Below are 128891 nucleotides of genomic sequence, written 5' to 3' on the forward strand. Positions count from 1 at the left end.
CCTTAAATCTATTTGTCACCTCTACTGTATATTCGTCAGGGATATGATTTAGTTCATATCTGAGTGGCCTAGTGCTTTTCCTTACTTTCTTCAGTTTAAGCCTAAATTTTGCAACGAGAAGCTCATGGTCTGAGCCACAGTCAGCTCCTGGTCTTGTTTTTACTGACTGTATAGAGCTTCTCCATCTTTGGCTGCAGAGCACATAGTCAATATGATTTCTGTGTTGACCGTCTGGTGCTGTCCATGTGTAGACCCGTCTCTTGGGTTGTTGGAAAAGTGTGTTTGCTTTGACCATCGTATTCTCTTGACAAAATTCTATCAGCCTGTGCCCTGCTTCATTTTGTACTCCAAGGCCAAACTTGCCTGTTATTCCAGTTATCTTTTGGCTTCCTACTTTAGCATTCCAATCCCCCATGATGATAAGGACATCGTTTTTTGGTGTTAGTTCTATAAGGTGCTGTAGGGCTTCATAGAACCGGTCAATTTCATCCTCTTCAGTACCGGTGGTTGGGGCATAGACTTGGACTACTATGATATTGAATGGTTTGCCTTGGATCCAAACTGAGATCAGCATTGGACTTTCCTTTCACCACCAGATACATCCACAGCTGAGCGTCCTTTCGGCTTTGACCCAGTCGCTTCATTCTTTCTGGCGCTACAAGTACTAGCTCTCTGCTCCTCCCCATATTGGATTCCTTCCAACCTGAGGGGCTCATCTTCCAGCATCATATCTTTTTTTGTTTTAGTATTGTCCATGGGGTTTTCATGGCAAAGATACTGGAGTGGGTTGCCATTTCCTTCTCCAGTGGATCACGTTTTGTCAGAACTCTCTGCTATGATCTGTCTGTCTTGGGTGGCCCTGCACAGCATAGCTCATAGCTTCATTGAATCATGCAAACACCTTCACCACAAGGCAGTAATCCATGAAGGGGTGTATTCAGTTAGAATACATTGATTCCAACCTTCAGCCAATGTTGGTGTTATTATTCAATCAGTAGATCCATTAAATAGGGCAATTTTACTATGTTCTTGACTTTCATCTTTCTTGAAAAGGCTGCAGGACTAATCCCCAGATTAAAACTGAGTACATCCCTTGGTTTGTGTGTGCAAAAGTTGGGTTGAAACTAAACATTAAGAAAACTAAGATCATGGCATCCGGCACTCTCAATTCCTGGCAAATAGATGGGGAAGAAATGGAGGTAGTGACAGATTTTATTTTCCTGGCCTCCAAGATCACTGCAGCCAAGAAATTAAAAGATGCTTGCTTCTGGGGAGGAAAGCCATGGCAAATCTAGACAGTGCATTAAAAAGCAGAGACATCCATCACCCTGCCAACAAAAGTGCGTATAGTCAAGGCTATGGTCTTCCCAGTTGCAATGTATGGCTGTGAAAGTTGGACCATAAGAAAGGCTGAGCGCCAAAGAATTGAGGCCTTTGAACTATGGTGCTGGAGAAGACTCCTGCGAGTCCCTTGGACTGCAAGGCGATCAAACCGGTCAGTCCTAGAGGAGATCAACGCTGACTGCTCTTTAGAAGGCCAGATCCTGAAGTTGAACCTCAAATACGTTGGCCACCTAATGAGAAGGAAGAACTCACTGGAGAAGAGCCTCATGCTGGGAAAGATTGAGGGCAATAGAAGAAGGGGACAACAGAGAATGAGGTGGCTGGATGGAGTCACTGAAGCAGTAGGCGTGAGCCTAAATGGACTCCAGAAGATGGTAGAGGACAGGAAGGCCTGGAGGAACATTGTCCATAGGGTCGCGATGGGTCGGACACAACTTCGCAACTAACAACATCCCTTGGTTTAAGCAATAGACAGCTGAATGATCGTCAAAAGCACCTGTACAATTTCATGTAGCCACCTAATAATTGCCATTACCTAACCTGCTGGACTGGGAGATGTACAGCATTTAACATTTCAGAAAGAAAAGGGAAAGAGCAGGGACATTTCAGGGTGGTGATATTTGTCCTGGGTAAACTGCGGAAGAGTGACTTTTGAATTTAAAGGCCTACATTCGAGAGCCTCTCAAGCTTGGGAAGCCTACTGGTCCATAGGTGTTTATGGGAGGGTCACGCCTTCCTTCACAACTGGACTGTGCTGATCACTTGCACTTGCAGGCTGGCTTCAACCTGTGCAGCCCTGTGGGCCTGCCACTGCAGAGTCGGTGCTGCATCTGCCATCACAACCAAGCAGTGAGAAACATTGGTGCAGCTGTTCAAAACAGGAACCAGTTGTAGTACATTTGGCAAATGTGTCAGCAAGGACCTTTGTTTTTTTCTTCCCCCAACAAGAAAGCAGCAAGTGGATATTTTTGCAAAAAAAAAAAAAAAAAGCAAAGCAAAGCAAAGCAAATGCTACTCTCCTGCTGCATCCAGTTTCAAAACAATGTACGTCCGTGGTTTTAATTGTGCCCTTTCTCTACCCTTTTTAGGCTGATTTCAAACATTTAACACCCTGAGCGATAGAGACGAAGAGGAGACCCATATAGCTTAAGACTTGTAGTCCTTTGAGCAGCGACACGTGTGGGACGTCTGTGTGTGCCGAGTTTGAAGGATGACTGAAGAAACCATTCCAACCAGCAAGAAGAGCGGCAGCTGTGGCCCCTTCACTTGCTGAGCCCTTCAACTTTTGCCATTAGCTGATGTATCTGTTCATTCGTGCTTTTGATTAAATCTGTACAGCTTTGCCTTCTGTTCTTTTTCATAATTAGCGTCCTGGGTTACAGAATTTTAAGATTGCCTGTGGTTTTAAACAGATGGTATTTTAGAGATTTTTTACTACACATGCTTTTTTCAATTTAAATCACTTTTAAAGCTTTAATGAGTTGCATGCCTTCATCAGAGAAAACGGGAAAAATTAAATAAATAATAAATTGCATGGAAGCAGCTGCAAAAATGAGGCAGATGGCTGGTTATCCTTTGCTAAAGCAGCAGCACAGTAGCAAAGGATCTATTCTGAAGCCCTGGGAACAAGGTAACTTATAAATTTTAGGGAATGAACAAATACAGTTTCACAATCTATACTTTGCCAAATGTTGCAATTTGGAGGAGAGGGCTTCTTTTCATCAGAGAGGACAACATCCTTGCATTGTGGGGATGCAGAAGCCTTGGGATGCAGCTGTGCCTGCCCTGGTTTCCAAGGACAGTTCCCTCCAGGCACAAATTCGGTCAGAAAGTTGCCTTTCCGTCTTCCAGGCTCAAACAAGCAGATGAGAGAAAGCTTTACGCTGCAACAGAAATCTGAACATCAAGGCCAAGAATGAGACAACTTTTAAAAACAAACTTTCAAAAGTATTGGGTGAATGGCAGAATAAAACTACCATATAAGACTTTAGAAGAGGGAGGGGAAAAAAATCTTCCAGGGCTTGCAATGTTCCCTTCGCTATTGGGGGGCGGGGGGCTGAACCTCGGAATCCATGAACTGCTTCCTTGTGGAAATGCAGCTGGGTTGCAGCTCCTGGCTGAAAACCCCTCTGCCCCCCCCCCAGGAGTTATGATGTAGCTGCTGAGTCATCTAGGAAAAAGCCCATTTTTCTCTCTCTTCTTGTTCCTGACCTACAGCTTTGCCTCAGCGTGCAATACCCCACTTCCCACTTGAACTGAATCCAAATGCAAGAGTTGTGGATATTTTATAAGCAAATTTATTTCAATTGTTTTGATGCAGCTAAGCTAGAAACTGCGGAAGTACCGGTAATCATTTTACATTCACTACAAAATTTCCTCTCAACTTTCACATCTAATCCTGACCCAAACTAGGCACAGACCCGAGTCTTGCAGGGCCTGGCACTGCTCTCCTTGGTACTGACGGGAGCAGATTCCTGCACTAAACACAGCAAGCCCTTGAATTAGCAGCAGCCCCAATTATCAACCTCTTAAAAATATTATGTATTTACAAAGCCAATTCTCCAGTGGGGGAACGTGCAAGCCTTCCTGTGTGGCCAGAGTTAGAGGCTGAACCGCCAACCTCAGACACACACCAGCCTCATTTCCAGAAAATGAACGGATGGGCAGTCCTTGCATCGGCCCTTGGAGCCCCGTCAATTTGCGGGTGTGAACTCCTGTAGGGCAAGCCAAATTGAGAGCCCTCTCACTTAATTAGGCCTGGAATAAGTTGTTACTGGTATCCTCTCTTCTTTTCCAAGTCAGGGTATCAGTTTCCAAAGGGTACTGGAAAAATAATGTTAGTTTTTCCTATAGTTGATGCAAAACAGAGCTTATGCAGAGTTTCTTGGATGAAATAGCGGAAGACCGAGGAGTGTTCTGAAAACAGCACTAAGGCTGTCCTGGAACGTTATTCCTCCAGACTGGTTTGAGTCCACGAACAGTTCTAAAAAACAAAGATCCATAATCCCCTTTGCGTTCCCTTTTACTGGCAATTTTTTTTATTTTGCCAATTTTAATGAAGAAACCCTCGACTCTTTATATACAAAACTCCAATAAAATAGATCTCTTTGCAGCAAATGGGTGAAAATGTTTTTTTGTAAAAAAACAAACCCTCAGTAGCAAGAAATTGATCCTTACTACTAGAAATGATCTGATTTCAAGAAAGTGATAATTCAGAAATAAATATCTATAAATACATTCAGAATGTCTATACCAAATTGTGAATGAACCACACAAATTGGAAAATTAATTGCCGATGCACATCTAACTCTAAACAGAGACAAACTAAGTCCTAGCAAGGAGAATCTCTCATCTATATTATAAAAGATAAGATAAAGTAAATTGGTCCGGCATCTTTAGTTTGAAATGTTCCAACTGATATAATTCATTCTCTTCTTCCATTGACACTAGGTGGGTTTAATTAGCTTTGGATATACAGCACAAAGGCGGGCCTCTTGGGGAGATCTCAGTGCCTAGGAGCAGCAGCTCAGGACAAGTATGCACCCAGTGTGTACGTGTACATGTTTCTGTGTGCATGCATGCACAAATGTGTAAAGAACTGTGCACCCACTCACACCCCAAGGGTGGATGGCGACACCACACGCACGTGACGTTTTCCTTCACTCATCGTTCGCAGCACGTGTTCCTCTCACTTCTCCTTGATTGCGCAACTGGGGGAAAGGAGAAAGATCAGTCACTCACAGTTGCGGCTCTCAAATAAAACAGGATTAAGTGAAAGGATTAGATATTATTCTGTCTATTTCTCCTGGCATAGCCTTTGTCTGAAGCAACGCAACCATCACCAGCAATGACCTACGGAAAGGAATATTGTGATAGTGACCCGGGTAGCAATTTGAGCAGAGAGGAGTAAATGGAGACTGCAAACAACCACACTGAAAATGGCAGAACCTGGAGGGATTTATTTTTTTTGGGGGGGGGAGGAGGAGGAAGAGGAAAGGGCAAAATATGGGGCTTGGCAGGTGCTTACATATTTAGGAAGAGGCTGTCCTTGAACTTCTGCCGGGGCCAGCCTGAGAAAAGCAATCTAGACTACAACGATGTGCTCTGACACACATGACAAAGAACGAAAAAATGAAACCCGCAAGAACTAATCAACCTTTTTCCCCAGTTAAACCACAGGTTGCCAAAGGACGCTCCGTTGTGTGAGTCAGGGAGACCCGCTGGCTGCTCGGGAGCCTTTTATTCTGAATCCAAACCTCAAGCTGTTAGATGTTGGAGAGGGTCCTCGGCAACACTGAGATCTCTGCTTTAAGGAGGGGGATGCTACCCCACAATGCAAGACAGCATGAGACAGCATGGACATTGCCAAAACCCTGCATTTCGTTACCAGAAGAGGCCTGAGTCACTTACACAGTGGGATTATTTGCCTCTGACCCTACCGAGGGTTTCCTCTAGGCGCTGGCAGCCAATGTTCCTCGGACACAACCCTTCTTACGCATCTAGGTGCAAAATAAAACTGTCAGCTGCCAGGCAGTTCATCAGCAGGAGTTAGTAGGAAGGGGTTGGGATGACCGTGGGTCTGAAGCCCCGGTCGGTCCTCTAGCTTGTGAAACAGGCTACGTGATCGGCTTCTGCTGGACTATCCTGGAAGGGAGGGAAGGAGAAGGGAGGCTCCACAGGTAACGGGAAAGGCAGCCCCGTTCTGGGCGTTCAGTGCTGTGGGACAGTCTTCCGAGGCAGAGAAAAGCTCTGTGGATGGGCTGCTCAGTCCCATCTCTGGCTCTTATCAGGGATGCATCCGCCATCTGATGCAAGGGGGGGGAGGGAGGGAGAGGACAAGTATTTGTGTGGGGCTGGCAAAGGAGGAGGCCAGGAAGGATTTATGCTCCCTGCAAGTTTCTCCTCCCTTGATTATTAGCATGAGGGGTTTTAATTTTTTATTAGGCTTTAGTTTTAAATTTCGGGGACTTTACTTAATTAATTGTTTTAATCTGATTTTAATTTTTGTATGTTTGTTTTAATCTTCCCTGTACACCGCCCTGAGTCCTCCGGGAATAGGGCGGTATATAAATTTAATAAAATAAATAAATAAATAAATGTCCTTAGTCAGGAATTATTATTTCGTGGCCTTAGCCGTGAAAGCCAGCAGGGTGACTTTGGGCTGTTCCCGCTCTCTCAGCCCAAACCAGCTCACAGGGTTGTTGTGGGAAAAAGAGGAAGATGGGCTGGATACGTTCACTGCCTTGGGTTATTTCTAAAAATAATAAAGGCAGGCTACAAATAAGCACAAAAAACCTGAGTCCTTACAGGACCTACTCAGGCCAGTGAAACCCCTGGAGCTGCTCTTACAAAGAGAGGCAGCTGCACTGCACCTGGCAAGAAGGGTAGCAGCAGACAACTCCAAGTCCCTCTCTATGGGCAGCTGACCTGGCCTGATCCATAGTCCGAGAGGCTGATGACCCTCTAGATGAAAAGCACTTTTGGCTTGACACCCTGACCTGAGGAACGGCTTAAGGGGTCTTAGGAAGGGAGGGGGCCTCAGACTAAGCCCCTTGTTCTCTTTGGGAGACTGGCTGTTTTTATCCTCCCTTTCAGGAGAAACTTTGGAGTTAGTATTCAGAAACATTCAAAACAAATGCATGCACATATCACCAGGAAACAGCACCACATCCTAGAGAAAAGACAGCACACATTTTCGTATTCATACATACAAAGCAAATTTATCTCAAAAACTACTCTGGCAGACATACTGGTCAATCTTTGGTTTGCTTAAGGACCCTTGAGGAAAGTCACTTTCTTAGGAGAAGCAAGAGCTAAGAAATGTCCTGCAGAACATCAAAGTCTCTCACTCTAAGCATCCCCCCAAAAAATGGGGGGGAGGAAGGTGAGGGCAAAGCAGTGAACTTGGGGAAGTGGTCTTTTTTCTGTCATTCTCAAGGGATTTCCTGAAGGATGGCGCCCCACTTTTGCCTCCTGGATTCCGGGCCACTGTGGTGTGCCAATGGACCTCTGCTCCCTCCCAACAAGCTTCCAGCCACATCTGGGAAGTGCCCCCCCCCCCTGCTGCACAGGCTTGAATATCCTTACCGCCTCCAGCTCTCTTTGGGTTTCATCCTCCATTCGCCGGATGTCTTCCATCGTCAGATCAATCCACCGATCAATCCAGCAGAAAAGCTGCCGATGGAAGTTGGTAAATATCCTCTTTTCTTGCTTTAAAAAAAATAAAAATCATCTGTTGGCCCCAGTCCTGTACAGAGGCTCAGCTGCCTCTTAAAGAAGGAAGGAAGGAAGGGGGGAACCATGCCGAGCTAGGGGGTGGCCTGGCCCAAGACAGCAGCCTCTCAGCCCCACTTGGAAGCCAGGTGGATGAGCCCCTTTTCCCAGAAAGGGACAGACCTTCCCAGCTGTGTACCTTCTGAATGAAATTCTCAATTTTATTCTGCAATCCCCACCACTTAAACTTGATGGTCACCAGCTTGTAAGCACACATCTTGGGACAATCTTCAGCAGCTGCCAACTCCTTCTGTTTGGAGAAGTCAATAAAAAGTCCACTCTCAGCTGCCTCTTTTCAAGGGGCCTGAAAGTCACAGCCAAAGGGGAAGCCAGAAGCCATTCTTGCTTCTCGCTGTTGAAAGGTGACCGGTCTAAATGCTCAGAAGAAAGAGTGGGAAACCAGCCCAGGACCAGGGGAGCGACTGTGGTGGGCAATTGGGTCACGCACCCCTCCTCGAACTGAGGATGCTGTGATGGGGGGGGGGGAGAGGAGGCCCTTCTTCTTTGTCCTTGAAGCCTCCCAGTGCTTCCCGATCCTTTTCAGTTCATTCTGCTCAGAGAGGAACAAACGAATCCTCTTAAAACAAGCTTTGCCAGCAGTCAAGAACTGCCCAGGAAAAGGGGGAAGATACATTCATTGACCAATAAGCGGCACCAAGAAAGGTCAGTCATCTGATTAAACCAGTCAATGGGGGACCGAAGAGGAAGTGGTTCCTCACACATACCTTCCCAGTCAGTTCAGGAAACTGGAAACAGAAAACGGCTGCTAGCTTGGATGGAAATCGTAATGGCCACAGGTTATTTCTTGAACCCCAGGCCACGTGCATCTGAATCCCCCTTGTTGGGGTCTCAGCAACCCCTAACCAAGGAACAGCTTAGCCCACAGCTCCATTTAACTTCCCAGCGATTCCGCTATCCTGAAGGGCACCTACCGGGCAAGGGGAAAGTGCCCAAGCTCAGGCTGGCCACAGCATAAGCCCGCCATGACATTTCTCCACTTTTATTGACGTGGCCCTGGCAGCCTCTCAAAGCACCTTCCGAGTTGCCTTTCTTGGCTTGTATTACCTTCCAGTCAGTCCCCAAAGGGCCTCTTTTGGTCTTGACCGACTGGAACAACGCGGGGTCTTCATCAGCTTTGTAGTCCTGCAGATTCAAAGAAGAAAAGAGAACTGGAGAAGACTGGAAAACAGAATCTGCCTGCACTGCGTATATGAAGCCCCAAGAAAAATCGGGAAGAGGGAAAGGCCACATTCTCCTTACTGCCTGCCCCCGGCTCCTTTCTGCAGCCCTCTTGGTGTGTGATTTCATGCACATTTAGCTCAAAAGTTAAATCCCACTGGGTCAAAAAGGTTTGTTCCCTGGAAGGGCTTATAATGGTTCTATATTTGCAACTTAGTCTAAAGCAACTGACAGAAAGAGGATGCAAGTTACTGAAACGCTGCTGGGAGACCACAGGACCTCTGGGCTATGACCCACCCAACATTTGTGGATGTGAAGGAAAGCCAGACGCAACTCACACTGCTTTCAATCTGAAGCAGAGAAAAAACTACAAAGCTGATTTCAATTTTGTTTGCTTTCACTCTGCTTATTTTCTTTCAAATTACTTCTCAAGCTGCATCTCTTTCTGAAGTTAATTATGTGTCTCGTCTGCTCACAGTTTAACAATTCTTCCTTTCCTGGGGAATGACTTTTGTAAACAAATCACGCAAAACTGCTTAGACAAAATCTCTGGAGCTGATTAGGAGAGGCCAGGCCTAAACTTCTACCTTAATATAGTGGCAGCTGTCAGCTCAAGCATTTGTATACATTTGGGAAAACTCAGGGCTGGCATCTGGGTTTCATTAGGGATTCCAAGAGCAGGCAGAGTTTGGAGCCAGGCTGTTTATTGATCAGTGTTTAGAACTGTGAAAAGAGCGGCTGGGCTGTTTGGCCAGAGTTCCCTCAGGCTGAAGGCTTGCGTTGCACGAGGGCCTGCAGTTCAGGTGCGGGCAGTCCTTCCCTGCACTCACAAGGTTACCGCCTGCTTCTCAGCCCAGCTTCTGCTGCCTAGGCACACATCTGAGAGCAGCTGAATCTTGTCCTGCCCCAGAAAGAAAGCCTTGAGGGGCTACAGAGGCCTTTTCAAAGAGCACTGGAACTCGAATCACAGAGATACAATCTGCGAAAGGCAAGCAACTCAGGACTGACTGAGACAGGGAAAAGAGGCCAGGAGAGGGAACTGCCACTCCGCTTATGCCTTGCCTCCCTGTAGAGAAACCATCCTTCCTTTTCAGCTCAAAATTGCATTACTGTGAAAAGATAAGGCAGCTACAGACAGCAAAATTAACCTTAAAAAGGCTCGTCAAAGTAAAAAACAGCTTTCTAGCATTCAAACGGGAGACATGTAGTTAGAATTTAGCTAGAGAGAAAAGAAGCAATTTCTTGACATAGGGCTGTGACTGTGTTGTCCTCTTATCTCAACATGACAACTATAGGAATTTAATGCCTACTGAGCTGGAAAAGAGATGTCCAGGTAAGTGCACAAGCAAATTAATGACAAAGCGAAAACTTTAGAGTAAGGCAGAAATTATACAGAGTCGGAAAGAGAACTAGATGCTACCCATTCAGTCTTGTCTGACTCTTGGCAATTCTGCAGGCCAGGTCTCTCCACAACTAGACTGTGTTGTCTCTGTGTCATATAATATACATGGGTATATGCATAATTCTGTATTTATTTATTTTTGTAATATTTATGTAGTGTATATTGGGGGTGGTGACCCTGAGAGCTGTATGCAACGAAACTTCATTTTAATGTTTGCTGATTAGTGTACATTCAAAGTGACAATAAAATAATTATTCTATTATATCTTCTGATCTCGCACTGATTCTTTGAGGTTTTTCTATGCTCCAGCTGGTGTCAGTTCTGATGGTGAACTAGATTATCTGACTCAATTGGAAATGAGGAAGAAGGAATTTTATTTGAGACTTACAGCAATCCCAGCTTCTGTTGGAAATACTTGAAAAACTAAAATGTATAAAGGCACCTCAAATTTTTGTTGGAAATGTGAATAAATCGTATTTGTTTGAATTAATTGTATTTGTGGACATGTAAAAAAAACAGAAAATTTTGGATTCAAATACATATACCTATCAAGAGGATTGTAAAGCTTAACTTACAATTTGTGCCCTTCCTGGCCGATTAAAGCTGTGCAGGAGAGGAGCAGGATGGGGTCTGTGTGGTAGTTAACTCCACCTTAAAAGAGGCAGTGGTCCTACCAGCTCTTACCTCTGGCAGGAACAGGGTGGAGGATGTCCGTCCATCCATCTATCCATCCTGGCTCTTCTTGACCTTTCAGCAGCATTCAATACTATTCATTATGGCAACCTTCCGGTCCAATTCTGGGAGTTAGGAGGGAGTGGCAGCTTCTCCTTCCTCCAGGTTTGTTCAGCAGGTATTGATAAATGGGGAGAGATCCAGGCCATGGCCCCCTACTTTGTGGGGTGCCTCAGAGCTTGGTTCTCTCTCCTCTCCTATTTCCCATCTATGAGGCCACTGGGTGAGGGAAACTGTCAGTTTGGGGTGAGATATCATCAACATGCAGATGACACCCAGCTCTCTCTCTCTCTCCACTCCTGCCCTGGAAGAGCATTCGGAAACTTCAAAGCTTTGGGACTAACAAAGTATTAAAGGTCCCATTAGTTGGTTTTACTATTAGTTGATTAATCATCACAGCTACGGTTTATACTTATTTTGGGAATACTTTTGCTTTTATGTCTTTTAAACTTTTCATAATTTTAGAATTGTAAGTCGCCCACAATTAGATGGGTGGTTATTGAAGACAGATGATAGACAGACATAGGCAGACTGACAGATACCAGAGGTTTTTCCTTTGGGATTGATGGATGGTTGTAAAAATGTAATGGAATTTTGTATTTACACATAACTGCAACGAGATTATCGTATGTACAAAGAAGATTCAGCACTACGCATGATGGAGGTAGGTGGAGAAGATACAAATTGTTGAGATGGCTAAATTGTCTTCTTTGATCAGAGAAGATACCTATTTAATTGCTGACTGCAAACACTTTATAAACTTTTTGCGTGAAACAGAAAAAAATGAACACAATTTACATTTTTGATGATTAGACAGAATTATAGGGGGAAAAATATTGTAACCATAGAGAAAGAGGTAATGTGCGTTTAGAACTGCTCTAAAGAGGATTGGAAGATGCTTCTTTGTATCTTTTTTCTTCTTTTTTTTCTTATCTTGCATTTTTGGCTTTCTCTTTGTTTTCTTATAATAGTTTGTATTAGCTTTTATCTTTTAAAAAAAATCAACAAAATTTATATATTTATATTTATATAAAACAAAGACATCTCAGGGAGTTGATGCGCTAAGCGAGGAATTTCTAAGCTTTGGTTACTGTTAGGAAACTGTTTTCACCTCCAGCTACCAGTAGGCATCTCGTTTAGTTGGAAGCCGAAATCCCCATTACAGCTTCAGCCTGGCAGGCAGGAAAAGGAGAAGTGGCTGTTGATCCCAGAGCAGCCTACCTGGGCTACAGCGATACCGATGGCTAAGCAGCTTGATAGGCTTTTTTGAACCCACTATTGAAGAGGCTCTTAACTTCCCTTTTGAAGCAGCGTTTATATGCGGGAAGAAGAACAAACCCAACCCGTAGCATCAAGCTGCAGGAGAGATGTGAATTCAACTTACACCAGGCTCCACTTGGTTCCTGTCTGCTATGTCGATATGAACAACTTCCACATTTTTCCATGTATTGGGATCCAAGTCATGGACCTGCAGGAAGAGAAAGCACCACTGATCCCAGGGCCAACCCCCTCCTCCCCTTTGCACGGGGCAAATACCTGCTTGCAAGGCATGCCTAGCAGCAGGGAGGCCTTTCCACAAACTTTGGCAAGGCAGCCAGGAAAGTTAAACCCAGGCTCTGCCAATCTACAAGGAAAGCCAAAGGGGATGTTTCAAAGAGCAATATACAGGCTGCATTCCTAAAGTGAGCTACAATAATGAACACAAATCTTAAAATAACAACACCCATCTTCTACAATCAAGCTTAGGTATTCTGAATTTGGACATTAATTGTGCTTTTATGTGCTAGTTGTTTTACCCATATCCATTGCTACCCTTTAATTTTCTTAAACTGCTCAAATCACTCTGATTAGAAAGTACACCAATGTTTTAAAACACCCACCAGAGAAAGGAGGCAGAAGAAAAACTCAGTCCCAGCACTGAAGCAATGTCCATCTCCAGGCCACCAAGCAGGAAGCTGCCGAGCCTCCTGAGTGGCAATGGGAGCCACGCAAATCTAAGCAGGGAGCCTTCCATTTCCCAGACCCAGAAACAAACTGTTTACGGCTAGCTTACATTGTCCGATGTGCCCAAGTCAGGTTTATGCCAAGTCTCAATTTTGATAAAAAAATCCTCTTTCATGTATTCATTCTATGGAAACAAAAACATATGGAAATGCATCTCAAGACAAAGGTAGACAGAGTGGGGGAACTGGACAAAAAAATGGTGATGTTCATTGCACAGAGAGTCCCCCCCCCCAAGCAGTTTCTTGAAAATTTCAGTGGAAGCAGGATAGGATAGGACTAGTGCGAGGGACATGTTGAATAGCGGTGGCCACAGATGTGCTAAAAGGCTCTCGCAATGTGCATAGAACATGCACGCTGAAATACAGCACCAGAATATGCAAATTCCAGCACAACCTTCTCTGCTGGAAATGACCCTCATTGCCAGCATCTAAGTGCAACATGCAAGTAGGGGGTGTGATTTGCAGAAGATGAGAATGAAGACTGGTTCAACTTCCTTCCCCAAAGGTCCTGTGTTGCAAAGCTCAATGGTCGCTCTGAGGTGGTGTCCCTTTGCAGGCCAGCCCCACCCAGCTCCCCACCAGCCTGCAGACTTTTTCACTCCTTAACACTGAAACCCAAAGGCCTGTAAATTGTTGCTAAGCCACAATGACAAGCATAAGAAGAGAAAATACTCACCGTAACGACTGTTCCCCAGGAGGTTATGGAAGGAGAAAGAGATGAAGACAAAGAGAAATGACTGTACTGTAACAGGACAGCTACATAACTTCATTATTTATTTTTTATTTATTTATTTTAATTCCATTTATATCCCGCCCTTCTCCGAAGACTCAGGGCGGCTTACAAGCTATATTATCCAAATTAAATGCCAAGTGGAACAGAGTGGCCACAGAGCCCCAATTGAAAGTGAACAAAGAAATAGCTAGCAAAATCATAACAATGTTTATCATCATCTAATCTCAGCACAACAAACATACACCAATCTCTCCTAACCACTAGGCTTCAGACTACAATGTCCATCATCAACAGCTAACAGCTAGGCTGTTTAGGTTCACGATGGCAAGTTCAAAAATCATCTCTTACAGGCAAATGGCAATCAGTTGCCTGCTCTCACACCTACCTAGAATTTAGTTCGGATGAGACAATATAAGCCTTAATGTTCTGTTTAATCAGCATTTCCCTCCAGCGAGCAGCAACTAAATTTGCAATTGCAGATGGTTTTAGATAATAGAGTCCTCTCTGGCTTTACCTGAGCATTTAACTCAGCCCTCTTGAGAGCATCCTTCTGGCAATAAGGGAAGAGCACACTCACCTGTTCTACAGTAAGGATATGCATTCCAGGCTTTTTCGTGAAATACTAGGGAGCCTTCCGGAGCAAACATTCGCACAAAGCCAGGCACTTTGCTATGAGGAAGCAGAGCCATAGGTTTATTTTTGCCAAAAAAAAAGATCAACAGTTTTTACTCCCATCTTAGCATCTTAGCAATCTCTTCATAAACACATTCCTCTCACAGCTTTGCGTCAGCTCAGCACAAAGGGGCTACGTATGTATTTTCACAATCATTACTTGCTTGTATACGCTGCCTTCTCAGCCTGTCCCAGGCTCCCTAACCCTGACACTCCCCAGAAATACAACCGTGGCTCTTCCAGTATTAGGTCGCTCCCCACCCCCCACCCCAGTTTCCTATAAAGAGAGCCCCGATTTTGCAGGGCTGCGATGTTAATGGGTGGCGCCGAGAGGCCCAGTGGCAGTGGAGGCGCAGGGAACATCTCCAGGGACAACAGCTGAAAACCGAGGAGACTTCAGGAGGGGCCCCGAGCCGCCCCACTACCTCTTCAGGTGGTAGATCTTGTGCGTGTACTGGCCCTTTTCCCCGTCCTTCTCGTAAGGCTCGTTGGTCAAGACCTGGATGCCTTCTCCGCCTCCCGTCTCATTCTTGCTGGCTTCGGCCACGGAGTACAGCTGCCCGACCTGGTACTGACAGGAGACCGCAGCAGGATTGGGACCCCCCTCTCCGGCTGAAAAGCAGAGCCCAAGCCGGAGCTTCCTCCTCCCCAGCGGGACGCCAGGCTCATCCCTCCCGACCCCCCGACAATTCTGCCTCGATTTCCTCCCAGGAGCGGAAGCGGCCCGTGGCGGGGGGGGGGGAGACGACACCTACCTCCTGCACCGAGCACGGCAAGGCCACGCGGCTGCAAAGGGGAAGAGAGCGGGCTCGTCAGCTGAGGGAGGGGCGCCGCTAGCCGGACGGAGGAGGCCCCGACGAGCTACGCAGGGCCCGCCGGGACCCCCGCGCGAGGAGGCAGCGCCAGACGGCTGCCCGCCCACCCCCGGGGTAGACCTCCCCCCCCCCTTTCCAGGCCACTCACAATTCCTTGATGAGCACCATCTTCCCGCAGGCAGCAGCCCAACGCGCAGGCGCCGTCGCGGCCGCCTACCCATAGGCCACAGCGAGAGGCACTTCCGGGAGCCTCGCCTCGCCCCATCTCGGCCAGAGCCAATCACGGCGCAGCAGGCGAAGGGGCCGCCCGTGCGCTACCGGTCATTGGTTGACAACCTAACCGATCCGGCTCCTCAAGCAATGATGCGAAATAAGGGGAGGTCTTGGGCCGCCAGACTACAACTCCCTCCCCCGGACGTGGGTGAAGTCACCCGGATGATCATAAATCTAGGAAAATGTAACTGTTTAGAGGCGGCCACTAAAATTCCACGGCCACGTTAGCAGAGCAGCCTGGGGCTCTGGGGACCGGAGTCTGGAGCGGCGTCCATATCTTGCTATCCGCAGAAGTTATGGAAGAATTGCTTCCGGGCGAAGACCACAGCTTCCTCTGTGCACCGGAAGCGCTCGCGTGAGAAGGTCCCCTCGTCAGGCACGCGGCCTAATCCCTCCCCCGGAAGAACAGGACGGCCGCCGCTGGAGAGGTCATGCTTTAATAGACACGGAAATCACAAAGGGCGGCCAAAGGCCTCAGCAATTACCATAAAAATAGGAGCGGACTCGGAATACAAAACGCGTAACGCCGCCCGGAAACGAAGGCGCGACTACAAAAAATGCCCGTACGGCCAAACACGGCCGAAGGGCGGCGTCCCTTCCCTCCGGTGAGGACGTACTGGGGTGGTTGGAGCGGAGCGGGCCGCGGCGCCTTCGAAATACCGTCGCGGAGGCTCCCTCCTCCGGCCGCCCGGAGCGGCGGCTTTGCATAGGGGTCGGAGGGGCACGCGGGCCCCGGCGGCAGACGTGGCAGCTTCGGGCCGCGGCGCTCTTCTCCTCCCCGGCCCCGGGGCGGGCAACCACGGGCTCTCGTCGCGCCTCCGAAGTGCTCCCCAAACCAAGCGTTTGGGGCGGGGGGGCCGCCGCACCCACCGCCCCAGGCGCGCTCGATGCCCGGCTGCATGCAAACTAAGGGAAGGTCGAGCCGTGGGGCCGAAGGATGCCCACTCTCCGCCCTCCCTCCCGCCCCTTTCACAGGACACAATTTAAACGGGAAGAGACCGAGGAGCTTATGGCAGACAGCGCAGGGGGAGGCTGGGAGAAGGAGAGGCTCCTCCGGGGCAGCAGCCTTCCGCTTCAGGCCGTTAGCCCGGGCCTCGAGCGGGTTCCCAGAGTCGCTTGGAGATGGGCACCTTGCGGAACCTGCCGCGGGTTCCGGTGCTGCCACACATGGAGGTCTGCCTGGCCCGGCCAGGAGAGCCTCTGGGTTGATCCTGGGGATAGAAGCAGCCGTGTCCTTCTCCTTGTCCGTGTGAAGCCTTCTGAAACTCCCAACCCTTCCTGGAAGCACTGACAAAATGGCTTGTATTCAACACAAAAAATTGTGTGTGCTGCCTAGTAGAATTGCTGCTCCTACCCCACCCAGCACCACTGAGTGGCGATTGAGAAGACAGCGAAGGGCTGGCTGTCACTAAGCAAGATCCATAGGCACAGCCTCTGCTCAAATCCATCTTGCTGGGCTCCAGTTCCCCAACCTGCTTCCTGTTGTACTGCATCTTTCAAGCCACTGAACGGGGAAAAGGCCCAGAAACTCCATTCAGGTAAACAAACAAATCAGCCGTTTCAGATTCAGCACTTTGACGAAGGGAAGAACCTTCCTGGTGACAAAAACTTGTAGCCGTTGCCAGAAGGTAGACGTATGGGGTAGCTGGACTCCAGAGCGCTGCTGGAGTCAGCTGGAGGTCTACGCCCATTGGGAGAGTTCTGCAAAAGAGCACAAGGAGCAGACAAGTCCTTCAGTTCCAGTTTGTCGGTGGCTTCCTCTTTGCTACGCCGGGGAGACAGATTTAGCAGGCTCAGCACATCTCGCTTGGAGGCCTTCCCAGCAGAGCCATGGGAGCTCCTCATGGGGCCAGAAGGTTGCTGGGGGACATTTTGCCAGAACATCTTCAGATTGTGAATGGCCTGCACTTTTCCATCGATGGCCGCCATCTTGAGCTTGTCTAGGGCAGGCGGGTTGGCAGGGCTGGAACGGGCCGAGCTGGCAGAGGAGTAGGAAAGGGCTGGGGAGGGAGTGCTATCTGCTGGGGATCGATGCCCTGAGCTCGGGGAGATGTTTTGCGGCGACCTGGATATATGGGCACTGTAGGGAGAGCTGGGATACTTCAGCCTGAAGACTGGCTGATCTGCCACAGGCCCACAAGAGTCCAGGCTAGGGGAGGGCTGCCTACCACTTTCCTTGGTGGACGTCTCAGAAGGAGAAGGACTGTTGTGTCCGGAGCTGGATGTTCTCAGGGAGGAACTCTTAAGGAGGAGCTCAGGCCTCACTGGGGTAGGAGAAGGCCGACTTTTGATGCTGGAGCACAGTGGCCTGCTAAAGGCACTGGTCTCTGATGATCGGAAGGTGGTGACCCTGGAGGGCGAGGCAGTCCCATCATCCAGGCTGCTGCTTCGGCCAAGTTGGTGGGGACAGCGATGGCTGCCGCCACACTGAAGGTGCTCCACGGCGAGGAGGTGACTCTGTGTTTCCTGCAGGATCTTCTGGGCCAGCGCCTGAGGATCCAGCTCTGAGCTATTCCCTTCCTCTTGGTAGGATTTGATAGTGCTATCTGTTTCGCTACTGGAATGGTCTGATTCAGCTACATCTGAACCTGCTCGTTTCCCAACCTTCTGGAAAGGGGAGTTTGGGCTGGGAATGAGCGCCATTTTGCCTGGGGAGTTTGGGGAACTGAGGCTACGCTTGAAGTTAACAGAGCTCCTGACCTCTCTAATCTGAGGCAGGCTGTGCTCTGTGGAAAATATCCCTGGGCTCTCCTGGTATCCTGCCAGAGGCTCATTGCTGACAATGGAGAACCCCTCGTACTCCTCTTCATCTTTGCTGGGGCCAGCTCTGGCCTGTGCCGAGAAATGACTCTGGGGCAAGGAGACCCTTTGGGGATAAAGGGCCTTAGGCCTCTCGGAATCTTGGTGCCCCTTGGAGCCGCCTCCCTCAGACATGCCCTCAGGCTTGGAGACGAAGCTAATGGAAGACGCAGTGGAGCTCAGGCTGTAGACGGAGATGGCATCAGAGGCCAGGCTGTCAGGGCCTGTAGGAGAGAAGGGAGGATTGTGGCCAAGGAGCGGCCCGGGATTGGAGATGGATTGGGCCGAGGCCAGTGATTCAAGCGAGGAGGAGCTGTCCAAGCTCAGACGTTTGGGAAGTTCTGTGGAATCTAAAGAGAGGAATGGGACAGCAAATTAATTTTAAAACAGCACAGTTGGGGAACTCAGGTTTGGGGCCCCTCCCATTTACAAGAACTTGGCACAACCAGGTGGAAAGGTGAGGGCCCGTGAAAGTCAAGGTGTTTGGGCTTCACACGTGCTCCAAGACTGCCCCCTCTCAGATGGTTCTTCACTAGAACTTCACCTTTCTTAATCTCTCCCCCTCCCTGTGACTGGCATCATCTGCTCTTCTGCCCCAAAGTACAGTTGCCCTGGGCAGCAGTGGGCTTCAGGTTTTGGTGACCATGGTTGAAGATTTTCAGGTGCCAGCTGTGAAAGCCTACACCAGTATGTTGTGCTGCTTGTGGAAATCCGAAGCCAGGAACAGCCAAGGGACATGGGCAGACCTTGGCTCTGCTATCGTTCTGTCCTAGTGACTCTCCCCAACCCAGGAGCTCTGAAAATAAGCTGCTCTCCCCCCCAAGGCCTCCATGTCCCCCCCCCCCATCTCCCCAGAAAGCCTCACCAAAAAGAGCCAGCAGAGTCTGGAGTGCAAAATGCATTGTCCGGCGGCTGGCCTGCTTGCCCGTCTTCAGAATCACTTCCTCCTGCCCTACCTCGCACAGGTCAAATCCTGCAAGCAGCAAAGCACAGCCTGATGAGCCCCCTGCAAGATTCTCAGATTTTTTCCCCCTCAACTCAGACCCTCTGCCTGTCTCCAACCCAGAGGCTGTGGAGGCCTCTTGGGGAGCACAAGAAGAAAGACCAACCCTGCTCCCCACAGAATTCCCCATCTTTCCAGAGACGTTTGCCTACCAAGAGCTGCCAGGAACTCGTGGCAACCAGGCAACCGCCAAAGTTGAACACTGATGGAGACCTGAATCGGGGCCAGTGCGAAATCTTGCTCCTTCTCTCCAACCTGGAGCTGCACTAGAACCTGATGGAGCTGAGGAAGAGGAGGAGTTGCCAGTTAGTTGGTCCCAGCCCATCCTTCTGCCCCAACCTCCTCCCAAGGGTTGCCCCAGGAAAATACCAGGGTAGAAAAGGGGGTGCAAAAGCAAAACAGGAGTCACAGCAGACGTCACAAGGAAGAAAGAAGGAAGACCCAGGCAGGTAGCCCCACCCCTCTGCTCAAGCAGGGAAGGGGGGGGTCATCGCCCCCTGCCCCTCTCCTCTTGTCGGCCCAAGGGGGGAATCCTGTACTCACCATTCCCACCATATTTTTAACAGCCTTTGGGGAGTAGAAAGGGCAGGCAGGCGGGCGGGCGGGAGGGGGGTGGAAAAAGAGAGAGAGAGAATGTTTAGAGCTAGGCTGGAATGCAGGGCAGCAGCTCAATGGTGCTTTGGAGCAGCAAGAGGGGTAGAACGAAGCGTTTGCTCAGGTGCCGTACCTGGAGCTGGGACCTCCAGAGGCAACCAGCCCCACTGCCATGAAGGCAGGCCGGTACTTGCCTGGCTAATCAGCTGCTCTCCTGTTTCAGAGGCGGTGATCAGCTTGCAGAGGGCCTGCAGGGCAGCATTTGGTAAACCTGCAAGGGGGAAGGCAGACCTTGAGGGACTCACTGCAACCCAGGTGCCAAGGTTACCTCAAGAGGCCCAATGTTTACTTACCAAGCAAAGACTGGATGGTGCTGCTGCACTGCTGCAGTCGATCCCCGGGGTCTGCTGTGGGGAAGAAGACAGCGGCTGGCAGCCCGCTGGCTGGAGGGTCCAGCCGGAAGCCCACTGCTGTCAACAGGGCCTGCCAGCCAGGGATGCCACCAACTTTATTCTCAACACTCTGCTGAGAGGTGTACATGGAGTTGTGCTGCCCACTGTGGATGCGCTGCAAGGACTTCTCCACCTAAGAGGGAGGTGAGGGGTTGAGCTGCCTGTGCACACAAGAGGCACTTCCAGGGCACCCCAGTGGCCTGGGGCAACAGAGTGCCTGATGCTCCCTGATCCTCCTCACCAGATGCAGCAGGACCCGCAAAGCATCTCGTGCTCGTTCTGGGTGCTGGAGAATGTCAGTCAAGGCTTGCCCAACCAGGGAAGAAGGACTGTTGAGTTTCACGTCGCTGCCGATCAGCACAAAGCCTAAGGAGCAGAAACAGGAGTTTTGGGGCACACGGTCTTGGACACAGGCAAACGCCTCACAAGGCCATGAGCTTTGCCTGTTCTGCTTGTCTGCCCTCGATCTCTGCACAGCTTCACATTTCTGAATATGTTTGTTGCACCTCTTCTCACTCCAAGTCGCCTCGTAGCAGAACAAGGCAGCATTTTTAGGCACATAAAGTCACTTCTTACGTCACTTCTTACGGCAACCAGCCTCTCTCCCCCAACTCCTAAGGCCCCCAGGGGGCAGTTGCCTTCCCTGCAGGACTGTGACTGGCTCTTCACAGGTAGTCAACAACTTATTAGCCCTTCCTCACCTGCCCAGTTGGAGGGGTGGGAAAACAGTGTGCTACTCTGCAGCCTCTTCATCGCCTCCCCGAGGGCAGCGCTGGCCTTCAGCCCATTCAGCAGGGCAGAGTAGAAGGTGTGCACAAAGATCTTGGATGCTGCCACTGGGACTGGCCATAAGGAGACGAGGACACAGAGGGCACCGGCAGCTAGGAAGGCCCGTGTCAGCCCAATCAGCCCATCTGCTGTGACCTTGCTGTTGGATTCTTGGTAGGAACCCAGGACCACCAGCTTGACTGGCAAGTGAAGTTCCAGCACGTCAGCTGCCGTGAGCAAAAACTCCTGCAGCGGTGGACAGTCCGAGATGCTCTCCACATCACTCGCGTCATCCTGCATGCGCAAAGACTCTGGGATTGTGTAAGAGTTTCCAAAGGAGCCCTTGCAACCAGAGGTTATGCTCTCAGCACTGGGCGTCAGAATCAGGGCAGCCAGCTTCCAAGAGATGTGCGTAGCGAAATGCACACATTCAGCCTGTGCCAGGGCACTCCTCACCATCTCCTTGGTAGCTGCACTACCCACCAGCGCCTGGCAGCCAAGCAGTTCTGACACTGCATAGGCCTCTTCTTCCGCGGAGGGCATGGGCCCCCACAGCCAGCGGTCCATCACAGAGGGCGGCAGCTTTGGGTTGCCAATGACAGCAGCCATGGAAGAGGAGCTGCCGTACGCTGAGGCGTTCTTCTTGGCCTGGCCCTGGAAGAGAACCCTCAACTTTAGTGGGAAGAGCAACAACATTGACAGCAATACCGCTTCTGTCCTTACCTACCAGCCACTGCTATGAGAATCCCCCAGTGATGTGTAGCCAAAGAACTTTTGCCCCTTGGGAGGAAGCAACGTTTGTCCACTCTGCCTGTGCCTCTCCTGAGTTCTGTGCCCAGGTTCGAGGACATGCCCTGTTTGGAAGCCCCATCTTTCCAACAGGGTAAGTAACAGACGCAGGCAAGCACAGCATCCAGAAAGCCATCAGAGGATGGAGGAGCAAAGGAAGGGCCACCGGCTCATTGCTTTGGCTCCCCCTTTAGAGCAGCGGCTGCTGGACAGCCCAACCTTGCTGGAGGCAGAGGGTTCTGGGGCAAAATTCCCAAAGAGAGGCAGAAGAACCAAGGGAGCCTGTGTCAGAAAGAGATATTCCTGGTTGTCACCCTGGAGGCACAAGGCCCACGCTACCCACCTTGGCACTGGCACTCAGGGCTTGGATGGAGGGCACGGCAATAAGGCTAAAGCGTTCGTATAGATACTCGTTGGATGAGCTGCCCTTGAGAAGAGCGAATGGGATGAGGTACAGCTCTCCCTCCAGGACAAGGACCAATTGCCGGTGACGCCCCACTGGGCCACTGGAGTGCATCAGACCCTGTGAAGGGAGAAAGAAGCTGTGTGAGCATCCCTGGGTCTCTGGTCAGGAAAAACCCTGGTGCCCCACAACTGCATTTGAGCCACCTCTACCTCCTCCGTGTCCTTGCTCACCAGGTGCTTTCACTCTTCATTGGGGCTGATCCCCAAACCCTCACCCTGTGCTTCCTGTGGCTATCCCTCCCTGTGAGGCAGAACAGGAATGGCACGGTGGATCCAAGCTGCCACAAGTGCTGCAACAGCCCCAAAAGCGCCTCCTTTGTCATCCCAGGCGGAGACAGCTTTCCCCAGCCAAGCACAAGTGGTTCGGAAGGACTCGAGGAGTTTCAGGGCACAAGATGGAGGCCTCAGCCCTAAAGTTGCTCCTTCCTGAAGGAGCCCTCTCTGCTTCTGCAGCTCTTCCTCCTCCTTAGCCCCAGCAGTGGGCTGCTTTTCCCAAGCCTGCCTGTCTGGCTGTTCCCCATGGGAAAACCCCAACCTCCGCAGGGTCCAATCACCATCGGGGGCCCAGCTCACCCCTTCCAACGGTCCAATCAGCATGTCATAGAGGACCCGGAGGGGCGAGTTACTGGAGGAGTCGGACCACCGAGGTAGGGAGGAGGCGAGGTCCTCCTCCTTTGCTGTGGAGGATGCAGGGCCAGCAAAAAGGCTGCTGGTGCTCTGGCAGCTCCTGTGGAGACAGAAGGCATGAGAGGGGGATGGAAGGCTGAGCAGGAAAAGCCCGGCCTGCCTGAAGTCACAGACCCTTTCTGGATACCCCACCATGTCCATCCTGATTAGGGAAGAGCCTTTCCTAAGGGTCTCCCCCGCCCCATGGCCCTCCCATTGCAGGAGCTGGGCACCTTCCCTCTTTCCTGCAGGCATCACACTTTGCGCATCCTCCCCCAAAGTGTTGGGGGAGGAGCCTCAGAGAAGACCCACAGTTCCCTGATGAGGCTGCTGCAAGGTCCATATGGCTCAGGGGAACCAGCTCTTACCTTGTGGCCCTCCCCTCCCTCCTCATTTAGGGCCCCCACAGCCCTTGTGACACAGACAGCCTTCGGCCACATGGAGCTCACCTGTTGAAGAGATTGTTCCTGCTCACCATCCTCAGGAAGCCGGTGGGATCATTGGAAGAGTTCAGCTTGCTACTCATCTCCTCTGAGGGCTGGTCCATCACGTCTCCTGCTTCGCTCTCTGTCTCACTGCTGGCAAAGGGAAGAGACCCCGGGGGAAGCCAGGTAGTCACGCAGGACCCAGCCATGGGGAGGAGGCTGTATGGCATCCTGTCTCTGCCAATTGTCCATGATAAGTCAAAAATAGGCCGGGCAGTCGGAAAGCCCAAAGCATTCACTGCCAAACTCTGCTCTTCCCCGTTAACGTTCCATGAAGACAGCAGGAAGATGTTCCCAAGAGCATCATCCATACTGTCCCTTCCAGGATGGGGACACCCTGTTGAGACTGCAAGCGGGGCCATCAGCCATCTGGGTCTTCCTGCCTGTGTTCTGGAGCAGGAATCTTCCCTGTCTGAATGAGACGCTTCTCATTCAGAATCTGCTTCTAGTCCATTGGAGGCAGTTTCACGCTACAACTGTTCCTCCAGGCCTGTCCTTTGAGCAGGGCTTCAGGGGCAGCCTTGAGCCCCAACAAGGATGGTGGAGGAGGCAACCTTGCTCCCATCCCAAATGGAAGTGAGCAGACAGAGCCTGGTGGAAGTCCATCAAATGCTGCCCACTGACCAGCCTCTGCTGTGACCGACAAGCGCTGTGCTGAATGGACAGGCTTCAATTCATCAGCTAAGTCTCACCCTCTGCCCAGTGCCTGGCATCTCCTCTGCTGCTCAAACATCCTCTGAGCCAAGGAAGCTGACTTCTTCCCACCTCTGGCTTAGCCCTAGGTTGGGGGAGGGGAGATGCTGTCCATTTGTGACAGGAATCCCACTCCTGCCCCACGCACACCTGTAGGGATAGGCACTCACCTTACAAAATGGGGGCCCACTCCCAGGGCTTCTCGTACGCTGGAGCCGAGCTGCTCTAGCGCTGAGCTGGCGAGTGTATGCAGGCCTGAGCTCCTGTCTTGCAAGTCCCCTGAGTGCCCAGCTGGGCCGTCACCCAGGTAGCATTCGTGGAACTTCAGGATCCCTAAAAGCAGAGAGCAGGCTGACTGCAGGGAGACTAGACAGGCAGAATCCCAACAAGCTTCCCAGTGCAGCAAATGTTGCCAGACAAAACATCCGGAGAGAACAGAATATGATCAGAGACACGCACACACCCACGCCCACCCAGGGGGCACGGAAGAAGCAGCAGACTCAGCCAGCAGAGGAGCTGGAGGGGGAGAGCAGCACGGCCCCCTCGCAGGAGGAGTGTGCTGCCAGCCCCCTACTCTACCTGTCCCAGGAGCCAAGAGCCAGCTGTACAGGTATCCCGCTGCCAGTGAGAAGTAGAGGACCAGTCCTCGCTGGCCGTTCACTGTCTCCAGGACCTGATCCACCGTCACAGGGGAATAAGGGTCAGAATCCTGCTGCCCAGTCTGACGCTCCACCAGCAGGTCAGCAAAGGCCCTCGTCCGACCTCTTTCGGCCACCGCCAACGCCTCATCGTGATGGCCTGCAAAAGCCACATTTCAGGATGTGGAGGCAGAGGAAAAAGGCAAGTGAGGGAAGCTGCGGTCTGGGGGAGGGGGTGAGCTCCAGACCAGCCACTTTTCAGGCACCAGATGATTTTGCCTGCCCTGCCCCTCTTTAAGCCAACGGCTGTGCAAGCAAGACTGCCCAAATGCCCACCCAGAGCAGCCCACGCACGTGAAGAAGTCACGCCATCCAAACCCCTGCCTTTTCCTGTCCTGCAAAATCCACCCTTCTCTCACCCAGCGTAACCAGCACCCGTTGCAGGGCCTGATAGGAAGAGGTCTGCAGGTCAAACAGTGACAGCTTGTAGTCGATGCTCAGCCGTGCTTCGTGTCGGATGGTCTCAAAGAGGGCTGAAGCCCGGTAGAGCTGTGAGGGGAAGCAATGCCTGGGGGTCAGTCTCTGCTGCTCAACCAAGGAGGGTGGTAAAGGGGGTGTCCCTGCAGGTGCCCACTGCCCACCTGATGCTGAGCCTCCTCCAAGTTTCCACTCGCCCAAAGTGAAAGGCCCAAGCCGTGTCGGATCCTGGCTTCATCCTCCCTGCGCCCCAGCTGCTCAGCCAGCCTCAGCCCTGCAGGAGGAAGGAGCAGGGGAAATCTGAGGGCCCACCAGCCTCTTGCACCAAGCAGTGCTGCGCTCTGGTTCACCACCAGATTCCCTTCCTTTCTTCACATTTCTTCACCAGCCCCTCCTATAACGTGGCTCCATTTGCCCATTACCACCACCGAGGAGAACTCTGGCTTTGCTCTCCTCAGACCTACCAAGGCTGACCAAGGGAGAGCTCCCCGCAGGCTGCCCTGGCTTTGAAATGATCCTAAGTGCCCGTCCAAGGAGAGGCATTTGCCCCGGGAGCCATGTCCTGCCTCAAGTGCGTCAACTGACCTTCCTGCAGGTACATCACTGCCTGGGAGTAGTTCTGCAAGGCGTGGTGTGTCCTGCCCAAGCTGCTGTAGGAGGCAGTTTTGGCTGCCAGGTCGTTCATCTGGGCTGCAATGCTGAGATGCTGCTCCTGGTAGACCATGGCTCTCTCGTAAGTGCCCAGCGATTCGTAGGTCAGGCCCAGATTGCCGTAGGCTCGGCCTTGGCAAGCCGGATTGTTTGTTTCCTCTGCGATCTGGAGGTCCATCTGGTGGTACTGAAGGGCCGTGTCGTATTCTGCCATCTGCTGATAGATGCTGCCCAAGCCGCACGCTGCATTGCCCTCCAGGGCCTGGTCCTTCATGTCCCGCGCAATGCCCAACTGGCGCTCCAGGCAGGAGATAGCCTGTTCGAAGTTGCCCAGCTGGCCATGCAGAGTGCCCAGTTCTCCATACGCCTGGGCCTTATCAAAGGCTTCTCCAAGCTCATGGGCCACCACAAGCCTTTTCTCGAAGCAAACCAGGGCCTGCTGCAGGTTGCCCATTGCCCTATGGGAAGGCAATGCCACGGTTATCCTTCTTTCCCCCCCCCGCCCCCACCCTAGAGAGCCACCAGTCATAGCAACAGTTGTTCCTGCTGCATGCCCGGGCTAGCCAAACCTAGCAGTGGGACACAGCAAGACTGATAGATCGGCTGCACCAACCCCTCATCTCCCTCCCCAAGGAAATTGCCCCCTTCCTCTGCCCCCAGCGTGCTCATGAGAACCCCTCACCTCACCTGTGCCCGCTGCCTAGGCCGCGATAGGCCTTCGCCTGGTCCTGCATGCGGCTGAGGCTCTGGGCCACGGAGAGATACTGGTCGTAATACTTGATGGCCTCCTCGTAGTCACCCAGGGCATCATAGCAGTCGCCCAAATTGCCAAAGGCCCGGCCTCTGTCCAGCACAGCCTCACTCCCACTCAGCTGCTGCAGGGTGGCCAGCTGCTGCTCGAAGAAGCCAATGGCCTCTTCCGTGGCATTCATGTTCATTTTGGTGATGCCCATATTGCCATAGACCTGGGCTTCGATGCCAGGGTCCTTTAGCTTCTGGCCCACCTCCAACTGCTCCTGGTAACCTTTGAAGGCCATGGTGTACTTGCCCAAGGCCATGTAGACAGCCGCCAGGTGCCCGTGTGCCCGGCATTCTCCCAGCATGTCGCCCAGCTCTTGATGCACCTCCAGCTCCTGTGTATGGTAGCCCAGTGCCTTGTCGTACTTCTGCAGCAGACGGTAGGCTGAGCCCAGGGCCGCGTAGGCACTCGCCTCCAGCTTCCTGTCTGCGGCTTGATGGGCGAGACTCAGCTGCTGCTCATAGAGCCTGACGGCGCTGCCCACATCTCTCTTGCAGACGGCAATGTCCCCCAGGTTGCCCAGAGCTCGGAACTTGGCCTGGGGGTTGCTGAGGGACTGGGCGAGGGACAGCAGGTACTTCTGGCACTCCTCTGCCTTAGAGAACTGGCCCAGGGCCTTGAAGGCCAGGCCCAGGTTGCAGTAGGCCTTGGCCTGGCTGAGTTTGTCGTGAAGGTCCTTGGCCAGGGCTAGATCTTGCTCGTAGTACTTCACGGCCTCTTGGTAGTTGCCCAGGCAGTACTGGGCGTAGCCTAGGTTGTGGCAGATTTTGCCTTCGCTCTCCATGTCCTGCAGCTCTGGGGAGAGTTGCAGGTATTGCTCATAGTACGGGGCTGCCTGGGCGAACTCTCCCCGGGAGCAGTGGAAGTTCCCCAGGTTGCCCAGAGCCCGGGCCTCGCTCTGGACATCCCGCAGCTCCCGGGCAATGTTCAGGTGGTTCTGGTAGTGCTGGAGCGCCCGGTCATGGGCCCCCAGAGCTTGGTATGCTACAGCCAGGTTGCCATGAGTGGAAGCCTGGGAGGCCCGATCGTTCACCTCCATGGAGATCTGCAGCTCCTGACGGTGATACTTGACAGCCTGGTCAAACAGGCCCAGGGCATTGTAGGCATTGCCCATGTTGCCGTAGGCCCTTCCCTGGGCTGCATAGTCATTCAGCTCCTGTGCAATGGAGAGGTGCCCCTTGTGCAGCTTCAGCGCCATCTCATAGTCCCCCTTCATCTGGTGGATGATCCCTGCAAGGAACAACAAAGGGCTGCCTCTGTCCTGGAGCCCACACAAGCGCAGGCCAGGAGGCAACTGAGAAAGTGGGACTCTGCCAGCACAAGAGGAAAAGACACAGCCCAGATGGGTATCTCCTGCACCCAGCCAGCCAGATCCCCAGTAAAATGACCTTGGAGCTGGCTGCCCTGGCTGCTAGGAGAGGGTCAGCCAGCCCCCCCCCTCCATTTTCCCCTCTGGGTCGAAGGAGATCAAGAGAAGTTTGGCCTCTGCAGATAATACAGGCAGCCTCGATGCAGAATGGGAGGCAAGTGAACAACTAAATTCACCAGCATCAGACAAGAACTTGGAATCACATCTGTGTGCAGAGGGAAAGAGGCAAAGCCGCTGCAACAGCCAGTCAGAACATGGTCTCCTGGGCTTGAAGGAAGGGGGAGGGTTCCTCTTGGCCCGCCTAACCTTGCCTGGCTTCTGGTCCTACAGAGTGCAGGCCTGCACATGGACACACATGCACATCAGAAAAACAGCACTGCTCCCTTGGGATATGTACTCACTATCACAGAGCATGTGCAAAAGGATTGGGCCTTGCCCCCATATGCTCCTGACCCGTAGAAGCATAGCATAGGAAAGGTCATTCTGAAAGGATCCTCTCACCTAGATTGGAAGAGGCACGGCCTTCTGCAGCTCGATCCTGCAGGCTCTCAGCAATGCGCAGCTGCTCCTCATGATACTGTTTGGCCCGCTCCAGATCCTGCATGCAGCGGGCAGCGTGACCGAGCCCGGCATATGCTCGCATCTCAATAGGCTTCTCCTCCAGCTCCTGGGCGAGCTCCAGGACATGGTTGTGATAAGACATGGCCTTGTCAAAGTTGCGGTGATAGTGGTAGGCACTGCCCAGGTTGCTGTAGGCCCGGGCCTCCTCCCGCTTGTTGCAGAGAGCCTTGGCAATCCTCAGGTGCTGCTCGTGGCACTGCACAGCATTCTCAAAGTCACCCATGGCGATGTAGACAGCCCCCATGTTGCCCAGTTCCCGAGCTTCAGAGAGCTCCTCTTTGCCTTGCTTGGTGAGAAGGACACACTGCTTGTGGCTGGCCAAGGCGTTGGGGTAGTCCCCGATGGCAGTGTAGACATGGCCAAGGCTACTGAGGGCAGAGGACGCGGCCTACAGGGAAGAGCCAAGAGGGGCCTCAGGGGGCTGCAGAAGGTTGTGGCAGCCCTCAAGGCACACCCTAATGCCCAGATAACTGAGACACGGGCCCCTGAGGGCCACCTGCTCGAGGGGAGATAGGGAGGACCATTCTGAATCTTGGGAGCCCAGCTACAGAGCTCCCAAGAGTCACTCACAAGGACACAGTTCTTGTGGACCCCTCCTTGGGCAGGACTGCCAGCTTCCTGGTACAGTTACATGGTCCGCTATAGCAACTGAGGCAGAGAGGAAGGAACAGGCAAGAGGGCGCTTCCTCTCCAAGCTCAGGCAGGCATGACTATCCCACCGCCTGTGGCATTCCCACACAGGGATCCTCTTCCCCCGTAGCTGTGAGTCATTTGTGTGTCTATCGGAAATGTTTATGCTGTTCCTGGATCAGGCTCATTGTGGTTGTGAGTTAGCTCTGCCTTCCCATTGTGCTGCTTTACGCAGCAGATACTTCAGTGGAAGCTATTCATCTAATTTGCCCATTTGCTCCACTGCTCCTTGCTCCAGATGCTCTCCTGGGCATCCCCCTTTTGTCACTGGGAAGGCACATAGGCATCACTCTCCTCTCCTCTCCTACCTCTCTGTCCTTGAGTTTCATGGCAAGCACCAGCTGATGTCTGTGGTTAGTCAAGGCCTCCCGGTAATTTCCCTTCGAGAAGAAAGCAGAGCCCAGATTGCCATGAGCTCGGCATTCACCCATCTGGTCACCTGGAGGAGAAGCAAGCAAAGCCAAGGGTGAGTTGGAAGGCCCCTTCAGGCAGATGCCAGGTAAACCCCACCCCGGTGCAGCCTGGGACAACAAGAAGGGGTGCCACCTACATCCCCAATAGTCTTTCCTTTCATATCCAAGCCCCTTCACTTGTCCTGGCGGGGCCACAGTGTCCGGCACAATGCTGCAGATGGCCCCTGGACATTACTTTTCTAGTGCCCAGAAAGCAATCATTGTGGCAGTGCACAAAGAGACACCTGAGCCTCCTAGGGAAAAGGAGAACCCAGGTAAACCTGCCACCGGCCATCAGATCCCAGTGGCGCTGCCATCCCGCCTTCACAACATCATGTGGCTTACCTAAGGTCTTGGCCACGTCCAAGTCCTGCTGCATGTAGCCTGAGCTTTTCTCGGCATTGCCCAGAGACCAGTAGGCACTGCTCAGGGCAGAGAAGACGGAACCCCTCAGCTTCAAGCTGCAGGTGCCAATTTTCAAGGCCGCTTCCAGAACCACGACAGAGGCACCATGATGGCCAGCTGTCAGCAGCTCCTGTCCAATCACGGAGACCACCACGAAGGGGCTCTTGTCCAGCTTCATCCTCTGCAGCTGCTGGTACGTTGGCTCGAGGGATTCTAAGGAGGAGACAGAAGCCATTCACACCACTGGGATGGGAACTTACACTCCAGATCCCATAATCCCCCATTGGCACAGCCCACGTTCCAAAGTCAGGGGAGCAGTCATCCAACAAAAGGGTGTCTTGTGGGCATTCCAACTCTTCCCCTCTTCCACCCTGGCCAAAGAGCCTCCTCTTACCTCTCATGGGAGACTTCATGGCAGCTTCCACCATGCCCACCAGAAGCTGCAGGCTCTTGGGATCTTGGGCCAAGCCGGAGGCAAATGCTGCCAAAGCATCGGCATGGCGCCCGAGGTACTGGAGGGCAACACCCTGTCGGAAGTAGGCCTGCGACAACATGATCAAAGATCAGTTGGGGCACCTGAAGCGGCAGCGCTGGCACTTGGGAAGAGACTCTCACCGTTGCGCCAGCGCAGTTGAAGCCTCACGCCTTGGGGCTCCATTGCTGTCCTCCAACAGCCCCCCCCCCTCCTATAGACCACCCCTGCTTGCCATCCAGGCTGGCTGCTTTGATGCTAGGAAGCTCAGCCGAAGTCCACCCACCAGCAGTGAGCCCACCTGAACTGCTCCCCTCCAGGCAATTCCTGGGGCAAAAGCTTGTGACTCACTGCTGAGGCTTCCAAATAAGTCTTTTTACCTACTTTGTGGGAATGGGGAGTTCCAGATGACATCCCCCTCCACTCGCAACTCCCGTATGCCAGCAAGAAAGCATTTGAGCAGAGAGGGCTGGCAGACCACCAAGCTGCTTAACTATAGCATTGTGCTGAAGTGTCAAGACAAGCTAAACAAACAAATGGATGTAGCATAATTTACAAGCGAGAAATGTGCAAATTGCTGCTTGCAACCATTCAAAGACTCTTAATTTCACACGGTGTTCAGGGGGCAGAGCTGACAGAAAGGGGTAAGGCTGGCAAGTTCAGAGGCTCTCCAGCCCAGATGTTGCCCAGCCACTGCAGGTTGCTGCTGTCCCAAGAAGACACCTGGCTGAGGAGGGGCAGAACACCCAATCCGAGGGCAGGGAGGGAGCCCAAATCCTTGTTTCCTTGCTCTCTGACCTCCACTAATGTGGAGCCTTGCGACTCAGGGGCTAGCTGCTCCACTGTTCCCACCGCCAGCAAATTCTTCCTTATTCCAAGCTTGGGTCTCTCTCTGTGAAGCTTCCACCCACTAGATTGGCCCTGCTTTCGGGCTGGTCTGGCAAGTGTCGGTGAGCTCTAGTCCTGCCTGTGGGCACGACATCCAGCTTGGTGACTTTGGGCCAGTCCCTCTTGCTCTGCCCAGCCCACCACACAGGGTTGTGGTTGTGGAGGAAATAGGAGGAGGAAGGAGCATTAGATATGTCTGACATCTTGAGTTATTTATATAAAAAGGTGGGATAAAAATAATTAAAAAATGATCAAATGAAGCACCATTGCTCTATGAATAGGCAGCCTCTGCTGGGGTCCACAAAGGCTCTGGGAAAATAGAGCTTTTACTGGATTCAGCTACAAGTAATTAAATTTATTCCAAGAGGTCTGAGCTATAAAAGGAACTACTATAGCTATTACCAGGGCTTCCGTTATGTTGGCAAGTCTGGCAGCTGCGTCTCATGTCAATGTAAGGGAACAGTGCTTATTCTCCCGGGGAAATTACAATAACTCAGCCTTCCTTTACCAAAAGCTGCCTCTGAAAGCTGGTCTCCCCACTGCAAGGATATAACTTTAGCCAGAACTCCCACCAGACTAATCGCCTCCTCGTCTTAGGCACTCGTTCTTGAAACCCAGCAGTTTACCCCTTTCCCAGCACCAAAACCCAAGGCTGCACCTGACCATATGAGCTACCTGCACATGTGCACGTACACACACGTGCACACGCGCACACACACATGGAAAAACAGGAACACGAGTGTAATTTTAACAGTACCCACCTAAAAACCCTAGTGTAATTTCAGGGTTGCATACTCTGCAGCTGCACCCTTTTTGACAAGCTGGGCCAAAGAGGTTCAAGCTCCATTTCACTGAAGGGAGCAGACCCCCCCCCCACTGGCTTGGCCTTGGGGGGGGGGTGAGCATGGAAACAAACCTTCCCCCATAAAAGGTTTGGAGTAGCCCACGGAATAGGAGGAAGCCTTCGCTCCTGCTGGTGGACAAACATGGGCTTCAGCCACCAGAACGCGCCAGTGCTCATTTGCTCCAAAGGGCAAGCCTGTCTAACCTGCCAGACTGCAGGTGGTGGAGAAGAGTGCAGACCACCCCACACCCCACACCGCCAGGAACAGACATTGTCAGAGACCGAGCTCCTTTGGGATCCTTTCTCTTGCCTTTCCTTGCTCTTCTGGAGGGTCCAAGGTTATTGCCATTAACAGATTCAGGCCCGCCTACTATTTGTCCACTAGATGAGAACAAATTCCATTGTGTCCAAGCAACTTCTTTTCCTCATTCGCTTCTGGAGGAGCTTAAGTATTACCACAAACAATCCAAACAGAAAAACCACACAATAAACCTGCTTGGCAAACATTGCTGAAGGCAAAATGAGCTATGTTAAAAAAAACCTGATCAGGTTACAAATATATTCTGTGAAGGACTTTCCTTGGATACATATATACATGTACTAGGTAAGGCATTGTTTATTTTTCAGATTCTGAAAATATTTTAAACTCTATTTTTTTATTCAAAGCCAGGCCACAAACCCTCAGTTAAACATGGAATTATGACACCTGTTTCCCCCACCACCCCAAGGAACCATCACCTTAATTCTCACGCCCAAAAGGTAAAGGAGAAGACCACCAGGGGCCAAATGCCGCCACTTCTTCTTTTTCAAAGAGCAATGTGTCCAAGCTTTGCAAGCAGGGTCAGGTCACCCAGGGCTGCAGGTACCAATGCTAGTTTTGCCCACCTTCCCAGTAAGTGTGCCAAACTGAGCAAAATACCAAGGAGTTGCACAGTTCTGTTCTCTTGCCAAACATCTTAGAAAACCGGGCCAGCTCCAAGGAGGCAGGGAGGCTTTCCTAGGAGGAACTACTCTGCCCGTATCCAGGCAGAAGCTGTGACTGATGTGGTACTGGGGACTTGCAAGAGGGAACAGGCATTCTTGGCTAGCTGACAAGGGGTGTTTCCAGGGAACATCCAGCAAAAGATGCAGAGCTGGGAGATGGTACCAGTAAAACCAGTGGAGTTTTTCATAGGAAGGCCTACTGTACCTCAGCACCGCTCTCCTCTTGAACAGCTCAGACATCAAGCCCTGCCGGCACCATGACTTAAGGGACAAAAGGCAGACCCTTATTCCCTCTCCTGATGTAGACCTGCCAACCTCCTTCTCACCTTGTCCCCAGGGCTGAGGCCAGATCTCCAATCAGGATAGCAGTCTGCCTTCCAGCCATGCAACTGATTTTTGGCCCCTCTCTGGGGCCACCCGCTTGGATTCTCCAAGCCACACTGCCCAGGGCCGTTCCCATATTGGGTCCCGAGAGACAGGGCCATCAGGCCACAGTGGGTGGCAGAACACTCTCCTTGGACCAAGTGGCTGTGAAGGGCTCCTACCCAAACCCACGTACTCTCTTCTGGCAGTTCTTTCCAACACCAGGGTCAGCCTTTCTCTTCTTCTCTGAATGCACGGGCATTCCAAGGAAACCAAACCTCCCAGGCACTGTGGACCTCAGGGAGAGAAACCACCACAACGTTCTGAAGCTGGCCCCTGGAGACGATTCCCCCTAATTAGTGCAGACGGATCGTTAAATGGGATGCTGTGGAGGAAAGTGCGTCAGGCTTGGAGCAAAGCTCCTGAAGTAACCCTGCAATTGATGGGAAAGGAAATGCTGAGTGGCCCGCACACAGCTGCCAGGTTTTCTGCTGCATGTCAAGACTCAGGATGGCTCCCAGCCCTGGTCTTGCTGCCTGCAAACATGAGAACAATTGTTTCCAAATTGAAGGACATCAACAGGAAAAAGTCACCACCACCCCGTAGGAAGGACGGGAAATGCTGCCAGCCTTCTACCGTACTCTACTTCCCCGTTTCCACTCTGGGGCCACATCAAGTTCGCTTCTGCATCTGAGCAATCAGAGGCTCCAGATTGAAGCGTTCTCGTGAATATCACTGGGATATGAAATGATTGTAGCCTCCTGAGGGAAACATTCAAAGTGGCTCAGAAGATGGAAGCAGGGAAGCCCAATTTTGTCACCTCTGTCTTGGAAGGTCAACAGTTGCTTCTCAGTATAGTGTTAAAGGCCCATTTTGTTATGCTGGAATGAGAAAAGATCCCCCTCTCTTCTAAGCTTGGAGCGGGGGGGGGGGGGGGAAGAGGGCACAGCCACTCATGTCAGCAGCATTACAAGCTGGTGGTATTGATTGTACAAAATTGGGGATGGGAGAAAATGAGAGCTTGGAAGTACCAGATTTTTAGGCCTTCTTATTCACTGACTCAGAATGCCTCTACCTTTGCAGAGACTGCCCCATTGCTCTAAACCCCTGCACCTTTCTGCTTTGGAAAAAATGGAGCTTAACAGCCCAAAGGCAAACACACCCACCTCAACCTGTCTTGACTCTCAAAAGATCCCACTGGAATCCTAACCTGACGCTCAGCTACTTGGCATCCCTGCCTTGGCTTTGGCCTTTCAAGAGAGACGCCAGGACGAAGCCCTTGCAAAAAGGGAGGCCCACATGGGCTTTTTCAGACACTGGGATCGGGAAGAAGGAAAGCCACAACAAGTCCCTTTGCTCTAAGCAAAGCCGAGCGTGATCAGCCACAAAAAGTGTTGCAGTGCAGAGACTATGGGCTACAAATTGGCCAGGCCACTTGAACCTGGCTTTTAAAAACATAAATGCTGAACTTTGTCTCCCTCACCTTATTGCTTGACCCAAACACAATGAAGGTGGGTTCCTGCACCCTTCTTAGTAACCAATGGAGGTGCTGGGGAGGGGCTTGACAGGAGGCAGCACCATGGAGGACAAAGGAGCATAAAGGGAAAGCTACGGGGGCACGTTCGGCCCACACTGAGGGCACCTCTTTCGAATGAATCTTTTATTATCAAAGTACAACGTGTACAGTGAGATTGGCTGAGCCTCCCTTCGTGTTGTCACTCACAGTGACAACAAACCCACCATCTTGTTACACCATGTGAGCTAATTGCACAACACACCGGCCTCGCAAGTCAATCATACATAGCGTTATTTCCCGTTCAGGAGCCTGACAGCCCATGGATAGAAGCTGTTCTTCAGCCTGTTGGTACGGCTGGCTATACTTCTGTATCTCCTACACGATGGTAGGAGAGTAAAGAGGTACCGACCAGGGTCTGAGTCCCTGAGAATTTTCCTCACTCTTCCAAGGCAGCGGGCCCTGGCGAGGTCATCCAGTGGTGTCAGGGGACAGCCCATGATGTCTTGTGCTGTGCTCACCACCCTCTGTAATATACCAAACCACAATACAGTGCGAGAGGACGCTCTCTAAACTGGAAACATCCACAGAAGTTGGAGCCTCCTCTGTGTTCAGCTGCTCTTGCTCCATCTATGCATGTGAACACGCCTTATCCAGCCTCTGGCATCCCCGTTCACTGCTAGCAGCAGAGGGAGGGAGGGAGGGAGGGAGGGAGGGAGGAAGGAAGGAAGGAAGGAAGGAAGGAAGGAAGGAAGGAAGGAAGGAAGGAAGGAAGGAAGGAAGGAAGGAAGTTTCTGCCAGCTGCTCAGAATTCTCCAGGCTGCTTAGTAAGGCAGCATCCAGATGCTTTACTTCCTGCCTCCCAACCACCAACAAGAAGGCCAGGAGAGAGATCTAGTCTCCCCAGTCAAAAAGCAGAAGCCAAGTCAGGAGCAGCAAGCAAAGGGGCAACTAGGGATCCACACAACCTCCCACAGATTTTGGCTCTGGTTCTCTGATAGCTGATTACTGGCAATGTTCTTCTTACAAACATTTACACCATCAGGATAGATATTGGGGCAGGGTCTTTGGGGAACGCTGTGGGGGGGAGGAATCATTTGCAGCAGGAGCGGAGTGCTCACAGCAGCTGTGGATTCTGGAGTCTTGGAAGAAGGATAGAAGTTAATTAAACGGGAATGGTGGCAGTGCCTCCTTCTCAGCCCACGAGCAGATAGGCAACGTCCAGCTTTAGGAAAACAAACTGCACAGCTTTTCCTCCACTGTGGTTTCTTGGTGGCACTCGGGACTACCCCTTGCGTCAGATAAACTAGCACCAGGAAGGAGAGGAATCCCCAGCAGTCTTAACAAGAGGGATCACCAGGACCCCTGCCCCACAAGCAGGGAGCAAAGAATCTACCCAGAGTCCCATGCAGCACAAAGTTCTCTCTCTCACCAACAGGGGCCCAGCAACAGCTACCCTCCTGCCCAGTGCCCACTCCCAGCACAGACTCTTGGGTGGCAGAAAAATGTCACAGCAAGAGGCCAGACTGCGGGAATCAGCTTGTCACCAGCACCTGTGAAACTGGCATCTTGGGCATCAATCTTTTGAGAGTGCTGGATGGACTTCCTATGGGAGCCTCAGTCTGGAGAGTGTGAGATGCCCCATCAAGAATGAAACTGGCTCACGGTTCCAAGTGTGCAAATCAACACAAGGCACCCCATCCGAGTGCCTCCATCCTAGCCCTTTCCATGAAAAACAATCTGGTGGTGTGAGACAGTGCCAAGAGACCTTCACCCCTCCAAGGACAGTCAGCTCTCCAAAACAGACCCAGGCTCTAGGGAACTGCACAGGTCGTGCAGACAGGCTCCTGGCTTACAGGTGGGCATTGCGGGCTGGGCTCCTGAACGTTTCCAGAAGCCTGGTTCCAACACAAAAAGTAATTCCCTATTTTCCTCTTGTGTGCATGGAAAACATAAAATTAATCAGGCAAACATGTCAAAGCCAGAGCAAACCACCCAAAATGAAACTGGGCTGTTTTTACTATACATACATACATACATACACACGTTATGCGCGCGCACACACACAAACACTTATACACATACAGGTAGCATGTGTATGTATGTGCTATGTATGGATATGGGTAATATACTTTCTTTTGAGAGCAGGCAACAAAATTTAATGTGTGCCAGGGTGCTCACAGTAAAAACTGACAGTAAAGGTTATCCTAATCCTAACTTCTTCCTCATGGAAAAAAAACAGACCAGATGCCTTTTGGGGAAAAAAACCCCTTTCTGACAACTATGACCTGGATAACTGAGAATCTCCACGGATGCAAAGCAGGAAAGAGCCAGAGCGAAGCTCGCCCAACCGGCACCCCGGCCCTTCCACCGCCCTGCAAGGACCCCGCGCCCGACAACGGCCGTGCGGAGCAGCGCAAGGAAGGCTGCCACGAAAGCAGAGGACCGGCTCGTCCTCCTCTGGCTCTGGGCACACAGGACCGGCAGCCCGCCCGCCTTTTGGCGGCACCTGCGGCGCTGTCCAGTTCCTTCCCCAGCCCCGCCAGCTGAGCAGAAGGGAACCCTTTCCGACCGCACAAGACCCGGGCAGCCCCGGCGGAAAGCGAGGCGCCTCCCTCGAACGGGAGGAGGATCCGAAGGCTGACAGGAGGACCGCTACTGGCCCGAGCGCTGCTCTCCGCCGTCGAGCGGCTTCCGAGCTCTGGCCCAGGACGGTGCGGCCGGCGGGAACCGGCGAAGGCGGGTAACAAAGGCGGCGCAGCCCAGCCGCCGCCGAAGCCGCCCGGGAAGCAAGCGCGCCAGCCGCCGCCGGCGGGGGACGCCCCGCCCGCCCCGCCGGCCGGCCGCGGCGCTGGCAACAAAGCGGCCTTATAAGGCAAAGGCCCGGAGCCGCCGGGCGCCGAAGGGCGGCGGGCGGGCGCGCTCACCTTCTTCCGGGGCTGCCATTTCATCATATTTGTGGAGCGCGGGGCTCGGGCATCAAGGCGCGGCGGGGGTAGGCGCTCGCTCTCCAGGGCCGCTGCTCATGCCGCCGCCCTCCGCTCAGGGCAGCCCGAGAGGGGCAGCGCCCCCGGGAGCAGCGCGCCCGCCCGCGCACATCCAAGCCCGCCGCTGCGCCCCCTTCCCGGGCGCAGGCTGCCGCTGCTCCGTCAGCACTAAAAGCGGAGGGACGGCGGCCGCGGAGGAAGCGGCGCGAGGGGGCCGCGGAGGAAGCGGCGCGAGGGAGCCGCGGCCGGGCGCCTGGCAGGGTCGGCAGCCGGAGCGCGACCAGAGGGAGCTCCGCGGCTCCCCGCCGCGCCGCCGCCGCCGCCGCCGCCTCTTGGCTCGGCCGCGCCTCCTCCCTCCGCCGCACTAATGACTTCCTCCCCCCGCCCCCCGTCGTCCAGGCAAACAGCCTGTTTCGGCCCCGCTTTGGAGCCGCTCGGCCCTAGCGCCCGCCGCTCCCCGGGCCGCAGCGTGGCGAGAGCAGGGGCGCTCCTGCTCTTGGTCCTCCGAGCCGGCTCCGCCGACGGCCGGCTGAAACATCGGCACAGCCGCCCCGCCTCAGGCCACTAGCCCAACCGCGCGCGGACCTACCCAAAGCCAGTACGGGGCAGAAAGGGTCCCCTTGCCGAGTCCCTCCTGGGCTGATCAATGGAAGCAGGGCAGCAGCCGCTGCCCCTCCAGCCTCTCCGAGCCGGCTTCTGGTCGGCAAGCAGTGGGGCCCTTTCGCTTGCCTGGTTCCCACTCCGCAGCAAGAAAACTTGGCCTGTAATCCTGCCTTAGACACAAAGCCAGTTGGGTGACTTGGGGCCAGTCCCTTTCTCTCAGCTTCAGAAGAAGGTCACAATGGCAACCGGCTTGTCTGTGTAATTTGGAAGTAAGACAGAGTCAAAGGCAGGCACCCCCCAACCGTGTTCTTGAGACAGCACTACCCCCAAACTTAAACTAGGGGCAAATGAGCCCCAATGCTCCTGCCAGAAAACGACCTGCAGCCTAACAACAACAAAAACAAAAAACAGGGGAGTCTGAGGTCCATCATCCCCTCTGGAGCTCACCAAAAGTCTAACTTACCCAACCATCTAAGTGACAGATATCACACACAGAGAGATAGGACTGAGTTTCCAAGAAGCCAAGGTTGCCACCCAATTGCTGGCTGCAATCACAGGAACTACATGGGGCCACAAGGCTAATCCAATGCAAAAGAGTGGTGAGGCAGGGCTTCCTCCCAGGATGGACGAAGGTCTGACTTTCAAGGTGTGGGAAAATCAAACACTGGATTTTAAAACCAACTCAACACTAATGGCATTAAACATACTGTTCTGGCCAGTAGTCACATCTGGATGACTACTTTAAAAAATGATATGCACCCACCACCCCGCCTCCATGATAAATGCCTCAATTCCCCCCCCCCTGCAAAACAGAAATTCCCAGCTTTCTTGACAAACTGTATGCTAAAAAGGGGGTCAGAACAGCCCTCAGCCCCCCCCCCCGCCTTCTCCATCTACTGAACAGAACTGAACACAACTCACCTAACACCCCTCCACTCAGTCACAGCTTCGAATTTTCTCTGCCCAAGAGAGAAGCACAGCAAGGAGTGGCACTTTTGCTGACACCATAAGAGAAACCCCAGAGGCAGTTGAAGAGAGGGGTTCTTCACCGTCTGTCTGCTGAAAAACCTGCTGCTCCCAGCCATTTTCACCCTAACCAGTTTTTCCCAGAAATAAAATCAAGCAAGTGGAAAGGAGCCGTATCTGGACTTCCCCACCCCAATTTAAACACTATATTTCAGGCAGGGTAATGACACAATGAAAGCCTCCTTTCTGGAACACAAAGAACTGTCTTTGTTCAAGATGCAATGCTAGGAAATACTAGCAACAACCTGGCAGATTCACTGCCAGGCCTGAGCCTGCCACAGCCCGGCTGGCACAAGAGACTATGCAGGGTGTTCAAATTCCTGCCAAACAAAAGACCTAAGGAACAAACAAACTTTGAGCACTGGAAGCGCATCATTTTGTTTCTGAGTCACTGTAAATCACCCAGCCTAAAGAGTAACAAAATCCCTTCATTTTGTTTGCACAGGCTTCTTCCTGGGCCCCGGACCTGCTGACAGCTGGCTCACCATTCCCGGGGCCTGTGAATCCTGCTGGTCTCTACCACTTTTACCCACCAACCTGAAAGAAGGACAAAGCCAGCAGTGCTGGAGATGAGTAGAGCAGAAAGGCAAATAGAGAGATTTGCATTCTCCACCTTTCCATCTTGTTGGCCAGCAACAGTTGCCAAGCTTTCAAAGCATTTCCACAATATTTGGTCTATACTGATTGTTTTAATTCCTTTCAGCCATCTTGTTTTTGATTTCACAGAAAAGCAAAACACAGTCTTGTTAAAACTTCAGTGAAACACATATTTGTACTCGCATGACAAATTTTCTTCACGGAAGAGCAAACCAAGGTCTGCTGGGCATATTCTCCTGTTGGCTCTTGCACAGTGTGTGTTGGGGAAGCAATTTCCTGGGCTGGGATCACTCTGCAGGGGTGAGAGGCGGAGGGCGGTTGGCACAGCCATTTGAGCAGTAGCGATGCAGAATGCCAGGAGCCTCCTCTGGCCCCAGCTCCGTCCCTCAGTCAAGTTTCAGAGACTCTCTCTTGGGAGGCAAACCAAGGTGTTTTTGCCAAGGCTCAGATGTTCCCAGAGTGGTGAAGGAACCTGCCCTAGAACCACTATGGGAAGCAGGTCAGCCTTTAGAAAGCTACAAAAAGTCTTGCGCAGGTCACAAAGAAGCTATGCCAGAGGCAGGACTTTATTGAATTAAGATAACCCCCCAGCACCACTTCCTCTGGATTCTTTTATTCTCCAGCAGTATTAATAACCCTTGATGATTTAAACTCTGTCCAGTCACTCGGTCCATTCACGGACATCTTCCTGGGGCCAGCAAGTCTCCCTGCATACTCTTCCTCTGATCACCTCAATGTGCAACCTTTACCTTCGGCTGCAATGGGACACATCAGGAGAGGTGGTACTGCAGTGCTTTGTGGGCTGGTCCAGGATCCTCAGCCTAACACAAGACCCTCCTCCCCACAAGTCTAGCTCGAAGAACAGGCAAAAGCCTTTGTGCCCCTACGGCCTTCTGCTTCAACGAGTACTACCTCTAGTGTTTCTCATGGCTGCCAACAGGACAGCTGTGGGCTGGGAAGGCAACTGGCCAACACTGGCAACACTGCAGTCTGGATATGTCAAAATGACTTTTAAGTAAGCTGGCACCAGAGAGGTCAGCCCAGAAAAATATGCTGCTTCCTCCAGGAAGGAGGGGAGAGGAGGCGGCTTGCTTTGTCAGCTCCGCACCTCTGGTTTGTTCCCCCTTGTGCTCTGCTGAGGCAAGGCCACGCCAGGTGGAGGTTCCCTAAAGTGCCAAGAAAGCATTTTGGGGCAGTGAAATAGACCCTCCTTGGTGCAAACCACCTCCCTCCTCAAAGTGCCCGCTGAATGGGTGTCTCCGGGGGGGCAGACAAAGGTGCAGGTGCTGTTCTCCTGGGTCATGCAGGAAAAAGCAGAGAATGAAGCAAGTCATTTGGGGCTGTCAGGGTGGCGGGGGATCCTGGAGGGGCCAGCAAAGGCATGCCGGAAGGGGCTTCTGCTACAATGAAGACACAGAGAAAGAGCCAAGAAAAATGAGTGGCACCCACGTTCTGTCTGAATTACACTGCGTGCCACAAAAGACATCTTCAGCTCAGCTAGAGCTGAAATTTTCTGCAGAGGTTCTGATGCAAATCCCGATCATTTTGGACTCCAAATGGAGAGGGCAGAAAGCCACAACGTGAAACAAAGCTTTGTCCCCTTCTGGTTGGATGGTGGGTGGCTTCCATATGGTGGTATCCCCAAGCGTGGAGTGGTCTCCCTGTGGAGGAAAGCTCTCCTGGCACTGCGTCTGGCATCATTCTGGGATCCAGCAGAGACTTTCAAGTAAGCTGGGCTGAGTATTTAGAGCTGATGCTTTTTGTTTTTGCTGACAGCACTGATAGCACGACTTTTCACAAAATTGGAGAGCCCTCCTTTCCCCCAAGGAGCTTATGGCAGATGACACCAAGATCCCCCATGGTCCTACAAAAGGCTGGGCAGAGCGGCACAGGGGTTCCCACTCTCAGAAGCAACTGCAAGCAACAAGAGCCAAAGAATCCATCATCTCGACGACTGGACAACTATCACTGAGGATTCTTCAACTACCAGCTTTAATGCTTTTCTCAAAACATAAAATATTAATGCAACCCACTATTTATACAACCTGGATCCTGGCCAACAGCTTCCACAGAAATAATATCTGTAGACCACAACAGGCATCCAGAAACAGCAGAGGCCTAAATAGGAGGCCTCCAAAACCATTCATTTTCTGTTTTGGCAATGGTGGTTACCATCCTTCAGAAACCTTTTTGAGATTTCAAACGTGGAAGCATTCTGGAGAAAATTGGAGGCCCCTCACTAGAAGGGGTGCTCCTCCAAGCATTCCCCCCCCCGACTGCTTAGCCTCTTCATCCATAGGACGAGACAGAGGCCGAGACTCGGGTCATCCTGGGAGGCATTTGTCCCAGGAGCCTTGGCCACTTCCTCCGGCTGAGGCAGGAGAAGAATCTGCCTTCCATGGGAAAGGAAAAGAAGCTTGGCCACAAGCCAGCCTTGGCCCCCCCATCTCAGACCCCAGGAAGCCAAACCATAGAAAGAACCTGCAAGCCCCCTGCCCCCCTCCCCAGTTCTCTCCTACTCCGGTCCAGGCAGAGGGGAAATGCCAAGCAGCAGGGAAGCTATTTGCCATTGGGAAGGCATTTGGAGGCTTTCAAGGACCCGAGGGGCTTGGTGGATGTGGTGACTGGGGGGGGAATCTGATGAGCCTACCAGCAAGGTACTTCCTGCCCTAGAGCCCATCAGCGACAGAAGAGGGCTCCAAAGGTTAGGCAACAGACAAAGATCTGAAGCAGCCAAAAAGGTCTCCTCCCTGCACACAAGGAGAGAAAGCGACGACGCTTCCTCTGCTCGCCCCATGCATCACGGCTGGCACACGTTCGCTCCAAATCTCTGGACTCCAGTGCTACTGGACTAGAGAGTTCCTGTGCAGCTGGTTTATCGCCTCCCCAATGGACTAAGCAGTGGCAAAATACAGGACATTATAATGGTGACAGCAAAGCCCCAAAAATTCTGCTACAGCTGGACATTCCTCCAGAAAACACCCCCTTCGTGTCCTAGTTGAAGACCCCTTTCCCATTTTGTTTTTTGCTATCTCAAGAGCCAGAGACTTACAGAAAATGGCTGTCTACACAGAACGGGATTCACGTCCCAGAGACCTCCTGGGGCTGCCCAACAAAGTACGCATGAGCCGAATCTTTGCACCCCTCCCTCCCTCCCACCACCACAGCCATCTCTGTCTCTCTCTCCCAGAGCAATTTACAAGCATTCCTCCCCCTTCCTCAGCTGGCTGCTCTTCCCCTTTTCAGGAGGGCGGTGCACCGAATTGGAAACCCTGCATGTGCAAATCAACAAAATAACTGGCCACGCAAGCCACAAAAAGTTGCCCAGGAAGGCAGAGGGACTCTGTTTCAAGCCACAGTGGATTAAAGAGTCTACCATTCTCTGCTCTGCTCCTGATGGGCGGAGTGTAGCAAGGCTGCAATTAAGGGAAAGCAGGCACAATGGGGAAGCAGGAGTTTAGTTTTGCTTCCAGCTCCATGCACAGTGCCTGCTAGGACAATACGCCTCCAGCTGGGAAGCCTCGCCTTGCCACAGCCTCTTTCTAGAGAGCAGGATAGCACATTTTCTCGAAGGCCCCTGCCCAGAAACACACGGACATATACACAGAAACACATATGCTCTGGGGTGAGTTACAGCCACTCTGTGTGGGAGATTTTCAGGGCAGTTCCAGCAGGAGAGTTTGAAGGGAAGGGCAATGTATGGTCCCAGGAACTTCACTGAGATAAACCCAAAAGCCATTTGGGTACCCAGATGGTAAGACAGAAGCTGGATTGCTGTTGCTTCGGGAACCCGATGGTATCCACCTCAAGGTAAAGAAGGCAAGTCAGGCAGGGAGGCTGGGGGCACAGATGGCTCTCCATGTGGTGCCAGCTGCGGCTGCCATGCCCCACCCTCCAGTCCCTGAGCTTGGTAGGATGCTCCTGTCCCTCGAGGCACAGTTGTGGGACTCCCACCCTCCCACATGCCTCCATAGACACACCTAAGTGTGGACATCCCTACCTTCGGCCATTTGGGGTTCAGAAGCTGGGCCTTGATAGCATCGTCCAGAGCTCTGTCGTACTGCTGGATCTTCATATATGCCGCAGAGCGATTGCTGTAGAGGATGCAGTTCTGGGGATCGACCCCCAAGGCTTCGCCATAGAGCAGGATGGCTCTGGGGTAGTCGCCCGCGTGGCAAGCCTGGTTGCTCTGTCGCACTTTCTCCACAAACTCAGCCTTACTCAGGGTGGGCCCGCTGGAGCCCTTATCCTCAAGGCTTCTGGACCCAAACAGAGTCATCTGGCAAGGGGAAAGGGGCATTTGCTTAGAGGCTCTGCTACTGGCAAGCACACAGAAGCCATGGGGTGCACTGTGGTCAGGTTACTGCCTCTGCCCTGAAGCAGAAGCTTGCCCCGTGGCCGGGGCAGATGTAAGTGTGCCCTCTCCCTTTGGGGACTCCCCCGGGGCCAACCTCTCCAAATGAGACACTCAGTCCTTCAGGGAATCACTGCCTCATGCCACAAATAAAGAAGCTTATTTCTTGACGCCCTAGTATTATGACATGGGGACCTGCAAGCTCAGATCCACCCCTTTTTCTATCTCTGTAGGAAGATCTCCCAGGGCAGTAAGAGAGCTGATCTCTCAGTCAGTTTACAAGGCCTACAACCTGGTGTTCCCTGGATGAAGGGAAAGCTGTAATAGGGCTTTGTACTCCTCCCTCTTTCTGCACAAGGATGTTGGACAGAGGGAGCAGCAACTTCCTGAATCAAACTAGTAAAAGAAGTATGTTCCCATAGGAGGAGAATGCAACATGATTAATGAAAAGCTGAAATTGGTAGCCTTTGGGAGAACTCCCTCAAGTCAAATCCAATCTTTTGAGGAAGGACTTCAGTGTCACATACCAGATTGTTTGCTTCAGATAAATCAAAACCAAAGATCCAGGAAGCTTTGGCTAGTTATATGCAGGTGAGAAGGGAGTTCAGAAGAATTCCTTCCTTCCCCTTTGTTGAATTTTTAATCCATGGAGATTACATAGACAAAAGTGGGGTGTTTAAGATAAGCTGCTCTCCAGTCCAGAGTAGCAATAAAACAGACTATTTGAAGAGCATCGCCCCAGCTGTGAAATGACCACTGGATTTCACTCAGGGTTGAATAGGGCCATTTAGAGGAGCAATTCAACTCTGCAAAACTAACGGCCAACTGCCTTGGTTCTCCCCCCTGGCTTCCACCTTCCCATCACACCAGGGAGAAAACAAGGTTTCCTTAACAAGTTCAGTATTGGGGCTCCCCAAATAGGAATGGACGCGGTTCTTCTGCTGAATCAGGAGGAAAGGAAAAGCAGACCTGTTGCACGGGGGCTTCTGAGGCAACAAGCCCTCGAGAGACCAAGGTGGCCCTCCAAGCGACCTGAAGTCGGGCAGGGAGCAGATCCCGCAAGAGGGGCCGCTGAAACCGCTCAGAAAACAGGCCCTGGCGGGTGGGCGAGGGCAGCGCTGCTCCTGCAGCCAAAGGGGACGTTTTAGCCTTCCATAAACACACCGAGCGAGTGGGCGCCCCAGCGGGAGCGGGACAGAGCACAGCAAATCGGGGAGGGGGGGAGGCAAAGGGGCTGAGGGCAGCCCCCCCCCGCCGGAGCCCAGTGCCCTCGGCTCCAGGCAGCCCCGCCCGAGAAAGGCCGATCCGGGGTCTGGCCGAAGCGGCTACATGGAGCGACTCTCCGCGCCCGCTCCGGGAGCCTCCTCGGCGGGGAAGCCTTTCTTCTTTCGGGCAGCTTCGCACCTGGTACAAACCGGGCTCGCTCAGCAAACCAACCGGCCGAGCCAAGCCGACGAGGGGACGCCGCCGCCGCCGGCTCGCGCTCGGCTGCCGGGAAGCGCCGCCAGACCCCGCGCCTTCCCCGCTCGCGGGCCTCCGGCTGCAGCTTCCACGGCGCCAGAAGGGGGGCGCGCCGCCGCCCAGCAGCAGCAGAACCGCCGGTGCCCGAGGACCGGATCTCGCGCGCCCTGGGCCGGCGGCCAATCTTTCTTGCCCGAGCAGCCCCGGGCCGGTTCCGCGCCACGGCTCACCCGAGCGAGCGGCGACTCTCCCGCACCGGCTGCTTCTCCTCCGTCTCCGCCTCGCCGCCGCCACGCCCTGCGAGTTGCCTCCTGCCGTTGCATGGCCTTCAGCGCCGCCAGCCCCCGGCCGGCCCCCGCGCCATTTTCGGGTCCGGCCGCCGCTTGGAGGGGGGAGCCGCCTTGCGCCGCGCAGGATGGCCAGGCAGGACTCGCCCCTGCCCCGCCTCCTCCCAACTCCTGGCGGAGTTTCCCCAAGTTGAAGGGAGCCCTCCCAGCTGGGCTGTTGGGGAAGGGGCGGTCCGCGGTGCCAGCCCCCGCCCGCTCCGGGGCCCGGATGGCTCAGCCGGTCGCTTGGCCGAGCCACGCAGCCGAGGAAAGGAAGCGAGGCGCAGCTGGTTCTCAAGTTTTATTACAGTAGTTTAAAAAGCGGGCTGGAGGCAGCCATCAAGGCCCCGGCTGCACTTTCAGCCTCTTGGAAGGCTCGGCCCTCTCGCCGCTGCCATAGTCGTCCTCGCCTCTTTTTCTGCCAGAGGGCGCCTGGAAAGGGGTGGACAACTGTCAACTCTTGCAGAGCAAGCCCTCTCTTCTGCTGGCAGGATGCTGGGGCAAACCCCATGTCCCCAAACGAGAGCTGTGACCAGATTAGGGAGGGCCCGAAAAATGCCCAAGAATGTTTCGCCAGCAGACACCGCCTCACATCCTCCTTTGTTCCAGCTCTGCATGTGGTGTTATGGTTGGTGATGACCAGGACAGTTAGCGCCTTGTGGGATCAAAGACTGATCCAAAGGGGATGTTGAGTCCCCATTCCAGCCAAGCTGAGACCCCAAAAGGTCTTCAGATGTTCAAACAGAACATGTGGGACAGAACAAAGCCTGCACTGGGCCACACGTCCCCCAACCTTGAGCATAACATAAGCCCCCCCCCAGCACTGGAACTGGCACCTTTTAGCCTCATGCTCAATGCACCAGACATGGACATACTGTTATTTGGCAAGCCTGACTTAAAATCATGGAGCTGCTTGGTCCCTTCTTCAAGAACAAAAGCAAAGGCAAGGAGTACGTACCGAAGTCGGAGGCTCAGGCTTAACTCTCATGTCCTGTGTTTGAGCAAGTATCTGTTGAAAAGTATGCCTCATAGGTTCATCCTATGAGGAACACACATGAGCACAGCTTTAAGGAAAGCCCCGAGACAGTCAGTGTGCACACTGGCCAATGAAGAATGCTGAATGGCTGGGCAGAGGGGGCAGAACCCGCAGGGGAAGTGGCATGAGTCTAAGCACTGGGAGGAGGGTACGATCCTGCCTCAGGAAATAAACACCCCCAGACCTATGCAGCATTTTCCTTCATTGCCTTGTTCTTTGCACACACACCTACGAAGCAACAACAGGAGTCCCTTTCTGGTTAAGTGGTGTCCTACAGAGCACAGCAAAGAGAAACAGCCACAGAAGGAACTCTTGCTTGGCTTCCCAGATTTACCTCATTGCCCCCTCTCGTCACTTTTGACAAACAGGGCTCAAGCACATCTCCTGCCTCATTCCTCTTCCTGCAGAACCGCCCCATTCCTTCTCGCCCTCCAGTCTCCCCTCAAAGAAAATTCCTCAGCAACCAGGCAGAAGCCTCCCAGACGGACAAGCCTGTCCCTACCTGCAGCCAAGGGTGCTCCAAGGCCTCTTCTATTTTCAAGCGCCTGGTGGGGTTCACAACTAGCAACTTCTGAACCAGGTCAAAAGCTGCATCAAGGAAACAACAGGCTGTTAAGGGAAGGGAGCTCCACCTTCCTTTGGTGCACAAATGCTGCCGATAGAGGCTTTCCTTGCCCTGTGGCATCCCTGCACCATCACCCTCTCTCCTGCTGGAACTGGGGCAGCAGCTGAGAACTTAATCCCCTTGCCCAAACAATGCCATCTGTCAGAACCCAGGAAGCCTGTCTTGCCCTCTGGGACAGCAGTTCTGCAGAGGTCTGTAGGGCTCCAGCCCTGATGAAAGTCTTTGAAGGCTTGGCTGTGCTCCCAGGCCACCAGGTGGAGCCTTCGGGCTTGTATGTGTGGTTTTTCTTCTGCACACTTTCTGTTTTATCTTTATTATTTGCCTTTAAAGTGTAAACCATCCAGAGTCATTTGGCCTCTAAATTGCATAAATAGCCACACCCGTGAGTAACCTTCTGTTAACATGAGCCCAAAAAGGGAGAGAAAGGGGCAGGATCCCCATCAGCTGAGACAGCAACACCCTTTCCTCACCTTCCTTTTACCATCTATAAATGGAAGTCCTGCCCCACTCTCTCTCTGGCTGCGGAAATCAGACTAAACCTGGTGAAGATACTGTCTTTTATCCTGGAGTGTCTCCAAGGGCAGCTCCTGCCAATCTCCCCAAAGCCACTGACAGAGCGAACAGGCTACAGAAGGTGCCCTCTGGCTTTGCCTTTGCCGGTCTCCTCCGGCCTCAGCTCCCCAGCGCCTTCAGAAGCTTTCACCTAAGATGAGACTCCCCCATCTTGCTCCCTCCTCAAGGCAACAGTAGTAACCGATGGTAACATCTGAACTTCCCAGCCAGGCCAGAGAGGCCCGGGTGCCTCCATGGGGCCCTTCCTTGGAGGTTCACTCAGGACGGGATTCCAAGGCCGGGAAGGCCGCAAACCTTTGGGCAAGTTAAAAAGCTAAGACAACGGCAGGCTGACTGGCAGGTGCCTCAAAAGCAGTTAATCCACTCTCTCCCCACATGCACACACACACACCCCTCCGTGTCCTCCCAGTTCCTTGGGAAGCACTGCCGTACCATCTTTGGAAACATCCTTCCATACTTCTTCAACATAATAGTAGTCTCCACTGGTGATCTGCTCTGTCAGAGACAGCCGGGCACTTTGCTTGGAGAAAGGCGGGTAGCTAGAGAGGCTGAGCAAAAGGAAGAACAGTCCCTTTTACAACAGGGGGACAGCTGCAGCTCATTCCTTCCTGCTAGTACTTCTCAAAGCTGCCTTTGGCCAGGTTTTTGACAGCGGTAGTGTAAACCCTAAAATAAGCGCATTGCTTTTAAAAATATAACCTTTCCCAAACAGGTCTTAAAATCCCAGCACTCCCCAAACTGTGGCCCTCAGCCTCAATCAGAATGTTCTGTGTGATCTCCTCTCTCCAGCACGGCTAAGTTCCACATTAGGTTGCAATGCCAGAGACCTGTACTTTGACCTAGGGCTGCAACCCCGGGGTGGGTGGGTGTTATCCAGACATTACTCCGATCTCAGCGAGTTTACACCAAGGTACAGCATTAGTTCTTGTAAAGAACAGGGATGTGAAGCTGAGTATTTTACCAGCAATACTAAACTTTTTTACCACATAAAGAGAATCACTCCAAGACTCCAGCAATCCACAGATCGTCCATATCCATCTGTTTCAGCAAAACGTAGAATCTCTGGAGCAAGATAGTCAGGAGTACCACATAATGTTTGCATAAGAGAAGTTTCTCCAACAATCTTGGATTGCCCAAAATCTGTAATCTTGTGCAAGGAAAGTTGAGAACAGTTCAAAACTTGAAATAAAACTTTTCCTTGTGCCTGTTCAGTCTCATCAGAAATGTACATCTTACTTTGCCCTCTTACTCAGTATAAAAGGAATTTGCTTACAGGGGAAGGCAGTTCCTTACTTACCTTTAAAAGGCAGTTCTCTTCCCTAGATGATAAAAGCACATTCTCCAATTTCAAATCCCGATGAACTATGCCATGTTTGTGAAGGTACTTTGGAGAATACCAAAAAGGGAAAAAAACATGGAATAAATGGACTTACAAAAAGATGCAAGACAGGAGTCTGGTAGCCCTTTTTCAAACTAACATGGTTTATTTTTAAGGTATAAACTTTGGTGTTCTGCTGATTACTATTCACAGCTGTTTAACTTCTGCCTGAGCTTAGTCATAAAATGCATTTTGACAGGCTCCCCAGGTATTAACCCCCCCCTCCCCAGTTCCTTCTTGATGTGATACACAGCATAACCCCACCTCTAACAGCAGATGCCTGGCTGAGTCGCCAGCCAGGCTCCCAGATCGCGTTGTCACAATTACCTGCACAGCCAATAACATCTGGTAAAAATAAAGTTTGCAAGTTCTTTCACTCAACCGTGCTGGTCGCTGAACCTTGTCAAACAGTTCCCCACCTTCCATCCTGAAAAGATTAGAGGGAAAGTTACGGGCTTTGTTTTCTTCCTAGGAAGCACATGTCAAGGTAACGCAGAGAGACCCAGTGCTAACCAGGAAAGATCAGCTCTTCAGGCTGAAATTAGAAGTGGGGTTCTTTGCAAATGACCCCAACTGACTCTACTAATTTCCTGACTTGCTGGACCTCACAGTTATTTGAGCCACAAGCATTTGCGATCAAGGGATTGTTCATCAGACACCAAAATCAGGTGCCAAGATAAGCCTTGCAGCAGCAGCTGAACATAGATGGGGATGGGCTCTATTTCCTGGAGTTAAATGGGCCTTGAAATACTATTCATTTTTTATAGATACATTCTCTTTCTTTTCCTTCACCCTTACCAGCTCACCTTCTAAATATTGCTGATTTCTGGGAATATCAGATGCTCATTTCAATTGCAATGAGTCACAGACAGAAACCCAGAACCACAACTTACAATTCCAACACAATGTAAAAGTCTTTTCCTCCAAAGAAATCTATTATCTTGATTAGGCAGGGCTACAGAGAAAAAGAAAGACAATATTCAGAAGTGACTCTTATGGAAAGTGTTTAAAAGAGCAATTTTGTTTTGCTTTTAAAAAGGATTGTGAATCCATTCATACAGATACGAGTCGCCTGATTAAGTATGCTTTTAAAAAAAGAAGGACAGTGTCTTTTTAAAACAAGTAATTTTCTCCAGAAACCTGAGTGACTTAGTTCCAATCAAAAGAGGAGCACACCCAACACAGAATATGCTATTCACTTTGAAGGTTACTCACATGGTCGATCCTCTTCAAAATCTCCACTTCTCTCTCAATGTTAGAGGGCTTGTCCTGCTGTTAAACAACGGAGCATCAAAATATAAAGTCACCCCTGCAGCTTGAACTCATCCCCTTAAATGGAAGCATTTTTCAAAACAAGACAGTGATAGGAGTGGCTGCTGTAATGAAGCAAAAACCAGAGGAAAAATAAAAACATATTTGCTCAACTGCAAATTAAATTGAAAAGGGAGACAGACAGCAGCTCTTGGAGAAAAGATCTTCACCTTAAAAAGTGGGAACAGAAGCTGGTAAATGAAGCTCATTTGTGCAGCAAAGCTGTTACCTTTTTCTACAGGGCTGAACTGGGGTGTGTGTGTCAGCAGTGGGACATTTTAAGAGCTTTTTAGAAAATTTATGCACTTGGATGAAATTTAAGTCCCTTGGTCTTCCAAAGGGGTTCCCTCAAGGTGGAGGGTGAGGGGTTTGAGCAAGCTAATAGGCCAATCAACATTTGCTTCCTGCATCAACCTCTGGTGAAAAACACACACAGAGTAAAGGCATTGAAGCTACATGGAGTCCACAAACACCCAGCCAAACATGCACAAACATGTTGCATCAATATGTTAAAACCAGGGATGCTTTCCTCCCTTCAAAAGATTCCTTTCTGGCTAGGATTAGGGTACAAAGAAACAAAATGGAAAAACTTACCATTTCTGGCAAAGCATCAGTCATAAACTTTGCTTTCTTTATGATTTTTATGGCAACTTTCCTATGGGTGTCCCTTTCAAAGGCCAACTTCACCTCTCCACAGGCCCCACTAACAGAAACAGAAGGAAGAAATGGCTGTGTAAGGGAGACCCGGGTGCCTAGCAATCTTGTTCTTACTCTCCTCCCACAGTGGGCCCAGGGGAGCCTGGGGGTGGGGGGTGGGAGACAGGCCCACAGAGACCAGGGGGCTGCTCCCAAGAGGACAGCTATGGGCAGCTTTAGCTTAGCTCTTTGGCCTCATCTGGTTCTAGTATGATCCATTCTGCCCAGACAGTGTGAGAGCAGCTGAAGCCGATGCAGAAAGATCTTCCAACTGAGGGAGACCCATGCTGAAACCAACCTGCCCCCCACCCCAAGAAAGGGATCCCTCCCACCAACCTGCCCAGTGTCTTTGAGACGATGTACTTCTTCTGCATTTCCTTGGGGTATTCCAGCTGATGCCCGGCTTCCAGGTCAGAGAACACAAACACTGGGAAGGCAGCAGAGAAGGCACTCCTGTTACAAATGGCATGAAGCCCTTTTGCACAACCCAGCCAGTGCCATGCCACATTGCAAGCATGGTTGAACGTGGACAACGACTAAAGGGCAAGACTATCTTCAGGGCCTGAGAAAATCACCAAATGCAAAAATATTCAAGGAAAATTGTGGCCATTTGGAAGGAGCATTTGCCTTCAAATTTCTAACTGTAGGTCTACTTCATACACTCACCCCTTTTCCTTAAAACTACTGGGGGATGATCACAAACATTATGGGAAGCCTCGAGTATCTTGTCAGAACTACCTCCTGCTCTGCCTAGACAGGCATTCTGAAGTGCAGTTGGCAGGGGTTGTGTGGGTGGGAGGAGCAGAGTACGGTAACTCCCTGGTGCCCAGTGATCCAGCCCCAGCCCCAGAGACTCCGTGTGCTGCATCCCCTGAAGGAGAAATATGATCCTACAGAGGTGCTGTTTCAATCACTTCTGATGGCAGAGTAGGGCTTGGCATGCCCTCTGCAGGATTCCAGCACGGGGTGCCCGTGGCATGCATTTGTCTTTAGGTTGCATCTTTCTGGGGCACAGCAGGAGTGTGTCCAGCCCTGGACATGTGAGGCATGCCAGGTAAGTGAAGGAGCATTTCTGATTTGCTGTGGCTCTGCTGCCCCAGAGAACAAATGCAAAGAGCAGGGGTGTGTGTGTGTGGCTGTCTCAAAAGTAGGTTTTCCATGCCTCCTGCTGTTTGGACATGCCAAGCAAGCTCTGCCTACCTTTGTTGTGAGGCAGAGACAGGGCAATTTTGGCCACATGGGCCAGAGGAATCTTCCTGCCCTTGCCCACCACACGGTCATTGACAAAGGTCCCGTTGGCACTTTGGTCTTCCAGGTAAGTCACAAAGCAGCCCCGAGGTTCCAGTTCCTTGGCAGAAAAGCAAACTTCGCTCAGCTCCCATCGGAGGGAGGGCAGCGGACCCATGCCCCAAAGGGGCAGCCCCCCAGGCCTCAGCCCCCTCCGGGGCTTACTCTGAAGATGCGGAAATGCCTTTTGCTGTACTGCCGGTAGGCTTCGCTCCTAGCCAGATCCAGCTTGGAAAAGCTGTAGTCGCAGCCGGGATCGCGGCCAAACCAGTACTCGTTCTTCAGGCAGACTGAGTGGGAAGAGGAGCGGGTCCGGTCAGCCCGGGCAGGCCCGGCCCACGAGGCGGCTCGCGGAAGCCAAGCGGTCCACCCCACGCCCGGAGCCGCGTCCCGAGCCGACCGCTCCCGCCCAGGCTCCGCTCGGGACCCTTCCCCGCAGCCGCCCCAAGCCCCCGGGCCGGCTACGCACCGCAGTCGGGAAAGCCCCTGGCCAGGCCGAAGAGGTGTCCCCACGGCCGGGGCGCCGCCTCCGCCTCCTCCTCCTCCTGGTCCTCGGGGATGGCGGGCAGGTCGTGCGCGGGGAGGGTCTCCAGGGAGCTGAGCGTGCCGGAGGAGGAGCTGCCCGAGGAGCCCGACGGCTGCTGGCTCGGCGGCGACGGCTCCGGGCGGGACATGGGGCCGCGGCGCCGGGACACCTTCCGCGCTTCCCGCCCTGCGCCTGCGCGGGGCGGGGCGGCTGCCTGCCTGCCTGCCTGCCTGCCTGCTAGACTGGATGTGGCGGCGGGCCTTGCGCGCGGGGGCCCCGCGGCGGGCCGGATCCCAGGCGCCCGGGCGCTGCTGCTCCTGCTGGAGCTGCGGGGCTCCGCTGGGGGGGGCGGCGGCGGCGGGGGGGGGCGGCTTCTGCCCCTCGTGCCACGCCTTGCAGCCCCCGGAGGCCCGCGCGGACCTCTTCCGGGTGCTAGGCTGGTGAGGCGCGCCCGGGGCGGGGGGGGGGGGTCGGCGGCGGGGGTGTGTGTCGGCGGCGCGGCGCCGATTGACGCTCCCTCCTCCCCGCAGCCCGCGCGGCTTCGCCGTGGACCTGACCCGGCTCCGGCAGCGCTTTCTGGCCCTGCAGCGCTCGCTGCACCCGGACCGCTTCAGCCGCCGACCGCAGGTAGGAGCCGATAGGAGGAGCCCCGCTGGAGCTGGGCTGGAAGACCCCGGGGCCCTTGACCCCGCCACGGGGCGGGCGCTGTGATCCCCTCCGTGCCTTGCAGGCCGAGCGCGGCTTCTCGGAGCAGCACGCCGCTCTGATCAACCTGGCTTATTGCACCCTCCGCAGCCCGCTCAGCCGCGGCCTCTACCTGGTAAGACGGCGGGAAGGGGCGGCGGGCTCGGCGGCGGCGGCGGGGCTCACCCTGAGCCGCGCCCTCTGCTGCTTCCCAGCTGGAGCTGCACGGAGTCGAGTTGGCGGCGGGCAGCGATGCGGAGGCCGAGCCCGGCTTCCTCGCAGAGGTCTTGGAGCTGAATGAGCAGTTGGCGGCCGCGCACTCGGAAGCGAGCCTGGCTGCGCTGGAGCGCCTTCTGGCAGGTCGGTGAGAGCTTCTGGGGCCTCTGGGGTCGGGAGCGGAGGCCCCTCTGAGCTTCCTTGCGAGGCGGCCGAAGGAAGGCTGCGTGGTTTCCTCCTCTTCCTCTTCTCTCTTCCAGCAAAGCAAGAGGCTCTGTTGCAGGAGGTGAGCAGGGCCTTCGAGCAAGGTAGGAGGCCAGGTGGGCGGTGGGCCTTCGAGCAAGGTAGGAGGCCAGGTGGGCGGTGGCGAGCAGGACAGTCAGCTCACCCGCTCTCATCCATCCATACAGCCACGCAGGCTCCTTCACAGCCATTTTTCCTGGCTTCCTTCCCAGAGTTTCCCCCTAACTTCCCAGTGTAGGTTTCCCTGGCGGTTTGGGCAGTCCTGTTACCTTGTTAAGGCTTGTTCTGGTCTTCTAATTGCAGATGACCTTCCCAAGGCCAAAAGGCTCTTGAGCAAAATGAAGTACTTTGCGAACCTTGAGGAGAAGGTGAAGGAAAAGAAAGCCCCTTCTTGATCCCTCATCCTGTTTTGGGCAACCCATGATACACTTTGGCTTGTCCCTTCCTTGACAAGGAGTCGGAGGGACTGAGGGAAGAGGGCAGGTAGCAACCTTGTCCTGTCTCTGCTTGTGCGCCAGAAAGAGAAGCTGCCTTTGAGGGAGCCCACAAATCAAAATAAAGGTGCTCTGGGCATCCATTTCGGTTTGCGTGTATGAAAGGTGCTTGGCCAAGATGGTGCCTACTTCTTGCGTCTTTTGGCAGAAGTTGGCCGACCGTGCACGGAGAGACTTTTTACTGCCCTGCAGGATAGTGGGCATTAGAGCAGGGAAGCAGGGGCTGTTTGCCTTACCCTTCTCCCCTGCAGCTGGGAGTCTAGGGCACGCTGGGATGGGTTCACAGAGGTCACCAGGACTAAAAGGGCTTGGGGTCTCCTGCCCAAAGCTGTTCAGGAAAGTGTCTCAAGTGGTCACATGTACCATTTGAGCAACCAAGCCCTGAAGCTACACCAGGGCTGAAGACTGACACTAGGGTTCTCGCAACTCTGTTAATTTTTCCATGCTGTACATACTTATAAGCCTCCATTTCCTTCATGATTTTCTAATTAAAATGCTGTGAGCTTTTATTCTGCCCAGAGAACTACCCAAAAGAGTTTCCCATATTATGAGTAATATGTATGGTGTCCTATTACCCATATATGTCAAGAACTCTCCCTCGATTTTCTCTCCAACTGTCCCTGTTTCTAGCAAGCCTCTACTGCATGCAACAAGCCTGATTGGTGAATTGTGTTTTGGAGGCCAACTGCCGTCTTGGCCCGGCCAACTTTACTCTCAGCGGCTCTTCCTGCACTCGTCCCCTTGATTAGCACGGCTCAGCTATGTTCTAAATGTAAAGACAGGAGCCAGGTGAAAAGCAGCCCTTTATTGAGCAGGCCCTGCTCTCTAGAAGGCGGGTATATATGCTCAGTGCACAGACTCCCCTGCCTTCCGGTGGGCTCAGAAAGGTGCAGCTCCTCTTGGTCCAGCCACCTGAGCTCCTCTTGGGGAGGCGTCTTGATTGCCCAACTCCAGAACAGCTCTTAGACCTCTGGGCACAGCTGCTGTCTCTCGCATGATTCTTCGTACGGCTCTTTGGCTCTCCTGAAGTTGCGCTTGTGAAATTCTCTCTTAATTTCTAGAAAGGTTTTGTTCTTGGTCTCAGGAATAATGCAGAAAATGAAAATGGCCACTGTGCTGCATTCTAGCAAAAACACAATGAAGCAGTACTGCTTTAGTCCTTTCTGGAAAAAAGCAAAAAATGAAATGTGAATGAGCACAAAAAGCTGCAATGACTGTGTTTTACCCATACCCTCTGGGCAAGTTGGACTAATGTTAACTGTAGCTAACAGATAACTTGGCTACAGCCAGCCAAGCCTCATGTCCTGGTCCAAGGTATCGTTTCAAGCTGTATAGAGGCATCCCAATGGGGGTGGGGGGAGTGTCATTGAAGACACATGCATGGCACATGCATTCCCATTTTTAGACTTAGCAGTAGTAGTTCACAAATACGTTTTCATTAACATGCTTGTCAAACTTCTATACTGAAATTAAGAGCGGCTTCTAACATTGTTAGAGCAGAAGGGAGGCTGGTAAACACTTGGCTCCCCCAAAACCAAAACCTTTTTGGTCAAAGAGTTGCCCACAGATGGCACAATTTCCACCAAAGCCCTTTTCAGGCCTCCTGTCAGCTGCCACCTTGTTATGCTTGCTTGTGCTTTGCTGCTATACAGTGACAAACTGCTATGAACTGTGGGAACGGGGAATGCTTGGGGAAACTAAAGTTAAGTAGTGTATCTTCTTGAGAAGCTGTTTGAAGGTTACCCAGCTGTAAGGAGGGGGCCGCATACCAAACTATGTAAACTACACTTGGACTTAGGAAAAGATCTTGCCTGAACCACATTGGTTGCCCTGAGGTAGGCAATGAGAGACAGTTAAAGGAGGGAAAAGTAGAACTTGGTGATTTTGTCACAAAATTTTCAGTTCTGACTTTACACTTGATCTCTTATAACCTATATCTTTCCCAACAAGTGGAGCCAAGGATCGTTTCTATTTAGGTCCAATTGTGGCAGGTCCAATACCTCCCTTGAAAGAGATGAGGTCCAAAGCGGATCCTTTTTCCCAAGTGTCAAGCTACAATACACTTCATGCCTGACTTTGCAAAGTGAATGATCATAGGCTGAATAATATTTAAACAGTCCAGCTCTTGATGATCAAAAATCTAAAATCATCTCCACAAAGTATAGAATCATGGAGCAGGAAGTGACCTTGGAGGCCTTCTAGTCTAACCTGCCCAAGACGGGTCCTTACACCAATGGGGTATTGTGTCACACTTCCTTTTGCACCCTGGAGTCGTTTCCATTGAAGGTATGCAGAGGGAGTGTTTTGATCATGGCGACTCCTCACCCCTGAGAAGCTTCAGCTGGGGATGAAGTCAATCACAAGTGATCAAAGTAGCCCAAAGGACAAGGCTGGAAGCAGGGTCCCATGAAACAACCAACCTACCACAACAAAGGGGAAGAGCATGCCAATGGTGAAGAAGCTCAGCCAGCTCACTGATCCTGCAATGGTGTAAGCAGCAGGGCGGGAGGACTGCATGAACAATTCAGTCGTCAAAATGTTTGTCAGGCCACCTGAAGGAAGGGGCCCTTGTTAACACAGAAGGAGTGGGCGAGGCAAAGTATGTATGCAAGAGGCACATTGCAGAGGACATAGGCCAGTTCAACCTTCTGGCAGGTGTGGAACAGATTATGAGTTTGTCTTTTGGGGGAAGCTGTCTTCAAGTCCATGCAGATAGATGGATGAAGGTCTTTTTTACTCCAGAGCAGAGCAAAGAACTTTAGTCAGAAAGCAAGTTTTGAATTGAGGTGTCTAAAGACACCTTGTGTAAATCCATCTGGCCAGCAAACGCCTTGGGAGGTCATTCCCTACCCACCTCTCAACTCCTTAGGCAAGCATGCGAAGCAAATCTTCATTACAGTCATAGACTAGCATAGATGGATGCATGCAGTACCTCCAGTCTTGGTGATTCCAAGACTACATAAGACAGTTTTCCAGGTTGAAAAAACACCAAATACTTCCCCACCACCACACCAAATACTTCCCCACCACCACCACCACCAATCCCCTTGCAAACATATCTTCTCCTCAGCCTCTACAGTTCACTGCCAGGCCCTGCAGGCTGGCATGTATGAATTTCACTGCAATCGTAAAAGAGGGATACCTGGTCCAAGGCCAAAGCTCAAGATGAAGGCAAATACGCAAGCCATGCTCAGGTACGGTGCCCATACGTGCACCTAAGGAGAAAGCATAAGATGGCAGGTTACGTATTTCCTTTCCCAAGTAGTGGAAAGAGTCGGTGGATGGTGTTGCTAGGGTTGTGCTATGCAGGTAGCAGGTAACGCTCAGCATTTACAGCCACTGTGGCAAAAGCTCCGGCAGGTGGGTGCAATGAGCAATGGGCATGCTCACCCTCTTAGCTGGGAATGGGCAGGTTTCCCAATTACCTCGAAGTTCAGGGAGATAGTCAGGATGGAGCACCAAAGCATCATAAGGCAGTAGCCTCCCAGGATCAAAGGTCTCCTTCCCAAGGATTCAACTAGCAAGCCCTGCAGCAGGAGAAGAGTAAAGCCACTTGCTTGCTCAGGGAGAAAAAAAACTTTGTGGTCACACAGAAAGCCTGAATTCTACTACTTACACAGGTGAGGGCAGTGAGGCATTCACACATCCCTGTACCTAAAGTTACATAGGGGATCTTCTCAGGGGGAATCCCTGTCTCTGCAAAGACGTAATTGGCATAAAAGTAAATCTGAGAGAAAGGGGGGAAAAAGCTCAATGAGGAAGGGAAGACACTGCAAGAGGATATCCATTTTGCCTGCCAACAACTGTGTCCTGAGTCCATGAAACAGCTTTGGATTGCAGCTCGCAAAAAAACCACGTTGTGACTAATCTGCACGGCCTCGGCTCTGCCTCTGAATCTTGCTGCCAGTGCTCAGGAAGAGACCCAGCCCCCACACCTGCTATGGGCCCTCGGTTATCTTGGCCAGAGGCGCTTGGAGGGCCGCAGCTGCAAGGAAGAGCCGAGCACCCAACCGGGGCGTGGGAAGTTCCCATCCTGCTCTTGGTTCCAAGCTATCGGGGAATCTGCCTGCGGCAGGAGGTGGGTGGAGAGTCCTGCCAAGGGGTGTCTTGGCACTCACTGCGTTGATCCCACTGAGCTGCTGGCCCATGGTCAGACAGATGACTGTAATCAGCTGCCAGCGGATGCTACGGTCAGCAAAGAGCTCCCAGGGCTTCTTTGCCTTCTCTCCTCCGAGGACAAAGTTCTCTCTCTGGATGTCGTCCAGCTCCTTCTGGTAGTGCAGAGGGCCATGGAAGCGCTTCAGTGCTGGGAGGAAAATGGGGTTCAGCCTCCAGGGGGTTCAGGCCCACCTGAGGCCACTTGGCAGGTCCAGCAGGAGGCGAAGCGACTGGAACACCTCTGACCGGGTTCACCCTTAGTGGCTGCCGCTCTGCTTTCCTGGCTGTGGCTCTACTGAGGTGGATGTGGATGGATTTGCCCAGAGCTCTCCCACCCCTACCTGCAGACAACGGCGAGATTTGAGAGCATTTCTTTCTGGCTAAAACCCCCAGTGGGCAGAAGGATCTGCTGGCTTGGAGCCGCTCCCTGGCCTGAAAGGATACACACAGTTCCCCCTGGGAGGTTCAGGAAGCATGGCTGCCAAAGGCCACAGCCCACCCTACCTTTGATGCATTGGGCCTCATCCCCACGGTCCAGTAATGTGAAACGGGGACTCTCTGGAAACCAGGGAAGGCTCAGGAGTTGGATGATGGCAGGCAGGCAACAGCTTGAGAGCAGGGCGGGCCAGCATTCCTCTCCCCCCAGCAGCTCCCTGTGGGAAGCAGCACCAAGGCAGCTCTTCAGGCCCCTAGGCAGCCAGCTGCCCCCTACGCTGGGGCCCCAGTGAGCCAGAATTCAACACTCACCTTAGACCCATTACTTGCCCGGTCAAAATGCCTCCTGTCAGGAAGATGGAACTGCCCATTGCCACAGCCCCACGAAGGTGTCTGGGGGCAGTTTCACCTATATAGAGAGGCTGCACGCAGAGTCCAATGCCTGAAAACAGAAGAGGGTCCCGGGAGCAGGTTTTCTCCCATACATTTCCGAAAGGACCTGTCCTACATGAACTGCACACCTGGTGCAGGTCGGTCTCTTGCAGGAAGCACCTGATTCGTTAACCATGGATGGATCTTGGTTGCAGTTTTCCAGAGACAAAATCCAATGCTTTACCTGTATTCATTCCAATCAGAAACCTCCCAATGATCAGCAATTCAAAGAGCCCCGTTGGGAAGCTGGCGCCCATCAGGGTAGCAGCAAAGAAGGCAAGGAGGTTATTCATCAGCAGAGCCCCTTTCCTGCCAAAGGAGAAGGGAGTCAGAAAAGCTGAGCTGCTGAAGAAGGGAACCGAGGAGACCCCGGAGCAGGTCTTGGCGCATGAGAAGGTCGGACAGCAGGAGAAGCGGGTGGCGACTCGGGGTTTCCAAACAGGAAACCTTTCCTCCCTGCAGGGGCTGGTGCATGGCTACCGTTTGCTCAGGCTGCCCTCCAGCCGCAGTAGGCAGGCCATCCCTGCAATGCCTCTTCCCTCCCATGACAGGGCAGTTCCCAGGGACTGTCAAGTCAGGCCAGACGCTTGCTGGCTGACAAAGACAAAGGACAGACAGGGCCTGTCCACGTCCTTCAACTCTTAGCAGGAGGAGGAAGAGCAAAGGAAGCACGCCTCTAGGAATGACTATGCTCACCTGCCCAGCCAACCAGCCATGACGCTCCCAAGGTGAGCCCCAAAGAACCCACCTAGGGAAAAAATGGAAGCAATGGTGGACCAGAGAAGAGTCAGCATGCTGGAACTCAGCTTGGTCTGGTAACGGCTCTGCCAGGTGTCATTGAGGAACTTGTGGATGTGCTGAAAACCCAAAGGGAGAGTAATGTGGGGGACGGTAATGGTGGTGCTGCCTACTCCCCACGGCCAGTATGGGGCAAGCATTTCAACCTCCGTAGGTAAGAGTCTTTGGCAGAGGCTGCCTGGGACACACATCCCCTCAATCAGAAGCAGATCAGCACAACTCTCGTCAGAAAGACGCTAAACTAGCTGCTAGGAATCCGCCTCTTCACTTCCTTCCCCATTTTGGAGACCTAACCTTCTCGACGTGCCCCACATGCTGGCTGGGGAATTCTGGGAGTTGGAGTCCCCACATTCTATAACGGCCGAGAAACACTGGGCTAGAGATGGCTGCAAGCACACATTCAGGGAACAGTCAGCTGTCAATCTAGCATGCCATGCGCCCAGTGGGTAGAGAATGGCCACGGACTCCTTCCACCTCCTCCAGGGCTTCCTAGAAGCGTCTCACAGAAAGAGCCCTAAAGCAGCCTCCGGATTTCAATGCTGTTTTGTGAATTATGTTTATTAGCCACCTATCTGAAATGATACAGGGTCTCCTGCTTGAGCGAGGTCCCTTCCAGCTGTATTCTGATTGATCTGAACTGAATCTCAGCCTCTCCGTCTCCATCTCAGTGTGACCTATGCATACGTGTTTAGCACATGCTGTTGTTCCTCCACGGTTATTTTTGTTTTAAATTGTCTTAGGAAGCATAAAACACTGCATTAAATCAATCTTGCACAGTGAGGGAATCAGCTGAGGCAGGAAGAGTCAGCTGCCTTGACGCCAGACCCATTTGGCTTTGTTGCCAGCACACGTGCAAGAACTACCAGCCTGCTCTGATCTTGACTCCAGGAGGCTTCTCAAACAGTGCTGGGGCTGGGGGAGTAGGTGTTACTCCAGGAAAGGATGGTATCCCACAGCTTGCATTTCTCCCCCAAAATGGCTAGATGAACCAGGATGGGAGACCACAGCAGCTGGGGGTGCAATTGCCCCACCAGTGATGCCCACACAGTATTCCTGACAATGTGGCAGATATTTGCGCCCAGGCCTTCTGGGACAATATATATCAGCAAGCAATGTTGCTCAGGACCTTGGGCATTTTCAGCCCAGCTGGACGTGGAGCCTTTTTCAAATAAATCATGGACTATTGGAAGTCTGTGCTGGTTCATACATCCTTCCACCCTGCTTCCTCTGAATTGGGAGTGTGAACAGAAGAATCTACAGCAGAGCAGTCACAAACAGCCCTTGGAGGTCTTACCTGAGTGGGGGCACTGATGACAGAAACGTTGTATCCATACTGAAAGGTCCCTCCGATGCCAGCTGCACACACGGTGCCAAGAAGGGTCCAGGTTGGGAGCTACAGAAAGAGGAAGTCCCAAATGCCATGGTCAAGAAGGGCTGGACTTCCAGAACCTGGCAACTGAGAGCGCCCCAATCTGCTTCAAACAAAAGATGTTTAGTTTGGCAGTCCATGAGATTACCAGGCCCATTGGGAGCTGGGGGGTGGAGTGGGGGCATTTTAAAAATCTGAGCCATTGTTTTCTCCAGCCTAGGAAGATGCATCTTGAGAAGGAAATCACAGCCTGTGGGTGGACCATTAGTAACAGCCTCTGGTCTGAATTAGGAAATAGAAAGCCAATAAGTAACTTTTTTATACATTGTTAACTGCAAAATAACAAATGAAGTCAAAACATAACAAATAAACAAAAGTGGAAGAAGATTATGCTGTTATTTCTTCTCACGCTCTTTGTAGTCGTTCTTTCCCTACTCAGCAGCAATCTTCACACTCCTTCCCATGGCAGCTCTCCTCCTGGATCAGTCTAGATTAAAAGTTGGACATCCACAACTCTTGCCTTTTCACATGCGTGGGAACCTCCTTTAGCTACTGGGAGAGCAGAGCAGGAGGTGGAGGCAACCTCCCTTTTACCAACCAGCTAGAATATTTTTCAAAGGATAAAAGCCCAGCTGAAAAGGTGGCAGTTAGGGGTATTCCCCCTTAGAAAATCCCAAAGCATCAGCTGCTCCCAAGAAACACACACACAGAGAGAGAGAAACATCATCCAAAGTTGTAACAGATCCTTATAAGAAAGGCCCAGGGGGCATTTCCCTTAGAAGACAGCAAGTCAGAGAAACAAACAGCAGAGGGAGGAAGAAGAGAAGAAATATGCCTAGGACGGAAAGATGCCATAGACTGACTTTTCTCTTTCCCCAGATTGGAGAGATCCCAGAAAAAGGGAAGCATTTCTTCGCAAAGCACATGGCTGGTGCCAAATGGGATGGCATCTACCTAGGTCTCGAAGAGAAGCTCAGCACTTAGGCTGGGTGATGTTGGGACAGTCCCTCTCTCTCAGCCCCAGCCCACCTCACGGGATTGTTGTGGCGGGGAAAAGAGGAGCAAGGAGTATTAGGTATGTATGTTCACTGCCTTGAGTTACTTACAAAGTCAAAAGGCGAGGTAAAAATCAGATAAATAAAGGGGCAGAGCTGGCACCTTTGACCGATTCCACCCCACCGCTCTCCAAAAAGCCCCCAGCCTCGGTTAGGTCTTGGCTGCCGGTCGCCCGAAACGCCAGTGCTGCGGCCGCAGGACGGCTCCGGTGCCAGAAAACGGGGCTGGAAGCTCCCGGCAACCCGCAGCCAAAGGAGAGGGAGGCTCTCCCAGCAACGGAGCTCCTCGGGCCGGTCGGAAAGCAACTAAGCGCCGCGCCGGCCCCGCCGAAGAGCAGCGCGGGGCTCCCAGGCAGACGCGCCGGCCTCTCACCTGGCGCCCTGGACTCCGGCGGGCTCCGGCCCCGCGCACCAGCGGCTGCCGCTCCATGCTCGCTGCACGCGGCCGGCCCGGAGAGCAGCTCGCTTTATGCCGGCCCCGCCCCCCGGCCCGCGCAGCGCCTACGATTCCCGGCAAGCCTCGCGCGCGCGTCCGTCACCTGCCGGCGTCCGCGGCGCGCCCGAGCCCGCCCAGCGGCGGCGCCCCACGCAAACCGCGAGCCGAGCGGCCGGCGCCGCCATGGCCTCCGGGCCGCTGCCCAGCGCCTTTCCTCCGCAGCCGCTGGCCCCGCGGCCCCGCGCCCGCCGCCTCGCCGCCCCGGGGCCGGCCAGGCCTCCCCTCGGCGCGCGGGCCTCGTCGGTCAGCCCGGCCGGAGACCCGCCGCGCGCCTGGAGGAAGCACCGAATGGAGGAAGAGCCGGAGGGGTGAGCGGGGCCGGGCCCGAGGCAGGCAGGCCGAGTGTCCGCCGCGGCGCCGGGTGCCAGCCTGTTCGCTGTTTCCTCCCCAGGTGCCCCCCGGGCAAGAAGGCGGCGGCGGCGGCGGGGTGGCTGTGCTGCGCGGAGGCGACCCCCGGCCCGCCGGAAGCGCCCTGCGAGGAAATGGAACAGGTCGGGCCGGAGCAGCAGTGCGAGGCTGCCCGCCGGAGGCTGCAGGAGATCGAGGACAGGTGAGCCGCCTGCCCGCCCGCCCGCCGTAGAGGCCGCCCTCCACCCGCGCCCCTCTCACGGGGCTTCCTCCTTTCCCCACCAGGATCACCGAGGAGGAGGAGGAGGAGGAGGAAGAGGAGGGACTTGCAGGCCGGCCCGAGGGCCACCTGCCCACCCTGGTCCTTTCCCATACGCTGCAAACCGGACTGAAACAGGACTACGAAGGAATCTTGACCAAGAAAATAATTGAGTCCATGTACGTCTAGAGTGGCTCCAACAGGGAAGGGGGGGGATTGAATTCCGGCCATCTTATCCAGCCTCCCCCTTAGGTGTGGTAGCACACCTGCCCCAGAGGAGAGACCTGGAGCAACGTGGGCAAGGGCTGCACTTCAGACTGATTTTGACCCTGGTGCTTTCTCTCCCTCAGGAGCCGTCCATCAATGGAGCTGGTGCTTTGGAAGCCTCTCCCTGGATTCCTCCCTGAAAAAGAAGGTTTGGCGTATATTAAGAGCTACAAGCCATCGGTCACAGAAAGACGCCTTGGAAAGCTAGCAGCCCTGGAAGCTGCCTTTCCCTCACAAACAGACAAATTCCTGACAGAGTCTCAGCCAGCAGAAATGCCCTTGGCCCACTTCGGGGCAGTTGGATCTGGTGGGCCTGCGGAAGAAGAGATGGAGTTGTAGAAGGGAAAGAAGCAAACTGCTTTACCTTTACTTTCTGGGCAAGCAGACAAACTGCAGAGATTGAAAGGTGCCATTCTATAGGAATCAGGGGCTTAGTTATAAATCTAGGATGTGAGGAAGGCGCTTGGGGTTCCTGAAAATAAGCTGGCTGGTTCTTTGTGTGCACCTTGTCATCTTTTTACAAAGTGAGATGCCAAACCTTATGTCCCGTCCTTTATGCTCACTAAGCCGCAAGCCTTGTTTTCTTGGAGCACCAGTCTAGAGTTTGGGTCTTTTTGAGTAAGACATTTGATTGCTTGTGACAAATACAGCATTCATTTCTGCTGCAGCCTTTCAAAGTTCGAGCCAAGTAAGGCAAGTTCCCCTGTTCTAGCTATTGGCAAGAAATGTCTATTCAAGCATGGGAATTACAGATCCTCCTTCACCAACTCCAGATTAGTCGGTGGCATTGACTTGCAGACTGTTGTATGAACAGAACATGTGAACTGTTGATCCAGGAATGGTTCACATTGGCAAAAGTCCTCTGTGCCCTGTGGTTCCTCTCTCAAGGATCTCACTGAGGGAAGTAGATCATGGTTGTGGCAACCTAGCTGAGCACACCTGTTGGTAGATATGTGCCAGTTAAACATCAGACTGCCTAAGCTGTCAGATTATGCACTTTTTAGCTTCTTGTGTGTTCAAGGAGCCAATTGGCAGCTAGTGCTCTGAAATTCTTGCAGCGCCACCGTAAATGAAAATTATTGCAGGAATTTTTATGTATAGGAAATAGTTTTTCTAGGAAAAGCTCAAGCTTTACACACTGCCTGGGAGAAAACCAGGAAAGGCAACCTTGGTTGATTTTTTTCCCCTGTGAAGGAAGACAATTGAAAGTAGCTTGTGCATCTTGGGTTCTGTTTTAAATTTTCTGCAGATTTTTTCTTGGTCCCAAAATGTATTGGCCTCCGTAGCTAATCTTTTTTTTAACTTGACATTGGGCAGATCTCAGCAAATCTATTCTGATGTTTACAACTCAGTTCTTTATATTGCTACTTTGTGAAGTTGCCTCTGCTTTTAAGTAACCTTTTCATTTAGCAAAAGCCTTTGTCCCTCTCTTCTGTTTGTTGAGTAGCAAGCCCAAGTCTCTCCAAAAGCTTGTAATCTAAGTTAGGGAAGGAGCCAGACAGCCCTTCTATGTGCTGAGATCAGAAAGCAGCACATGCTGGGTGCCAGGGAGAGCACAGCGAGTGCCAAGCAAGCATAGGACGGAAATTGGCTTTGCCTATATCCTGCAAAATCCAAGGAATCTGATTGCCTTTTTTATCAGAGCCGTTTCAGGTTAATGTTGGTTAGATTTTGCTCTGCTCTAAGAAAGGGAAAAAAGGACATCTGTTCCTTCAGCTGTACATAAAGTAACATTCCCCAGTTGTTGGATTGGCCTTGAAATTACCCACTCTCACTCACAGAGCAATTTAAAAAAAAACAACTGCTTTTCAAGTATATACAAAAGTGATTTTTTTTGAGGGATAGATGGGCACCCATTTGAACAAGAATTGCTTAAAGGTGGGAATTCTGGAAGTGTTTTTGTTGATAGTTGATATAGAAACCAGCAACACTGCATTGTGGTCTGTCTGCCATTGGGCCAAGTCATAATTTGTACGTCAATAAACTTTTAAAAAAATTGTAAAAGGCTGTACATTGCTAACATGTACTAACATTTATCACTACTTTTACCTTGCTGTAATCAATTCAACTCAGTGCTTTACATAGTTGAAAGCTATTAAGATTACTTTTGAGGCTGCAAAATCCCTTTGACCTCTGCTGGATCTGTGTTGACACACTGTAAGCTGCCAGGGTTTAGCCTTCTGTATCAGGGAATGTACCAGATGTCCCATTCTAGAAAACATTCACGGTCAATCCACAATATTGAACCATTGGTGATAGAGGTATGTTGCCTTCAGGCTCTGGCTTACTGGTTTGTTAGCTCATAGCACAGTACTAGTGGCAAAAGGCTCCTTGCAATGAACTGGTATGCTAAATTGCTGTCGGATAATGATGGGCAGTAAGTCTTTGGCTGTTACACATGGCAATTGAGGCAAGCTCTCGCAAACAAGTAATACTAAGATCATTACATCATTCTGCCTGCACACCATGAGGAAGGGGCCTTGAAAGGGAAAACTTGCCACTTTCTGAAAGTCTGAGGGAATCATTTTACACAGCCTATATAGCCAAGGAGTAGTTACACACAGGAAGGCCTCTGGAAATCCCAAAATGATTTCAGCTAACCCTTCTCCTCACCTAAGGTAAAGGTTTCCCCGCACATGCGTGCTAGTTGTTTCCGACTCTAGGGGCCGGTGCTCATCTCCGTTTCAAACTTTAGTACAAAGGTAGGAAAAAGATATCACTTGCTCTGCATTTTAATTACAGCAAGTTTAAATATGCTGCAGGAAAATAATTTTCAAAAAAGCAGTATGTGTATATTTACATAATATCTCACCCCATTGTACCGCCTTTATTTACGTGTTGAGGAGAAACTACTGAGAGGGATTAGCAATTACTCCCTAAGCAGGATCTCTTCTTTCTTCCCAACAAAGCTAACTTGACTGGCAGTTTCATTTCTTGGAAGGGCTGTGGAAGTCTTTGATGAGGCAGGTGCCAGGCAGAGGTGCATACAAAAAAAAAGAAGCAATACTTAGGAATCTGATGGAACACTTTCAAGAAGAACATTCTTCCAAAACGCCTGTCCATCTGAGGGCTGTCCAGAAGCTAAGCAGGTATCACACACTGATCAGCTGAGGAAAGAGCTCCTTGGCAAAAGCCTCCTCCCAGCTGCAATCAGTGTCCACAGGAGAGGACAGGTCACTGAATGGGGAGGGTGACCCCTCGTAGCCTGAGTCACTAGCTGCATCCAGCAGCGAGGGAGGCCTCTGGTCTGAGGAGAGCAGGTGGGAGAGGCCCAGGTCAGGCAAAAGCGTATCTGCAGGCTCCTCCTTCACAGAGACAGGGGCCTGCAGGGGAGGAGAAGCCACCACTTCCTCCATGAGTGCACTGGTCTGGGTGGCCGCTTCTGATATGATCTCCAGGAAGAATGGCTTGGTGTATTCATGATCAAAGCGGATCAGTTCATTAATGGCATCCAGCTTGAGCGGTGCAGGCCCCAAGGAGGGACTGGTGGAGGCTGGTAAGGGAACAGCTGCTTCTCCACATACTTCCTGCTGCAGCTTCTCAAAGAAAGTTGCCTGGGAGCTGCTGCAGTGCAGGAACATGTCTGGATCCAGACCGTCCAAAATGCCCAAGAGGAAATCAGACTGTAAGAGAAGACACACACACACACACACACACACACACAATTATGCCAGTTAGGAGAGGTGATTCAGGGAATCCCCGACATTTGCACCTAGCTGCACATGAAACAGGAGGCTACTTTTACCCACCTCAGCATCTGAAGAAGCCAGGCTGTCTGTGCCCAGAGGGAGGCCACCAACTGCCCCTTCCTCCTCTTCCTCCTCCTCTCCCCCACTGTGGAGGCAGAAGACTGCTGGGCCTGTCCCTGCTGCGGAGGAACACGTAGTCTAAGTGCTGCAGACTCAGAGGACCCGGTCTCTGCCCCCCCAGGGGCGATGCTCGATGTCTCCTCTTGCGATTCCACCTGCGGGGAACGGTCCAGGGTGAGAAGGGCTGAGGCGGGCGCCCTGGCGCCCCCCCCCCCGCCAGCCTGCCGACCCTCACCTTCAGGGCGGGAAGTCCGAGACGGAGGCGCAGATCGTGGTTCTCGCGGGCCAAGCTCTGCGCGCGCTCCCGCAGCCGCCGGTTCTCGGCCAGCAGCTTCTGGTTCTGCGAGAGAGAAGCGGTGAGGGGGCGCCCTCCCGGCCACCAGCCCTCCCTCCCCGCCCGGGGCCCCGCCGCGCCGCCCGCCTCACCTCGGCCTCCAGCTCGACGGCCTGCCGCTCCAGCTCGCCCATGCGCGCCTTCTTGCGGTCGCGCGCACTCTGCGCCGCCACGCGGTTCTTCAGCTTCCTGGAAGGGAGACGAGAGGGGCGGTGAGGGGCGTCCGCGTCCCCGGTCGCGCCGCGCAGCGCCCGGACCCCGATCGCGGCCTCACCGGCGCAGGGCCTTCTCTTCCGGGCTGAGGTGCGCCAGACGCTGCCGCTTACGGGGCGGCGGGGAAGGCGAGGGGGGCCCCGGAGCAGTCGGCGGGGCCGTCGATGCGGCCGGCAGCAGGAGGAGCCGCGGCGGTGCTACGGGGCCCGGCAGCGGAGCCATCCCGCCGGCGGCCTCGGCCTCCTCCTCCTCCTCCTCCACGACCGACGGGCCCCCCAAAAGACCGGCTCAGACCGTGCGCGGAGCCGTCTGCGCTGGCGGTCCTCCGCGGCTTCCGCGCATAACTCACGTCGTGGCTACCCCCGATTGGCTGGCGCCGGGAGATGCCCCCACGGGGGCGCTTGTCGATTGGGCTCTGGCAGACGGGGGCGGGACGCGATTGCGTCAGGGGCGCCTGACGCAAGCCTCTGCCGAGCGCCACGCTGGCCGCCCGCAACCGCGCAGCCGCAGAAGGACGCCGGCGGAAGGGGCAGGGGGCTGGGTTCGTCGGTGCGGGCGAGGGTTTCCTTCCGCCCTCGGTTGCGTCGAGCTGGGCTCGGGCGGGTCCCGCGGAACCGGTTCCTTCGAGGAAGCGGCGGCCTCCGCACATCCTGATTGGGCGGGGTTCCCTATAGCCAGCGAAGCGGCCGGGCTCAGTCCGGGGGATTCCAGCTCGTTACGCACCGGGGACATTTTGTAGCTCCCGATGCATAGCGAGGAGGAGACCCCCAAATTAGCCGCGTGAAGGAAAGTGCGGCGCACTGAAGAGCGTAGCCACCTAACTTGGAAGTGGCCAGTGCAGGCGGGCTCCCCGCCCCGAGGGACGGCTTCCGTCATAGCAGGAGGTCTGCCGGTGCGGGCCGTGACTCACTGAGCCCGCAGTCCGCGAGTCGGGGGCGCTCGGTCAGTCCTTGCTGCGGTGGATGGGCGCCGGCAGAAGATTCCGACGGGCGAGCGAGAGAGGATCGGCAGGGGCCTTAGCTGCTGGGCTTTGTCTGAAATGGGCGGCGGATCCCTGGAGAGTAGTCCCCGCTTCAAAAGCAGCGATTTAAATTCTAACCCAGCGTTTTCAGACTATTTTATTGAAAATACTTATGAACTCTAGTTTGCTATACTTGACCCGCCATTTTAAAATTGGCAAAATGTAAATGGGCCAGGGAATCTTGCAGTCCCAGAGCAGAAGATACGTTGCAGCCAACGCTGGTTGCTTGAAGCAGTTGAACACCGCTAATGGCATAGGAAGGCCTGGAGGAACATTGTCCATAGGGTCGCGATGGGTCGGACACGACTTCGCAGCTAACAACAAATGGCACTTCCCTTCACTGGCACCGCCGCCCGGGCACTATCAGGCTTCTCTAGAGAGAGCCGCTGCTCCCTGGTAGGTTATCCGCCTATCTAATATTTCCTCCACGTATTTACAGCCCGCCCCTTTTTAGTGGTCTCCGGGCGGGAGCATACAGAGCCGCCCGAGGGAAGGGGGCAGAACAAGAGGGTGACAGGGCCGAATCCGTCGCGCAACTTGAGCGGCTTCTCCGCCGGCAGGACTCGATTTTCAGCCACCAGCAGAGGGAGCAGAGGACTCGGGGGGGGGGGGGAACCGAATTGGTGTAAGGTCACAAGCCGCCCGCAGACCTTCCTTCCCCTCGACTTCCTTTGGGTTTGATGGCGCAGAGGCCAGCGCTCCTCGGGCGCACGGAGAAGTCTGCGGGTCCCGCGCTCGACTTCCGCCTCCGGGGCCTTCGGTCTCGGGAAGTCTGCAGCCCGGTGTCCTGCCTGCTGGCGGATAAGGGGCGCCGCGAGGGGCCGCTCCGGGAGCCTGCAAATTCCGCTGCTAAGAGCAGAGAACCACAGCGGGCTCCGTCCCGCGCTTAAGTTGGCCGCTGGGCAAACCGGTCGAGAAAGCCCGCCCGCCAGGACGACTCCATCCCTTTCTGGGCTCCCCGATCCCCGTTTTCTGATATTCCAAACCCTTCAAGCGGCTCCCCTTGAATGTCCGCGGGCCCCCCGCTTCTCTCCAGTTGTGGAAGAAGAACTGGGGTCTCCTCCAGCGCAGACGCCACTGCTCAGACCAGAGCCCTTCGGCAGGAGGCGGCGAGGCCAGGAGGCGCTGACCCGCAAGCTGCCTTCCTACCCGGCTTTATAGACAGCCGCCGGCTGCAAGGTGGGCTTCCACCGCCAGATCCCCCTCACTCCGGAGGCCCCTGCCGGGAGACGCAACCCCCCCACGTTCACCCTTTTCGGGTCGGCCGAAGCTTCGGGACGCTCAGCCCCGCCCAGGCGAAGCTACTTGCCAGGTCCCGCGCTGCCCGGCCAGGGGGCGGCGGCGAGGTGGGTCGGGCCCGGCCGGAGGCGGGGACAGCGCAGCTCCGTCACGTGGAGCGGATGAAAGGGACGCGGCGGCTGGGCCAGGAGGAGGAGGAGGGAGCTGCCGCCAGCCCGCCGCCGCCGCCGCCGCCGCCGCCGGGAGACGACGCGAGGCCGAGGCGGAGGCCGTGCAGGAGGAGAAGCCGCCCGGTGGCGTAGAGAGGCCCGGCGGCACCTGCGGAGCAATGCGCGATCCCGGCCTGGCGCCCTCCTCGCCACCGCTGCCCGGGGCCGGCGCGGGGGGCCCGCCGGCGCGATGAGGCCGGGCCCGGGGCCGCTGCTGGTGGTGGCGCTGGCGGTGGCGGCGGCGGCGCTGGGCCGGGAGGCGGCCTTCGTGGAGGTGGTGCTCTTCGAGTCCAGCCCCGGCGGCGACTACACCACTTACACCACGGGGCTGCAGGGCCGCTTCTCCCGCGCCGGGGCCACGCTCAGCGCCGAGGGCGAGATCGTGCAGGTGAGCGGCGGCGGCGGCAGCGGCGCAAAATGGCTTTGGGTAGAACGGCGGCGGCCTCTGAGCATCTGCAGAGCGCGCGGGCCCGGGGTCCGCCTGGCGCCGGGGCTGGAACGGCAGCTCCTCGGCTACCGCCCCGGCGCTTTCCGCCGATTTGGGGCGTTTCGGGAGAATGCGGTTCTTGTGCCCCCGACGCTCGCCCAGGGTGCCCTGGAGCAACGGTCCCGGCTCGCTTGGCCCTCCCCTTGGGTCAGGCCGGAGCCCTATCCAGGAAGGCAGCTCCTCTGCTTGAACGGGATCGCGGGAGGTGCCGCTGCTCTTTAACCGCGGGTGTGCTGAAGAGGCCGCTTTGGGACCCCCTCCCCCTTCGAGCCACGGATCGCCTTGGGGAGTCCGGTGCCAAGAAGATGGGGCCAGTGTGGCTGCATAAGACCGAGGGCGGGCCGCGGGTGGTTGCTGCTCTGCACGGTTAGCCATCCTGGCTGAACGTGGGTTTCGGGTTAGGAACTCGGGAGTTGCGTGTTTGCGGGCTCCATTCCAGAGAAGCGAGGCTCGGCGCTGGGGACGGCCCAGGGGTGGTGCGGTGATGCAGTGATGATTCCCGCTCCCGAGCGGTGATGGGCAACATTTGCCCTCGCGTGATCAACCTTTTGCCCTGGGAGTAGGAAACATGGGCTGTGTGTGTGTGTGTTGAAGTCAGATCTGCAGAGGAACCGTTTGCGGTGGAAGTCACTGCTCAGAGGCTGCTTCATCAGGGCTGCTCCAGTTTTGAGAGGTGCTGCGTTAGGAAGAAGTGTTTCCCTGCAGTGCCCAGAGGCTGCCGGTTAATTCGAACAATTTGCATAAAAAACGTCTAATCGCCTTATTAAACTCGGCTGCTACTGGTGAACCTTTTTCTTTTTCTCCTCCTCCTCCTCCTCCTTTGCTTTTGGTGAATGCAGCTTCTAGGGGTGCTCAGCCTCCCCCCCTTTTTCTCTGCCTCAGATCAGAGGCTCACATGTTGAAGCTGGCAGTGCTAGAGGCTAGTTCCTATCTGTGTGACAGCATTTTTAATTTAACAGGACCAGCTTTGATCTTGCATATTTATAGGCAGCCTCAGATCACTCCAGCCTGTACTTCTTTATACTGTAACTGAAGTTCTTTCTTTCATCTCGAAGCCTTTGTGGATACACTGTTTATTTTGGGCTCTGAGGAAAAGGAGGCAGGAATGAAAATAAGGCAAGAGGCTTTCTCAAAACCGTATATCCTCTACAATGCGAATGTGGCTGTGTTTGAATACAGTGGGGTACTAAGGCCTGAGATTAGCCCCTCTGTGTTGTGGTGACATGGCTGTCCAAATCTAGTCTGGGATTTTTCAGAAGGCCCCTCCTGAAGGGGCTGCAGCTTTGGGCTTGGTTAAGAAGGAAGGGGCCGATGTTTCTGACCGCTTGAGCGGAGTTTCCCTAAGGCTTCATCAGTTGCACAGGCGAATGTTGGGGCTGACTAGGCCTACTCTGAGGGCAGAGGACTGCACACTAGGCCCAGGAGATGGAGGCTGCCCTTAAAGAGTCCTGGCTGCCAGGGAAGCCCCCTCCTGGTGTGGTGTAGAAGAGGGGGCACCTTTTTCTGCTCTGAGAGGCTCAGGGTGGCTTGAACTGGGAAGTCATCTATCTTCTGTTCACCAGCAGCTGTGAAGTAGGAGAGATATTGAGAAAATTTAATTTCAGCTTTCCATCAGCTTGTTACGGAGTAGGAGCATTGAAACGTGGCTGGACACAGGCTTTAGAGTTCCCTTTAGCTAAGCCAAAATGTTGTTGGTTTGGCTTTGGCTTATACATTGGGTGAACTCAAAAACTGCTGTTTGCAAGCCAGGATTTGTGGCTCAGGAAGTCATAGAAACAACCCAGTGTCGCCTAGACTCTGTAGTGTGTGTGTCTCTCCTTCCTACTTTTTAGCTGTGGGACAGGTGTCCTAGTGTCTTTTTCATTCCCTACATAAATGATAATTTTGGTCAAGGTTACTGACGTACAGAGCAGTCTCAGAGCTCTGATCGTCTTCAGTGGCAAAGAGGGCAGCCAGCGGTACAATTCCAAAATTTAAGTGGGGAGCATTGCAGAGCAGGAGAGAATGAAGAGGGAAAGTGCCTGGGTGCCTCCTGTGAATGGTGCTTCAGATTTGGGCCGTAGGGTGCTGCCTCCCATCACCCTTGCCCTCCTCCTGGCTTCTTGTCACCATTTCCATTGGTGCTGATGACGAAGCCTCTTGGATAGGTCTCCAACACTGATCTGAGTGCTCTGGCTGATCTGTGTGAGAGAGGGTGACTTTTCATGTTCTTGTTGGCCATGTGAAGTGGGATATTCTGTAACAGTAGCAGCATGAGCTTCACATTGGGGCTTGTGTTGATTACGCAAGTGAGATACTTGGGTTGAGCCTTTCGATTCTCAAAGGGTGCATGGGTGGTGGTAGAAGTTAAGAGCATGGGGTAAGCTGCCCTTTGGGACAGAAGGATGGGCAACGCCTAGTAAAAGAGCCAGCTGTGCCAGTAGCGGTGAGGCAGATCTACTGTGGCAGCATCTTCGCTGGGAGATCCAGAGCACACATTATGGATGCAGCTATAATTGTAGAACACCTTTTCTGGGATTGTATCCAAAAGCAGGGATTTCTAAAGTTCTTCACCTTGAATCTTTGAAGCTACTGGATGCGCTGTTATTCCAGACGTGGGTGGGGTGCTGCATAAGTCTTGTTCAAAATGGTTTCCTTATGGACAGAAGTGATAAGCATCCTGAGGAACTTGCACAGGGGTTCTGGGAAGTTTGCACCTAGAGTGGTGGTGGTGCACCTGATGCCTGAACCTTACCCCAGAGCCACCTATGGCCATCTGATAGAGGTAAACATCCCAGGAGAGCTCAGTAGCATTTTTGCTCCCTTCAGTAGCGGGCAAGGAGGAGGGGGGTGTTACCCCTTTCACAAGGGTATCTGGTCCATGAGCTGCACAAACCTCTTAATTAAGCCGAGCCCTGAGGGCATGGGTGTGGGATCTGTTTCCCTAATGGTGTGAATAGATTTGGAAATTCTTGGGCTAGTGCGCTGGGGACAGAGGCATATTCTGTATTGGTACTATTTGACCTTTTAACAATTGTGTAACCATAACAGTAACAACCTTAAGTTTGGTTTCCAAATAATGGGAAGTAATACTAGCTGTGGAAACAACTGTGCCTGTACTAATTGAAAGATTTTGATTATTGTCCTTGCAATCTAATATTGCTTATTACTTTTATGTTTTAATATCTCTAAAATCAGCTGGATTTCCCCCAAATTGAGGTGGGAGTAAATCATTTTAATAATAACAACAACAATAGCAATAATTTCTGCTTCGATTAGACCAGAGTTCAAGTTCTGGATGTCATCCTGTAAAAAGAATTGGGCAAACTTCCCCCAGTTTGGCGAAAGGCAGAGAAGAGCAGGGGATTAGAAACAGTCCTGCCAAGGGAGACTGAAGGAGCTGGCCATGCTTAGCCTTGGAAGACAAGACCAAGGGGGAAATGCCGTGCAGTTCAAAAGGCCGAAGAATGTTATGCCGAAGGGGATGATCCCTGTTCCCCATGGCCCCAGAATGCAGACAAGGAATTTCTGAGTACGGTACAGAGACAGTTGGTGGGAATTGGCCTCTCTCGGCTCTCCAGTTCCACAAGTTCAGGAAGGAGAGAACCTGTTGGGAGGTGTTCTTCTGGTGCCAACTTTTGTCCTTGGTTTCCCCCCCCCCCCGCACTACCCGCTTCTGCTTTCCAGAAAGGCATCTTCTTCTTACTGATGAGCTAATTCCTGGGCGACTTTCCGCTGTCAGCTTGGTCCTTGGTGCGGTTGCCAGGGGAGGGCAGAGGGCTGCATATGTGGGGGCGATAGGACCATAGTGTATGATCCTTGGGCTTCCTCTGGACCACCAGCGCCCCTTGGCCTTCTAGTGAATGGAGATGTGACCTCCCCTTTTGGAGGAGGAATCCTGCCAGGCCTCTTGCTTGTGTCCTCTCTGCCTTCCACTTGGCACAAGTTAGTGTGGAGCACCACTCTGGCCCTGGACTGGAAGGGCTTATCCCCATCCCCTCAAGATTAGTCTGACACACAGGGGTTCTCCTGGATTGTTCTGTGGGTTCCGCAACCTTTACCGATCACCCATCTGATGGTGAGGTGGGCAAGAAAGGCACAACCAAAGGGCTCCAGCCCAGGACCCATGGAGTGTTCTTGGAACAGGTGCCTTCTCTGGACCTCTAGCCAGCCTGACTATTTGGAGGGCTTCTGCAGGAACCGGAGTTCGCCTTAGTCACCAAGCTGAATTCCTGAAGCACCACACCAAGCTGTTTGAGCCTAGTGACAGCGTGGGCAGTCAGCTTGGCGGCTTTCCAGCCACACCAAGGGTGGCTCTTTGGAGGCTCCCCAGCTGCTTTCCCTCTTTTCCTTCTCCCTAGCCCGTGTCGGCAGTGGTGGAAGATGCCTGCCTTCAAAGGGTTAACTCCTCCCTGTGCTTTGCAAGCAGCTGGCTCATTGCTCTCCTTGCTGGGCTGTACAAAAATATACTCCCCGCTTTGAAGTGTAGTCAGAGGTGGATAAGGGGAAAATCTGGACTGAACTGGACTCCCGGCTGCCTCCCCCCTTGGCCCTGGCTAACGTGATGGCAGGACTGAGCCAGACGGTGACCCACCCCAAAGCACCACAGCCAGCCACGGCTTCCTTCCTCCAGCTCCCTTTCTCCTTGTGTCTGAACTGGCCGGGGAGTCCATCGGTGGGGGGGGGGGAAGGCTCCTTCGGACAGAGCATGGAGTGCTTCTGGGAGTCAGTCTGCTTGCCTCCTCATGGGTGCAGGTCTCTGGGGAAGATCTGGCTTCTGCTCTGGTCCTTGATGAGGTTTACGCCCCATGGCTTTTTGGGGATTTGTGGCGGGTGGTGCAAGGAATGGCTTGTCCTGTCAATGAACTTCCTCCTGGGCCTTCAAGCTTGTTGTCCCTACCCGTGTGGGTTCTCTGCCCGACTTGCCGGCATCATCCAGGCATCCGGTATTAGCTGAGCTTCTTTGGCTGGGGCACTCCAGCTCCCTCATGACTCGTCACCCAGCACCACAAGACAGTGCTGTTCCTTAGAACAACAGTGAGGCATTTCCAACGGGCCAAGTGTGGCCACTAGACTGTTGTTGGCTTCCATGAATGACAAAGGCTTGTCATTCTTTGTCGGAGAAGAACTGATTTTGAGGGCCAAGTTTTTGGCAGTCCAGCTGTTCTTTTGCAGGTTTTTAATGAAAGCTTCATCTGGCAGGTGCTTTCAGGAAAAGTTTGATTTGGACAATGGGCAGTTGGTTTGATTCAAGAGGTAAGAAAAGCAAGTAATGAGTGGAGCAGCAAAGTCTAACCGTTGGGTGCTCCATCCCCCTTGCTGGGGATAGTTCTGGAGGGGTAAGAGGGGGTGTTGCGAATTGATCTATAGGGAGGGAGATGGAAGGGAGGACTGGAGCCAGGAACTCGTGACTGAGCGAAACTCTGGCTTTCAGCCACTGTGGGGAAGTCAGAGCAGCGACAGCAAACGGCTGCCATGATCTGGGTCTACGTTGTTGAGATTAAAGCCCTTCTTGCCTCACCATCCTCATCTGCCTTAGGTAGCTGAGAGGTATACTTGTTGTAGGGACGCGGTGGCTCAGTGGGTTAAGACGCTGAGCTTGTCGATCAGAAGGTCGGCAGTTTGGCGGGTCGAATCCCGAGTGCCGTGTAGCAGAGTGAGCGCCTGCTACTCGTCCCAGCTTCTGCCAACCTAGCAGTTCGAAAGCATGTAAAAATGCAAGTAGAAAAATAGGGACCACTACGGTGGGAAGGTAACAGCGTTCCGTGCGCCTTTGGCGTCCAGTCATGCCGGCCACATGACCACGGAGACGTCCTCGGACAAGCGCTGGCTCTTCGGCTTTGAAACGGAGATGAGCACCGGCCCCTAGAGTCGGAAACGACTAGCACGCATGTGCGGGGGAACCTTTACCTTTACCTTTTTATACTTGTTGTAGTTGGGCCTCGAGGGAATTTCTGCCTTCTTCCCCATGCAGACCCATCGCGGCTCTTCTGCATCTGGTCTTCCTCCTTTTTCAGTAGCTGTCTCTGCCTGGAGATCAGAAGGGGGCGTCCTTGAACTCCGGGCCAGGCGGGATGGAATTTGTAAGGCCTCTGATATGAAGAACGAGTGTGGAACATACTAGGCTGTATGTGAAGAGCCCACATTGTGCATATATACTCTCTTGTTTAAACTTTGAGGAATGGAAATATGTCAGTTATGTAAAGCTTAAAGCTCAAAGGCTCCTAAGTAGAGAAACAATTGTCCCACTAGAAAAGCTTGCTCATAGTTCAGTAGCTTTTCAATAATTCTGCAGTTTGTGTATAAGTACTTATTTCCATATGATCATTTAGTTCTTTGGTCTGGTCTGGTCCAGAGGAGCTGCTTCAGAATGTGTGGGATTACAAATCCTGACTCCAGAATCTCTCTGCAAGAGCGATTGCTGATCAGGTCCTGCTTCAGCCAAACCATCTTGAAAACAAATGTGGCTACTTTGTTTCATTGCAAACAGTTTGCGTGGTAAAGCTTGACACTTTTACCAAAGCTGAGTCCAAAGCACTGTGCTGCCTATGATGCTGGTTCATTGGCTCAGCAGCTGTTGTGGAAGTCTGGAGTCATCTGACTGGAGATCAAAGTACCCTGGAACACACACACACACACACACACACACACACACACACACACACACACACAGAGCTCTCAAGGAAGATTCTCTGCCCTTCCCACAGACTGGAACTCTGGGCTCCTGCGCTGGAAGTCTGCTTCTTCCTTCCTGTCTCGGCTGTGGCCGGGGTGGGGGGGGCAGAGAAAGAGAGCTGCCGGGTGGGGAGGTGTTTCCTGGCCACCGTTGGGCCATGAGCGTCCAGGCCTGGTGATGAGCTCCTGTCTAAGCTTGATTTGGCCCAGACTTGGCCGGCAGGAATGGGTGCTGCTGCTGCTTCTGCTCCTGGGGTGCAGGGCCCCAAATGTACCCAAGGCAGAGGAGATGCTATCAGCTCTCCTCCCGCTTCTTTGCCCTGGAAGGATCAAAGCCGTCCGCCACTGTGGCCGGGGCGCTTCAAAGCCAGGAAGGCAGAATGATACCAGCGCGCTCCCTGATGCAATCACGGCAGCTTGTGAGACTGGTTTCTGGGTTTTGAAAAGGAGAGACAAAGACATCCTTGTTTGCTCCAGAGGGGGGCAGGGAGGAGGGAGTACCTTCCAGGCACCCAAGTCATCGGCAGCCCACAGAGGAAGCCTTTTCCTTCTGTGACCCTGGCTGGACCTGCGAGGGAACAGTCTAGGTGAGGTTCTGCCCCACGGTTGCTTCTGGCTCACTTATGTCAGAGACATCTGCAGTCCTGGCTTCTAAGGTGAAGCAAGCGTGCCCCTAGAAATGAAGGATTAAATGTGTTGATTTGGACCCTCAGCTCAAATTTGTCTCTCCTGCATCTTCCAGCATCACAGGATTCTTCCACCTGGTAAACTGCAGAATGGGGAGGGGTCTGCTTGTGAAGAGGGGACATTGCCCAGCTCACAGCAGGTGTGCATACTCTGGAATGCCACCAGGAGGGCTATCCTGGCCTCCTGGTGGCATGTAATTCAGTTTTATTAATGGCTTGAACATATTTTGGCAGAATATACAGAAAAAAAGAATAACAAATATCTACCAGGCCATATCTCCAAGTGTTTGTTTCCTGTGCTCAATTTAAATTCTGGAATCTGTTAAAAAACCAGGTATTTGAGCACAACCTGAAGCGAATCTTTCATTGTCACCTGAGAAGCCCACGTAACCTTTCCTTAATTCCTGGAGCCTGATTCCTTCTTCTGTGCCATTAGTGGACTTTAGGGAATAAGGGTGTGGGGACGTGGACAGTGGTTGTGGTTGTGGGTGCCTGTCCAGGGGGCTTTCCCATTTTTTGCAGCCTGATCTGCAAAGACTTGCTCATCAAACAGGAGAGCAAGTTCTCCCCCCCTCCCAAACAGAGGGAATACGTGCCTGGGGGTATCACCATCCGAAGGACAGGGCAGTCTGGACCTAGATTTTGGCTGAAGTCACTGTACTTTAAGCCTTTGGAAATCTTGTGATCTTCAGTTACATTTCCTTATGCCCTTTGACCTGTACATTTCAGGATGGCCCATGAATTAGTTGTTCAGTGTGCCCTTTTCAGAGCAAATCACTCCTTTTTCTAACTGAATGGGTTTTCTGGGGGCTTAGAGCAGTATTCTCGATGTTTACTGATGGGCAGACAAAACTGTTGGGATTAACCAGGGCGACATAGGTGGAAATTAGAAGCATGTTGTCTGATGTTTTGGTTGTCCTTCTAGCCTAACCTTTGTCCAAGGCAGGAGACCTTATGTCATCTTGGACAAATCCTTTCTTGAAAACCTTCAGCAATGGGGCATACACAGCTTTGGGAGTCAAACTGTTTCACTGATTAATTGTTCTATTTTCCTTCAAAGCTAGTTTGTGCGGTGGCTTCAAGATAGAGTCTTTGCCACAAACTCCTGAGTGGAAGCATCGGTAATTCCCTTTTGCTTCTTATCGGGGACTTTGGGGCCGTTCTGATGCCAGTTCTGCGGATGAGTTCAGCAAGCAAGCAGACATCTTTCATAAGTTCTTCAGTCTTCATGCGGGGCAGGAAAGCAGTAAGGTCCTTCAGGAAAAGAGCTGTCAGTAGGATTTTGAGGTGCATTTTAACAGAAGCTCTCTCTTTTCTTAGATGCATCCATTGGGACTCTGCAACAGCAATGATGAAGAAGACTTATATGAATATAAGTGGGTTGGAGTGGTGAAGCTGGAGCAGCCTGACCTGGAACCAAAACCCTGCCTCACTGTTCTGGGCAAGGTAAGGGAGGCATAGCACTTCCCTTGTAGCATGTTGCAAGCCTTGCCATCGGCTCCTGGCTGGGTGGGGGGGGGAACACAAGTGGTGTGGTGGTTTAGGACTTGCTCCAGAGCAGCTTCCTTCTCTTTTTGACCCTGCAGCTTCTGTAGGGACTCAGTTTTGCATCATCAGTCACAACACCCCAAGTTTCAGCTCTGTAGAACCGGTGCAAATTTGCCAGTGTTTGGGTGTCCTAGAATTTGTAATAGGACTCATAGGAAAATGGCAGAATATTTATTTCACAAAAGTCAACGAACTAGTCTTGTTGCAGTAATAAACAACAATTGTGGTTTAATTAATGAAGACGTGCTACATGATACAAAAAATAACCTCCTCCTTGCCACAGGAAGGCAGTTCAGTAGATTTTTGGGAAGGTATCTTGTCTGGTGGGAGGCTAGCCATTGGCTAGTCTGTATTCTTACCACAGAGGCCACTGGGTAAATTAGGCACAAATTATCCAGCTCTCCTACGGGAGGCATTTGAGACATACCAGCAAAGGAGAGAGAACGAACGTCTTCTTTCTGACAGTGTCCCTTTCCTTCACCTGAGGGTCCAGCATGCCATTGATAAGGAAAGAGCGGGTGGGTGGGTGCGATCAAGGCAAGGAGGTATATGTGCAATATTTCTGCAACTTCATCTTTTTCAGAAGCAATTCACTCCTTACAGAATCTTAAAACTGAAATTTAATTTTACTTAACTTCTTGCAAATTAGCAGCTGAGGAGAAGAGAGTCCCCAGGCATCTCCAAGGTCTAGTTCAGGGGTCTTCAAACTTGGCCCTTTTATGACGTGCGCATAACTTGAGCACACAATGAGAAGCGTGGCTCCCATTGTCTTAACTGCTGCTCCCTTGTTGCTGCCACTGGATCAGGAGCCAGGCAGGTGAATTCAGAAACATCTGGAAAGCAGTGGTTTGAAATGGGTGTGAGAACCAAAGAAGAGAGAGAAGAATTTCGAGTGGGGGTGTGGTGGGGGTGGCCGAGAGGCGATGCGTGTCATCCTTCAGCTGGGACCACAGACAGAGTGGGGCCAAAGATAACAGGGCTGGGGGGCTCCTGGGAAGGTCTGATTCGAGGCAGAGCTGGTGACAGTGCGATTCCTCACCAAAGGAGGGTATGTTTGACTGAAAGGAAATCGGTTCTTCCTTGCTTCTCTATTGGGAGATGCCAGTCCAGATGCCCAGGAACGGCAGAGCATTGCTAGGAGGGTCTTTGATGGAGGAGGGGTTATCAGTTGCGGAGGGACCCGCTGCCCTGTTTGTATGTGGAAGCCGGTTTCTCCCAGTGGCTCCCGAGCTTCCCCAGGAGGAAAAGATGGGAGGCGAGCTTAAAGGCTGTGCGGTCTGTAAACAGGCCTGTAAGAAGAAGGGTGGCTTCTCCTTGCCGGTGTTTGACCAGCGTGATCCCCAAACAAGGGCCTGGTCCTCCTAGGTAGCCTTTGCCCGAGCTGCTGTTCTGCTTGCAGGCCAGACCTTGGTGCGGAAGGGGCTGCCCTGATGGGAGTTGTTCTCCGAGCAATGACTTGAATTTAAGCTGTCCTGCTGCGGAATGGCTCTTTGGCACAGGAAGACCCCCAATTAGAGGCAAAGGGCTTCTGCTTTTGTTCTCCTTTAATCCTTACCCTGAGGCCTCCGTGTTGTGGTCCTGCCTGTGCTTGTGCAGAAAGAGGGTTCTAGTTGTGCTTTGTAATAAGACCCCTTGAGCAGTGGATCAACGTGCTAACATCGGATCTGATTTGCTTCGACCTGTGCTGGGAACTTCAAGAGCACCGCCGCTGTCAAAGCCAGGCTTTGACACCTATCGAGCAGGATCGGTGCCCCTGCTCCTCTCCGAGGGTTTCTGTGCTGGGCATCTAGCTGAGGAATGGGCCAGAGGCGGGAGGAGACTGTGCTGACCAGGAAAGAGGGAACTGAGCAGGGAAAGGAGCTTGGGCTCTTTGGCTGGCCATCACAGAAAAGAGCCTCCATTCCTGAAGCAGAAGCCAAGAAGGGTCCGGATGCCTCAAGGTTTGCTTTAACAGAGACCCTTTGGAGGACAGCTGAGCCAGGACGGCTCGGCTTTTGGAGATGTATTTAGAACGAGCCACTCGCCACGGCTCCTAAGCTGTTGGAGTCACCTTGCCTGCTGCCCACTGCCCCGAAAGTCAAAGGCCTTGCTTGCCCCACACCCTCTCTCCATCTCGAGGCACAAGCGACCTTGGTACAGAGGCAGAGAAGGAGGGCTCAGAGGATTAAGAAGAGATCGGACAGCCATTTGTCCGGAATGGCATGGGGTCCCCTGCTTGAGCAGGGGGGCTGAAGACCTCCAAGGTCCCTTCCAACTCTGTCGTTCTCTTATTCTGCTTAAGGGCTCTCTTTGTCTTGCTTGGGCAGAGAGTCTTCTTTCCCTCTTGTGGGGCAGGCAGGTCTTCCGCCCTGCCCTCTGCTGGGAAGGAGGAGGAGGAGGAGGCTGCCTCCTGCTTTGGTATGTTTGTGGCTTGGCCGCTTTGATCTCCTGCCAGGGAAACCTGGAAGGTCAGGCCAAGCTGCAGCTAAGCTCCGGAGACCCGGAGTCCTGGGGAATGCTGGAGCGGAGCCCCATCCTCCAGGCTGCTGCTTGTCCTGAACTGAGGCCTGTGGGGTGTAGGGGTGTCTTTTCCTGAACCAGGCACTAAGAAACTCCATGCGCTGCCCCCTTGGGGGTGGGCAGGAACAGAGGGAGTCGAGAAGCAGTCGGAATTGGACAGGGCTTGCCTGTCCCAAGGGGACGGTCCTTGCAACTGCAACATCCAGTGGCTCAGCTCCCTTGGAAGCAGGCAGAATGCTGAAAGGCTGGGCCTCTTCCGCAACAGACAAAATGCTGGGTGGCCTTCAGAGGTGACTGAGGGTCTGAGGGTCTGCAGCACTGAATGAGACCCACTCTGCAGATAAGAGCTGGAGACTCCTTAAGGAATTAAAAGGGGGGGCGGGCAATGAGGCTAGAATTTGGCTCAGGATCCAGGTGGGATGGGAGGCCTTTTAGCCTCAAATGATGTGCCGGCTGTCATTGCAGTGTTTGGCCCTGCTCATGAACTCTTTTTTTTCCTGGGGGGCTCTGGATCACCACCCCCATCCCAAATTACCGGAAGGGAAAGAAGCAAGGAAGGCTCCCTTGGCTCAAGGCTGCCCTCTGGTGACCGTAAATGGTAGCAGGCAGAGAATGTTTGTACGGAGTGTGTGCTGGTGGGGAGGGAGCTATGAAGAGTCTATATATGCTTTGGGGGCACTTCATTGCTTCTGATGCGGCCCCCTTCCTTTTCTCCTCCCCTCCAGCCTTTATGGCACCTTTTTTGTGGAAGAAAGGAAGTGAGGGAGGGAGGGAGGAAGGAAGGGGAGGCAGGGTGCTGATCTTAGGCCCTCTTCCCCTCTTCTTTGTAGGCCAAGCGGGCAGTTCAAAGAGGAGCCACAGCTGTCATTTTTGATGTGTCCGAAAACCCAGATGCCATCGATCAGGTATGCAGTTTGTGAGCTCTCCCTCTCTGTATGTATATGTATATATATATATATATATATATATATATATATATAAGCATGGGTACAGAGGGTACAGGAAAGGCAACACTTTAAGCATCAGCAGCAGTAATGAAAATTATTCAGTAAAGATTCTCAAGTGTTACTGGTGCCCACTTGGGCCTGCTTTGACCTGTAGAATAGAATCAGGGTTCCATAGAATGGTTGCTGACCCAGAGGAAGCCTGTTGTCTGCCCCCCACCCCCCCACCCCCACGAACTTTGGAAAGAGGGAGAACAGCAGCTAGCCCCGTCTGCAGGGTTGCATGGCCAGGCAAGTCTGTTTCGGCACGTGTGCCTGAGATTTCCAGCTGCTGGGCCATAAAGAGCGGTTTGAATTGGTCCAGTTTAGAGCACTCCTCTCAGGAGCCCAGCTTTGCTTTTTGTACCAGCTGCAGCTCTGGGCTCATCTGCTCATATAGTCCTAAAGGCTCTGCAGGTTGGGAGACGGAGGGGGTGGAGAGTGTGTCTCCTTGGGTTCCTGCCCAGCAGAAAGACGTTGGGGACAAAGGCATTCACGGTGTTTCCTTTCTTGCAGTTGAATCAGGGCTTGGAGGACCCACTGAAAAGACCAGTTGTTTATGTGAAGGGGGCAGATGCAGTCAAGCTGATGAACATTGTTAACAAACAGAAAGTGGCACGGGCCAGAATCCAGCACCGTCCACCACCAGTAAGTCCTCAGGGCAGGGCCGGTCCAGTTAAGTGACCAGACTGCCTCTTACTTTAAGTTTCCACATCCAGCTTGCAGTCATTGCCTCCCCTATTTGTAGGGGGGAGGGGTTCTGGTAGGTCATTTGATGACCCTTAGCTGTCAGCTCTAGCTACTGTGACAGGTTCTGAGGCGCCCCTGGATTTTCTGGCCTCCGGCCTAGTGGAACAGTTCTTTAAAGAGTATTTTCTCCCTGAGAGCCATTAAGACGCTAGTCAGGTTGTGGAGCTTTTAAGAAAATCCAAAGAGAATCCAGACAACGATCAACAATTGCTCACTGTGGCAAAGGGAAGAATTAGAATAAGGCAGGTAGGCACGTCTCTTGATTCCCAAAGGAGGTCGTGAATCACTCTAAAGCCAGCAGAAGTGGTCAAGGGAGGCTTGATGTTTACCAGATTTTGAGGGTCAGTGGATCTACAGGGTTGGGTGAGCGGACAGAGCATTTACCACATCTTATGATGATGGATATTCAGAAAGTTTGTCAACCAAACTGCCTGCTCAGGCTTTGATGGAGAAAAGAGTAGATATGGAGGACGATTAACTACAAACAAAGATGTGTTTTCAAATATGCCCAGAGGAGGAACTCGGAGAAATAAGATTTTGGAATGCCTTTCAGAAGGTAAATCTATTTGGCCTGGCATTAGATGGGTTGTCTGGCACCACCACCTCTAAGGAGCTTCTGCTCTGCTACAGGGCTGCAGTCCTAAGAGGTGCAGCTTCCTCCCAGAACTCATTTAACCCTAGTGTTTTTGCACTTGCTGTGGGAAGCAGCGACATTCGGGAAAGCCAGCTTTGGTGTGAGGCATTTTTAGCCGAGCAGTCTCTGGGCACCAGATGGTTCTACCCCTGGTCTCGGGTAACCAATTCAGAAATCTGAGGTGGGAAATCTAACCTGCCTCTTTTATCCCCTGCTTCCTTCCAAAGCAACCCACCGAATATTTTGACATGGGGATTTTCCTTGCCTTTTTTGTGGTGGTCTCTCTGGTTTGCCTGGTTCTTCTCATCAAGATCAAATTGAAGCAGCGACGCAGCCAGGTAAGAGCCAGACAGACCCCTTCAACCTACTTTTTCCTTTTCTCCCCCACCCCCTCTCTCTCCAGCTGGAGGTTTCTGGGCAGCATTATTTATTTATTAATTTATTTATTAATTTAATTTATATACCGCCCTTCTCTCAAGAGACTCAGGGCGGTGGACAGGGCAATACATAAAAATTAGATACAAAATTAAATTATTAAAACATAATTAAACAATGCCCAAAGATAATACAGATTTAAAATTGAAGTCATTAATAAAAATCCCACCCCGTCCCATCAGGCCAGGCCAGCTTGTTTAAAGAGATAGGTTTTAAGGTCGCGCCGGAAGGAGCGGAGATCGGGCGCCATCCGGAGCTCAACCGGAAGATGGTTCCATAAATCCAGTGCACCCACAGAGAACGCTCTCCCCCTGGGGGCCACCAGTCGGCATTCTTTGACCGGCGGCACCCTGAGGAGGCCCTCTCTGTGGGAGCGTACTGGGCGGAGGGAAGTTGACGCCGGCTGCAGGTGCTCCCCAAGGTATTCTGGACCCATGCCATGGAGGGCTTTGTAGGTCATTACCAACACCTTGAACCTCACCCGGAAGACAACTGGTAACCAATGCAGCTCGCGGAGCAAAGGTGTAACACGGGAGTATCGGGAGACTCCCAATACAACTCTCGCGGCTGCATTCTGTACCAGTTGGAGCCTCCGAGTGGTCTTCAAGGGTAGCCCCATGTAGAGAGCGTTGCAGTAATCAAGACGAGAGGTCACGAGCGCATGAGTGACCGTGCGCAAGGCATCCCGGTCTAGATAGGGCCGCAACTGGCGCACCAGGCGAACCTGGGCGAACGCCCCCCTAGTCACAGCTACAATATGATCTTCTAAGGAGAGTTGTGAGTCTAGGAGGACTCCCAAGTTGCGAGCCCTATCTACAGGAGGTAATAACTCACCCCCCATAATGAGGGGTGGGATATCCTGAATATCCCGAGATGCCGGTACGCACAGCCACTCCGTCTTGTCAGGGTTGAGACGAAGCCTGTTCCTCCCCATCCAGACCCGGACCGCCTCCAGGCACCGGGACATCACGTCGAGGGCATCACTGGGGTGGTTTGGGGTCGAAATGAAAAGTTGGGTATCATCAGCATACTGATGATACCCAACTCCAAAACCACGAATGATCTCACCCAGCGGTTTCATGTAGATGTTGAACAGAAGGGGCGAGAGGACCGACCCCTGAGGGACTCCACAAGCGAGAGGCCTCGCGGTCGACCTCTGCCCCCCGCCAACACCGACTGCGAGCGTCCCAGGAGATAGGAGGAGAACCACTGAAAAACCGTGCCTCCCACTCCCAATCCCCTGAGACGCCGCAGCAAGATACCATGGTCGATGGTATCGAAAGCCGCTGAGAGGTCTAATAGGACTAGAACAGAGGAGTATCCTCTGTCCCGAGCCCTCCAGAGATCATTCACCAGCGCGACCAATGCCGTCTCCGTGCTGTACCCGGGTCTGAAGCCCGATTGGTACGGGTCTAGATAATCCGCTTCATCCAGGACCAGAGGGAGCTGATGCGCCACCACACTCTCAATCTGCTGTCCTAAACAACAGCCTTGCAGGATGGCCTCAGATATTTGGGGGTGGCTGCACCGTTAGCTCCAGGGAACCTGGAAAACGTAATAAGATATGGAAGCTGTAGCCTAAGCGTCTGCAGGGCACCAACTAGGAAAAGCTGTGGCTTCACTAGTCGACACCAGGCAGGAACAGCCTCCTTTCCCTTCCTTGCCGGAATACGGCAGCGAGCTGGCCACCTGAGCCAGGCTGGCCCTGGCCGCCCTCTGATGCTGGGGCTAAGAGTCGGTGCCGCTGGCCATCGGCAGCCTCACTGCGTTGTCTCCGGTCGCAGAGCTCTATGAATAGGCTGGCTGTGCAGGCGCTGGAAAAGATGGAGACGCAGAAGTTCAAATCCAAGCTGAAAGGGCCCAGTGAAGGCAGCTGCGGTGCCCTGGACACGCTCAGCAACGGCTCCGCCTCGGACTGTGCTATTTGCCTGGAGAAGTACCTGGACGGGGAGGTGAGGCACCGGAGGAGGCTGTTCAGAACAAGTCTTTTCAGCTTTTTCTGTATTTCTGGCTGGCTTGGGCAAGATCAGCCAGCTGGGGTGGCTTGTGTCCCGGCTCCATCGGGTGGGACTTACAGTGAGGGATCGCCCCTTTCAGAGCCGTCTGGGTATAAGGGGAGGCCTCGCCTATTCCCCCCGTCCCTTTGGGCACCTTCCTCTCGCCTGGGCAAGCTGAGCGGTGTGTGTTCTGGGCAGCACTTGCCTGGCAAGCTCACGGCAAGTTGTGTGAAGAAACCAGGCAGGAGCCTTTCAGCTGTGATGTTGCTCCTGCAGGAGCTGCGTGTGATTCCCTGCACCCACCGGTTCCACAGGAAGTGTGTGGATCCTTGGCTTCTGCAGCATCACACCTGTCCCCACTGCCGTCACAACATCCTTGGTGAGTTGCTGGAGCTACCCTCGGCCGTGTCCTTGAAGGAAAGGACTGCCAAAGGCTCATCCGCCACTGGTAGACGGGCTCTTGGCTGGCAGGCAGTGTTTGCCTCTGGGGAACCGGAGTCGACCCTCTCCAAGCTTGGTTGAACACCCCCCTCCTGTTTTACATGCAGAGCAAAAGAAGGGAAACCCCAGCCTGGTGTGTGAGGAGACGGCCAGCCAGTTACACAGCCGGCAGCAGCAGCAGCAGCGCATGATCCTGCCTGTCCACTTCCCTGGCCGAGCACACAGAGGTGGTCACGTCACTGCCTACCCCACGCGCACCAGCATGGACCCTCACGGGAACCCCATCACCGTCTTGACGGTTGATCGGCATGGAGAGGCCCCGGCCTTCTTACGGAGCTACCCGCCCATCCTGCACCTGGAGCCTCACCTGGGCACAGCAGAACGCCAGCCCTGTCCAATGCCTCACCCTTTCCAGAGGCCGAAGTTCAGTGGGGACCCTTTCTCCAAGCCGGCTTGCTTCTCCCAGTACGAGATCACGTTTCAGCACTACTACTTCCAGGGCCTTAGCTACCCTGAGCTGCCACAGAGTGGACAGTTCCCCGTCCACGTGGCTGCCAAGGGCCCCTCCCGTGCCTTCCAGCCTCTTGGCAGCCACAGACTCTTCCCCCCTGCGGTCCACGTTGCCCCTTCCTCCCAGCCAGAGAGTGGCAGTGCTTCTGGCTTCAGCTGCTACCATGGCCACCGGTCTATCTGCAACGGCTACCTGGCCGATGGCCCCGGCAGTGACAGCAGCAGCAGTGGCGGTGGCCGCTCTGGCCGGTGCCACTGCTCCTCCGACGACTCCATGGTGGACTGCACAGAGGTCAGCAACCAGGGCATCTATGGGAGCTGCTCCACTTTCCGCAGCTCGCTGAGCAGCGACTACGACCCCTACATCTACCGCAGCAAAAGCCCCTGCCGAAGTGGAGAAAAAAGCAGGGTCCTCCATGGGGAGGTGATGCTTCTGGAAGGTTCCTCTGCGCTGCACCTGGTGCCAGACAACAGCCAGTCTGGGCCAGCCACTGCACCAGGGGACCAGCTGTCTGACTGCAGTCTTGAAATGAATTACAGCAGCAGCAGCAGCAGCAGCAGCCGCTCTTCGCTGGCACAAAAGGAACAGGCCTGCACCCTTTCTGAGCGAGGAGGCCCCCGGCTGGTTCCCAAGACCACTGGAGAGACAGGTCAGACTGGGAGGGAGCCTTGTGACCGAGCATGTGGCTGCTGCTTGGAAGCACAAGCTGCCCCAAGGGAGTGGCCAAGTAGGGCAGCCGGTGGCAGCAGCAGTACGCTGCTTCAGGGAACGCCACTTTGGACAGGGGGTGGCTCTTTGCGAGAGCCCCAAACAAGGAGAAGTCAGGGCCTGGTCAGCGTTAGGACACAGGGGGTCCCTCGTGAAGCCTTGCCCTGTTACTTCTACGAAGAGAAGCAGGTAGCCAGCAGTGGCCCCATCTGGCCAGGCCATTACACAGAAGACTGTGCGGTGAATGTTCGGTATGTGTGTGCGGAAGACCCCTTGCCAGGCTGCTATCCGGGCCTGCGTGAGGCAGGCCAGTGCGTTGCCATTATTCCCGAAGTCCGGGACTCCGAGCTGGCCCTGCCAGTAGATTGCTATAGCGGCAGCAGCCCTTGGGAGACGTCATGTGGAACAGCAGCCCCCGGCCAGGCCCAGGGGACGCCCATGAAGGCATTTGGAGAGCCAGGAGAGATACGGCGAGAAGGGTCATGCCCGCCCATGGTGGGCTTCCCGCTGGAGGAGTCCTGCGGGCTATTTTCTAGCCCCCCGCAAGGTTGTTTGGAGGCCATGGCCACTGGAGAAGGCCCTCAGACTTTGGGTAAGTCAGCAGCACCATCTTGGCTGGAGGCGGGGTGGGTGGAGCAGGGAGGCAAGGGGGATGCCTTTGTTCAGCCAAGCTGGTCAAATGCCTCCCAAGAGCTGCAGGGGGGCGATCCAAGCATGTTTTAGCCACATTTGGGCTTCCTTGAGTCTCTGAGCAGTATCGGCAGCAGTGGGGATGGCCTGGAGAGCAGCTGTTTGCATTTGGTGCTGGACCAGCACAAGATCTGAGCTTCGACCCGAAAGGGCTAGGACGGGATGCTTGGAGAAGGCTCAGGAACAGTTTCATTTTTTAAGGCTACTGTTCCCCAGGGCAGTGTCAGGCTGGGAACTAATAAGAAGAGGACGGTCTTGGGGCAGCTGTGCTTCTGCTGGACTTCTAAGCCTTCTTTTGCTTGTGTTGACACATGACAGGAGTGAACCTGAAAAACTCGGGCTGCATGCCCCTGTCTGCGGTGCAGGGCGTCCTTGGCAGAACACAGCATCCTCCACTGCTGCCTCCTGGGGACAAGAGGCCGAGTTACGTAGCCTGGTGCCCTCCTCCTGTGTCAGGGGATCCCGCCTGCCTTAGAAAAGAAATGGCATTTTGAAATAAATGGAGTCCGAGGGGCAGAGGCTGCCTGCCTCTTCATGCAGGAACGCAGACTTCTCCCTAAGCCTGACTGCGATGGGTGGGACTAGGCCCAAGCGGAGGCCCAGTTGCAACAGTGCCTTCTGTCTGCTCCGATGCTGCAGTTGCCGTGGGCTCTGCCTGAGCCCTGCGCCTGTCCGCTTGCCAGCCTGCCCAGAGTCGAGACCTTCAGCTAAGGTCCCTCCCAGTCGCCCCTGGGGTCCAAGCGTGTTGCCGTTTCCTTCCCTTTATTAATAGTTTCCTATGGAAACATCCCTTCTGGCTGCTGCAGCCACAGCCACGTGGTTCCCTAAGGCCTCCTGCCCCCGTGCGGCTGAGACCGCGACCACTGCCATGTTTGGCATCTGGGATGCTGTTCCTGTTCCTCTGTGTGCCTGGCTGGGTAGTTGGGAGGAGGGCTTTTTTGTTTAAAAGAGAGAAGGTGCCTGGATTCCCCCCTTCCTCGGGAATAATAATAATAATAATAATAATAATAATAATAATAATAATAATAATAATAATAATAATAATAATAATAATAATAATAATAATAATAATAATAATAATTTGTTGGAAGGGACCTTAGAGGTCATCTAGTCCAACCGCCTACTCAGGCAGGAAACCCTATACCATTTCAGGCAAATGGCTGTCCAGTCTCTTCTTAAAAACCTCCAGTGTTGGAGCATTCACCACTTCTGGAGGCAGGTTGTTCCACTGGTTAATTGTTCTAACTGTGAGGAAGTTTCTCCTTAGTTCTAGGTTGCTTTTCTCCTTGACTAGTTTCCATCCGTTGCTTCTTGTCCTGCCTTCTGGTGCTTTGGAGGATAGCTTGACTCCCTCTTCTTTGTGGCAGCCCCTGAGATATTGGAACAATGCTATCATATCACCTCTCACCCTTCTCTTCGTTAAACTACACATACCCAATTCCAGCAACCGTTCCCTATATGTTTTAGCCTCCAGTCTCCCAATCATCTTTGTAGCTCTTCTCTGTACTCTTTCTAGAGTCTCAACATCTTTTTTACATCGTGGTGACCAAAACTGGATGCAGTATTCCAGGTGTGGCCTTACCAAAGCATTGTAAAGTGGTATTAGTACTTCACTTGATCTTGATTCTATCCCTCTGTTAATGCAGCCTAGCAGTGTGTTGGCTTTTTGGAAGCTGCAGCACACTGCTGGCTCATATTGAAGTGATTGTCTACTAGGACTCTGAGATCCCTCTAACAGTTACTACTATTGAGCAAGGTACCACCTATACTATACCTGTGCATTTGATTTTTCCTGCCTAAATGTAGAACCTTACTTTTTTCACCATTGAATTTCATTTTGTTAGATAGCGCCCAGTGTTCGAGTCTGTCCAGATCCTCCTGTATTTTAAGCCTATCTTCTGGAGAATTGGCTATTCCTGCCAGCTTGGTGTCGTCTGCAAATTTCATGAGTTCCCCATCTATCCCCTCATCCAAATCATTGATGAAGATGTTGAAGAGCACTGGGCCCAGAACAGAGCCCTGGGGCACCCGACTACACACTTCCTTCCATGTAGATGCAGTTCCATTGAGAACCACACGCTATCTAACCCACATTTTTCTATCTTATCATGTAGTAGGTTGTGATCTACTTAATCAAATGCCTTACTGAAGTCCAAGTAAATTATATCTACAACATTCCTCTGGTCCACTAATTTTGTCACTTGGTCAAAGAATGCAATAAGATTTGTCTGGCACGATCTGTTTTTGACAAACCCATGTTGACTTTTAGTGATGACTTTGTTTGCATCAAGGTGTTCGCTGATTTGTTGTTTGATTATCTTTTCCAGAATCTTCCCAGGTATCGAGGTCAGGCTGATAGGTCTGTAGTTTCCTGGATCTATTTTTTCCCCTTTTTTGAAGATGGGAACTGCATCAGCTCTCTTCCAGTACTCTGGTAGTTCCCCAGTGCTCCAGGATCTTTGAAAAATATAGTTCAGTGGTTCTGAGATCACGTCTGCCAGTTCCTTGAGAACCTTGGGGTGTAATCCATCCGGTCCTGGTGATTTGAACTCGTCTAGGCTGGACAGGTGTTCGCTTACCATTTTCTTGCCTATCTTGCATTTCTAGCAAAGGTACTTACTGAACTTTTCATTTTCTGCTCAGTTTATGAAAAAGGGGATTTTATAATGAAAAGATTTCATAACTATTAGTTTATTGTACGAGAGTGACATGATGAAATTCCTTTCTGAGCTTCAGTCCTTCTCATTCTAACCGTGTGTGCTTGTGCCCATGCTAATATTGTGCGTTTTCCGTTCGGCAGCCCAGCCCTTTTAGCTTCTGATCATGCGGAGGCTCCTTAGAATAGCTAGCCTCAAGCAGGAAGCCCTCCTGTCCCACCTTTATTAGGCTTCTCTTACTGCTTCAGAAATCTTCCTTCTCATCGCCAATATGTAAAATATATTTTACTTCAGTTTCTGCTTCCCTTTCTGGTTATTTACTTCAGTCAGAGGACCGTGTAACTGGACTTCTTTTCTGACAACAACTTCCATCTGTTCCATTTCTATCATAAATGTTTTCCATTTGTATTTTCTAAAGCTTCTGCCTGATGACGTTTTCTCAAAAGTCCCACATAAAATATTTTAGTGGTTGCGCCACCTCTCTGGCCCCTCCAGAAGTGATTTCCTAGGCAGCAAAAGGCCAGATTCTTAAGATCCATCCAGTTGCCTAGTTACTATATCAAAATTCACTGCTCCTCTCTTCCGGGGATTGTGGTTCTCAGATATGTTTTCCAGTCCTCCTTGGCTGGAGAATGGAGTGTTTTAACTCACAAGGAACAGCACTGCGTCTTAAGAATTTGCTCTAAGTTGGTGTTCCCTTAGAGTTCCTGCTTGTGTTTGCAACTGGAGGGGAGGGAGGGGTTCCTAGATGCTAACCAGCTTTTTCTGGCACAGCTGGTACTTCTCAATCCTGATGGCCTCAGTGCACCGGTCCCCCTCCCCCATTGAAGTTCAGTAGCCAAGCACTTGCTGCTTTAGTGCCTTTTCCCACTCATACTTTTTAAGCAGCCCCCCCCCCCCCGGGGTGGTGCCTGGTCTTTGCAGATACCTGGGGAAAAAGCTTTCACATGTTTGCAAGTTATAGCTAGCTTCCTGGATCCAGTGTAGATTATATCAATGGAAGAGAAACAGCTTCTTTGTCTCTGGTAGAGGGAAGAGCGACAATGGGGTGGGGGGTGGGGGGTGGGGGGGTCGAGCAGGGAAGGCAAAGTCTTCCCATATCCGTTTCAGGCTTGGGGGGTTGAAGATAGAAATAAGAGCAATTAACCTGCCAGTTGTTTCCAATCCCCATTTCTTCCCTCATTTTTCATTTCTGAAAATAAATGCATTACTGAAAATTGGCCCTATTGCAGCTTAATGTTGGGACACAGTCTTCTGCTGGGCTCCTACGGTATATGTGGGCTGCAGGCTCTGAATTGCTCACTAGGATTGGTACATATTCAGTGTGGATGCTTTTAACACTTAGCTGACTTGCATTTTAACTCTTATCATATACCTGGCACCAGTACAAGAGCTGTACTTCTTTTCTTGGGTCTAAATGGTTAATTCTATCCAGGCCTGAAGCTATAGAGCAGCACGGGAGACATGCTGTTCAAGGAGACATGCTGCCTTTCTTCCCAAACTTCCAAAATCTTTGCACAGATGCAGAGATGACACTCAAAGGACTACAGAGAACCCCCCTACCCTTCTGGATGAGTGGATGACCAGCCCTAACCTTGCCCTAACCTTCTGGTTGATAAGCATCCTTGAAAGCCAAAGTCTAGAAGTTGGAGCTTCCTCGACACAATGTCCTTCCGCCGATGAACACCAACTTGAGCTCTGTTTGACCCCCTGCCCACCTCCCCAAACTTTTTTGTGTGTTCATTATCTTTTATAGAAAAAGTAGTTTCATTTTGTCTATTGGGCATCCCTTCATGACAATTTTTTATAATGGTCAGTACAATATATGTTTTAATTCTAAAAGGCCTTTTTATCAAAGTAATTATTGCCACTGTAATGGGATTGTGAGGCACTATTTTCAAATAAATGTTTTTTTTAAGAAAATGAGATTTCTGTAGCACTTAAACTGTTTTGTATAAAATGTACTGTAAAGGTTTGTAAGACGGTTAAAGGGCTCTTCTTCATTACCAGTTGTATTGTTTTTAAGGGTAGAAAACAACTTGTTTCTATTCTGTATGTATAGCAGCACATTTCATTTATGGAAAGATGTTCTCAGAATATTTATTTACTAATATATTTATCTTAAGCTATGTCTTATTTGAGTGTGTAATGTTATAAAGAAAAATTGGGAATCACTAACAGAAAGCAATGTAAATACAGATTTCACAATGTTTGCTGACCAAAAAGTGATTTTAAATCAAATTGTAGCTCTGCAGTTTTGTAACAAAATGTACAAATGTATGTTTAAAAACAAAACCTTTTAAAAACTTGATGTCCATTTCTGAACACTGGTGGGAAGAAGCAGCTGCATCCCCAGCAAGAGGGGAAGCCTGGATCCCGTCTCTCGGGTGGATCCTGAACGATCAGCCCATGAATCGATCTTAACAGCCATGCCTTTTGGCAAGGATGGAAGGATGGATGGATGTGGGGTGGGTGCCAAATCCCAAACTGCTTTGGATTCCTCTGGGCTTGGGCGAACAGTCCATCTGGCATCTCCTGTGGGACGATGCTGGAGGGCCAACATTGTCCAGTAGTAGCCACAGCCCACCAGCGGGCACATTCTGGAGCTCTGCAGCTTCCTGCGACCACCAGGCCGGCCCTCCAAGAGCAGGTGCAGTGTGAGGTCTGCTGGATGCGCCTGTTCCCTCCCACCGTCTGCTCAGCTGTGCCTGGGATGGGGTAGGCGTCTGGCAGGCCAGATTGCATGCCTCCCCCCGCACCTCTGCCTCCGCCTGTTGGCGGTGCTGCTGCTGCAGGGCAGGGGTGGTGCCACCCAGTCAGCAATGACCATCCTGGCCATGCCCCCCCCCACCTCCAGGACAAGCATGCTGATGCGGTTGCTCAGTGAAAGAGAGTTTGACACCCCTGATCTAAGGTAAGGTACGGCTGCAGTCGATATCAATGTTAAACACGGGAGTAAATTGCAATGCACACAGAGTATAGAATAAGGAATAAAGGGACGAAAGGCAGTTCAACGCTTGGGTTTCAGGAACAGACTAGTGCAATTTCATGCAATCCAGAGCCCGTTTTCCCACTTACATCGTACAAGGTGAGTTTACAGACTTAATATATAGTTGTGATCGATTCGTGAAAGAATCCTCGATGTTATTTTTCACGCAAGCTTTCCATCCCAGCTCTTCTCCAAACAACCCAATACGTCCTGCTTTGCTAGCAATATAGGAAGGGAGGCCACCTTTTTCGGTAAGCAGTCCTAGAGCAAGAATCCGAGTTCTGCGGTCAAAGAAGGAACGTTAGGCACAAAAGGAAACAAAACCTTTCAATGGAATTTTAAGACTATTCTGCATCTATGGAAGCTATCATAGGCCTTTCTAACTTGCTTTAAGGCTTTTGAAGCAGGATTCTTCCGCATCCATTCCGGGGCCCGGAAAATAGCAGCCACCCAAAGAAAGAAAGACCTTTTTAATGGCATTTTAAGGTTATTATTATTTATTAATATTGTTGTTGTTAGCTGCGAAGTCGTGTCCGACCCATCGCGACCCTATGGACAATGTTCCTTTAGGCCAGGGGTCTTCAAACTTGGCCGTTTTATGACTTGTGGACTTCAACTCCCAGAATTCCTCAGCCAGGCGTGCTGCCTGAGGAATTCTGGGTGTTGAAGTCCACAAGTCATAAAAGGGCCATGTTTGAAGACCCCTGCTTTAGGCCTTCCTGTCCTCTACCATCTTCTGGAGTCCATTTAGGCTCACGCCTACTGCTTCAGTGACTCCATCCAGCCACCTCATTCTCTGTCGTCCCCTTCTTCTCTTGCCCTCCATCTTTCCCAGCATTAGGCTCTTCTCCAGTGAGTTCTTCCTTCTCATTAGGTGGCCAAAGTATTTGAGGTTCAACTTCAGGATCTGGCCTTCTAAAGAGCAGTCAGGATTGATCTCCTCTAGGACTGACCGGTTTGATCACCTTGCAGTCCAAGGGACTCGCAGGAGTCCTCCATTCTTTGGCGCTCAGCCTTTCTTATGGTCCAACTTTCACAGCCATACATTGCAACTGGGAAGACCATAGCCTTGACTATATGCACTTTTGTTGGCAGGGTGATGGATGTCTCTGCTTTTTAGTGCGCTGTCTAGATTTGCCATGGCTTTCCTCCCCAGAAGCAAGCATCTTTTAATTTCTTGGCTGCAGTACCCGTCTGCGGTGATCTTGGAGGCCAGGAAAATAAAATCTGTCACTACCTCCATTTCTTCCCCATCTATTTGCCAGGAATTGAGAGCGCCAGATGCCATGATCTTGATTTTCTTAATGTTTAGTTTCAACCCAACTTTTGCACTCTCCTTCTTCACTCGCAACAAGAGGCTCTTTAGTTCCTCTTCACTTTCTATCATTAGAGTGTTATCATCTGCATATCTTAGGTTGTTGATATTTCTCCCGGCAATCTTAATTCCAACTTTTGATTCAGCTAGCCCTGCCTTTCTCATGATGTGCTCTGCATATAAGTTAAATAGGCAGGGCGACAGTATTCAGCCTTGCCGGACTCCTTTCCCAATTTTGAACCAATCAGTGGTTCCGTGTCCAGTTCTCACTGTTGCTTCTTGACCCGCATATAGGTTTCTCAAGAGACAAATAAGATGGTCTGGTACTCCCATCTCTTTAAGAACTTGCCACAGTTTGTTGTGATCCACACAATCAAAGGTTTTAGCATAGTCAATGAAGCAGAAGTAGATGTTTTTCTGGAACTCCCTAGCTTTCTCCATGATCCAGCGTATGTTGGCAATTTGATCTCTAGTTCCTTGCCTCTTCGAAATCCTGCCTGTACTTCTGGTAGTTCTGAATCCACATACTGCTGGAGTCTAGCTTGTAGGATTTTAAGCATAACTTTACTAGCATGTGAAATGAGTGCAATGGTGCTGTTGTGTAGCGGGTTCTTTGGCGCAGGAATGAAGAGACAAGTGAGTTTAGGAAAGCTCATGGTTTATTGTTTGCAGAATCTGAACTGAGAATTGGGCTGTAACTAGCCACAATTTATAGTCTAGCCCAGGGGTCAGCAACCTGAAACAGTGAAAGAGCCACTCGGAACTGGTTCCCTCACAAAAGGAAAAACTGGGAGTCGCAAATAATGTGTGCGCATGCGCGTACATGTGCGCATGCGCAGAACAGGGTTTGACTGAAGAATGGAGCAAGGCGAGATATGCACCTACCCTACATATTTGAATTGATTGGTTGAACCTTTTTAGTCCCACTTTTTTTTTGGACTGCACATGGCAGAGGACTGGGAGCCGCAGGAGACGGCTGAAAGAGCCGCATGCGGCTCCGGAGCCGCAGGTTGCAGACTTGTGGTCTAGCCCCTAAGTGGCAGCCAATAGGTTTGAAGCAACCATTGCCGCCTAGGGACAGCCAATAGAAGCACTGGAGACTTGTAGTCTTGGTTGCTGGAGAGCCGTTAGCTGCTCCAGCTACCCACGTGATATTACCATTGAGCCCAATACATAACAGGTGCGATAGTTTGAACATTCTTTGGCACTGCCTTTCTTTGGAATTAGAATGTAAACTGATCTTTTACAATCCTGTGGCCACTGTTGAGTTTTCCAAATTTGCTGGCAAATTGAGCGTAGCACTTTTACTGAGTCGTCTTTTAAGATTTTGAATAGCTCAGCTGCAATACTATCACCTCCACTATCTTTGTTGTTGCTCAGTTTTTCTAAGGCCCACTTCACTTCACATTCTAGGATGTCTGGCTCGAGGTCAGTGACCACCTCATTGTGGTTATCAGGGACGTTAAGTTCATTCTTGTATAGTTCTGTGTAATTTTGCGACCTCTTCTTAATCTCTCTTGCCTCTGTTAGGTCCCTGCCATTTTGGTCCTTTATCATGCCCATTTTTGCACGAAACGTTCCCTTCATCTCTCCAATTTTCTTGAAGAGATCTCTGGTCCTCCCTATTCTATTCTTTTCTTCTATTTCTTTGCACTGTTCATTTAAGAAGGCATTCTTATCTCTTCTAGCTATTCTCTGGAATTCTGCATTCAACTGGGGGTATCTTTCTTTTTCTCCCTAGCCTTTCGCTTCCCTCCTTTATTAATAAAACCATATTAATACTAGGCCATCCTAGGCTTTCTTAACTAGGTTTAAGGCTTTTGAATCAGATTTCTTCTTCCGTGCCTGCGTTGCAGTAAATGGGCCTCCCATAGCCCTATTAATAAGGTGTTAACACTCTTAATAAAGATAGAGAATACCGTAATCTTAAAATGCCATTAAAAGGGTTTAATTTTGGTGGCTGCAATACCCGCTTTGTCCACATGATGGCAGAGCTTTCCCATAGCATTAGCATTGAGGTCCTCCTAGGCCTTTTTAACGACCTCAATTTTTATTTTTATTTTTTTTTTCAATGCTATGCTAAGCTAAGGAAAACCGTGCCATCCTGTGGTCAAATCAGGTACTGCAACCACAAAAAGAAATAAACCTTTTTAATGGTATTTTAAGATTATTCTCTGTCTATTGCAGCTATTGTAGTCTTTTTTTAACTAGGTTCAACACTTTTGAAACAGGAGTCCTTCTATGACAGCTGTGCAGTTCTTGGGGACGGAAAACCGTGACATCCTGTGGTCCAAGTAGGTATAGCAGCCACAAAAATAAATAAACCTTTTTAACGGAGTTTTAAAATTATTCTTTATTAAAATTATCAATATTAATAGGCCATCATAGGACTTAATTAGGTTTAAGGCCTCTGAAGCAGGATTATTTCTTCTGTGCCTGTATTGCAGCAAACGGGCCACCAGTTTCCCTTTTAATATTAATAATAATGCGTTAATAATATTGAGAATAATAATCCTAAAATTCCATTTAAAAGGTTATTTCTTTCGGCGGCCTCAATACCCGGTTTGGCCACAGGAGGGCACGCTTTTTCGTCCAATCGCATTAGTATTGATGCCCCCGTAGGCCTTTTGCCTAGGATCGGGACACCGAGAAGCGAAGCACCAAAGCGCAGAGCGTCAGCCAAAGCGTCGCCACTCTACGCTTCCAAGGAGAAAGGGACGAGCCGCTCCGTCGGCGTTCTGCGCATGTCTGCCGTCTCCGAGAGCCCTTCTCGACCCGGCTGACTTCCGGTTCTTCCTGTTTGATCATTTCCCTAACTTCCTTTCAGAGAGAGAGAGAGAGAGAGATCGACCTTCTCGGAATGGCGGATTTCCTGTCCTATCAAATCCGCCGTCCACCAGGGCCTTTTAAAAATGACCTTCCCATGATGGCCATTTTCCGGTCCATCCTTCTTACTCATCCTCCAACTTCCTTTCGCGGCGAGTACTGGGCCGGCGGACTTCACGTCCGATTAACAAGTTAGACCGTAGATTTAAAATGCCATTAAAAAGGTTTGTTTCTTTCGGCGGCCGCAATACCGGGTTTAACCACAGGAGAGCACGGTTTCGCGTCCCATAGCATTAATATTGAGGCCGTCGTAGGCCTTTTGCCTAGGTCGGGAAACCGAGAAGCGAAGCCACAAAATGCAGAGCGTCCCCTTCACAGAGACCACGATATGGCCGACTTCCTGTCCGTTGCTTTTAGTCTTCCCTGCCAACTTCCTTTCGCAGCGACTTTCTCGCCTAGGCGGGCTTCCTATTGGCTCAGGTGCGGCTTCTGTAGTGCTACAAAGATTGCGGAGCTCCTTTTTAGAGCCGGGGCCGGCGCTCAAGGTTTTTGACGTCCCGGTCAAGAATGGGGTTCCGTCCCGTCTCGGGGGTCTCGTCGAAGGCTGACAACCAAGGCAGCCGTTTTTAGTAGTGTTTTCCCAGCGCCCGACTGCCGGATGTAGAAGAACGAGTGGTATGGCTCTTCTCTGTGTAAGGTCTTAATAGGTTCCTCTTAAAAGTGTACCCCGCTCACCCCCGACCACCAAACCAAGCTGTTTTTATTCAAGAATACTTTTGTTTGACATGCCCGCTATTTCTTCAAGAAGGTTGTACGTATGTACGTTTCTTTTTAATAATGTAATAATAAAATTTGAAGGGACCTTGGAGGTCAACTAGTCCAACCAACCCCCTGCTCATGCAGACCTTACAGAACCACAGAGTTGGAAAGGACCATGAAGGCCATCCAGTCCAAGTCCTGCTCAAACAGGAGACCTTACAGAACCAGAGAGTTGGAAGGTACCCTGGAGGTCATCTAGTCCACCCCCCCTGCTCAGTCAGGAAGCCCTATACCATTTCAGACAAATGGCTGCCCAGTCTCTTCTTAAAAACTTCCAGTGTTGGAGCAATATATAGTTTGACACAATTTTCCGTCCCATAGCATTAGCAATCAAGGTCGTTTTCGATGGCCTCAGTGCGATCTCTAAGGGACAGAAAACCATGCCCTCCTTTGGTCCAAGCAGGTACGGCAGCCATCAAAAGAAATAAATCTTTTAAATGGCATTTTAAGATTATTATTCATTATTAATAAAACTTTATTAATACTACGCCATTTAATTCTGCGCCTGTATCTCAGGAAAATGGTCATCTGTCACCCTATTAATATCAATAATGCGTTAATATTAACATTAGTAACGCGTTAATAACAAAGATGGAGAATAATAACCTTAAAAGGTAAAGGTTCCCCCGCACATGTGTGCTAGTCGTTTCCGACTCTAGGGGCCGGTGCTCATCTCCGTTTCATAGCCGAAGAGCCAGCGCTTGTCCGAGGACATCTCCGTGGTCATGTGGCCGGCATGACTAGACGCCAAAGGCGCACGGAACGCTGTTACCTTCCCACCGTAGTGGTCCCTATTTTTCTACTTGCATTTTTACATGCTTTCGAACTGCTAGGTGGGCAGAAGCTGGGACGAGTAACAGGCGCTCACTCTGCTACGCGGCACTCGGGATTCGACCCGCCAAACTGCCGACCTTCCGATCGACAAGCTCAGCGTCCTAACCCACTGAGCCACCGCGTCCCTATATAATAACCTTACAATCCTATTTAAAAGGTGTATTTTTTGGCGGCCGCAATACCCAGTTTGACCACAGGAGGGCAGGCTTTTCCGTCCCATCGCATTAGTATCGATGCCCCCGTAGGCCTTTTGCCTAGGATCGGGACACGGAGAAGCGAAGCACCAAAGCGCAGAGCGTCAGCCAAAGCGTCGCCACTTTACGCTTCTCCGAAAGGGACGAGCTGCTCCCGTCGGCGTTCTGCGCATGTCCGCCGTTTGTTCCTCCCGTGTAATCTCCGAGAGCCCTTCTCGGCCCAGCTGACTTCCGGTCCTTTTTTTTAATCATTCCCCTAATTTCCTTTCAGAGAGTGAGAGAGACCTTCTCGGCATGGCGGACTTCCTGTCCTAGCAAATTCGCCGCCCCCCAGGGCCTTTGAAAGACGACCTTTCCATGATGGCCGTTTTCCGGCCCATCCTTCTTAGTCATCCTCCAACTTCCTTTCGCGGCGACCTTCTGGGCCCGGCGGACTTCACGTCCGATCAACAAGTTAGACCGTAGATTTAAAATGCCATTAAAAGCATTTATTTCTTTTGGCGGCCGCAATACCGGGTTTGACCACAAGACGGCACGGCTTCGCGCCTCATAGCATTAATAATGCCGTCGTAGGCCTTTTGCCTAGGATCGGGACACCGAAAAGCGAAGCCACAAAGCGCAGAGCGTCCTCTTTCACAGAGACCTCGAAATGGCGAACTTCCTGTCCGTCCCTTTAAGTCCGGAATGGGGTTCCGTCCCGTCTCGGGGGTCACCCTGTTAATATCAATAACGCCTAAATATTAACAATATTAACATTAATAAGGCGTTAAGAATAAAGATGGAGAATAATAACCTTACAATCCTATTTAAAAGGTGTATTTCTTTTTAGCGGCCGCAATACCCGGTTTGACCACAGGAGGGCACGCTTCTCCGTCCCATCGCATTAGTATTGATGCCCCCATAGGCTTTTTGCCTAGGATCGGGACACCGAGAAACGAAGCACGAAAGCGCAGAGCGTCAGCCAAAGCGTCGCTATTCTACACTTCCCCAAAAGGGACAAGGAGCTCCCGTCGGCTTTCTGCGCATATCCGCCGTCTCGTTCCTCCCGTGTAATCTCCGAGAGCCCTTCTCGGCCCGGCGAACTTCCTGTCCGTTCATATCGGCCGTCCCCCTGGACCTTTGTACTAGGACCTTTCATCAAGGCTGAGTTCCGGTCCTAACTTCCTTTCAGAGAGTGAGAGAGACCTTCTCGGCATGGCGAACTTCCTGTCCTAGCAAATTCACCGCCCCCCAGGGCCTTTGAAAAAACGACCTTTCCACGATGGCCGTTTTCCGGTCCATCCTTCTTAGTCGTCCTCCAACTTCCTTGCGCGGCGACCTTCTGGGCCCGGCGGACTTCACGTCCGATCAACAAGTTAGAGACCGTAGATTTAAAATGCCATTAAAAAGGTTTATTTCTTTCGGCGGCAGCAATACCGGGTTTGACCACAAGAGGGCACGGTTTCACGCCCATAGCATTAATATTGAGGCCGTCGTAGGCCTTTTGCCTAGGATCGGGACACCGAGAAGCGAAGCCACAAAGCGCAGAGCGTCCCCATTCACAGAGACCTTGAAATGGCCCACTTCCTGCCCGTCTTTTAGTCTTCCCGGCCAACTTCCTTTCGCAGCGACTTTCTCGCCATGGCGGACTTCCTGTTAGCTCAGCCGCGCCTTCTGTTGTGCTGCAAAGATCGCGGTGCTCCTTTTTGTGAACAATGTGGACAATGTGAAATTTGAGCGGGCCACGAACAAGAAGTATATATCGGAGGTGGTGACCCTTTGAGAGCTGTATGCAACGAAATTTCATTTTGATGTATGCCGATTGGTGTACATTCAAAGTGACAATAAAGTTATCATCATCATTTAGAGCCGGGGCCGGCGCTCAAGGTTTTTGGCGACCGGGTCCGGAATGGGGTTCCGTTCCCGTCTCGGGGGTCTCCTCGAAGGCTATCAAGCAAGGCAGCCGTTTAACGTGTTTTCCCAGTGCCCGACTCCCGGATGTAGAAGAACGAGTGGTATGGCTCTTCTCTGTGTAAGGTCTTAATAGGTTCCTCTTAAAAGTGTACCCCTCTCACCCCCGTCCACCGAACCAAGATGTTTTCATTCAATAGTTTTGCTTGACGTGCCCTGCTATTTCTTTAAGGAGATTGTACGTACGTACGTTTCTTTTTAATAATAATAATAATAATAATAATAATAATAATAATAATAATAATAATAATAATAATAATAATAATAATAAAAAATTGGAAGGGATCTTGGAGGTCATCTAGTCCAACCTCTTGCTCAAGCAGGAGACCTTACAGAACCAGAGAGTTGGAAGGTACCCTGGAGGTCATGTAGTCCACCCCCCTGCTCAGGCAGGAAACCCTATACCATTTCAGACAAATGGCTGACCAGTCTGTTCTTAAAAACTTCCAGTGTTGAGTATTCAGCACTGCTGGAGGCAGGTTGTTCCACTGGTTAATTGTTCTAGTTTCTTGACTAGTTTCCATCCCTTGCTTCTTGTCCTGCCTTCAGGCGCTTGAGACAATAGCTTGACTCCCTCTTCTTTGTGGCTGCCCCTGAGATATTGGAACGCTGCTATCATGTCCCTCCTCGTCCTTCTCTTCATTAAACTAGATATACCCAATTCCAGCAACTGTTTCTTATATGTTTTAGCCTCCAGTCCACTAATCATCTTTGTTGCTCTTCTCTGTACTCTTTCTAGAGTCTCAACATCTTTTTTACATCGTGGCGACCAAAACTGGATGCAGTATTCTAAGTGCAGCCTTACCAAGGCATTGTAAAGAGGTATTACTTCACATGTTCTTGATTCTATCCCTCTGTTAATACAGCCTAGTACTGTGTTGGCTTTTTTGGCACCTGCAGTACATTGCTGGCTCATATTTAAGTGATTGTCCACTAGGACTCCGAGATCCCTCTCACAGTCACTACTATCGAGCAAGGTACCCCCTATACTATACCTGTGTATTTGTTTTTTCCTGCCTAAATGTACAACCTTACTTTTTTCACCATTGAATTTCATTTTGTTAGATAGTGCCAAGTCTTCAGGTTTGTTCAGATCCTTCTGTATCTCAAGGCTATCTTCTGGAGTATTGGCTATTCCTGCCATCTTGGTGTCGTCTGCAAATTTGATGAGTTCCCCATCTTTCCCCTCATCCAAATCATTGATGAAGACGTTGAAGAGCACTGGGCCCAGAACAGAGCCCTGGGGCACTCCACTACACACTTTCTTCCATGTCGATGCGGTTCCTTTGAGGACCATACGCTGGGTACGGCCTGTCAGCCAGCTACGAACCCACATTTTTCTATCTTATCAAGTAGTAGGTTGTGCTCTACTTTATCAAATGCCTCACTGAAGTCCAGGTAAATTATATCCACGGCATTTCTCTGGTCCACTAATTTTGTCACTTGGTCAAAGAATGCAATAAGATTTGCCTGGCGTGATCTGTTTTTGACAAACCCATGTTGGCTTTTAGTAATGACTTTGTTTGCATCTAGGTGTTTATGTTTATATTTGATGTTTCTAAAGGATATCCCTTAGAGATATCTATATATTATTATACATTGAACATTAAATTTCTAATTGAAATAAATTGTGTACATTTTATTAAGAAATGATAAATATAAATTGATATAAAAATAAATTAATTTATTTTGAAAATGTATATAATATATTGGTGCCTTATAGGTTTATCATTGAAAGTGTGGATAAAACGGGGAGACGAGATTAGTTGGAACTCATGGAATTTATTAATTTGTTTACCGTCCATCTAACTTTGTAGAACTTTGTCCAAAGCAAGTCAGGGTTAGTAAGCGCAGGAGATTTCTCCCTTTTCTCTCCAGGTTGCAAGAAACAGCCCGCCCACCGGCCAAAGGTACAAGAAGGAAAAAGCAGGTCTCTGGGGGCAACAAGAGACTCGGGTCTTTGCAGAGTCCGGCTTGCAATTTTGCTAACTTCCCCCAGTCACAGCTGCACTGACTGACCTAGCGGCCCTGTGGACCAGGAGGAAGGGTAAGAGGCCAGTCCTACAAAGGCCTGCAGGGTGAAAGCTTCAGCTTTTTGGAAAAGGCAGTGGAGAAAGGAGGTTACGTTCCCTGGATTTGCAGCCTAGAGCCTCCGCCGGATGTGTGACCTACCCTGTTCTGCTGTGGCTGTTAAGAAGGAACTCAGGAAAACAAATGTTGTCCTTGAGGATTTTTTCCTTTTTTGTCAGTTTCAGTGAGGTTAAGGCTTTTCCTTTTAAAGAGATGGGGATGGAAATTGAGTAAGGTTGGGAGCCAAGTTGGGAGCAAGAGACAGCGGGAAACACGGTGGGAGGTCGCGACGGCCACCACTCTAAATATTGCAGTTTTGGTGTGAAATAGCAGGAGGGACCTTTCCAAGGGCCTTCCCAGGAGCAGAGCTTGGCAGTCTACCGGGAAGGGCCCTTTCTGGCGTGCCTGCCAGGCCATGTAATAGAATCTTCAGATGGTGCTCCCGGGCCCCACTTTCCAGGGATTTAGAGACAAGGTAAGAACGCATCTCTTTTGGCGAGCTTTTGATTTCTGAACAATCCTCTTGTGTAATTTTCAATTGCATTAATGTTTATACATTACAGTGTTAAGTGTTTTGTGAAGCACTTTGACGGTAGAAGAAACAAAACTGCCTAGATATAAAATAACTTAGAAACAAATGTAAAATTAGAAATAACTGTAAACATAGATTACATCTTAAACCTTAGCGTACTACACTCTAGGGATAAAGATAACTCTAAATCAAATTTCAAAAATCATTAGGCTTAATTGCTGTCTACACTTTTAAAATAAAAAAACACAGAAGCTTAACTGTAGCAGTGCCTGCCTGCAACAGCAGTACTTTTGCTTTTTACATCATCAAGTGAAAATCAGAGCAGCATTATGCCACTGAAATTAGTTCAAATTAAGCATCAGGATAGGTTTCAAGTCGTATCTCAGTCCAAGAGATGCACGATTACCCTATTAAATCTTCTGGGATTCTTTTGGGAGCCACCAAAAGAAATCTTTTAAATGGCATTTTAAGGTTATTCCTTATTATTTAAAGCTAATTAATACGGCATCATAGTCCTCCTTAACTTGGTTTAAGGCTTTTGAAGCAGGACTCCTTCTGTGCCTGTGTCGCTGCAAACAGACCTCCCGTTGCCCTGTTAATAATAAGGTGTGAATTATAAAGATACAGAAGAATAACCGTAAAATGCCATTAAAAGGGTTTATTAATTGTGGCTGCTTGGAACATAGGACGGCACTATTTTCAGTCCCAGAAGGACTACAGAACGGGCAGAGAAGAAGGAATCCTGCTTCAAAAGCCTTAAAAAGGTTTCTTTTGGTGGCTGCAATATACGCTTTGACAGTTTTCCGTCCCATAGCGTTAAGCAATCGAGGGCATCGTAGTACGCCTTTTCGATGGCCTCAGTGCTATCTCTAAGGGACATGGCCTCCCTTGGTCCAAGCAGGTACGGCAATCACCAAAAGAAATCTTTTAAATGGCATTTTAAGATTATTATTCTTTATTAATAAAACCTTATTAATACGAGGCCATTTAATTCTGCACCTGTGTCTCAGGAAAATGGCCATCTGTCACCCTGTTAATATCAATAATACGTTAATATTAACTATTAACATTAATAAGGCGTTAAGAATAAAGATGGAGAATAATAACCTTACAATCCCATTTAAAAGGTGTATTTCTTTTTGGCGGCCGCAATACCCGCTTTGACCACAGGAGGGCACGCTTTTCCGTGCCATCGCTTTAGTATCGATGCCCCCGTAGGCCTTTTGCCTAGGATCGGGACACCGAGAAGCGAAGCCCCAAAGCCCAGAGCGTCAGCCAAAGCGTCGTCACTCTACGCTTCCCCGAAAGGGACGAGCCGCTCCCATCGGCCTTCTGCGCACGTCCGCCGTCTCGTTCTTCCCGTGTAATCTCCGAGAGCCCTTCTGGACTCGGCGGACTTCCTGTCCGTTCCTATCGGCCGTCCCCCAGGACTTTTCTACTAGGACCTTTTCATCAAGGCTGACTTCCGGTCCTTTCTTTTTGATCATTCCCCTAACTTCCTTTCAGAGAGTGAGAGACCTTCTCAGCACGGCGGACTTCCTGTCCTAGCAAATTCGCCGCCCCCCCCCAGGGCCTTTGAAAAACGACCTTTCCACGATGGCCGTTTTCCGGTCCATCCTTCTTAGTCGTCCTCCAACTTCTTTTCGCGGCGACCTTCTGGGCCCGGCGGACTTCACGTCCGATCAACAAGTTAGACCGTAGATTTAAAATGCCATTAAAAAAGGTTTATTTCTTTCGGCGGCCGCAATACCGGGTTTGACCACAAGAGGGCACGGTTTCGCGCCTCGTAGTATTAAGAATGAGGCCGTCGTAGGCCTTTTGCCTAGGATCGGGACACCGAGAAGCGAAGCCACAAAGCGCAGAGCGCCCCCTTTCACAGAGACCTCGAAATGGCCGACTTCCTGCCCGTCCCTTTTAGTCTTCCCGGCCAACTTCGTTTCGCTGCGACTTTCTCGCCATGGCGGACTTTCTGTTAGCTCAGCCGCGCCTTTTGTTGTGCTGCAAAGATCGCGGAGCTCCTTTTTAGAGCCGGGGCCGGCACTCAAGGTGTTTTGGCGTCCGGGTCCGGAATGGCGTTTCGTCCCGTCTCGGGGGTCTCCTCGAAGGCTGTCAAGTAAGGCAGCCGTTTGATGGTGTTTTCCCAGTGCCCCACTCCCGGATGCAGAAGAACGAGTGGCGCTTCTCTGTATAAGGTCTTAATAGGTTCCTCTTAAAAGTGTACCCCGCTGACCCCTGTCCACCGAACCAAGATGTTTTCATTCAAGAATAGTTTTGCTTGACCTTCCGTGCTATTTCTTTAAGGTGATCGTACGTATTTACGTTTCATCATCATCATCATCGGAAGGGACCTTGGAGGTCATCTAGTCCAACCCCCTGCTCAGGCAGAACTTACAGAATCACAAGAGTTGGAAGGGACCATGAAGGCCATCCAGTCCAACCTCTTGCTCAAGCAGGAGACCTTAAAAAACCAGAGAGTTGGAAGGGACCTTGGAGGTCATCTAGTCCAACCTCTTGTTCAGGCAGGAAAGCCTATACCGTTTCAGACTAATGGCTGTCCAGTCTCTTCTTAAAAACTTCCAGTGTTGGAGCATACAGCACTTCTGGAGGCAGGTTGTTCCACTGGTTAATTGTTCTAACTGTCCGGAGGTTTCTCCTTAGTTCCAGGTTGCTTCTCTCGTTAACTAGTTTCCATCCATTGCCTTTAGGCGTTTGGGAGAATAGCTTGACTCCCTCTTTTTTGTGTCAGCTCCTGGGATATTGGAACGCTGCTATCATGTCTCCCCTCATCCTTCTCTTCATTAAAGTAAGGTAAAGGTAAAGGTTTCCCCGCACATGCGTGCTAGTCGTTTCCGACTCTAGGGGCCGGTGCTCATCTCCGTTTCAAAGCCGAAGAGCCAGTGCTTGTCCGAAGATGTCTCCGTGGTCATGTGGCCGGCATGACTAGACGCCAGAGGTGCACGGAACGCTGTTACCTTCCCACCGTAGCGGTTCCTATTTTTCTACTTGCATTTTTTACGTGCTTTCGAACTGCTAGGTTGGCAGAAGCTGGGACAAGTAACAGGTGCTCACTCTGTTACGCGGCACTCGGGATTCAACCCGCCAAACTGCCGTCCATCTGATCGACAAGCTCAGCGTCCTAACCCACTGAGCCACCGCGTCAATTCCAGCAACTGTTCCTTATATGTTTTAGCCTCCAATCCCCTAATCATCTTTTTTGCTCTTCTCTGTACTCTTTCTAGAGTCTCAACATATTTTTTACATTGTGGTGACCAAAACTGGATGCAGTATTCCAAGTGCAGCTTTACCAAGGCATTGTAAAGAGGTATTAGTACTTCAGTTGATCTTGATTCTATCCCTCTGTTAATGCAGCATAGCACTGTTTTGGCTTTTTTGGCACCTGCAGCACGCTGCTGCCTCATATTCATTTTGTTAGATAGTGCCCAGTGTTCAGGTCTGTCCAGATCCTCCTGTATCTTAAGCCTAACGTCTGGAGCATTGGCTATTCCTACCAGCTTGGTGTTGTCTGCAAATTTGATGAGTTCCCTATCTTTCCCCTGGTTCAAATCATTGATGAAGATGTTGAAGAGCACTGGGCCCAGAACAGAGCCCTGGGGCACCCCATTACACACTTCCTTCCATGTCGATGTGGTTCATTTGAGGACCACACACTGAGTACGCCGGGTCAGCCAGCTACGAATCCATTTGGTGGTGATGCTGTCTAACCCACATTTTTCTATCTTATCAAGTAGTAGGTTGTGCTCTACTTTATCAAATGCCTTACTGAAGTCCAGGTAAATTATATCCACAGCATTCCTCTGGTCCACTAATTTTGTCACTTGGTCAAAGAATGCAGTAAGATTTGTCTGGCGGGATCTGTTTTTGACAAACCCATGTTGGCTTTTAGTAATGACTTTGTTTGCATCTGGGTGTTTATGTTTATATTTGATGTTTCTAAAGCAGTGTTTTTCAACCACTGTTCCGCGGCACACTAGTGTGCCGCGAGATGTTGCCTGGTGTGCCGTGGGAAAAATTGAAAAGTAATTATAAAATACTTTCTTTGTGTTTATTTGATTCCTATTCAAGAGAATTACTTTATATATAGTCAATATAGGCACAGAGTTAAATTTTTTAACATTTTCTAATGGTGGAGTGCCTCGTGATTTTTTTCATGAAACAAGTGTGCCTTTGCCCAAAAAAGGTTGAAAAACACTGTTCTAAAGGATATCCCTTTGAGATGTCTATATTAATGTACATTGAATATTAAATTTATAATTGAAATAAATTGTGTACTTTTTATTAAGAAATGGTAAATATAAATTGATATAAAAATAAATATAATTTATTTTGAAAATGTATATAACATATTGGTGCCTTAAAGGTTTATCATTGAAAGTATGGATAAAATGTGGGAGAGAAGTTGGAACTCATGGAATTTATTGATTTGTTTGCCATCCATCTAACTTTGTAGAACTTTGTGCAAAGCAAGTCAGGGTTAGGAAGGGCAGGAGATTCCTCCCTTTCCTCTCCAGGTTGCAGGGAGGGGGAAGCCCGCCCACCGCCCAGAGGTAAAAGAAAGGAAAAGCAGGTCTCTGGGGGCAACAGGAGACTTGGGTCTTTGCAGAGTCCAGCTTGCAATTTTGCTAACTTCCCCAATCACAGCTGCACTGACTGAGGTAGAAGTCCTGTGGGTGAGGAGGAAGGGTAAGAGGCCAGTCCTACAAAGGCCTGCAGGCCGAAAGGCAGTGGAGAAAGAAGGTTACGTTCCCTGGATTTGCAGCCTAGAGCCTCCCCCGGATGGGTGACCTGCCCTGCAGTGGCTGTTAAGAAGGAACTCAGGAAAACAGATAAGTTGTCCTTGAGGATTTTTTTTTTCTTTTTTGCTGTTTCAGCAAGGTTAAGGCTTTTCCTTTTAAAGAGTTGGGGATGGAAATTGAGTAAGGTTGGGAGTCGAGTCAGGAGCAAGAGGCAGCGGGGAAACACGGTGTGAGGTCGCGACGGCCACCCCTCTCAATATTGCAGTTTTGGTGGGAAATAGCAGGAGGGACCTTTCCAAGGGCCTTCCCAGGAGCAGAGCTTGGCAGTCTACCGGGAAGGGCCCTTTCTGGCGTGCCTGCCAGGCCGTGCAGCAGAATCTTCGGATGGTGCTCGCGGGCCCCAGTTTGCAGGCATTTAGAGAAGATAAGAACGCATGTCCTTTGGCGAACTTTTGATTTCTGAACAATCCTCTTGTGTACTTTTAAGACCGATTTCAATGGCATTAATGTTTATAGATTACAACGTTAGTGTTTTTCGTGAAGAACTTTGACGGTAGAAGAAACAAAAGCTGCCTAGATAAAAAATAACTTAGAAACAAATGTAAAATTAGAAATAACTATAAACATAGATTACATCTTAAACCTTAGCGTGCTACACTCTAGGAATAAACATAACTCTAAATCAAATTTTGCAAATCATCAGGCTTAATTGCCGTCCACACTTTTAAAATAAAACAATACAGAAGCATAACTGTAACGGTGCCTGCCTGCAACAGCAGTACTTTTGTTTTTAAATCAAGTGAAAATCAGAGCAACATTACGCCACTGAAATTAGTTCAAATTAAGCATCAGTATAGGTTTCAGGTCGTAGCTCAGTCCAAGAGATGCACAATTACCCTATTCTTAAATCTTCTGAGATTCTTTTGGCAGCCACCAAAAGAAATAAATCTTTTAAATGGCATTTTAAGGTTATTCCTTATTATTTAAACTTTAATAATATTAATAGGGCATCATAGTCCTCCTTAACTTGGTTTAAGGCTTTTGAAGCAGGACTCCGTCTGTGCCTGCGTTGCAGCAAACGGACCTCCCGTTGCCCTATTAATAATAAGTTGTTAATAATAAAGATACAGAAAAATAACCGTAAAATGTCATTAAAAAGTTTTATTAATTGTGACTGGAACACAGGACACTATTTTCAGTCCCCCAAGGAGTACAGAACAGGCACAGAAGAAGGAATCCTGCTTCAAAAGCCTTTAAAAGGTTTCTTTCTTTTGGTGGCTGCTGCAATATATGCTTTGACAGTCTCCCGTCCCATAGCATTAGCAATCGTGGGCATCGTAGTATGCCTTTTAGATGGCCTCAGTGCTATCTCTAAGGGACAGAAAACCGTGTTCTCCGTCGGTCCAAGCGGGTACGGCAGCCACCAAATGGAATAAATCTTTTAAATGGCATTGTAAGATTATTATTCTTTATTAATAGAACCTTATTAATACCATTTAATTCTGTGCCTGTGTCTCAGCCATCTGTCACCCTATTAATATCAATAATGCATTATTATCAATATTAACATTAATAAGGCGTTAATAATAAAGATGGAGAATAATAACCTTAAAATCCTATTTAAAAGGTGTATTTCTTTTTGGCGGTCGCAATACCCGGTTTGACCACAGGAGGGCACGCTTTTCAGTCCCATCGCATTAGTATCGATGCCCCCGTAGGCCTTTTGCCTAGGATCGGGACACCGAGAAGCGAAGCCCCAAAGCGCAGAGCGTCAGCCAAAGCGTCGCCGCTCTACCCTTCTCCGAAAAGGACGAGCCGCTCCGGTCGGCCTTTTGCAATGTGCGACATCTCGTTCCTCCCGTGTAATGTCCGAGAGACCTTCTCGGCCCGGCGAACTTCCTGTCCGTCGATATCGGCAGTCCCCCAAGACTTTTGAAATAGGACCTATCTATCACGGCTGACTTCCGGTCCTTCCGTTTTTGATCATTCCCCTAACTTCCTTTCAGAGAGAGACTTCGGCATGGTGGGCTTCCTGTCCGATGAAATCCGTCGTCTCCCAGGGCCTTTGAAAAACCACCTTTCTATTCAATAGCATTAGCATGGAGGCCATCGTAGGCCTTTTCGAAGTTATTACTAATAATGATAGAGAAAAATAACCTTAAACGCCATTAAAAAAGGTTTCTGTTTCGGCGGCCGCAATACCCGGTTTGACCACAGGAGGGCACGCTTTTGCATCCCATAGCATTAGTATTGATGCCCCCGTAGGCCTTTTGCCTAGGTTGGAAACACCGAGAAGCGAAGCACCAAAGCGCAGAGCGCCAGCCAAAGCGTTGCCGCTCTATACTTCCTCGAGAAGGATGAGCCGCTCCCGTCGGCCTTCTGCGCATGTGCGCCGTCTCGTTCCTCCCGTGTAATCTTCGAGAGAACTTCTCGGCCCGGCTGACTTCCTGTCCGTCGATATCGGCCGTCCCCCATGACTTTTGAAATAGGTCCCTTCCATGACGGCTGACTTCCGGTCCTTTTTGATCATTCCCCTAACTTCGTTTCAGAGAGAGACATCGGCATGGTGGGCTTCCTGTCCTTTCCACGATGGCCGTTTTCCGGTCCATTCTTCTTAGTCATCCTCCAATTTCCTTTCGCGGCGACTTTCTGGGCCCGGCGGACTTCACATCCGATCAACGTTAGACCGTAGATTTAAAATGCCATTTAAAAGGTTTATTTCTTTCGGCGGCCGCAATACCGGGTTTGACCACAGGAGGGCACGGTTTCGCGACCCATAGAATTAATATTGAGGCCGTCGTAGGCCTTTTGCCTAGGATGGGGACACCGAGAAGCGAAAACACAAAGCGCAGAGCGTCCCCTTTTACAAAGACCTCGGAATGGCCGACTTCCTGTCCGTCCCTTTTAGTCTTCCCGGCCAACTTCCTTTCGCTGCGACTTTCTCGCCATGGCGGACTTCTTGTTAGCTCAGCCGCGCCTTCTGTTGTGCTGCAAAGATCGCGGAGCTCCTTTTTAGAGCCGGGGCCGGCACTCAAGGTATTTTGGCGTCCAGGTCCGGAATGGCGTTCCGTCCCGTCTCGGGGGTCTCCTCGAAGGCTGTCAAGCAAGGCAGCCGTTTGATGGTGTTTTCCCAGTGCCCCACTCCCGGATGTAGAAGAACGAGCGGTATGGCACTTCTCTGTATAAGGTCTTAATAGGTTCCTCTTAAAAGTGTACCCCGCTGACCCCCGTCCACCAAACGAAGATGTTTTCATTCAAGAATAGTTTTGCTTGACCTGCCCTGCTATTTCTTTAAGGAGATTGTATGTACATACGTTTCTTTTTAATAATAATAATAATAGTTTCTTTATAATAATAATAATAATAATAATAATAATAATAATAATAATAATAATAATAATAATAATAATAATAATAATAGGAAGGGACCTTGGAGGTCATCTAGTCCTATCCCCTGCTTAGGCAGAACTTACAGAACCACAGAGTTTGAAGGGACCCTGGTGGTCATCTAGTCCACCCCCATGCTCAGGAAACCCTATACCATTTTAGATAAATGGCTGCCCAGTCTCTTCTTAAAAACATCCAGTTTTTGAGCATTCACCACTTCTGGAGGCAGGTTGTTCCACCGGTTAATTGTTCTAACTGTCAGGAAGTTTCTCCTTAGTTCTAGGTTTTTGGGTTGAAGCACATCATCACATTTCACATCATAAAGTGGAAATGGGAGCAAAATTATGCCACTGAAATTAGTTCAAATTAAGCATCAGGTTAAGCTTCATGTGGAAACTCAGTTAAGAGCCGCTCTCCAGGGTCCTGTCACAGAGTCCGGTAGGTATGCAGAGAAGGCCTTTCCTAGGGGCCGATGCTTTACTTTCTGGCCGGGGGTGGGTGGGAGTCAGAAATGACCTCCAGGGCCCTCTTAGCAGCAGAATCCAAAACAGAAAGGAGGACACGAGACAGGCAAGCAGGTAGCTTCGCAGCAAGCAGGCGGCATAAGAAAACCCAGGGTGTTTCTGATAGTATTTTGGGTCCTATTGAGTCAGCACTGTTTTTCCGAGCGTAGGGGCAACTTCAGTAGCTGTTTTGCATTTGTCTTTAGCCCTTTTTTGGGCAAAAAGCAGTCTGTGTAACACTCGTTGCTCCCACTTTCTAGAACTAGGCCGCTCAGTTGATGCAGGCACGGAGCTCTTCTGCGAAGACCTTTGATCAGCCTGCCCCTTGGAAAGTTAAACGCCAAGGTGACCACCCTATCCTTTCGGCCACGGGGGGCAGCGAGAGGTTGGAGTTTAGAGGTAAGGAGCCGGTGTTTTGTGTTACGTGCCTACGGTCCGCTCTGATCTTCTCAGCAGCACTCTCCATCGCTTCTGGCGCTGCCAATGCTGTAACGATCTATTTTGTTCTTGAGATATAATGCGGCATCTGCGTTTTTCACAGAGGGAGTAACAAACTTTCCAGGCCCCTGCCGATACTTTGTTTAAAATCAAAGATTTGCCTTTTAAAATACCGCCACAACGTTGTTACGCTCTGCCAGATTTTGTCTACGCTAGTTAGTAGCAGAATATCCACAGAGACCCTTATTGACTGAAAAGCAGTCTGGGAGCAGTTAGCCAGAGGGCTGCTCTGTAGTCACAGAGAGCTTTGTGAGCCACAGGGAAGCCCATCCTCTACGAGAAGGAAGCAAGAGGAAAGATGTTTTGCTAAAAAGAAAACAAAACAATACATAAATTGTAAGCTTTTAAGCAACTCTATATTCTCCCCAAGTGGACTTTTTTCACCCGCAGTTTCAGTTTGAGGCTCTGGTGTCTCAGTTTGCCTTTCCAATCCACAAGCAAAAAATTTAAACAAGATGATCTCATAATTCACTTCTCTTAACAGACAGGAGTAGAAGAGGAGTTGCTTCACCCACACGGCCTAGAGACGAAGGAAAACATCTATTGCCCGATTGGTCATGTCCTCGCCAACGTGGTTGGCTTCGGGAAGTTTCGTTCAACCAGCCTTCGACAGACCATCCACGGAAGACTTCAGGGGCTTCCTAGATCACGGTAGCCCCAGCATTCGGTCTCGGCTTAACACGAGGCGTACACCAGGCCGGTGCGGCCGATTCAGGAAACCACAAATTCCCACTCGGGTCAACGCGTGAAACCTGTTCGTTCAGGCAAGCTGCCGCCCTCGCTACTGCCGGGCAGGCCTCCTCGCCTGCGCCCTGGAGGCCAAGCCCTTCTGCCTCCCGGGATGCAGACTTGCTGCAGCTGTGCCTTTTTGTCTCCAAGCAGGTGGGTTCTTTTGTTCCGCTTTGATCTGCTCTTCTTTCCTCAACCCATTTTTTGCTGCTTTCATCTCCTGCCTTCTCTGTAAATCTATGTGAAAGCTGATGAGAAGTAAAGTTTTAGTATTTACCGAGAAAAAAATATTGTTATATGTATAGTCACGTGCTGCAGCTGTAGATGGAGAAATAAGTCTGTGGAGCCAGCGTGAGAGGACGGGGTTCGGTCTTTGTGGAAACCGAGTCGGTGGAAAGATCTGAAGAGACTCTAAAAGGACCAGCCGTCCGCAGGTAATATAAATCCTTCCATTCCCCACTATCTAATCAGAGGCGAAGCGGGTTTTCAGACGAGAGGCGAAACATCTTCAGAAACGAACGGGATTCCGTTTGCGTCTGGAAAAAGGATCTTTGGGATAACCACGACTCGGACGACTGAAACATACAAAGAAACCATTTGAAAATATTAAACACGGAACATATCGCTAGGGAACAAAAAAATCATTTTTAATGAGAAAAGTACATTTGTGGAAAGTAAGCCTACATAGCACATAGATATATCTTAAGAAGGTAAAATATGACGTCTCATTCCAAATCCTATTTTGTATAATATATAGGAGTCAAAATAACATTAAATAATTAGATTGAAAAATCAAACCAGGAGTACTTTAATTTTTATTTTATCGATATAATTAAAGCCTAAAGGTGAGGATCTGGAGAAAAGGCAACAACAAACCAATATCGGGCGAAGACGCATTTGTCTGCATTCTGCAACGGCCAAGCATTAAAATTAATTTATTCATATTCTAAAGATAAGATAAGCGGGGAATTTTCAGAAAAAGACAATTGCTTGCGTGCGGAAGGGTCAGTCTGAATTTGCATTCCCACACGCGTAAGAACGCACACACAACCGGAATAATTTAAAATAGTCAAACGGTCACAAATCTACCATTCTAAACGAAGACGCGTTAGGAAGCCCTCCTTTTAAAAAGAAACCTTACTTCAACTTCCCGTTTTACGTAAGCTCCCCAGCGTTTCCATCCCAATTATCGATCAGGTCCACGCTTCTCAAAATTTAGCAATTCTGCTAGTATCCGCTATTTCCCATATCGTTAACCAGTAATTTCCTGGGAAATTAACAAGGACGCAACAAAACGTTTTTTGCATAGCAAGATAACTTTCCGAATCCTTCCGTCAAAAAATAAATACATTAAAAATATAAAAAAAACCTTTTTAACGGCATTTTTAAATCATTCTATATTATTAAAATTATTAACAGGCCAACGTAAGGCTTAATTCGCTTTAAGGCTTCTGAAGAAGGATTTGTTCTTCCTCGCCTGCGTTGCAGCAAACGGGTTCCGTTTTAACATTAATATTAATAACGAGGCGTTAATATTCATATGTAATAATAAAGCATTAATAAAAAGGAGAAGTTAAAACGCCATTAAAAAGGATTTTTTGTTTCGGCGGCAGCAATACCCCGTTTGACCACAGGAGGGCACCGTTTTCCGTCCCACACCATTAACATAGAGGTCTTTCGCCTAAGATCGGGACACCGAGAAGAGAAGCCCCCAAAAGCGCAGAGCGTCAGCCAAAGCGTCACTATTCTACGCGTCAGCCGGCTCGTTCTTCACGAATAATCTCCGAGAGACCTTCTGTGCCCGACGCACTTCCTGTTCGTCGATATCGGCCGTCCTCCAGTTCTTTGAAATAGGACCTTTCCATCACGGCCGACTTGCGGTCATTTCTTCTTAGTCATCGCCCAAGTTCCTTTCGCGGCGACCTTGCGGGCACGGCGGAATTCACGTCCGATCAACAAGTTAGTAGACCGTCCATTTAAAACGCTACTAAAAATATTTTTTTATTTTCGCGGCCGCAACTCCCGCTTTGACGACAGGAGGGCAGTTTTCCGTCCCATAACATTATCACCGAGACCACGGTAAACCTTTTCGAAGGCCTCAACGCCGCTATCGCTAAGGGACGGAAAACAGTGCCCTCCTGTGGTATACGCCGGCGTAGCAGCCACCAAAATAAATCAACCTTTCAAGTGGCGTTTTAAGATTATTATTATTTATTAATCAAACCATATCAATATTAGGTCCTCTTATTCTGCGCCTGTGTCTCAGCAAAAGGGTCACCCGTCCCCCTATTCATATTAATAAGGCGGTAATAATAAAGAAAGGTAATAACCTCAAAACGCCGTTGAAAAAGGATTATTTCCTTCGGAGGCCGCAATACCCGGTTTTACCACAGGAGGGCACGGTTTTCCGTCCCATAGAATTATCATTGAGGACGTCGTAGGCCTTTTGCCTAGCATCGGGACTCCGATAAGCGAAGCAACAAAGGGCAGAGCGTCCCCTTTCACAGAGCATGGCGCACTTCCTGTCCGTCCCCCGGGCCTGTGAAAAATTACCTTTCCATCATGGCTGACTTCCGGTCCGTTCTTCTTAATCATCCCCCTAACTTCCGTTCCCAGGATGGCGGACTCCCTGTCCGGTCAAATTTGCAGTCCCCCAGGCCCTATTGGTACGTTCTTCTTAATTATCCCTCCAACTTCCGTTCCCATCATGGCGGACTTCCTGTCCGTCAAATTTGCAGTCCCCCAGGGCTTTTTGGTCCGTTCTTTTTTATCATCCCCTAACTTCCGTTTCCATCATGGCCGACTTCCTGTCCGTTAAAATTTGCAGTCCCCCAGGGCCTATTGGTACGTCCTTCTTAATTATCCCTCCAACTTCCGTTCCCATCATGGGGACTTCCTGTCCGTCAAATTTGCAGTCCCCCAGGGTCTTCTAGTCCGTCCTTTTTTATCATCCCGCTAGCTTCCGTTTCCATCATGGCCGACTTCCTGTCCGTTGAGATTTGCAGTCCCCCAGGGCCTATTGGTACGTCCTTCTTAATTATCCCTCCAACTTCCGTTCCTATCATGGGGACTTCCTGTCCGTCAAATTTGCAGTCCCACAGGGCCTTTTGGTCCGTTCTTTTTAATTATCCCTCCAACTTCCGTTCCCATCATAAAGACTTCCTGTCCGTCAAATTTGCAGTCCCCCAGGGCCTGCTGGTCCGTCCTTTTTTATCATCCCCGCTTACTTCGGTTCTCAGCATGGCGGACTTCCTGTCCGTCAAATTTGCAGTCCCCCAGGGCCTTTTGGTCCGTCCTTCTTAATCATTCCCCCCCCCCAACTTCAATTGTGCTTAATGGGGTTTAATGTGGGTTAATAGTTATTAATGGGAGTTAATGGATTAATAATGGTCAATTGTTGTTAATGGGGTTTAATAGGATTAATAGTGGTCAATGGGGGTTAATGGTTGTTAATGGCGGTTAATGGGTTTTAATGGAATAAATTGCGAGTCAATGGGGGTTAATGCACTTAATGGTGGTTTATGGGGTTAATGGTGGTTTATGGGCATTAATGGGGGTTAATGGGTGTTAATTGTGGTTAATGCAGTTAATGTGGGTCAATGGTGGTTTAAGGGGGTTAATGGTGGTTAATTAAGGTTAATGGTGGTTAATGTGTGTTAATGAAGTTAATGGGGGTCAATGGTGGTTTATGGGGTTAATGGTAGTTAATGAAGGTTAATGGGGGTCAATGGTGGTTTATGGGGGTTAATGGTGGTTAATGGTGGTTAATGGGTGTTAGTGCAGTTAATGGGGGTCAATGGTGGTTTATGGGGGTCAATGGTGGTTTATGGGGGTCAATGGTGGCTAATTAAGGTTAATGGGGTTAATGGGTGTTAATGAAGGTTAATGGGGGTCAATGGTGGTTTATGGTGGTTAAAGGGGTTTAATGGGGGTTAATCGGTGTTAATGAAGTTAATGGGGGTCAATGGTGGTTTATGGGGGTTAATGGGTTTTAATGAAGTTAACGGGGGTCAAGGGTGGTTTATGGGGGTCAATGGTGGTTTATGGGGGTTAATGGTGGTTAATGAAGGTTAATGGGGGTCAATGGTGGTTTATGGGGGTTAATGGGGGTTAATGAAGGTTAATGGGTGTTATTGAAGTTAATGGGGGTCGATGGTGGTTTATGGGGGTTAATGGGGGTTAATGAAGGTTAGTGGTGGTTAATGGGTGTTAATGCACTTAATAGGGGTCAATGGTGGTTTATGGGGGTTAATGGTTAATGAAGGTTAATGGTGGTTAATGGGTGTTAGTGCAGTTAATGGGGGTCAATGGTGGTTTATGGGGGTTAATGGAGGTTAATGAAGGTTACTGGGGGTTAATGGGTGTTAATGCACTTAATGGGGGTCAATGGTGGTTTATGGGGGTTAATGGTGGTTAATGAAGGTTAATGGGGGTTAATGGGTGTTAATGCACTTAATGGGGGTCAATGGTGGTTTATGGGGTTAATGGGTGTTAATGAAGTTAATGGGGGTCAATGGTGGTTTATGCGGGTTAATGGTGGCTAATGAAGGTTAATGGGGGTTAATGGTGGTTACTGAAGGTTAATGGGGGTTAATAGGTGTCAGTGCAGTTAATGGGGGTCAATGGTGGTTTATGCGGGTTAATGGTGGCTAATGAAGGTTAATGGGGGTTAATGGTGGTTACTGAAGGTTAATGGGGGTTAATAGGTGTCAGTGCAGTTAATGGGGGTCAATGGTGGTTTATGGGGGTTATTGGTGTTTAATGAAGGTTACTCGGGGTTAATGGGTGTTAATGCACTTAATGGGGGTCAATGGTGGTTTATGGGGGTTAATGGGTGTTAATGAAGTTAATGGGGGTCAATTGTGGTTTATGGGGGTTAATGGTGGTTAATGAAGGTTACTGGGGGTTAATGGGTGTTAATGCACTTAATGGTGGTCAATGGTGGTTTATGGGGGTTAATGGGTTTTAATGAAGTTAACGGGGGTCAAGGGTGGTTTATGGGGGTTAATGGTGGTTTATGGGGGTTAATTGCGGTTAATGCAGTTAATGTGGGTCAATGGTGGTTTAAGGGGGTTAACGGGGGTTAATGAACGTTAATGGGGGTTAACGTGTGTTAATGAAGTTAATGGGGGTCAACGGTGGTTTACGGGGTTAGGGTTTTAGTCACGACTTTGTTTGCATCTGGGTGTTTATGTTTATATTTGATGTTTGTAAAGGATATCCCTTTGAGATATCTATATTAATGTACATTGAATATTAAATTTCTAATTGAAATAAATTGTGTACTTTTTATTAAGACATGATAAATATAAATTGATATAAAAATACATATAATTTATTTTGAAAATGTATATAACATACGGGTGCCTTAAAGGTTTATCATGGAATTTATCGATTTGTTTGCCATCCATCTAACTTTGTAGAACTTTGAGCAAAGCAAGTCAGGGTTAGGAAGGGCAGGAGATTCCTCCCTTTCCTCTCCAGGTCGCAGGGCGGGGGGAAGCCCGCCCACCGCCCAGAGGTAAAAGAAAGGAAAAGCAGGTCTCTGCGGGCAACAGGAGACTCGGGTCTTTGCAGAGTCCAGCTTGCAATTTTGCTAACTTCCCCAATCACAGCTGCACCGACTGAGGTAGCAGTCCTGTGGTTGAGGAGGAAGGGTAAGAGGCCAGTTCTACAAAGGCCTGCAGTGGAGAAAGAAGGTTACGTTCCCTGGATTTGCAGCCTAGAGCCTCCCCCTTATTTATTTATTTTATTTTTATTTTAATTCCATTTATATCCCGCCCTTCTCCGAAGACTCAGGGCGGCTTACAAGCTTAGCAGTGGGTGACCTACCCTGTTGTGGCTGTTAAGAAGGAACTCAGGAAAACAGATAAGTTGTCCTTGAGGATTTTTTTTTTCCTTTTTTGCCGGTTTCAGCAAGGTTAAGGCTTTTCCTTTTAAAGAGTTGGGGATGGAAATTGAGTAAGGTCGGGAGCCGAGTCGGGAGCAAGAGGCAGCGGGGAAACATGGTGGGAGGTCGCGACGGCCCCCTCTCTCAATATTGCAGTTTTGGTGGGAAATAGCAGGAGGGACCTTTCCAAGGGCCTTCCCAGGAGCAGAGCTCGGCAGTCTACCGGGAAGGGCCCTTTCTGGCGTGCTTGCCAGGCCGTGCAGCAGAATCTTCGGATGGTGCTCGCGGGCCCCACTTTGCAGGCATTTAGAGACAAGATAAGAACGCATGTCCTTTGGCGAACTTTTGATTTCTGAACAATCCTCTTGTGTAATTAGACCGATTTCAACGGCATTAATGTTTATAGATTACAACGTTAGTGTTTTTTGTGAAGAACTTTGACGGTAGAAAAAATAAAAGCTGCCTAGATATAAAATAACTTAGAAACAAATGTAAAATGAGAAATAACTATAAACATAGATTACATCTTAAACCTTAGCGTGCTACACTCTAGGAATAAACATAACTCTAAATCAAATTTTGCAAATCATTAGGCTTAATTGCCGTCCACACTTTTAAAATAAAACAATACAGAAGCATAACTGTAACGGTGCCTGCCTGAAACAGCAGTACTTTTGTTTTTAAATCAAGTGAAAATCAGAGCAACATTAGGCCACTGAAATTAGTTCAAATTAAGCATCAGGATAGGTTTCAGGTCGTAGCTCAGTCCAAGAGATGCACAATTACCCTATTCTTAAATCTTCTGAGATTCTTTTGGCAGCCACCAAAAGAAATAAATCTTTTAAACGGCATTTTAAGGTTATTCCTTATTATTTAAACTTTAATAATATTAATAGGGCATCGTAGTCCTCCTTAACTTGGTTTAAGGCTTTTGAAGCAGGACTCCGTCTGTGCCTGCGTTGCAGCAAACGGACCTCCCGTTGCCCTATTAATAATAAGTTGTTAGTAATAAAAATACAGAAAAATAACGGTAAAATGTCATTAAAAAGTTTTATTAATTGTGACCGGAACACAGGACGGCACTATTTTCAGTCCTCCAAGGAGTACGGAACAGGCACAGAAGAAGGAATCCTGCTTCAAAAGCCTTTAAAAGGTTTCTTTCTTTTGGCGGCTGCTGCAATATACGTTTTGACAGTCTCCCGTCCCATAGCATTAGCAATCGTGGGCATCGTAGTACGCCTTTTAGATGGCCTCAGTGCTATCTCTAAGGGACAGAAAACCGTGTTCTCCGTCGGTCCAAGCGGGTACGGCAGCCACCAAAAGGAATAAATCTTTTAAACGGCATTTTAAGATTATTATTCTTTATTACCCCTTCATGGATTACTGCCTTGTCGTGGCGAAGGGGCTTGCGTAATTCAATGAAGCTATGAGCTATGCCGTGCAGGGCCACCCAAGACGGACAGGTCATAGCTGAGAGTTCTGACAAAACGTGATCCACTGGAGAAGGAAATGGCAACCCACTCCAGTATCTTTGCCATGAAAACCCTATGGACAGTACCAAAAGGCAAAACGATATGACGCTGGAAGATGAGCCCCTCAGGTCGGAAGGCGTCCAATATGCTACTGGGGAAGAGCAGAGGGCTAGTACTAGTAGCGCCAGAAAGAATGAAGCGACTGGGCCAAAGCCGAAAGGACGCTCAACTGTGGATATGTCTGGTGGTGAAAGGAAAGTCCGATGCTGTAAAGATTTTTTCTCCATAGGAACCTGGAATGTAAGATCCATGAATCAAGGAAAGCTGGACGTGGTCAAACAAGAGATGACAAGACTGAACATCGACATCTTAGGTATCAGCGAACTAAAATGGACAGGAATGGGTGAATTTAATTCAGATGACCATCAGGTATACTACTGCGGGCAAGAATCCCTCAGAAGAAATGGAGTAGCCTTCATAGTCAATAAAATAGTAGGAAAATCAATACTGGGATACAATCCTCAAAATGACAGAATGATCTCAGTTCGAATGCAAGGCAAACCATTCAATATCACAGTAGTCCAAGTCTATGCCCCAACCACCAGTGCTGAAGAGGATGAAATTGACCGGTTCTATGAAGCCCTACAGCACCTTATAGAAGTAACACCAAAAAACGATGTCCTTATCATCATGGGGGATTGGAATGCTAAAGTAGGAAGCCAAAAGATAACCGGAATAACAGGCAAGTTTGGCCTTGGAGTACAAAATGAAGCAGGGCACAGGCTGATAGAATTTTGTCAAGAGAATACGATGGTCATAGCAAACACTCTTTTCCAACAACCCAAGAGACGGCTCTACACATGGACATCACCAGACGGTCAACACAGAAATCAGATCGACTATATGCTCTGCAGCCAAAGATGGAGAAGCTCTATACAGTCGGTAAAAACAAGACCAGGAGCTGACTGTGGCTCAGACCATGAGCTTCTCCTTGCAAAGTTTAGGCTTAAACTGAAGAAAGTAGGGAAAAGCACTAGGCCACTCAGGTACGAATTAAATCATATCCCTGTTGAATATACAGTAGAGGTGACAAATAGATTTAAGGAATTAGATCTGATAGACAGAGTGCCTGAAGAACTATGGACAGAGGTTCGCGACATTGTACAAGAGGTAGCAACCAAAACCATCCCAAAGAAAAAGAAATGCAAGAAAGCAAAATGGCTGTCTGAGGAAGCTTTGCAAATAGCTGAGGAAAGGAGGGAAGCGAAAGGCAAGGGAGAAAAAGAAAGATACGCCCAATTGAATGCAGAATTCCAGAGAATAGCTAGAAGAGATAAGAATGCCTTCTTAAATGAACAGTGCAAAGAAATAGAAGAAAACAATAGAATAGGGAGGACCAGAGATCTTTTCAAGAAAATTGGAGAGATGAAGGGAACGTTTCATGCAAAAATGGGCATGATAAAGGACCAAAATGGCAGGGACCTAACAGAGGCAGAAGAGATTAAGAAGAGGTGGCAAAATTACACAGAAGAACTATACAAGAATGAGCTTAACGTCCCAGATAATCACAATGAGGTGTTCACTGACCTCGAGCCAGACATCCTAGAATGTGAGGTGAAGTGGGCCTTAGAAAAGCTGAGCAACAACAAAGCTAGTGGAGGTGACAGTATTCCAGCTGAGCTATTCTAAATCTTAAAAGACAGTGCAGTAAAAGTGCTACACTCAATTTGCCAGCAAATTTGGAAAACTCAACAGTGGCCACAGGATTGGAAAAGATCAGTTTACATTCCAATTCCAAAGAAAGGCAGTGCCAAAGAATGTTCAAACTATCGCACCATTGCACTCATTTCTCACGCTAGTAAAGTCATGCTTAAAATCCTACAAGCTAGACTTCAGCAGTATGTGGATCGAGAACTACCAGAAGTACAGGCAGGATTTCGAAGAGGCAGAGGAACTAGAGATCAAATTGCCAACATACGCTGGATCATGGAGAAAGCTAGGGAGTTCCAGAAAAACATCTACTTCTGCTTCATTGACTAAAGCCTTTGATTGTGTGGATCACAACAAACTGTGGCAAGTTCTTAAAGAGATGGGAGTACCAGACCATCTTATTTGTCTCTTGAGAAACCTATATGCGGGTCAAGAAGCAACAGTGAGAACTGGACACGGAACCACTGATTGGTTCAAAATTGGGAAAGGAGTCCGGCAAGGCTGTATACTGTCGCCCTGCCTATTTAACTTATATGCAGAGCACATCATGAGAAAGGCAGGGCTAGCTGAATCAAAAGTTGGAATTAAGATTGCCGGAAGAAATATCAACAACCTAAGATACGCAGATGATACCACTCTAATGGCAGAAAGTGAAGAAGAACTAAAGAGCCTCTTGTTGCGGGTGAAGAAGGAGAGTGCAAAACTTGGGTTGAAACTTAACATTAAGAAAACCAAGATCATGGCATCCGGCCCTCTCAATTCCTGGCAAATAGATGGGGAAGAAATGGAGGTAGTGACAGATTTTGTTTTCCTGGGCTCCAAGATCACCGCAGACGGGGACTGTAGCCAAGAAATTAAAAGACGCTTGCTCCTGGGGAGGAAAGCCATGGCAAATCTAGACAGCACACTAAAAAGCAGAGACATCACCCTGTCAACAAAAGTGCGTATAGTCAAGGCTATGGTCTTCCCAGTTGCAATGTATGGCAGTGAAAGTTGGACCATAAGAAAGGCTGAGCGCCAAAGAATTGAGGCCTTTGAACTCTGGTGCTGGAGAAGACTCCTGCGAGTCCCTTGGATCGCAAGGCGATCAAACCGGTCAGTCCTAGAGGAGATCAATCCTGAGTGCTCTTTAGAAGGCCAGATCCTGAAGCTAAAACTCAAATACTTTGGCCACCTAATGAGAAGGAAGGACTCACTGGAGAAGAGCCTAATGCTGGGAAAGATCGAGGGCAATAGAAGAAGGGGACGACAGAGAATGAGGTGGCTGGATGGAGTCACTGAAGCAGTAGGCGTGAGCTTAAATGGACTCCAGAAGATGGTAGAAGACAGGAAGGCCTGGAGGAATGTTGTCCATAGGGTCGCGATGGGTCGGACACGACTTCGCAGCTAACAACAACAATTCTTTATTAACAGAACCTTATTAATACTATTTAATTCTGTGCCTGTGTCTCAGCCATCTGTCACCCTATTAATATCAATAATGCATTATTATTAATATTAACATTAATAAGGCGTTAATAATAAAGATGGAGAATAATAACCTTAAAATCCTATTTAAAAGGTGTATTTCTTTTTGGCGGTCGCAATACCGAGTTTGACCACAGGAGGGCACGCTTTTCCTTGCCATCGCATTAGTATCGATGCCCCCGTAGGCCTTTTACCTAGGATCGGGACACCGAGAACCGAAGTCCCAAATCGCAGAGCGTCAGCCAAAGCGTCGCCGCTCTACCCTTCTCCGAAAAGGACGAGCCGCTCCCGTCGGCCTTTTGCGCACGTGCGCCGTCTCGTTCCTCCCGTGTAATCTTCGAGAGAACTTCTCGGCCCGGCTGACTTCCTGTCCGTCGATATCGGCCGTCCCCCAGGACTTTTGAAATAGGTCCCTTCCATGACGGCTGACTTCCGGTCCTTTCTTTTTGATCATTCCCCTAACTTCCTTTCAGAGAGAGACATCTTCACGGTGGGCTTCCTGTTCTTTCCACGATGGCCGTTTTCCGGTCCATTCTTCTTAGTCATCCTCCAACTTCCTTTCGCGGCGACTTTCTAGGCCCGGCGGACTTCACGTCCGATCAACGTTAGACCGTAGATTTAAAATGCCATTTAAACGTATTACTTCTTTCGGCGGCCGCAATACCTGGTTTGGCCACAGGAGGGCACGGTTTCGCGCCCCATAGCATTAATATTGAGGCCGTCGTAAGCCTTTTGCCTAGGATGGGGACACCGAGAAGCGAAGCGACAAAGCGCAGAGCGTCCCCTTTTACAAAGTCATTTCTTCTTAGTCATCGCCCAAGTTCCTTTCGCGGCGACCTTGCGGGCACGGCAGAATTCGCGTCCGATCAACAAGTTAGTAGACCGTCCATTTAAAACGCTACTAAAAATATTTTTTTTTTATTTTCGCTGCCGCAACTCCCGCTTTGACGACAGGACGGCAGTTTTCCGTCCCATAACATTATCACCGAGACCACGGTAAACCTTTTCGAAGGCCTCAACGCCGCTATCGCTAAGGGACGGAAAACAGTGCCCTCCTGTGGTATACGCCGGCGTAGCAGCCAGCAAAATAAATCAACCTTT

The 128891-nt window shown here is 50.8% G+C and overlaps 8 protein-coding genes and 2 long non-coding RNA genes across 25 annotated transcripts; 4 read left to right on the forward strand and 6 right to left on the reverse strand.

The window, feature by feature from the left end:
• Positions 1 to 3625: 3625 nt before the first annotated feature.
• Positions 3626 to 15336, reverse strand: PITPNB (phosphatidylinositol transfer protein beta). The gene is given in 11 exon segments (XM_081339260.1): positions 3626 to 5054; positions 7432 to 7554; positions 7757 to 7867; positions 8683 to 8760; positions 12315 to 12398; positions 12984 to 13058; positions 14238 to 14244; positions 14246 to 14335; positions 14764 to 14909; positions 15094 to 15124; positions 15302 to 15336. Coding segments are annotated over 11 exon segments (816 nt in total). The 5' UTR covers positions 15322 to 15336; the 3' UTR covers positions 3626 to 5003.
• Positions 15337 to 15796: 460 nt separating this feature from the next.
• Positions 15797 to 46657, reverse strand: TTC28 (tetratricopeptide repeat domain 28; the record flags this gene model as incomplete). 2 transcript variants are annotated; one of them, XM_081339255.1, is made up of 22 exons in its annotated part: positions 15797 to 18575; positions 19091 to 19198; positions 19381 to 19510; positions 20017 to 20093; positions 20176 to 20407; positions 20516 to 20640; positions 20976 to 21696; positions 22175 to 22354; positions 22870 to 23023; positions 23412 to 23540; positions 24311 to 24473; positions 24720 to 24938; positions 25198 to 25327; positions 25420 to 25529; positions 25841 to 26364; positions 26594 to 27935; positions 28576 to 29083; positions 29694 to 29824; positions 30183 to 30455; positions 30637 to 30784; positions 44520 to 44798; positions 46565 to 46657. In XM_081339255.1, the coding sequence occupies 22 exons, from the start codon at positions 46655 to 46657 to the stop codon at positions 16993 to 16995; spliced, it is 7359 nt and encodes a 2452-aa protein (XP_081195381.1). In that variant the 3' UTR covers positions 15797 to 16992. The 2 variants fall into 2 exon arrangements, with proteins under 2 accessions (XP_081195381.1, XP_081195380.1); XM_081339254.1 differs by lacking the exons at positions 44520 to 44798; positions 46565 to 46657 and adding an exon at positions 38234 to 38495 and having other exon boundaries at positions 15799 to 18575.
• Positions 46658 to 46946: 289 nt separating this feature from the next.
• CHEK2 (checkpoint kinase 2) lies at positions 46947 to 54261 on the reverse strand. 2 transcript variants are annotated; one of them, XM_081338914.1, is made up of 14 exons: positions 54036 to 54261; positions 53732 to 53856; positions 53480 to 53627; positions 52616 to 52706; positions 52178 to 52286; positions 51488 to 51541; positions 51166 to 51227; positions 50600 to 50699; positions 50192 to 50278; positions 49878 to 50041; positions 49327 to 49442; positions 48199 to 48284; positions 47619 to 47699; positions 46947 to 47092 (listed from the first exon to the last, which is right to left on the reverse strand). In XM_081338914.1, exons 1-14 carry the CDS (start codon positions 54238 to 54240, stop codon positions 47000 to 47002), a joined length of 1521 nt encoding a protein of 506 aa, XP_081195040.1. In that variant the 5' UTR covers positions 54241 to 54261; the 3' UTR covers positions 46947 to 46999. The 2 variants fall into 2 exon arrangements, with proteins under 2 accessions (XP_081195040.1, XP_081195039.1); XM_081338913.1 differs by having other exon boundaries at positions 51488 to 51544.
• Positions 54262 to 54295: 34 nt separating this feature from the next.
• Positions 54296 to 55816, forward strand: HSCB (HscB mitochondrial iron-sulfur cluster cochaperone). 2 transcript variants are annotated; one of them, XM_081338919.1, is made up of 6 exons: positions 54296 to 54532; positions 54623 to 54719; positions 54823 to 54912; positions 54992 to 55136; positions 55253 to 55300; positions 55539 to 55816. In XM_081338919.1, the coding sequence occupies exons 1-6, from the start codon at positions 54339 to 54341 to the stop codon at positions 55628 to 55630; spliced, it is 666 nt and encodes a 221-aa protein (XP_081195045.1). In that variant the 5' UTR covers positions 54296 to 54338; the 3' UTR covers positions 55631 to 55816. The 2 variants fall into 2 exon arrangements, with proteins under 2 accessions (XP_081195045.1, XP_081195046.1); XM_081338920.1 differs by having other exon boundaries at positions 55253 to 55278.
• A 703-nt stretch (positions 55817 to 56519) lies between these two features.
• On the reverse strand, positions 56520 to 64412 carry LOC308674459 (solute carrier family 2, facilitated glucose transporter member 11-like). Its single transcript, XM_081338916.1, has 12 exons — positions 64350 to 64412; positions 62847 to 62945; positions 61451 to 61611; positions 60939 to 61063; positions 60635 to 60764; positions 60392 to 60540; positions 59848 to 60035; positions 59346 to 59456; positions 59155 to 59256; positions 58872 to 58944; positions 58154 to 58281; positions 56520 to 56892 (listed from the first exon to the last, which is right to left on the reverse strand). The coding sequence occupies exons 1-12, from the start codon at positions 64404 to 64406 to the stop codon at positions 56692 to 56694; spliced, it is 1524 nt and encodes a 507-aa protein (XP_081195042.1). The 5' UTR covers positions 64407 to 64412; the 3' UTR covers positions 56520 to 56691.
• On the forward strand, positions 62809 to 67350 carry CCDC117 (coiled-coil domain containing 117). 2 transcript variants are annotated; one of them, XM_081338918.1, is made up of 4 exons: positions 62809 to 63996; positions 64864 to 65022; positions 65106 to 65258; positions 65430 to 67350. In XM_081338918.1, exons 1-4 carry the CDS (start codon positions 63860 to 63862, stop codon positions 65683 to 65685), a joined length of 705 nt encoding a protein of 234 aa, XP_081195044.1. In that variant the 5' UTR covers positions 62809 to 63859; the 3' UTR covers positions 65686 to 67350. The 2 variants fall into 2 exon arrangements, with proteins under 2 accessions (XP_081195044.1, XP_081195043.1); XM_081338917.1 differs by lacking the exon at positions 62809 to 63996 and adding an exon at positions 64557 to 64780.
• Positions 67351 to 68537: 1187 nt separating this feature from the next.
• XBP1 (X-box binding protein 1) lies at positions 68538 to 70694 on the reverse strand. The gene is given in 6 exon segments (XM_081339407.1): positions 68538 to 68969; positions 69096 to 69310; positions 69391 to 69495; positions 69582 to 69678; positions 69764 to 69945; positions 69947 to 70694. Coding segments are annotated over 6 exon segments (1194 nt in total). The 5' UTR covers positions 70352 to 70694; the 3' UTR covers positions 68538 to 68779.
• A 1441-nt stretch (positions 70695 to 72135) lies between these two features.
• ZNRF3 (zinc and ring finger 3) lies at positions 72136 to 96151 on the forward strand. Of its 4 annotated transcripts, none has more exons than XM_081339258.1 (9): positions 72173 to 72559; positions 81319 to 81444; positions 84876 to 84950; positions 85545 to 85676; positions 86640 to 86750; positions 88632 to 88799; positions 89121 to 89223; positions 89393 to 91096; positions 95287 to 96151. In XM_081339258.1, exons 1-9 carry the CDS (start codon positions 72362 to 72364, stop codon positions 95298 to 95300), a joined length of 2631 nt encoding a protein of 876 aa, XP_081195384.1. In that variant the 5' UTR covers positions 72173 to 72361; the 3' UTR covers positions 95301 to 96151. The 4 variants fall into 4 exon arrangements, with proteins under 4 accessions (XP_081195385.1, XP_081195384.1, XP_081195382.1 ...); XM_081339256.1 differs by lacking the exon at positions 95287 to 96151 and adding an exon at positions 91513 to 92391; XM_081339257.1 differs by having other exon boundaries at positions 72174 to 72559; positions 95373 to 96151.
• A 6503-nt stretch (positions 96152 to 102654) lies between these two features.
• Positions 102655 to 110292, reverse strand: LOC308674463. The gene is made up of 3 exons (XR_014027887.1): positions 109602 to 110292; positions 103627 to 104858; positions 102655 to 103542 (listed from the first exon to the last, which is right to left on the reverse strand). It is a non-coding gene; the product is annotated as an uncharacterized lncRNA (long non-coding RNA).
• On the forward strand, positions 104719 to 120042 carry LOC308674462. 9 transcript variants are annotated; one of them, XR_014027878.1, is made up of 7 exons: positions 104719 to 104822; positions 105518 to 105600; positions 105844 to 106176; positions 106657 to 106825; positions 116285 to 116423; positions 117007 to 117404; positions 117557 to 120042. It is a non-coding gene; the product is annotated as an uncharacterized lncRNA (long non-coding RNA). The 9 variants fall into 9 exon arrangements; XR_014027879.1 differs by having other exon boundaries at positions 105844 to 106082; XR_014027880.1 differs by lacking the exons at positions 105518 to 105600; positions 105844 to 106176 and having other exon boundaries at positions 104811 to 104839.
• Positions 120043 to 128891: the final 8849 nt, after the last annotated feature.

This window comes from Vipera berus (assembly GCF_964194415.1).
Source record: "Vipera berus genome assembly, chromosome: 14".
In the NCBI taxonomy this organism is placed as follows: Eukaryota; Metazoa; Chordata; class Lepidosauria; order Squamata; family Viperidae; genus Vipera; species Vipera berus.

Bases quoted from the DNA above. Each gene is read 5' to 3' on its own strand.
- LOC308674459 (XM_081338916.1), bottom strand. From the start codon at position 64,406: ATGGAGCGGCAGCCGCTGGTGCGCGGGGCCGGAGCCCGCCGGAGTCCA. The intron at 60,541-60,634 runs GTGAGTGTTGAA...TGCTTCCCACAG, and splicing joins GGGCAAGTAATGGGTCTAAG to GGAGCTGCTGGGGGGAGAGG. The intron at 59,257-59,345 runs GTAAGTAGTAGA...CTCCTGCTGCAG, and splicing joins GCCTCACTGCCCTCACCTGT to GGCTTGCTAGTTGAATCCTT.
- CHEK2 (XM_081338913.1), bottom strand. From the start codon at position 54,240: ATGTCCCGCCCGGAGCCGTCGCCGCCGAGCCAGCAGCCGTCGGGCTCC. The intron at 47,700-48,198 runs GTAGGGACAGGC...TGTTCCTCATAG, and splicing joins TGGAGCACCCTTGGCTGCAG to GATGAACCTATGAGGCATAC. The intron at 47,093-47,618 runs GTACGTACTCCT...ACCCCTTTCCAG, and splicing joins AGCCTGAGCCTCCGACTTCG to GCGCCCTCTGGCAGAAAAAG.
- HSCB (XM_081338919.1), top strand. From the start codon at position 54,339: ATGTGGCGGCGGGCCTTGCGCGCGGGGGCCCCGCGGCGGGCCGGATCC. The intron at 54,533-54,622 runs GTGAGGCGCGCC...TCCTCCCCGCAG, and splicing joins CTCTTCCGGGTGCTAGGCTG to CCCGCGCGGCTTCGCCGTGG. The intron at 54,913-54,991 runs GTAAGACGGCGG...GCTGCTTCCCAG, and splicing joins TCAGCCGCGGCCTCTACCTG to CTGGAGCTGCACGGAGTCGA.
- ZNRF3 (XM_081339256.1), top strand. From the start codon at position 72,362: ATGAGGCCGGGCCCGGGGCCGCTGCTGGTGGTGGCGCTGGCGGTGGCG. The intron at 86,751-88,631 runs GTAAGAGCCAGA...CTCCGGTCGCAG, and splicing joins TGAAGCAGCGACGCAGCCAG to AGCTCTATGAATAGGCTGGC. The intron at 89,224-89,392 runs GTGAGTTGCTGG...TTTTACATGCAG, and splicing joins CTGCCGTCACAACATCCTTG to AGCAAAAGAAGGGAAACCCC.
- CCDC117 (XM_081338917.1), top strand. From the start codon at position 64,596: ATGGCCTCCGGGCCGCTGCCCAGCGCCTTTCCTCCGCAGCCGCTGGCC. The intron at 64,781-64,863 runs GTGAGCGGGGCC...TTTCCTCCCCAG, and splicing joins ATGGAGGAAGAGCCGGAGGG to GTGCCCCCCGGGCAAGAAGG. The intron at 65,023-65,105 runs GTGAGCCGCCTG...TTTCCCCACCAG, and splicing joins CTGCAGGAGATCGAGGACAG to GATCACCGAGGAGGAGGAGG.